This window comes from Phyllostomus discolor, chromosome 2, assembly GCF_004126475.2.
Source record: "Phyllostomus discolor isolate MPI-MPIP mPhyDis1 chromosome 2, mPhyDis1.pri.v3, whole genome shotgun sequence".
Classification (NCBI taxonomy): Eukaryota; Metazoa; Chordata; class Mammalia; order Chiroptera; family Phyllostomidae; genus Phyllostomus; species Phyllostomus discolor.
In genome coordinates this window covers 41,575,550-41,719,728 of record NC_040904.2, presented here as the reverse complement: position 1 = coordinate 41,719,728, position 144,179 = coordinate 41,575,550, and the positions used below count along the sequence as shown (strand labels likewise).

Below are 144,179 nucleotides of genomic sequence, written 5' to 3'. Positions count from 1 at the left end.
CCTAAGCCTCTCCTCATTCTTTTGAATTCTTATTTCTTCACTGTTTTTTGATTGTATGTTTTTTCTTCCTTCTGGTCCACTCCATTGATACGAGACCCAGCTTTCATTCCATCACTATTGGTTCCCTGTACATTTTTTTCATTTCACTTAGTGTAGCTTTCATTTGTTCATCTAATTTGCAACCAAAATCAACCAATTCTGTGAGCATTTTGATCACCAGTGCTTTGAACTGTGCATCTGCTAGGTTGGCTATCTCTCAGTTGCTTAAAAAAGCATATTGTGGGGATTTCAATTCTGTTTGAGCCATCTCCCCACCGCCCCACTTTGATCTAGTTGCATCTGTTACATATGAGGGGCAGAGCCTTAGGTGTTCACCAGGGCAGGGCACCCCAGTTGTGACATTGTGACATTATATGTGGGGGCAAGGTCTGAGAGGGAACAATGGCGCTTGCTCTGTTCTCTGTGGCACCTCAGCCCCTTCCGCTGCTTCCCCCGAGCAAACTGGGACCCTCTGATGCCAATTCCCATGTAGGTGGGCTTTTCCAGGCCGTGGGACTTTCCAAGGACCTCTCCTGTGAGGCTGGGAGTCTCTCCCTACGCCTCAACCCCCACAGGTGCCCTCAATCAGTGTCCGGAGGCTCTATTTCCCAGTGCTGTGATCCTGGGTTGTGCACAGTGCCTTGCTTCACAATCGCCGCCTCACTGGGTCTGCCAGCTGCCACCTGCGCACTCAGGGTCCACCCGCTGTGGTCTTACGCGCCCTGGATGCCTTATGCACCTGTCCCAATGCTCTCTGTTCTCCATGCCGGGCCCGGCTGCTCGACTCTGCCCCTCCCACTGGTCTGGCTTAATGTGTCTATTTTAACTTCTTGGTTGTCTGACTTCCATTCAGATCAATTTTCTGTCAGTTCTGATTGTTATTCTGTTTCTAAATTGTTGTTGTCTCTATTTTGGTTGTGCAAGGAGGCACAGTGTGTCTTCCTATGCCTCTGCTTTAGCTGGAAGTTCAGATATTTTCTTTAGGAAACTGATTTTGAATGTTTATTTTTATTTTAAAATTTTACACACCTAAAGGGAACAAACACAGCCCTCCTTGACCTCAGTTATGTCATAAGACCAAGAAGATGTTCTTCTGTACTGAATTCTGTCTTCCCAAATTATTGAATTTTGGTGAGAGGGTTGTATGGCTTAGTGTCTTACTTGCCTAAAGCTCCTCATGCCTACACCCAGCTCAGGTGGCAATCATAAAGACAGTGGCCCAGATTCCTGGTGCAGGTTGCTAGTGCCAGAGAGAGGAGCAACATGGACCTTGTTCTCAAAGAACTGTGGTTGTATAATTTGACCTACCTGATGCCTCCCTGAGAGATCAGCTTAGGGTCTTGTCTACTCCCTGCCAACCCTCATACATGGTGGAGCTTTCTCAGGGCTTAAGAGTGCTAGAAATATAAAATCATGCAGTTCCTTTAGAAAACATTTGACAATTCCTCAAATATTTAAACACAGAATTAAAATATAACCCAACAAGTACACTCCTAAGTATTCAGGGTCTGGCAGAAGTAATTCCTGCCTGAGTGTGGTTGGTAGAGAATAATATGTGTGTATTAATTTATATTTTTAATGTGAATATTTCACCTAAAATCTTATATGGTGTGCTTGAGTGTGACATTGTTATGTTATAAAATTACATACTTATGATTTTGTAATAAAAAAAGAGGCATTATTTGTGATGGACCCTGTATATAAAAAAAAAGAATGACAGAAAGAAAAAAAGAATAAAGAAAACAAGTTTTCAAACAAAATCTATACATGAATGTTTCCACCAGCACTATTCACAACAGCAGAAAGTGGAAACAACCCAAATGCCCATGAACTGATAAACAGATAAATAAAATGTGGCATATCCATATGATAGAATATTATTCAACCATAAAAAGAATGAAGTATTCATGCATGTTACAATGTAGATTAACCTTAGGAATATAATGCTAAGTGAAAGAAACTAGACACAAAAGGTAACATCTTGTATAATTTTATTTATATGAATATACAGAGTAGGCAGGTCCATGGAGAAAGAATGCAGATTCATGGTTTTCAGGGAATAGAGGCAGGGGAGATTGAGAAGTGAGTGAACAACTGGTACAAGTTTTCTTTTAAGGTGAAGAAAATGTTCTGGAAATAGACAGTTACTATAGGAGACCATTCTTCATGGTGTGGGCCCAGCTCCCACTCAGAGATGCACAGGACCCATGCCCATGGATAAGTTGTCCCATAGGGAATCAGGCCTGCATTGTACCCAGACTGATATGAGACTTGCTTTTGCTAAAAGTCCCTCACCCTGAATTGAGGCAGGAAACATTTACTGCATATTTTTAAAGTAACTTCCTAAAATCTATGCTAAACCTTCCAAGGACCAGTGTAACCAGTTCAACCACTTTTCCCTTTGCATTTGCAAATATCCTTCTTCTGTGATGTGATTAGCTGCATCCTCTCCTTTGTTTTCTGTAAGAGGTAACCACCTAAAGTGAACCTGTGCATAGCAAATGAGGACATTCAGGTAATGTGCCCAGAAAAGCAATAAAAGTTTGTCAAGGCAAGCGTCGAGGTGCTCTCCTCTTGAGAGGGTGACTGAGGCACTCTGAGCCTTTTTCTCCTCTTGAGAGAGAAGCCACACTGTCCCTTTTCCTCCACAGGACTCGGTAGTCCGTGTGAATTTGTCTTGTCTCATCCACAATGCCATGGACCCCAGAAGCTGGGATCTGTGGCAGCTGGCACCCAGGAACAGGGACCCGGGGCTACAAGCTGTCATTGTGGACAGCACACCAACTTGGTGGGAATGCGTGCATCAGCCCAGGTAAGGGCCAATGACACGGATTGCTTTTCAGTTAGGTCGTAGGGTGTGTTGGATTTCAAAGGGAAAAGTGGTTGAACTAGTTACACTGGTCCTTGGAAAGTTTAGCATAGATTTTAGGAAGTTACTTTAAAGATATGCAGTAAATGTTTACCGCCTTAATTCAGGGTGAGGGAATTTTAGCAAAAGCAAGTTTCATAGCAGTCTGGGTAAAATGCAGGCCTGATTCCCCACGGGAGAACCTATCCATGGGCATGGGTCCTGTGCATCTCTGAGTGGGAGCTGGGCCCACACCACACAGAATGGTCTTCTATAAGTTACATATTATTGAAAATGTCCTATTGAAAGTGCCACTAAATTATATACTTTAAAAGAGTTAAAATGGTAAATTTTATGTTTTATAAATTTTACCACAAACTCAACAATGTTGCAAAATACAAAATCAACATACAAAAACTCTGCTGTCTTTCAATACACTAACAACAAACTATTAGGAAAAAGAAATTTTTAAAAAATCCCATTTACAATTACACCAAAAAGAATAAAATACTTAGGAATAAATTTAACCAAGGAGGTGAGGAAAGGCATGTATATTGAAAATTATATGACATTAAGGAAAGAGGCTGAAGAAGATAGAAATAAATGCAGATATTATGTGCTCATAAATTAGAAAATTAATATTGTTAAAATGTCCATATTACCTAAAGCAATCTACAGATTCAATGAAATTCCTATCAAAATTCCAATGGAATTTCTCATAAAATTTGCATTGAGCCACAAAAAACCATGAATAACCAAAGTAATCTTGAGAAAAAAGAATGGAGCTGGAACAAAATCATGCTCTCTGATTTATAACTCTATTACAAAGCTATAATGATTAAAACGGTATGGTATTTGGCATAAAAACAGACACATAGATCAATGGAACTGAATAGAGGGCCAAGAAATAAACCATGCATATGTGGTCAATTAATTAATGACAAAGGAGCCAAGAATACACAATTGGGAAAGAACAGCCTCTTCACTTAAATGGTGTTGGGAAAAATAGACAGCCTCATGCAAAATAACAAAACTGGACCACTATCTTACACCATACACAAAAATCAACTCAAAAAGAATTAAAGACTTGAACATAATACCTGAAACCATAAAATTCCAAGAAAGAAAGACAGCACCTTGACATAGGTCTTGATTATTTTTTTAATCTGACACCAAAAGTAAAAGCAACAAAAACAAAAATAAACAAGTGGGAGTATATCAAACCAAGAAATTTCTATACAATATAAAAAACCATCAACAAAAAAAAGGCAACCCACTGAATGAGAAAAAAATGTTTATAAATCACATGTCTCATAGGGGTTAATAACTAAAATATATTTTAAAAACTCATACAACTCAATAAAAATAATAATTATTATTTTTAGATTTTTTAAATGGGCAGAAATCTGAACAGACATTTTTCCAAAGACATACAAGGGCCAAGAGACACATGAAAAGATGCTCAACATCATTAATCATAAGGGAAATGCAAATCAAAACCACAATAAAATATCTCACACCTGTTAGAATGGTTATTATCAAAAAGACAAGAAATAAGAAGTGCTGCTGAGGATGTAGAAAAAATAGAATGCTTGTGCACTATTGGTGTTTGTGCCTTATAACCACAGACAGATGGAAGAAACCACTTCACCATAACAAGACTGGTAGGGAGTGGAGAGAAGTCATGAGAGGGCTGGCTGCTCTCCCAAGCAGCAGCTGAAATGCTGGAGGGAAATTTCAGTGGCCAAGGGGTTCGCCTGAAGAAGTGTGGGGTCTAAACCCCAAGCTGGGCTCCCCAGCCTACAGTACCAGAGCTGCAAAGGAACCCAGATAACACCCAACTGTGACAAGCAGCAGGGTTTCTGTCTGCCAGGGAGGAATGGCTAAAGACTCAGAGAGCCAGGGCAAATGCACAAAATTTCATTTATAGTCACTTATCCTGGGCTCCAGCAAAGGGAGGGCAGAGTGGACTAGAGACACTTAAGAAGAGTCTGGGGTTGGTGCCTCTAGGGAGAGAACTGAAGAAACAGCTGGCAGGGTCCCAGTGCTGAGTCATTCTCATACTGCAGGAGCCACTCCTTCAGGCAGAGCATTCCTCTCTGAGTGGCATCAGCTTGAGGGGAAGCAATACCTCTAACCCCAGGAAATACTCTGCTCCACTGTGTGGTGCTTAAGCTCAGCTTCAGATCACATCTTTATTAGATTAACAACTGATCAGTTTGACAACTGATTACTTTAACAACTAAGAAATACAAAAAAGCAGCCAAAATGGGAAGACAAAATAACAGGGCCCAAATGAAAGGACAAGTGAATTCTCCAGAAGAACTAGATGAAATGGAGGCATGCAATTTATCAAATAGAGAGTTTAGAGCAATGATTATAAGGATACTCAACAGCATGAAAAAAGACATAGAAACCACAAAAAAGAACCAGTCAGAAATAATGAATGCAATATCTGAAATAAATAACACGCTGGAAGGAATGAATAGTAAGTTAGATAGGACAGAGGATCAAATCAGTGTTTTGAGAGACAAGGTAGAAAAAACACTCAGGCAGAACAGCAAAAGGAAAAAATGAAATCTAAAGAAATATTTTGGACAACATAAAGTGTAACAACATCTGCCTCATGGGAATACCAGAAGGAGAAAAGAGAGAGAAAGAGATGGAGAACCTATTTGAAGAAATAATGACCAAAAACTTCCCTAATCTGGTGAAGGATAAAGTCACACAAGTGCAAGAAGCTCAGAGAGTCCCAAACAAGTTGGACCCAAAGTGGCCTGCACCAAGACACATCATAATTATAATGACAAGGCTTAAAAATAAGGGGAGAATCCTAAAAGCCACAAGAAAAAAGCAAGTAGTTACCTACAAGAGAGCACCAATGAGACTGGCATCTGATTATTCAACAGAAACATTTCAGGCCACAAAGGAGTAGTGTGAAATATTCAATGTGATGAAAAGCAAGGACCTATAACCAAGGCTACTTTACCTAGCAAGACTATCACTTATAATCAAAGGAAAAATAAGGAGCTTTGCAAACAAGAAAAAGCTAAAGGAGTTTGTTAACACCAAACTAGTACTATTACAAATGTTAAAGGGCTTGCTTTAAGAAGAAGAAAAAGAGAAAGAGAAAAAAACAAACAAAGGAAAATGGTCTAACAATAAAATGGCACTACATATGTATCTATCTATAATCACCTTAAACGTAAATGGCTTAAATGCTCCAACCAAAAGACAGAGGGTAACTGAATGGATAAGAAAACAAGATCCATATGTATGCTGCCTACAAGAGACCCACCTCAAAATGAAAGACACACAGAGACTAAAAGTAAAGGATTGGAAAAGGATATTTCATGCAAATGGGGGGGGGGAAGCTGGGGTAGCAGTACTTATATCTGACAAAATGGACTTTAAAACTAAAGCTATAGTAAGAGACAAACAAGGAAACTACATAATGATAAAGGGAACAATCCAACAAGAAGATATTACCGTAGTAAACATTTACACACCCAACATAAGAGCACCTAAGTAAGCAAAGCAAATATTGATGGGCATAAAGGGAGAGACTGACAGAAATACAGTCATAATTGGGAATTTTAACACCCCATTGACTTCAATGGATAGATCTTCCAGGCAGAAAATCAATAAGGAGACAGCAGCCTTAAATGACACACTAGATCAAATGGATTTAATTGATATCTTCAGAGCATTTCACCCCAAAGAAGCAGAACATATATACTTTTCAAGTGCACATGGAACATTTTCCAGGATAGACCACATTTTAGGACACAAAATAAATTTCAATAAATTTAAGAACACCGAAATCATACCAAGCATCTTCTTTGACCACAATGCCATGAAACTAGAAATCAATTACAAGAAGAACGCTGAAAAACACACAAAGACATGGAAGCTAAATAACATGTTATTAAACAATGAATGGGTCAACAATGAGATCAAGGGAAAAATCAAAAGACACCTTGAAACAAATGGAAACGAGAACACAACAATCCAAAATCAGTGGGACACTAGGAAAGCAATCCTAAGGGTAAAATTCACAGGACTATCCCAAAAGAAAAGAAAAAAAAAAACAAACAAACAAGAAAAGCTCAAATAAATGGTGTAACTTCACACTTAAAGGAACAGGAAAAAGAACAAACAAAGCCCAAATGAGTAGAAGGAAGGAAATAATAAAGATTAGAGCAGAAATAAACAAAATATAGTCTAAATAAAGTTATAAAAGATCAATGAATCCAAGAGCTGGTTCTTAGAAAAGATAAACAAAATTGACAAACTTTAAACCAAACTCATCATGAAAAAAAGAAAAAGGACCTAAATAAATAAAATCAGAAATGAAAGAGGAGAAATAACAACTGACAAAAAGAGATAAAAAGGATTCTAAGAAAATGTTATAAACAGTTACATGCCAACAAACTGGATGAAATGGATTAATTCCTAAATACATACCATCTTCCAAAAATAAATCAGGAACAATCAGAGAATCTGAATAGACAGATTACACCTAATGAAATTGAAGCAGCAATAAAAAAAAAAACTCCCAACAAACAAAATCCCTGTACTAAATGGCTGCACAGATGAATTTAACCAAACATTCCAAGAAGAATTAACATCTCTCCTTGCCAAACTATTCCATAAAATTCAAGGGGAGGGAGGGCTCCCAAACTCATTTTATGAGGCCAGCATCATCCTAACCTCAAAACCAAATAAAGACACTACAAAGAAAGAAAATTATAGGCCAGTATCACTGATGAATATAGATGCTAAAATCCTCAACAACGTATTAGCAAACCAAATACAGCAATGCATCAAAAAAATCGTGCACCATGGTCAAGTGGGATTTATACAGTAATGCAAGGTTGGTACAATATTCACAAATCAATAAATGTGATTCACCACATAAAGAAAATGAAAGACAAAAACCACCTGATCATATCAATAGATGGAGAAAAAGCTTTTGATAAAATCTAGCACCCACTTATGATAAAAACTCTCAGCAAAGTAGGAATAGAGGGAACATACCTAAACATAATAAAGACCATATATGACAAACCCACTGCCAGAATCAAATTCAATGGGCAAAAAATAGAAGTGTTCCCCTTAAAGTCCCAAATGAGACAGGGATGTCTGCTTTCACCTCTCTTATTCAACACAGTACTGGAAATCCTATCCAAAGCAATCAGACAAGAAGAAGAAATAAAAGGCATGCAAATTGGAAAGGAAGAAGTAAAACTGTCTTCATTTGCAGATATGATATGGACATGATAATGTATATAGAGAGCCCCAAAGATCTGACCAAGAAATTACTAGAACTGATAAATGAATTCAGCAAAGTAGCAATGTACAAAATTAATGTCCAGAAATTAGTTGCATTTTTATATGCCCATAATGAACTAACAGAAAGGGAAATTAGGGGAAAAAATCCCATTCACAATTGTTTCAAAAAGAATAAAATGCCTAAGAATAAACCAAACCAAGAATGTAAAAGACCTGCACTCAGAAAATTACAAGACACTGAAGAAAGCAATTGAAGAAGATACAAATAAGTGGAAGCACATATCATGTTCATGAGTAGGAAGAATTAATATCATCAAAATGTCCAAACTACCCAAAGCAATCTATAGATTCAATGCAATTCCTATCAAGTTTCCAATGATGTATTTCAGAGAACTAGAACAAATATTTCAAAAATTTATATGGAACCACAAAAGGCCTCACATAGCCACAACAATCCTGGGAAAGAAGAACAAAGTTGGAGGAATCACACTACCTAATATCAAACTATACTACAAGGCCATAGTAATCAAAACAACCTGTTACTGACATAAAAATAAACACTTGGATCAATGGGACAGAATAGAGAGCCTAGAAATAAACCCACACCTTTACACTTAATTAATACTTGACAGAGGAAGCAAGCACATACAATGGGCTAAAGATAGTTTATTCAATAAACTGTGTTGGGAAAATTGGACAGACACATGCAGAAAAATGAAACTAGACCACCTCTTACACACACACAAGAAAAAATTCAAAACGGATCAAAGACTTAAGTGTTAAACCCAAAACCACAAAAATCATAGAAGAAAACATAGGCAACGAAATCTGACATCGTCCATAGAAATTTTTTTTATCAGATATATCTCCCAGGAAGGGAAACAAAAGAAAAAAAATCAATGAATAGGACTACATCAAAATAAAAACGTTTTGTACCACAAAGGAAATCATCAACAAAATAAAAAGACAACCCACAGAATGGGAGAACATATTCACCAATACGTCTGATAAGGGGTTAATAACCAAAATTTATAAAGTACTTACAAAACTCAACACCAACAATATCAAATGACCCAATTAAAAATGGGTAAAAGACCTGAATAAATACTCTTCCAAAGAGGACATACAGATGGCCAGTGGACATATGAAAAGATGTTGAATGTCACTAATCATTGGAGAAATGCAAATTAAAACCATCATGAGATACCATGTCACACTTGCCAGAATGGCTATCATTGATAAATCAACAAACAACAAGTGCTGGCAAGGGTGTAGAGAAAGGAGAATACTTTTGTGCTGTTGGTGGGAATGCAGACTGGTGGAGCCACTGTGGAAAGCAGTAAAGAGATACCTCAAAAAATTAAAAATGGATCTGCCTTTTGATCCAGTGATCCCACTTCTGGGAATATATCTGAAGAAACCCAAAACACTAATTCAAAAGAACATATACATCCCTATGTTCATTGCAGGATTACTTACAATGGCCAAGATGTGGGAGCAGTCCATGTGTCCATCAATCAATTAGTGCATAAAACAACTAATGGACATTTACACAATGGAATTCTACTCAGCCATACAAAAGAAAAAAATCTATCTTTTACAACAGTGTGGATGAACCTGCAGAACATTACACTAAGTGAAATAAGACAGTCAGAGAAAGACAAATACCATATGATTTCACCCATATGTGGAATATAATGAACAAACCAAACTAACAAGCAAAATGGAGACAGACTCATAAATGGAGAGCAAATGACAGTAGTGGGGTAAGGATGATGGTTAGGTTTTGGAGGGATTGAGCAAAAACGAAAAAGGACTCATGGACATGGACGCCAGTGTGGTGATTGCTTGGGGAGGGGGGCATGTAAGGGGCCTATATGGTAATGGAAAAAAATGTAATAAAGATAAGAATAAAACAAAATAAAAAATAAAGAAAAGAAAGCCTCCTACTGACTCAGTAGATTTCCTGACATGGAGAAAATAAGAAATTGTTCAAATATGACAATTTGTAGCCAATTTGCAAATATATGTTCTCTATACTTTGTTGTAATTTTTTTGTTAAATTTATTTTTATATCCTACCATATTTCCCAAAAAAAGAGGCAGAAAAAAATTTGAATTGGCTTTTTCCCTTACTAAGATATCAGTTAACAATAGGTAGATTAGTTGTAAATAAGTATATCTCTGGTTATGAGCCATAATGAATTTATAGCCATTTTTAAGAGATCCAAATAATTTCAAGATTATACACTAAAAAATAACCCATAAGTCATTAGCATGCACATATTATCATTGATTACCCTGCTGTTACTAAAGTTATTACAATATGAGCCCCATTGGCTTACTATCTGGAAGTTAAATTTCCTCTGAATCTTGTGTTGCACCCTGTCATTCCATCGCAGTCTCTTTGTGACTGCTCCTTTGGAGACAGCTGCTCTGCTGAGGGTAATTTCACTGGAGATCCTGCTCATGTCCATAACCTAGCCTTGGAAAGGAAATGATGCTTCCCCTTAATTCCACAGTAGAGCAACAATTTTAAAGGACTTTATGAAAGGCCCGAGGATAAGGAAAACACAAAAGGTGGTTTACACTAGAATAGTTCTTTGAGATCATAGGGTACCATCTGACTGAATCCATGCCTGGCTGCTGCCAGGGCTCTCTGTGAAGCAAGAGCTACTCCATTCACACCAGTGGAATCTCCATGTAATCCCATATCTTTGAATTTGCGTTCAGTACCTTTTAGTCTTAGAAATAGGACTGTTCAGGAAAATCCCACCTTACTTCACCAAACCATTTCCATAGGTCACTTACTTTTTTAGCTAGTACCCAGGTCTCCTAACTGCCATTCCAATGCTCTTTGCACAGCTGTGTTAATGTGTGTCATTTGAATGCTGGCCCAGAGAATTCTGATTTTTAAAAATGTATTTTATTGATTATGCTATTACAGTTGTCCCATTTCCCCCCTTTATTCCCTTACGCCCTGCACACCCCCTCCCACCCACACTCCCCCTCTTTAGTTCATGGATCATACATATAAGTTCTTTGGCTTCCACATTTCCTATACTATTCTTAACCTCCCCCAGTCTATTTTCTACCTACCATTTATGCTACTTATTCTCTGTACCTTTTCCCCCTCTCTCCCTATCCACTCCCTTGCTAATAACCCTCCATGTGATCTCCATTTCTGTGATTCTGTTCTTGTTCTAGTTGTTTGCTTAGTTTGCTTTTGTTTTTGTTTTAGGTGTGGTTGTTAATAACTGTGAGTTTGTTGTCATTTTACTGTTCATATTTTTTATCTTCTTTTTCTTAGATAAGCCCCTTTAATATTTCATATAATAAAGACTTGATGATGACGAACTCCTTTAACTTGACCTTATCTGAGAAGCACTTTATCTGCCCTTCCATTCTAAATGAAAGCTTTGCTGGATAGAGCAATCTGGGATGTAGGTCCTTGACTTTCATGACTTGGAATACTTCTTTCCAGACCCTTCTTACCTGTAAGGTTTCTTTTGAGAAATCAGTTGACAGTCTATGGGAACTCATTTGTAAGTAAGTGTCTCCTTTTGCTGCTTTTAAGATTCTCTCTTTTATTTTTACCTTGGGTAATGTAATTATGATGTGCCTTGGTGTGTTCCTCCTTAGGTCCGACTTCTTTGGGACTCTCTGAGCTTCCTAGACTTCCTGGAAGTCTATTTCCTTTGACAGACTGGGGAAGTTCTCCTTCATTGTTTTTTCAAGTAAGTTTTTAATTTCTTGGTCTTCCTCTTCTCCTTCTGCCATCCCTATGATTTGGATGTTGGAACATTTAAAGATGCCCTGGAGGTTCTTAAGCCTCTCCTCATTTTTTTTTTAATTCTTGTTTCTTCATTCTGTTCTGGTTGGTTGTTTCTTTCTTCCTTTTGGTCCACACCATTAATTTGAGTCCCAGTTTCCTTCCTGTCACTGTTGATTCCCTGTACATTTTCCTTTATTTCACTTAGCATAGACTTCATTTTTTCATCTAATTTGTGACCATATTCACCAATTCTGTGAGCATCCTGATTATCAGTGTTTTGAACTGTGCATATGATAGGTTGGCTATCTCTACGATGCTTAGTTGTATTTTTTCCCTGTATCTTTGATCTGTTATTTCATTTGGGCCATTTTTTTTGTCTTGGCACACCTGTTACATAGTGAGGGGCAGAGCCTTCGCTGTTCACCAGGGCGGGGCAACTACAACACTGCGTTGTAATGCTGTATGTGGGGCAGGAGTCCGAGAGGGAGCAGTGCCACTTGCTCCGCTGTCTACCAGCTTTCAGTCACTTCCCCCGCTTCCCACAATCAAGTTGGGCCCTTCTGGTGCAGATTCTCCAGTGGATGGGTTTGTGTACATTCTAGGACCCTGTGGGTCTCCCCAATGAACTCTCCTGTGAGGCTAGGAGTTTCTCCCGCTGCCGTCTCAACCCCCACACGTGTTTTCAGTCAGAGGTTTGAGGCTTTATTTCCCCGCACTGAAACCCTGGGTTGCGTGGTCTCTCTCACTCCCCTGTTGTTCCTCCCAGTTTATCTGCAAGCGAATGTGGGACCACCAGCTCCTCCAGCCGCTGCCTCGCCGGGTCCTCCAACTGCCACCTTGCCAGGAGTCCATTCTTCCCAGCTGCCCGACTCCGCCCCTCCTACTGGTCTGTATGAATGTTTCTTCTTTAACTCCCTGATTATCAGACTTCAATACAGTTCAATTTTCTGTCAGTTCTGATTGTTTTTAGTTTTTAAATTTGTTGTCCTTCTTTTGGTTGTGTGAGGAGGCACAGTGTATCTACCTACGCCTCCATCTTGGCCAGAATTAAGAATTCTGGTTTTGTCAAGGCACACAAACATACAAACTGACATAGATGACCAATTAGGACGCTACCCTAATAATCCAGACAGGAGTTAAGAAGAGTCTAAACTAAGACAGTACCAGCAAGCATAAAGTAAAGGAAACAGAAATCAAACCTACAATTGGCAAAATGTAGTGATCAATTAAATATAGGAATTGGGGGAAAGGATAAGACAGAGCAAACAGACGAGAAGCTGAGTATCACTGAAACTCTGCTTAGACCAGTAAGGCTGGGTTTTAAGAGATTATAGCCATAAAGTCAAAATAGGGATGAGATCAAAGTACCACATGTTCAAATGAGAACACAAAGTTCAAAACTTGTGGTAGGTAGATAAGAGGGGGCATAATTCTCATTAAACCATCTAGTCATCAATATGTTCATCTGGCAGAGCTGTACAATAGAAGCTCTTAGAAAAAATAAGACAATTAACCTAGATAAACAAGGAGAGTGTGGAATTAACCAGGGGTGAGGCCACAATGGCTCCTAAGGAATAGTCCGCCAGTGACAGACATGCGTCTAAGAGATATAGTAAGGAAATGAACCTAACTCAAAATAAAAACTACATGAAACAAGCCCCAATACTGCACAATGAGGCTCTAGGGAAATTAGCAGAGGTGTCCCAACCAACTCCGGGCAAGGGCGACAAGACACTTAGATGCTATGGGCCTGTGGCTAGTGGAGATGTTCCTAGCAAGGTGAGCAGGGATGGTGGGGGAATAAAAAAGATAAGGAGATCCAAACTTCAATGTCTAAGTGCTCAACCATATTTGTACATAGAACTTTTTGGCTGTCTGCTGAAGCCTATGGACTCATTCTCAGAACAGTTTTTAAATGTGTCAAACAAAAGATACTGGATTACAAAGAAAACAGATTATATTAAAATAAAACTATAGTAATTTGTTTTTAATTTGTGATATATAAGTGTGCATATTTATTAACATATCAAATAAGAATTATTTCAAAATATGTATTGAAGTGTAAGTATAAATGACCTAAGATTTATTATAACTTTAATGTGCTATAAACATATCTGTGTTTTCCACTGGTGACAAAGTTATAGGTACTACTAATACTACTGTGTTTTGTTGCCTGCATTCGCAATAGAAGGGAATGATAAATTAGAAGTTAGTGAAAATAAAACTGTAAATTTTTCCCATTCAAATTTGCAGACCCTTTGCATGCAGGGAACTCTTGATTAAGGATAAAATTAAGCACTGGCCAGATAGCTCAGGTGGTTAGAGCGTCATCCAGATACGGCAAGGTTGCAGGTTCTATTGCCATTCAGGGCACATACAAGAATCAACCAATAAATGCATAAATTAGTATAACAAATCTCTCTGCCCCCAATTCTTTCTCTCTCTCTCACTCTAAAAACCAATTTTAAAAAAGGAAAAAAAAACAGAAACCTGCCTGATAAAATATAGATCTAAGACAGGAGTTGAGAATGGTGAAGGTAAAGAAACTGGGCTGGATCACCAGCAAATATAGACCCAACCCTAACTTCTGTGGGGCCCTGGGCAACAGTACAAATAGCAGCTTCTAGCTTCACACAGTGCACCTACCCACTTCTGCCTTCTCTTCCCATCATTTTCCTTTTTGTTGCTCAATGAAAGGTCTCTGTTTGCGGGGTCCCAGTGTGGTCTAGAAAGGAGATCACAGTCTCCAAGTAACCACACCCCCTTGGTCCCACAAACACATCACCCATCAGGAGAGGCACAGCCAGAGAAGGGCCAGAATGGAGACTTCAAAAGCATGGGTCTTAGAGCAGAATTTTGAATGCCAGTATCAAAGGCCATTCCTGAGCAAGGTGTATCTCATTCTTAAAAACCAGTATGTATGCAATGCATGGTTGCCATTAAAAGGACTGAAAGGTCAAGGTACTGCAAATTTCTGGTTTTGCCTTTGCTCTAATTCTTATATTTGCGGGCAATCTAAATAGAACTATTTTCTCATTTTTATTATATCCTTAAGGATGTTATATTTTCACTTTTCACCTAAAATACTGAGTTGACACTTTTCTTTCAGTGTCCTGTCTAGTTTGCTCTGCATATCTCTATACCCTCCCTTTCAGTGAGTAAATCTAGCTCTGATAATCTTAAAATAGCATTTGAACCATTTAAAAGCTAATACATGACCATTTCTTGACTACTTTAATCCATGTAAAGAGTGTATATTTTTATCATGTACATATGAAACAGGACTGTCCTCTTCTTGCCTTTGTCCTCATCAGAAGGGTGGGACAGAGTTCCCTTTCCTCTTTATCTCTTTCATCCTGCCCCATGCTCATACCAAGTGAAAAGGAGGTAATTCACTGTGTACCAAAAGAAGTTTGTTTGTCTGATAGGTCTCCACTTTTAGAATGTAAAGGTCCATGGCCAAGAGCTTGTTAGGGGGGATGCAAGAATGGGAGGAAGAGAGAACAAGAGAGAAGCAGAATTCCCACTGCCTCAGGAAGTGAATTCCTGACTGAAAGGTGACCTGAGGAGAGTAAGAAAGAAAAGTTTGCAGAAACCATTCAACTCCAAATTTACCTCTGATTTTGTTTGCTGAATGCCTTTTGGTATTTGAGACTGAGCCCATATGTTTTTATGACTATTGCAGTTAACTTATTCTAAACTACATTCCAGTTTATAGAGAATGAATGATTCAGTTCTTAATTTGATTTTTCTTCTCATTTCCTTAACCCTCCTAAACCCACCACCTGCAAGCTAATCTTCCTCTGCTGTCTGACAGATACCTTTCAGTGGGGTCACTGCTTCTTTATGTTCCAAATACAAACCCCTTCAATTTTGAATGATCCAAGCCATCTCAACTCAGGGATACATCTAAGAATAAAGAAATGCAAACAAAAATGAATGTCTATTAAGTATCTCAATTAATTTTTATTACAAATACCTAAAGTCTGTTTGGTCTGGTATGTCCCTGGAGCCTTTCACTCAGGGCATGGGCCCTTTAAGAGGAATTCCTGGAACTCCTGAAGCCTTCCATCTCACTCAGCCACAATCTCTAGTGATTTTCACAACCAGAAGCTATGAGGCTTTTCTTCCAGGAACTAGAACCCTGCGCTGGGAAGCCTGTTATGGACCTGGGACTCCTTGTTCCTCAGGGGGACCCCTGCATCAGACATATCCCTACCAATGTTTGTCCACCTCATGTGGGTGTGGGACCAGCTGGTTCTATAGCTCTGCCCCTCCTACCAGTCTTGATGGGGCTTCTCGTGTATATCCTTAGTTATAGGACTTCTGTTCATCTAGACTTTAGGCAGTTCTTGATGATGGTTGTTCTATAGGTTAGCTGTAATTTGATGTGGTCATGGGAGAATGCAAGTACCAGGTTTACCTTTATCTTTACCAGAAGCCTCTACAAAACTATTTAAATTCATAAGTGTCTAATGAGACTGATCAATAAATAAGAAAGGAGGCATGGTTCCCCCGAATCAGGATTGAAGCAGAGAAAAATCATTATAGATAAATCAGACACTTCAAAGATATTAAGGGGACATTTAAATAACTTTATGACATTATCTCTGGAAATTTAGATTAAAGAGAAAATTTAAAAAAAAAACACCTTACCAAGCAACAAACAAAAATTAATAATACTATAACTATTAAAGGAGTTAAATCTATAATTAAAACTTTCCTTCAAAAGAAAACCCAGGTCAGAGGTATTTACTAACAAATTCTACCAAATACTTTAAGAAATAATATCAACTTTTCACATTTTTTCAGAAAAAAATTTTTTTAATTAGGGAAAACTGGATGTATTAGTTTCCTATCGCTCCCAGAATATATTAACACAAACTGGCCTAAAACAACAGAAATGTATCCTCTCACAGTTCTGGAGGCCAGCTTAACATCAGTGTCACTAGGCTAAAGTCAAAGTGTCAGCAGGGCCACTCTCCCTCTGGAGCTTTTGGAGAGAATCTGTTCTGTGCCTATTCCAGCTCCTGGGGGCTGCGGGCATTCCTTGGCTGGTGCCACATCACTCCAATCTCTGTCTCTGTCTTACACTGCCTTCTCCTTTTCTGTGTGGAATAACTCTCTGCCTCCCTCTTATAAAAACATATGTGATGGCATCTAGGGACCACCTGGATAATATCACCACAAGATCCTAAACTTAATCATGTCTGCAAAGAGCTTTTCTCCAAATAAGGTAACATTCATAGAATCCAGAGATTAGGGCATGAATGTCACTTGGAGAGTCGTTTTCTAGCCTACCGTCCTCTGCAGTTTGTTTTTTGAGGCCAGGATAACTTTGACACCAATACCTGAAAATGACATTATGAGAAAGGCAAATTACAGGCCTATGTCATGAGTGAACATAGGTACAAAACCCTAAACAACATATTAGTAAGTCACATCCAGCAACAGATAAAAATAAATACATCATGATCCAGTTGAGGAACACAAAATTTTGTTAACATTAGGAAATCAATGTAACTCTCTACATAAATATTGACAGAAAAGGAGAAAAAAATTAAGAGTTACCTCTTTATGTCTTCAGTGACATAGAGGAGTTGTGTTAGATATCATCTTAGTCTACATTTTTTCCCTAAGAAAATTTAAAGAAGCCATGATGCCTTCACCACCTCTCCCAGCACCTCTATCCAACAACAGACCACTGGGTCTGTGGAGGCTTAGGGGTACCCTCCTTCCCCACCAGCTACCTGCAGTTACCAAAAAGCCATTACAACTTTCCTGGAAGCCCAGAACTGATTTGATGATTGAAGAGCCCTATTTTCAGGTAGGTGACAGGAGCAGGGAAGGTTACATCTAGCTATTGCCTAGCACTGAATTTTATCAGGAAGAAGAGACCACTCGTCTCTGACTTTAGGTGACTTCCAATTTTGAACTCACCTAAATCAAAGTCACTCTATGATCTAGACAAGAAACAAGTGGCAGACTGTCTTAGCAGCCCCTAGTGCAGCAGTCCTTTACCAAAGCATATTCCAGCCACCTGAGGACTTTGACAAACTACAAAAGACTCAGCCTGACCCTTGGGGATTTGTATAAGGAGACACAATTATGATAGAAGGATGTCACATTCTCCAGGTATATTGTTTGTATATTGTAGTGGGAAAGAGGGATTATAATGCTGATGTAACAAATACAAAAATATAGATGCTTGGAACAAAAATATAAATATACTCCTTTCTCCAGATATTTCTGGACCTTATCACACAAACCAAATTAACGTTTCATGTATTCATTTTCTATTGCAGTGTAATAAATTAACACAACTGTATTGGCATATAAAAAACCCATTTACTTATTACACAGCTAGCTCAGAAGTCTAGGCACATTATAACTGAGTGCTCTGTTCAGGGTCTCTGAAGTCTGAAATCAAGGTCTCAGCCAGAGCTCCAATCTTATCTGAGGCTGGAGGCCTGTTCCAAGCTCATTGAAGTTGTTGACAGAATTCGGTTCTTAAGTCCCACATTCTTACTGGCTGTCAGTTCCTAGACATTGTTCTCAGCTCCTAGAGGCCACCCTCATGTCCTAGCCACAAGGTCTTCTAAAATATGATAGCTTACTTCTTCAAAGCAAGCAGGAGACTCTCATTCAGGTTTGCTATGATGATGCCTCACATAAAGTAATGTAACCACAGAGGTGACTTTATTGTCACCTTTGCCATTATGTCATCTAATCAAGGGAGTGATGACTCCCCAAACCCCCGTATTCACAGGTCCAGGCCACATCCTAGGGGACAGACTTATACAGGGAATGCACACCAGTGGCTGGGATTCATGGGGGCCATCTGTGAATCTACCCTACCACAGCACAGTACAGGGAGAGGGAAAAAAAAAGAATGGGAAAATCTTAGATGGGCAGAGAGTAACTGGAAGGGCGAAAATAGATTGAGGAGTGGTGGCAAGGGGAAAAACTGCTGAACATACAGCACTGGGGGAGAATTGGGAGAGTTAAAAGTTTTGTCCATTAATGGATTTTGTGTGAGGCAGACAGTAAGAAAAACACAATAAGAAAAGAAGACCTTAAGAAAATTCTTCTGACTATTAAAAACTTGCTCCCTCTTTCGGTATTTTCTTTAGAGACTGCCAAAAATTTCAACTAATTGCACGTGTAGTTGTTTTTGTTTCTTATTTTTTATATTTGCTTCACTGTTGTTTATTTCAGTGCAAATCTGTGCTCACAATGAAACTCAACATGATCTAACACTATTTTTATTACACTGGAAGGAAGAAGCTTAGGACTCAAACAGACTTTAAATCAAATATCTACGCCTTCACTTACTAGCTAAGGTTTTTTTCTTTTTAAATCACCACCAATTATTAAGTACCATATGCCTATTCTAAATGATGTTGCTTAATTTAGCTTTTGATAAAGATATTGCCTCTAGTCGACTGGTTTATCTCCTATAATCTAGTTAAGTGACAGCTATGATCACCAGTTTATCCAGATTGACAACAAAATAACTAAATGCAGTTAATTGCTTCATTAAATGCTGCATGTGGTTGGACATATTAAAAGGGATATCTGTAACTGTCTAAGGCATAAAATAAATGTTGGCTTCTACTATTAAGAGTTTTTGTTATTCCTTATGCCCTGGCAAACCAAGTAGCAAATATTATTATTAAGTCAATGATCTGAAAAATAGAAAAGTGAAGTTGAGACATTTCAGAAGGAGAGCTCATATAGGACTTCTGTTCAGAAGGAGGCATGCTTCCCAGCCTAGACTGCAAAGCACCACAGGGGCTGAGGTTTCTGGCTACACTGTCCATTGATGTCTTCTCAGAGCTTTTTCACATAGTAGGCGTTCAATGAATACAATATTTAATAAATGAAAACAGTAGTCTGTGTCTAATTACCAGCTGCACTTACAGTGCACCTGGCCTTATTAAGGGTTTCCAGGATTGGGGTAGAGGTGGAAGACCTGTATCTATTACAAAATTAAAGGCTTGGAAAAATTATTAAATAAATTATGCTCTTGCTAGAATATTATAAGTAATTTATTCGTTCATTTTACAAATATCCTTTGAGCACTTTCTATGTTCAGATACTATAATAGATGAAGTAGGGAACTTTATAAAGTACATGAGACATGATTTCTACTCTCAGGGATCTCCAGTCAAACACAGAAAATACCTGTATACCAATAGTTTCTATACAAGGCTAGATGTAATAAGTGGCATGTATAACACGAAATTGTACAGGAATTCATACAGAGGAGAGATCTCTTTAGACCATGGATTAGCTAACTGTGGCCCAAGGGCCACATCACCCTGTGGTCTGTTTTTGAATGGTCTACAAGCTAAGGGTTGTTTATACATTTTGATAAAATAAAGAAGGATATGGAAGCTATATGCAGCCTGCAAAGACTAAAAATTTACTATTTCTTCCTTTACTAAAATGTTTGTGCACACCTGCTCCAAACAAATGAACAAAAAAAGGCTTTATAGAACATACATTTGATCTAGGTCTTTAACTGATGGACAGAGAGGGAAAAAGGGAAGGGCCCTTGGAATGCAGAAAATGACTTAAAGAAAAGCCCAGGGGCAGAGGACTTCAGGGCACAGCTAGCTAACAGTGGTGACACACCACCTACAGCAGGACTATGAGGGTTATGAAGGGAGAAGCAGAGGAGTCTGGAAGGTGTCTGTGGTGTGTGGGCTAAAGGAGCTGACTATGCAGTAATTGAGGACATCACAGTTGCCAGAAAGAATTGCATGAAGCTTCTGCAATGGCCTCTCTTCAAGGATAACAACAATGACTGTGAAGATGATTTTTCACAGTGGATCACCATAATAATGTGATTTTTATGACAATTATCCAGGGATGGACCCCATGCTTCGTTCTGCCTACCAAATAACTCATGACAGTAGTATGTATTCTCCTAAGTTCAGCCTAGGTCAAACTGAAACTCCCGAACACTTCTCAAAGACACCTTGCTTTATTACTTCTCATCTCCACCATCTAGCTTGCTGAAAATGTGGTTTAAAATGGGACTTCAGACAGACCCTCCAGTGTAGCTTTGTTTCACATGACACTATGTTATTAATGCATGACACTATATTATTAATAATGTTCACCAACAAGTCTCAGACCCACTATTTCACCCTCATTTAGTGGCAATCTCCAGCAATCAAATAATTGTACTTGTCTATCGGGCCCAGGCACAAGATGCACTTAGACTGTTCTGTTGGTCAGTTCCATTTGCTGACAGCTCAGCAGGGTGGGCTTGATTTATTCAACTCATAAACTGCTGCCTCCAAGTGGAACCCTGGCTAGGGAAGGCAGAAGACAGACTGAGAAAGGCAATGGAAAAAGACAAGCAAAGATGGAATGAAATGGGGAGTTACTGGAGAACCTCCATTAAGGAGAAGTGCCTTAATTCTCCTTTCTCTCAGCCTAGAAGAGGACAAAGCCTTTATCCAGAAGCACATGGTCTCCTGGGTGCTGTCACTGGCCAAACACACTTCGATTTTCTGATTGGCTGTTTACTCACATGCTCCAGATTAAATAAGGACAACAGTTGTAATTAGAAAAGAAAGTAGGAAGTCAGAAGGAAACACATGTAGTAAGGAAAAAATAAAACAAGTTGAGTAAAAGGAAAAGAAAAAAATCACAGGAGAAATAATTATAAATTCGTGTGTAACAGCCACAGAATCTACCACATGATTGGTAAAGTCACATGACATGGATGCAGACGAGGCTGACTGGAAGAGTAGCTGGGCCTCAGACCTTCCCTTCTGGGTTCTCAGCATCCTATCTACCCTCCCAACTGACCCATGTCCTCATTCGATTCCTACCCAGGCCTGTGCTCAGTCCCTCTTGCCCTAAATCTCTTCTTTCTTCTTTCCTTTCTACATTCCAATTAAAGTATTCCTTTTACTAGTTATAACAGCAAAAGGACCTTTTAAAACACTTCAAAGCCCTGGCTGGCATAGCTCAGTGGATTGAGTGCGGGCTGCGAACCAAAGTGTTGCAGGTTCGATTCCCAGCCAGGGTGCATGCCTGGGTTGCAGGCCATAACCCCCAGCAACCACACATTGATGTTTCTCTCTCTCTATCTCCCTCCCTTCCCTCTCTAAAAATAAATAAATAAAATCTTAAAAAAAGAAAACACTTCATAGAAGAGTCTATTGATCAGACCTCATTATGCTGACTTACCAAGAATATTCATATCCAAACAGGGGACAACAGGATGAATTCCCAATGGTAGATTATCAGGCAGGGTCACTGGAGGAAAGGAGGGGAGGAAGAGTATAAAAAAAGGGTGGAATGAAGGAAATGGGAAAAGAATATTTATTGAGTGCCATTTAGTTTTACATACAGCACTCTGAGAGCTGGGCCAGATGGCTGTTGGTTAGACTACATTAATCCAGATCTGAGCTGATTCCTAAAAAGAGGGGCTGGGAAGTATTGGGAAAGGCACTTCTATGACCCTCTCATCTTATGATCCTGACATTATATACATCTGGGAAGTGGACAATAAGGGTGAGTGATTACTAGACTCTATTAGTGCTTTAAAAAAAATCAGTCAACCACTCTAAGGCCCAGTATCCTCTCTTGTAAAACAAAGCTGTTAGGGCAGGGGTTGGGGAAGGAATGGCCTGTACATTTTCTTCTCATTCTTAAGTTATATAATTCAATGAATTTTGTCAAATTTTCCCCTCTATAAGATCACTCCTATAGGAGATAAACATGCTTTATCTCTCCAATCTTTAAAAAAAAATCTCCTACTGCTTCTCCTTCTGGGCACAGCTCTATTTCTCTAATCCCTTTTCAACAACATTCCTTGGAAGAGGTGGCTCATGATCCTTGTCTCCACTCTTTCTCCTCCCACACTCTACTGCATCACAGAAACTCTTCTCATAAATACCACCAATGATCTCTTGTCTACTGTCAGTTGTTCTTATGACTATTAGCAGCATTTTTGTTTCTTTCTCTCTCCACTCCTGCAATGGATGATTTCATCTGTTACATGGGCTCAAAGACCATCTATAGGCTTATGACTCAAGACTTCCCTCTTGATGCCAGGCTTGTATATCCAAATGCCTACTTGAAAACATTGCTTAGCTATCACGTTGGTATTTCAAATTTAACATGACAAAAGTTCCCACCTTTAGCTTTCTCTTTCTGAAGACTTTTCAGCCCATTAAATGGTAATTCATTGTTCCAGCTGCTCAAGCTATAGCTTTGAAGTCACTCTTGAATCCTTTCTTTCTCTCACACATTATCTCTCAACCATCAGCAGATTCATTCAGTTCTTCCTTCAAAACACAAGCAGGAGTCCAGCCATTGCTTTCTACTTCCAGCCCTATCATCATCTCCTACTCGAATTATTTCAGTACCCTCTAGTAACAGTGAAAATCTATGTTGGAAACAGATGGTCTACTCAAATGGAATAGTTGAGAAGAATTTAATAAAGGGACTGTTTACAAAAGTGTGGATACGACTGAAGAAAACTAGCAAATAATGGTCAAGTGTCTTGTGTCTAGCAAGGCAGAGAGGGCCAATGGAGTCATTACCACCCTTAAACTAGAGGGAGCAAGGCCTGGGAACAATTACCTGAACAACACACACACACACACACACACACACACACACACACCCCAAGAGCTATGTTCTTCAGGGACCACCACTAGGAAGGCAAATGGAGAAATAAAGACTATGAACTCACTCTCCTTCTGCCTTCTGATCTTCTGATTGTAGACACAACTGAACCCCAAGCCAGAAGACAAGACAGCCTGTTGATGCAGTCCTTTAAGGTCAGCCTCACAACTTCATGTGCTCATCTGGGACAAGAGCAGAATGGAAATGGTACAGAAGGGACCTGGAAGGGAAAACAAGTGTACCTGACAAAATATCTTCATATGCAAACCAGAAATAAATATTACTGTCATTGAGTGACATGAAATAACCCACATAAAGCATTTAGCACAATGTCTGCCACATAGTTTTTAGGTCAGGGGGAAACAACTCTTGTTTGCCTAGCATCATATTTCCAAGTGTGGACTTTTATGGAGATATGCTGTCCAAACTTCAGATCATGACCAATTAGTGGGTTTCCCAGCATTTTTTTTTTTTGAGATATAGAGAAGACCAGTATGCATCTCATGAAGTAAGGAAAAATATTGTCTCAAAAACATTACAACTTAAATACATATTAAATTCATTGTGTACTTATATGTGCATGTATATGTGTTTATGTGTATGTTCAAGTATGTATTTGTTCCCCAGGTCACTATGTAAAATATATTTCTTACTAAGAGTCTTAATCAAAAACTATTTGAAAGCCACAATGCAAGAACACTGTTGACTATGCCCTCTCACCTCTTACTTATTCCTCCCCAAGAAGTGAATGACTTACTTGATTGATAAATCTGAGAAGAAAAATTGAGCAGGTGTGCTGGATTCCTTTCTATCATACCTGCTAGTTCCCTGTTTTGTCTTCTTTTATTCTCTGCAGTAGACTAAATATTGGCCCCCAAGGACATCAGGCCCTAAAACCTGGAACCGGTGAATATTATATGGCAAAGCCTTTGCAACCATGATTATGTTAAGGATCTGTGATTAGGTTAAAAGTCTTGAAATGAGCCCTGGCTGGCGTAGCTCAGTGGATTGAGCGCGGGCTGGGAGCCAAAGTGTCCCAGGTTCGATTCCCAGCCAGGGTACATTCCTGGGTTGCAGGTCATAACCCCCAGCAACCGCACATTGATGTTTCTCTCTCTCGCTCTCTCTCTCTCTCTCTCCCTCCCCTCCCTCCCTAAAAATAAATAAATAAAATCTTTAAAAAAAAAAAAGTCTTGAAATGCAGAAGTTATACTGGATTATAGGTTTGGGCCCTAAATGCAATTATGTGTATCCTTTAAGAGGGAAGCAAAGGAGATTTTACACATGGAGGGGAAAGGCAATGTGAAGATGGAGTAGAGATTTCAAGATACTGACCTTCCTTGAAGACTGAAGTGATGCAGTCACAAGTCAAGGAATGCTGACAGTCACCAGAAGCTAGAAGAAGCAAGCGATGATTATTTACACACTCATCAACTGGCAGACATTAAATAAAATTACTTTTAAAGGTTCTCTCCATGCCCTTAGTGGGTAGGGCAGGGAATACCAGGTTTACATCTGTGAGTCAAGGTGTCATGAGACTTGGGAAGGCCTCTGCACACCAATTTGTGCTCTGACTACCTTCATAATAATAATAGCCACACACTGAGGTATAATTGTATACAGAACACACTATGTGTTTAACTTCTATCCTCACAAAAATTCAGCAAGGTAGTCATCATTGTTACCCTTGTTTTTACAAATGAGAAAACTCAGAGCTAAAAAATTACTTGTGTGAGTCATACAACTAGTAAGTGACAGAGCCAGGTTGTACATGTAGTTTTACTTGCCTCCAAAAAGAGAGCTATCTCCACTTCATGTGTCTCCCTGTGTTGTCCATCCCTGGCTTCCCAGGGCTGAGCTTCTGTATGTTAACCTGTTCCTCAAGCAAGCTGCATGCAGTAGTTTGTAAATACCAAAAAGAAAATAATAATAATAATAATGATAATAATTTTTTTTTCAGAAGGCAGTGTAGCTTGTTTCTGGCATCACTTGATTATTTCTCTTGTAGTCCTTGGGTAAAGCTAGATAAAAGAGAGGCAAAAAGGAGATGTATGCTTATCACTAGTGCCTTAGTACTAGATCTTTTTTTACAATAAATTACATTACAAAAATCTCTGGATTAAAAAACTCTTAGAGATATAAATGCAGAATCTTTTTATAGATGAGGAAAACAAAGTCAACAAATTTGCCGGTTTGTCAAATAACCAACTAGCTCATCGTAGCAGAATTTCATTGCAATATAATCATATTTCTAATACTTTGGGAAGTAACTCCAAACTTATTTTGCTCATCCAAACTTTGCGTTGTGAAACTTTCATTATTGTCTCATTTTTCTTTTCTTAAGCATTTATGGAGGGATATATGAAGCTGATGCCCTGTAAGGGCAAAACCAAACCCTATTTTTTATTTCAGGAAAGGGGGAGAATGGTAAACAGAAATTGTAAATCGCGTTTTCAGTTGTGGGGATGAGATCTCATGATCAGAATATTAACTTTGACGAGGTAATTCCATTCCACAACACAAAACTCCGAATACTGACATAAGGTCCTGTCAAGTCACATACTTAAAACAATTTTTAAAATATAACAACTACAGAGCACCCCCTGAAAAAGAATGCGGTTTCTTCGATTGGTTTTCTGGAACAGTATCCCGTTCGCTATACTGGGTTGCTACCTATTTATTTGACTTCATGATAGAACTATTACGGCGTGTTTAAGGTTATCATTACCCTTGACAATGATAAACAAAATCAATGGCAAATGGAGGGACTGGAAGAGAAGGACAGAGAAACTGTTCTCGAGAAAGGCTACACCGTAACTCTTCAGGATTGTCTATATCAAGATCCTTCCCGGAAGGAATTTCCAAACACCCTTGTCCCCCGCGGGCAAACAGTAGAATCCAGAGAAGCCCCACCTTTGAGCCCGGGGAGGAGGCGAGCCTCCCGCCTATCAGCCAATCGGAAGGCGTGTTCTCCGTCTGCCCAGCGCTTGAGCGACCTTGCTCTCCCCATCGGCTTTCACCTTTTACGACAGTTTTCCGGCCTAGTTCGCGGCCGCGCCGGCAGTGTTTCCCTAGGCGCCAGTGTCTGCACATTTCGTCCTTCCTGGCGGTAGCTGCCTTGCTTTTTGGTAGAGGCGTGGAGTGGGTGGCCGCGGCCTCTGGAGTGGGATGAACCGCGCTCTCGGCAGAGGCAGCGGAACCGAGCAGGAGCCATGGTGAGTGCGGCCTCCGGTGTCCTCGGCAAGCTGGGACCAGACCGCGGCCTCGGCGCGTGGCCCCGGAGGGGTGGAGCCGCTATTGTCTCCCTGGTGCGGCTCTGTGTTGGGAGAGTCATTCTCTCCGGGACACAAAGCTGTTGGCTCACTCTTCTTGAGACTTCGTGTTCTCCCACGGCCCTTCTGCAGAGGGCTCCAGCCCCTGCTGCTCCGCCCCCGGCGTTCGGAGATCGGTGGACGCGCGTTTGCTTACACTTGCCTTGCCCCTAACACATCCTCCCAGGATGTTTTCCACCTTGCTCTGTCCATCCCCTTGGCTCTTGCTGACACGTCTCTTCTCGGTTCCTGAAACATTTTTGTGCTTTTCTCGTGTTGTGTAGTCTTGAGACGGGGCACTGCCGAAGGTGCTAGAAAAAGCTAGTGTAGTGAAGCCAACGTTTAACGTTGAAATTCGTTGTCAGAATTGACAGGAACAGCCCCATTTGCTTTTATTGAACTCGAATGTAACTTCGCGTGCCCTGAGGTGAAGATGATGTTCTCAAAGGGAGGGAAATCATCCTTTTCTTCTATAGTGTAACTCTGATACCTTTACAATGCATTGGATATAAAAGTTGTCGTTTTAAAGGATTATTAGGCAAAATATTTTCACCCTAAAAAATATTTCTCCCCTTGAAATAAAACTTGTGAGTTGGGATGGGGGAATGGTGTGATAGGGAGGGGTGGGAATTAGAGAAGTAAATTATTTACTCTGCTTCCCCTTACCAGGCCAGTACAGTGGTAGCAGTTGGACTGACCATTGCTGCTGCAGGATTTGCAGGTTTGTTTGTGGTTTGGGGGTGGAAGTGAAGGGAGGTTGGGAACTTTTTAATTATTCTGTTCCTTTTGTTTTTAGGCCGTTATGCTTTGCAAGCCTTGAAGCATATGGAGCCTCAAGTCAAACAAGTTTTTCAAAGTCTACCAAAATCTGTAAGGCTTCGTAAACATTTTCATTAATTCTTTGCTGCCTGTATGGGAAGCCTAGAACTACACTTGAAGAGGGTAAATTTCCAGACATCCATGAATTTGTTTACTTTTGACGCCCTTTTTGCTTTCTGCAAGGAGGGTTTAAAAGTTCTGAGTATTGTAGTAGCGCCACCCTAAAAAGTCAAAATTTTATGTGAAACAGAATTGTGTCCAGAGGTGTTGACAAGCCCAGTGTCTTGAAGTTAATATTGCTGTTGTTAACTATCACCTTCAACATTATCTGTCCACACCACACCACAGTCTGCTCTGCATCCCAGAGGGTTCTAAGGATCTGAAATGACCTATCCTTACTGTGTGGCCCTGCAGTTAGACTATAGAATATGACTGAATGTGATGATCACACCTTTTGTGGTCACAGTTCAGAATGAATGTGGCTGTGACAGCTTGCTGAGTATTTTTATTGTTGCATTTGAATGTGACAGAAGACTATGGTAGGCTTTACCAATATTTGACATAACAAGGTCATAAGACCTAAAAGCCTGATTTTCTCCATATGTATCTTGAAGTCTTGTTTTAAGTCTTTGTCTTAAATCTCAAAATACCATAGAATTACTTGTCTCAAAGATCTCTAAATCCTGTTCTTGAAGCACTTCTTCTACAACAGTCACACCAAGAGATCAAATTTCATGTAGAACATGGCTTACTTGGAATCTTTCCTGCACTTCCAGAACTGGCTGAGGCACTATTCTTTTGTTTTTATATTTTTGAGACACTGTAGGTTTTCTAGGGGGAAAAATGGATGTTTAATGATCATTAAAGTATTTGTTGCTACTTATAATGCTAAATATCATGGGAATTAAAGCTATCTGAAATGTTTTAGTTTCCAGGTTCTATGAACATATGCATTCTTTAGCAGCTTTCAGTTTATTCTTGAAATCTCTTATTAATGTATTTCCTCTTTCAGGCCTTCAGTGGTGGCTATTACAGAGGTGGGTTTGAACCCAAAATGACAAAACGGGAAGCAGCATTAATACTAGGTGTAAGGTAAAATAATATCCAGTATTTTAACATTTTCTACAACTCTAGACTTATTAGCAAATGTAAGAATGATCTTTCATTAGAAGGGAGTTATTTGTATCATATACATTTTTAACATCTAAACACCCCAATACAAAATTCCAATAAGAAGGCACACTGGAATATAAACACTTGAATTCACTGAAAGATGGGCTTGCAACACATAATCGCAATGCTGTGATGTACTCAATGTTGTTCTCAGTAACTTAAGTTTTTGTGGGGGAAATTCTGCCTTCATTTGTAAGTATTTAAACATGCTTTCCTTTCCAATAAAAGTACTGTTGTAATGAATATTACCAAGTTCAATTAGAGAATTCCTTATTTTTCTAAGGAGCTCTTTATTTTGTTCCCTTAATTCAGACAGTTCATCTTCCTCGTATGTTACGGACAAGGTCCGTAAACAGTTTTTCATTCTGTTGTGTTTACTCCAGTTTTGCACCTTTAATTGGCTTTTATGTACAGTCTTTTTGTGTGATCCACAAGCAGTCTGCAGTAAACAGTATTTTCTTTTTTGAATTAGCCCTACTGCCAATAAAGGAAAGATAAGAGATGCTCATCGACGAATTATGCTTTTAAATCACCCAGACAAGGGTAAGTAGTTATTAAACTCTTGTATGTGTTGTTGAAGTGACTGTGTAATTGTTATTAATGGAATAATTTTATTTCCAACTCTTGATTTACGAGGGAAATGCCTAAATCTTTGTGCGAGCACCGTCTCCCAGGTTGGATCAGTTTGTTTTTGGCATCTTAAATTTTCAGTTACAAATGTACTTATAAAATAGTGAGCAGATATGTAGGTAACTACTGTAAGTTGGAAGCAGTGATATACATTAACAATGATTGTCATAACAAGATCTGCAATTATCATTTGACTCTTTTTTAAAAAATGACTAATAGTCAAATATTGCTAACCCTACTGTTTTTGGGAGACTTGGGTTTGGACTGCATTCTCAAATAAATGTTCAATTTCAGTTAATGAAACAAAAAATGTAATTTTTTGCTATTCGTTTTGACTTTTGAACTTCAGGTTACAAAGTTAACCACTTACAGAATGCATTTATTAGGTTCTGATACATCTCTAAGCAGCCTTAGCTATGTTAAAAGGAAGTAATTCCTTGGAATACCAAAATACAAACTACAAAATCCTGTTCCAGAGCTCAAATCTTTCTATGGTGGAGGACTTTCAAGAGGGATTTGAGTTTTAACAAGGTTTTAATTTTTGGGTATGTGACTGCATAGCCTCTTTTATGAAATTTAGCTTGTATTAACTGGAGGGCTTCTGATTCAAGTCTAGGGGGGGGTGTGCATATATTTGCATTTCTACCAGTCTTCTTCGTGATATTGATGCTTGCTGGGCTACGGACCACATTTTGAGAATCAGTGCGCCAGCAGATTAGTGGGAAACAAGTTGTACATATTAGTGTGAAGACACAGTAACAGGAAAAGAAAAACTATGAAGGGCAGAAAAAGGATCAAAAGCCAAGTGTGGCCTTTCCAACAAAGCTCAGAAGCATTTGAGAATATCAAGGTTTTAAAATAACACAATACAATTATATTCATTTATGACTTGTAATCATCATGAATAGGTAACTTGCGTTATTTCAAAGTTATGTAAGTCTATAGGTTTATGAAATCCTATTCCTATCATCAGTTTAAGCTTTTTAAAAGGTGCCATTTTGTGGAAATCTCATTTCCCATTGGTCAAATATATTGTCATATATGTGGTTATACAGTTGCAGTGTCATAATTATTTTTAAAACTTGGAATACCATTTCTGTTAATTCCACCTCTTAGATAAATATAGAGGTGCTTGAAACAAAAATAGCTTTTCACCAAGCAGAATTGACAACCCAATTAATAACATTCCTGTTTTCTTTCTTCCTGTAGGAGGATCTCCTTATATAGCAGCCAAAATCAATGAAGCTAAAGATTTACTAGAAGGTCAAGCTAAAAAGTGAAGTAAATATATGATGAATTTTAAAGTTCTTATCAGTTATGTGTACAAGTACCAGCTTTTTATAAAATGTCCCAAAGCCACAAATTTTAGAAATGATTTAGCACAAATTAAGTCAAACCCTTGTATCAGTTTGTTTAAATTGGAGGATTTTGTCAGATTATAGAAGTTACAGATTACTGCTCAGTAATTATGGGCAAATACATACCATTTGAATAGAAATATTTTTCATTAATCATTTAGCAAGTAATACTTACTCAAGGCAAAGTGAACATGAAGGTCCCTGCTCTCAAGGAAGTCCAATCTAATGGGGGACTGATAATCTAGTAATTAAAATTCAATGTGATAAATACTATGATGGAAATTGGCAGAGGTTACAGGAGACTCATCTCATTGGGAAGAAAGGTTGTCAAGGGAGAAAACTGGCTCAGTGGCTTGGAGCTGTGAATTTAAAAATTTAGCCACAATTTGACCTAAAAAAAATTCATGTAGGTATGCGTATGTCACTGACAGGATTCAGATTTCATACATTAAAAACTTGATTAAAAAAGACGAGTATGTCTTGTTTTTAATTGAGAAAAATATTTATGTTGTATTCAGCTAGTCCCTTCAAAAAAACAAAATTTTTAACATAATCAAAAGTTTTGCATTTGTTATGACCAGGGTTAAACACAATTAGCTGAACTGAAAGATGCCCTCAGTCATCAAAATACTTGGCTTAGACTTAATTTATACCATGATGAATGTACCGAATTTTGCTGTGTGTACCATGTACCCACATTCTTGTGTGCATTATACATGGGATTATTTAGGACCATTATTATACTCATGGTATGTAATCATGTATAATGCACACCCTTTTTTCCCCTCAAAAATTTGGGAAGAAAAGTGCACATTATACATGGCAAAATACATAAATGACATATGAGAGCAAATAGCTTACTTTTGTCTAACATATGTAAAGATCTTAACCAAAAGACTTGTATAAAACACCCAAGCTAGTTTGTGGTCATCTCCAGGGTACTTAGTATGTTTAGTTTTAAGATAATGTGTGGCTCAGTGGATTGAGCAATGGACTGGGAACCAAAGCATCACAGGATTGATTCCCAGTCAAGGGCACGTGCCTAGGTTGTGGGCCAGGTCCCCAGCAGGGGGCACACCAGAGGCAACCAGTTATTTCTCCTCCCTTAACCTCTAAGAAAACCTTTAAAAAATAATATATGCTTCCTACCATCTAAACTTCATTAAATCATCTTAAAAGTTATTAGTAGAGAACACACAGTCAAGGCAACACATCTAACCATATTTAGTGTTGGAATGTTTAGGGGCAATGTTTCAGAGTTCGGGTGTACCTCTTTTGGTTTATTTTCCATCCTGTTTCCTTGTTTAAAATTTGATCAAGTCTATTTGTCATGATTAGGCAGCCACGGCTTTTGTGTAGGAGAAATCTTTCTCGTTATTTCCAGGGGAAAGAGGTATGAAGGCTCAGTTCATTTTTGTCATTCCAAGTAGTTTAAAAAGTTTTATCAAGTTACTGAGAACACTGATTTAGCAAATAGTGTACCGCTTTTCCTAGGGGGGGATATATAGGTTCCTGTGAGCCTCTGGTCACATTTTTGTCAACCTTCAATGTTTAACCTTGTTTTATGCAAGTTTTTAAGACACCTTACTTTGATGTATTGCTGATTCCTTAACATTAAACTCATAGCCACTACCAACTCATGGCCACACATCACACAGCCTTTTTGTGTTTGGGAACATGAGGCACTTCTCTGAGCTTGGGGGTCATTTTAAATCAGTAAGCACAAAAGTTGAAAACACTGGGCACTAAATGGATCATGAAAAGGATACTTGTTTACAGTATAAAAACTGAAGTAAGGCAGAGCATCACTTTTTGGACAGATATCAGGCAATTCAAATTTTTCACCACTCTGCATGTCCATAAATGACTGAAAACAACTCAAGTGTTGATTTTGGGGTTACATATAAATTTTAGTGAGCAGGTAAACATGCAAATAAGGAATCTGCTAATAATGAGGATCAGTGTATTGGCTTGCTAACCTTTTATTTCCATCCTTTGGACTAATTAAAAAAATGTTTCTAGGACCAGGAGCTTTAAAGGAAAAAAATGGTATCAGAACTTAAAAGCAAATTTTTCAAAGACAAATACAAAGTGAGATAATATGCCAACAGGCAATTAAGCATGAACTATAAAAAGGAAAGCTTGATGTAGTAGGTGTGTCTGAGTTAATGTAAATAGCAAAACTGTTTAGAGACATGAAGACAACAGAGACCACTTTAATACTAAAGAGCACAACAGAACCCATTTTTCCTTCCCAGTAATCAGCTGTTTCCTCTATGTGACTTTATCAGGGAGAAGAATCCCCCCTAGGTTACTGAAGGCTATTAAGCAAACCTACCATTTCTCTTGGGGGAAAAAAGTTATCTATATGACGGTTCTAGATCATAGTAAATAACTGATGGAAGTATCATCTGTATCTTGTTAATGGTATTTCCTTATGAAACACTTGATGTGAAATGCTAACATTAACTTACAATGTACCAGCATCACTCTACACATTTTCTCTGTACAGTAAAAGTACACCCTTAATGTTAGCTATAGGTTCCATGACTTTAAATGAAATGACGCACAGCAAAACCAAGTTTTACCATAGGCTACTGATACAAACAAATGAGTTCCTGTGGTATTTCAACATTCTAATATTGAATGAAACAATCTAGGACCTACTGTAAATGAAGTTTAATGAAGTTAAAGTAACTTGCCCAAAGTAACATGCTGGGTGAGAGAGCTGATCTTTCTCAAACCCAAAGCACCATACTGTTAACTACTGCAGTGTGATACCTTTCACTAATCTGACAACCCAGATGTTTTCCTTGGTGGTACACCAAGTTCAGTCTGGTACTTTTCATTACCCATCTATCTAGCTTGGGACCTTTTTCTGTCATATGGTGCTTACAAATGGGAGACGTTTTTAAGGGGAGAAAGGTGTGGTTGGACACATGAAGGGAATAGGAAGATGCAGGTTTCAAGTCAAACCTCTGCAGTAGTCAGATAACTCGGAGCAGGCCATCTGTGTGCTCAGGGTTCTGCATCTGTTAAGAGGAAAAATAATAGCTATCTTGAAAATTGGGGATCCCTCCACATTTTATAGGGAGGGAAACAAAAGCCAGAGCAAGTATTTGAGGTAACATATGTATTAGTCCTCAATAAATGCTTTTGGGGAGTTCACACCCATAGTCTTACGTAGATCTGGCATGTCAGAATTTTAATTTATCTAGCTCCTTCCCTTTTGCCTGTGGGGACATTAGATGAGCCCTACACTGCACTTTATAAAAACTGGTGATGAAAGTGGGCTATGAGTGGCCCTTGAATTTAAATCTTTTCCCACTTTTAGAATTTTAAAAGTCTCTTGCCTTCAAGTATTTTCCAAATGATGGGAATACCTTTGGAAGCTTTAAACAGGAAAAAAATAGACGTTATTTCAGAAGACTCAAACTATTCAACAAATAGTTAAGAACTTACATGAAAGTATATATAACCCATACCTATACATTCTGACTCTGGAAGCTTGGTTACATTGGGTTGGCCTGCAACTCCATTACGGTATTTCTGTACATTGGCTCTAATGCTGAGTTGTCTTTTTGATTTGATACAATTTTGTTAGGTTATGACAGCTGTTTATCAGTGTGCATTTAAAAAGAGCAAAACTGAATTTTTGTGTAGCCATTTTAATACTGAAGATGGAAGAAGATACACATTTTCAGTGTATACTACTTTATTACTTCAAAAAAGGTAAAATAATGTAACTGAAATGCAAAAAAGATTTGTGCGGTGTATGGAGAAAGTGCTGTGACTGATCAAACAAGTCAAATGTGGTTTGTGAAGTTTCTTGGCACTATTGACCTTCTGTCCAAATAATTCTTTGCTGTGCACTGTCTTATACATTGGAAGATGCGCCCCTGGCCTCTACCCACTAGAAGCCAGTAGCAGGAAATAGCCGACATACTCAAAATACCCCAATCAATAAAATTACTGGTGAAAGTGAAAAATGTGTCTTTTATGAAAAAAACATAACGGACTTTTTAGCCAACCCCAAAATTATGGTTTCCCCTGCTATCCTTACTTTGCTCTGCTCTAAATTATAACAATCAAGAAAGGGTTAAAGGCAGCAAGAGTCAAAAAACCACTGAGAACTGGGAAAAAATGAGGTAACTGGCATCTTAATACAAGAGTAAAAACCTAAATGTGAACATGCTACAACTAAAAACTGATCCTTTATCCAGCACACTGAAAACATGCCCTACTTAAAATCTTACATCAGAAATATTTAAGAACTTAACTCAGTGCTTCATTTAAAGAATCTAGTCTTAACACTTGAGGCTAGAACACTTAAGTTTTTTATAAGGCATCTTGCTGCTGATAATAACTTATAGAAGTTGTTTTGCAATTTAGAAGCATACGGGGGGGGGGGGGGGGGTCATGTTTTATTGAGTATAAATAACCCCTCCTCCAAAACATTAATGCCAATGAACATTTAGAAATTGGCTGAAAAATTTCAAATAATAAAACATTTGTAAATTTGAAGCAAAAAAACATTTAGAATACTATCTTTTTGGTTATATAGAAAATCCTGAATTGAGGGTAACCTTCTGAGTACTACTGAACTTAAATGACCTACACTCTGCTTTGTGTTTGACACTGTTCAGAGTGCTGTGATTCTGCTTAGAGCCAACTGTTGCCTTAGCAATGGGACACAGGAAGAGCTTTTACCCTGTGTTTCCTAGTAGTCCTGACCCAATGAAAACATAGTCCAGTGTTAAGGTATAATCTGGAACAAGTAACACTTGTTACCTTAGTGGCATCAATTAATGGAATTTCAAATATAATATTTGTGTGACCATTTTTCTTAACCTAAACACAAGTTGAAAAATGGAGCTTGAAGAGGTTGGTGTATATATAAGCTTCAGGAAATAATTAAGTATAAAATGATCTAACCAGAAAAACTGTAGGAAAATTTTTGTAATTAAATCTCTAAAAAATTAGTAGTTAGATTCGACAAAAGTAAAAAGGATACACACATTCAGAAAATAGGCCTGTAATTCCACCCCCCCCAAAAGACACACATTGAATCCCTAAAATACAGTTGTGGGGCTTCAAGACTGATAATATCAGCGAAAAATAATTTAGCCCTTGCTTTTGATACTCTCTAGATTGCACATAGCATAACTGGGAATATCTACGATGGACACACATAAGACACCATTTTAATTCAGCATACTCCTTCTTGAAAGTACTTGGGATTATTGTTAAGTGGAACCCAGGGTCCCACATAAGACTCAAGTTACATTAATATTGGAAAGCCCTTTCTAGTTAAATGAAATACAGAGAAAGATAGTAACTCCTACCCTGTACTTACACATACATCTTCTCAAATAGGTAAGCAAATCGACTGATGGAATTCCTCTTAGAAAAAGCTGCATTATAGTTTATCCAGTGGATTATGCACTGTATTTTAGTACTTGAAACAGTGATATAGATGAATATATATTTCCTTATAATATGTACCTTACTCATCCAGCAATTTGGAGTTTTCTTGATTAGACACTTACTTGGATTTCTAGAGTAGATGACTAAATAAAAATTGTATTAGGCTGAACCATAGGAAAATGCCACTTTTTCTGTGGGTCAGAAATGGTCAACTATTAGAGATTTCCTATGGGTCAACCTAACTGACTTATTTTCAACCTGCAGTTGAGTTCAGCTTCAAATTACCACCACGTGCCAAGTTTATACCAAACTTAAATGACTGATTTATTGCAACAGTTCCTGAATATCCAAGTGCTGTCTTAAATTAATCATGGATTATAAATGACGACTATGCATTCAAGAATGAACCCTAAGAAAGAACTAAAATCTTTTAAATAAAGATCAGCAAATGCATGTTATACCAGATAACCTTATAAAATGGTATAGGGGGTCCAAACCATAACAGCAAAGATATGAGGATTAAAGGGAACTTTACCTCATCCCTTTTTTGGCCTTTAGTGATTTTGTCAAGCCCATAAATACAGTTCAAACCCAACTTCCCTTTAATCTCATTTCCAATAACCACCCAGCATCTGACATAGGACTTAATTCTGTATTATAACCAGTTTTCCGTTCATCTGTTCTTAGACTAAGCTCAGTTTACCATAGGCACAGCCTATGAGAATAGTATCTAGTTGGTTTCAACCTCAAAAAAATCTATTTGCAGAGGACACAAATGGTACCATTTCCCAATCTAACAGCAGCATTCAGTTAACACGCCAACTTTGCAAGAGACCCTTCTTAGGTTAAATACTAGACTCAAAGCTATAAAAATGCCATTGACATAAAGCTGATGGATCCCGGACAAAAAAGAATGGCTGAGTTAAATGGAAATCCAGAATACAATAGTAAGATACCAACTACTTTTGCCGCCTCCTCACTGGCTGTTTCTGCTTGCCTACAGGTATCTGTACTTTTTAAAAAATTACATTTAAGCAACCTCCCACAGCCTCATCCTTAGCAATACCTCGGGTCAGTTTTCATAGTCACCAGTTTGATGTGCTATGTCTCAACTTCAAATACCTACCTTCTTAAAATTAAGACTTCTATCTGCACTATACGTTTACCAATGGTGAGTGACCTGACAAGACAGATCACACCATTTTGCATAGTTTTAGTCCCACTGAAGGCTTAAAAGCCAAACCCAAGAACCCTAGCCTTTCCAAGGTTTCAGGAAAAGATCATTTTGCTTCCACATGATCTCAGCTCCACTTCATGATTTAGTTCAGATTTCATGTGTGCTGACAACAATAGGTGAGCTGCTTAAGACCTTTAGGATAGACCTTTCCGCCTGAGTATGTGTTTAATGTGCATAGGCATATTCCCCTATAGCAACCAACATCTAATTAGTGTAGTAACCAAAGTAAGATGTGCCCCACTCAAAATAAGTTTGGAAAGCCAACTGAACTAACAATGGTTATCTTTGAGGAGTGCTTTTCACTTCTAAATCTAAGCATGTACTATTTAGCCACAAAGAAGCCTATCACAATTCTTCAATACACATATTTCTAAAGGAAAAAAACATTGGGTTTAGTCATTTGTAAGTAATGAAATCTAATACTTATTTCCTAAAATGCATTTACTATTCTAGTCTGAAGAACTGCTTGGGCTATACCCACTTTTTAAGGTAACCTTGTCTCTTTCTTTCCCACTGAAAACAATCTTTACGGGAGAAGATTTTAGTGAATCTGTTCTACAAGGAAGAAAATGAAAAATCTTTTTCCTTATACCACATTCACCAATTTGGGGATCAGTGAACAGTCATCTCATAATCATAGTTAATTGCAAACCTATTATTGAACAGAACTAAAAAGGCCAACAATTTTACTTGTTTTTAACCTTGATGGATAAAAATACATTTGTGGGTACCAATTTTTAAAAACCAGGATATGAAATCACTTCACATTTTCTATTCAATGTGCAAGAACTAACTGTTCACAACATATCTTCCTAAAAATTCTGTTAATAGGGGTTTTATAAAAAAAAGCATTTAATAACATCACATCTTAACCTCAACAATAAATTTGAGGCTAGGATTATGTACCCTGACCTGGCAAGTATTACATTTCTAGCCTGAATTCTCTTTCAAGCATTACCAATTAACTAAAACCACTTACCATTTTTATGCACATAAAAAATTAACACAAATTATGCACATAAAACACATTAAGACACCAAATGACAAAAAGGGTTTTCTTGCTCAGTGATCTATGAGATACTGTGGAGCTAAACTCACCCATAAATCCACAATTATTTTATATGACCTCACTCTTAGCTGTATAAATTACTGTATTGCACTTTTTATAACACACTTGGTGTGAAAAGCTTCCTAAAGCTTCCTAAAATTAAGCCATCTGACTAAAATATATACACAAAAAATACAATCATTAGCATAAGAACCTTCAAAATTATTTTGAGAATCAATTCCCATATTTCAAAATTGCTCATACTTTATAAAAATAGTTTTTAATAAAGAATCAAAGGCAAAAGTAAAATTCTAGATTTTACCCCACTGCCTTTCAAAGTTGACCTTGAGTGGATTTTTGCTATGAAGACTTCTTAATAGCAAGTCTATGATTAATGCCCCAAGCTATTCTATTCTAACAAACTAAATTTTAAATGCTAAGGTTTCAGAGGGTTCATTACAAAATAATTAACTGACCAACTAATAGTTTGATACTATTTATCAGCAAATATAAATGCTTTTAAAAAAGCAATTGGGATACTATCCTAGGGCTAGAAGTAGCTCCAACTACTTTGCAACAGTGGGTATAAAAAGTAGAAAGTTAAAAATCAGCAAATGGAAGATCAAAGTTTATTTACTACCTGCATACAAAAACATATTGCACATCAAACAACCAAAATCAAAAAAAGAAAAAAAAAGAAAAAGAAAAAAGAAAAAAAAAGTAAGAAAAGGAAAAGATACTCTACTGAAGACTAACATGTAGTTTATACAGAATAAACCTTCTGGAAATTGATCTTTTTCAGTAGTTCAGGTTATGTCTGAATGGACACGACTAATTCAGCTTAGTGTTTTAACTAAAGCTATGTTTGATTTTTAAATACTGTACACTTTAATAAATAAACCAAACAAAGCCTCAATATAGAACAGTCACTGCCAATATCACCCAGTGTCCCTGCAGATGAGAGTTTAACAAATGTATTCCAGTGGTCTGCAGATTTTCCTCTACATACAGCATTTTAAAAATATTAAAACAGACCAGTTTCCAGACTAAACTAATGAAGAAATTACAATTCAGTGCAAAATATTTTAGACTGCATTTCACTCTAGTTTTCCTCAGGTGGAGAAGTGGTTGCATATTATTAAAAATGTAACAAAAGCAGCTAATGCTTTCATAAAGAATATTACGTTAGGGATCCCACCCCACCCACCTCCCCCCAATCTCTGCCATATTTTGAAAACAAAATAACATTTCCTATAGCCAGCAACTTTTTTTAATGTTACATATACTATTCTCAAGGCACATCTGATGATATATTTTATAACACAGTAGGTGTCAAAGTATGTTTAACATATGATTTCTTCAGGATCCCTCCCCTTTCTGAATTCCAAATGGAGGAACTGAAAGTGCGATGTAAAGACTGGCGATCCATATTCTATCTTTGGCAAGCTTGTACAAGCACTATTGTAAAATGTAATGTAAAAGAACTGTAAACTAGGAACTTCTTCAGTTTATGAAACACCATTCAGGACTGCTGCTTCTTGAGTGTTTTCTTCTTTTAAGGTATTAATCTTTTCTTCTCCTGGAGTACGCTGTAGCTTAGAAATTTCATCGCCAGAAGCACTAGTTGGGCCATTTATTGCCTTTTCTGAAGGACCATGCTCTTCAATCACATCTTTTGCCTGCCAAAGGGAGACAACTTTTTCAACTTCTTTATAAATGAAATCTATAGCTGAGGAGGAAAATAGCTACATAAACATTAATTACCTAAATACATAGTTTTAGTTTTACATACAATGGGTCAAAATTCAAATGTTCTTAAAGGTCAAAACAAATACCAATGTATTCCACCTCTCTGGGTATTTCAACTCTTTGTTTCTAGTACCTAGCAGTGCCTAAAACACAGGAAGAATATGCACTTGTTTACTGAAAACTTGTACCTAATTTTATTTTAAGTAGTGGAAAGCTTACCATGTAAAGATATAAACAATTATTACCCTAAGTAAAGCAAATAATCACCTACTTTACTCACCTTTTAAAAAAACATTTACATAGCAAATCCTTTAAAACATTTAACAGGATCAAAGGTCTATATCCGTCACTGAGAAGAGGTATATAGCCTATTGCTCCCCAAATTAAGCAACAGTCTCTATGCCCAGTATCTTTGGGCAGGCTGAATGAACTTTACAAATGCTATTTGGAGTTCTAACGGAAAAAGTATTTCAGGCTCAAGCATGCATGCTATCTATCTTCAGTTTCGTGGGGCCAACAACAAACTCAAGAGCACTCTTTAAAATATTATTCATCTATTTGGGGAAACAAGTGATCATACAGAAAGTTAAGTAAAAATAAAGGTAAACCATACCAAAAAATAAAAATAAAAAAATAACAAAACCTACAGGTTAAATTCTCCTTACCATTTCTTTCTTGTTTTTAGCCAAAGTTTCCCTTGGGAGGTTTCTTTGTCTGCTCTGAGACTCAGCTCTAGAAATATAATCTGCAACTGTGACTGTTGAAGATGAGAAAAAAATTACAGGTGTTGAAAAACTATTTCTAAAGTTTATTTATGGATAGAGTAATTTTACTTTTAAAATAAACTAATGGTGGGCTACCCAATTTCAAAATTTTCTTAAGCTGGGTACCACCTCCAACCAAAAACAAAGCTTGAAAAATGTGCCTGTCATTAAATGATAATAGATAATTTTAAGCTGGAGACTGAGGAAGACTAGAATGAAGTCCTCTTTCAAAGAAATCCAGCCATTTCCTTCTGGGTGAGTCTGCGGCTGTGGTGTTAAGTTTGATATAGACATCCACAACCAAGCATAGAAAATGCAGCATTCTAAGCCCATGCAATTATCAGTGACGTGGGGGTGGGAGGGGGTGGAGGTGAAATGGGGCAAATCTGGTGTAAATCATGGTGTGATCTACTTCAATCTGAAAATTTATCAAAGATATAAAAAGTTACCAAATATTAGTTGTTCTGTTATTTTATTATTTTAAAAAATCATACTAGTAAGAAATCCAAGTGTGGTATTTTATGGTTCCTTTTAAACAATCCACACTAGCTACCAGTCTGGAGTGATCATCAATAAAAAACTACAAGCAAACTAAAGATGACAGAAAATCAGCCTAAAAATGTGGACACTGATTATCACGAAAGAAACGAGCACCATGAATTTACTAACCACTTCCTCCCCACTTTACCAATCTTCTAATCTTTTAAGGGACTGACTGAGGTGCATGTGTGTTTGCAAGTAAGTGGGTACATAGCAGTAGTGATAATAGCAAATAGATTAACCCAAACTAACATCCTACTGCCAACCCAGTGCCACAATTGACCTCTTGTCTACAGGTACTCTGGACTGGCTCCACTTTATACCTCAATCCTTTCTCTCCCGAGGACTTGCAACCTAGAATTCACTTATTTGAAGAAATAGCAAAATAATCATCCTCTTTCTTTGAAAGAATTAACTATGAGAAACTGGTGAAGAAAAATCTGTATGTGAAATACAGTATATTTTAAATTATGGGAGCAGGTTAATTATATTAAAGAATGGAAATTCAAGTAAATTTCAAATTAAAGTCACTAGGTACAGGGAGAATTGGTCTATCAAGTTCAAATTCTATGAAAATAAAGCTTTCTGATATAATATAAATGTTATAAGCCCTGAGAACTGTCTATAACTATTAAATGCATTTTTAAAATCTTGAGTAAACAACTCAGAACTAATACCATACCTATCATTTATTAGAAACACCATGAAAGATGTTTCTGTCCTACAACTGCCTCTTTTCTTTCAAATTATGAGGAACTCAGTGTGCTCATTTTGGAGCTTTTAAAATCATTTAAATTCACTGTTAATTTATTATAAATCCATTTAATAATGGTTTCCAAAATGGGGGAGGAGGAAACCATCAAATCCCCTTCACTATTATGTCTACATACATGGTGGTAAAACCATTCTAAGAATGACTAGTTTGGGGAGCACCTTAACAAATTCATTCGCTTTCCATCGTTTAGCCCTTGGTGATACCTGGAAGAATTCTTCTACTTGGAAACCCTGACAATTCTTATAATCCTTCATCCACTATGTACAGATATAAAATAATATACTTTAATATAGTTTATCAATTAAGTTAAGAGGCACTTAGCTGGAAAAGTAAAAATTTACTAGTGCTTCTCACCTTCCCCCAAGGGAGGTAAAACCAAAACATCAGCTGATAAAAAACAAAACAAAAAAACCTATTTATAGCCAGTCTTTATAAGTTACTTAAAAGTTGAATACAAATTAAAAATAATTATAATATCTACAAAAATACAGGCAACTTGTGCAACATAACATGAACTCTAGAATTTCCTCTAAGGCAGGAGTATCAGACTCATTTTCACCAGGGGTCACATCAGCCTCCTGGTTGCCTTCAAAGGGCCGAATGTAATTTCAACTCCTTAACAGTTAAGGAGTAGTTACATTTATACAATCTTAAAAAAAATTTTGGCCCTTTGAAGGCAACCGCGAGGGCTAATGTGGTCCCCGGTGAAAATGAGTTTGATACCCTTCCTCTAAGGGGTCAAAGTTAGTCAGCTGGACAAGTGTATTGTCACATTCTAAGTAAAGAATACTATTTAATTTCATTAAAGACAACAAGAAATTTTAAGCAAATGAAAACAAACTAAATAATTGTATCCTTAAGAGAATGTTGATCATTTTTTTAGGAGGCTGCCTTCCTAAGAACAGTATGCTGCCAGCCAAGGGCAATGAGAAAACGCTGTGCTTGTTCTACCTATCTTATCTTGGGGTATAGGTTCAGTTTTGTTTTTTGTTGTTTTTTTTTTTTTTTTTGGTGGGGGGGGGGGGGGGGCAGAAGGAGAGCAGGCTAGGGAAGGCAAGGAGTTCTAAACATGAAAAGGAGTTTTTCCAAAGAGAGTAAAATAGGAATAAATTCAATATGGAACACAAGTTACTGAAAATTCCAAATCACTCAAGTTTCAGTTACTACCATGCAGAAACTTTTGGTTCTTCCTGAGCAAGCTATGTTATTCTTTTTATGTCCACTGACTTAGTAATAACCAACACCCATCTAGTTAATAAATTACACTGTGATTTGTCCTATTTAAGTATATACTGATAGCTTGAATTTTTTATTTATAAAATATGGCCAGGCACTGTATTTCACTGCTATGCAAGCTTCAAAAAACAAAATATAATCTCTTAATCAAAAAATATTATTTCTAGCACTAAAGAGAGGGAAAAGAATGGGGGGGGACAATAAATATTATATGGAAACTTTCTATTCTTGACAATATTTATTTCCTTCTAAATTTGTATCTTTAAAATATGGAATTTTTTTCAAGAATGGGAACTAATACCTGTAACTGGTTTTCCCATGTCTCTAGAAACACTAAACTTGAAATACTAAAGATACTGGAATTTACATTCTTTATTTGGGGAAAACACATAAAAGAACTTGCTCTGGAAAGAATGCAAAAATTGATTAGTTTTAAAGGGGTTTATTTCTGGTGCACACAATTTCTTCACTGTGAATATACATGTGATTCTCTGTACACAAGAAATGGAATTTGTTCAAAATAATATAGACACAGCAAATAGGTTTCTTTAAAGTTACTAAAAATATGACTACTTAAAAATTAACATTCTAAAGCTAAGTAAGTACTATTAATTTGAATAGTTAGTAGGTGTAGGGGAAAAGCATCACACTACAATAAACAGAAACATAACATGCATTCCTCTTATTAGGAAAAAGACACTCAAGTATTTTTCTTATTTGTATTTTTTAATAAGAACTGTGGGCTATTACTACAATTGCCACAAAAATGAGGTGCTGAATGCAGACAGAGTAAGCAGGCACCATGCAAAAGCTGCCCAGTTTTGCCAATCAACCTCAATCATAATCTACAATACAGTCCCTGGGATGGCAGCCCAACTCAAGTGTGAAGAATCTGCCAAATGGACAAAATAATAGTCTTCTCAACAGTATTTTCATGTAATAATTGAGACATAACATTAGTTCAATTAGACAGGTTACTAAACATTTATGGTGTCAAGGAAGAATGCATTTTCTTTAGAGTAGTAGTCTTATTAGTTGAGTAAACAATTTATGCAATGCACATTTTGAATGTATATGCACACATGTGTACAAGTATATATTTAGAAAGCAGACACATGACATGTTTTTTCATGCTTATGACCTGGTGTTGTCAGCAGGTCCACTCAAGTTACCTGGCTGTCTATCTTCTGCCTGACCCCTGAAACGACGCCTGCGGCTACGATTGCGTCGCTGGGGTTTTTTTTCACTATCATCTGTAATTGCAAAATTTACCATGAACTATTCTGACAAAAATGAAACAAAACCAAAAAAAAAAAAAAAACAAAAAAACTTTGTTCCTTCAAAGATTTAAGGAAGGAGAAAGAGAACCTTTCAGGTAAATAGGGAAGACAAAACAACATTAAGTTACTGACAGGAAAAATATTTCTGTAGTTTTAAGCATTCCAAAAAGATTTACAAAATGGAATTATCATCCGGAAATGAAGAGGGTTGTAAGTCTTACAAACCTAAGACTTAATTTCATTTAAAATTGCCATCATTCAGGAATAAAGTTTTCCTCTCCAATACACTCTAGTTTGTACCAAAGTAAATTACATTGTAGCCCTTTGGAAATTAATGCCTACTCAATATACAAACTTTCACTAGTGTCATTTATAATAAATTTTTAGGCGGTAAGGTGAAAGCCCAATTTTGGTTTAGGAACAATAGAAATATTAAAAGTGCCTCACATTCTGTATATTTATGTTATTTAATAGCATCTAAGGGCACTTCAATAAACCCTCTCAGTTTCAAATAATCTGGCTATACAAATCTGAGAACTAGACATTTAAGATAGACACAAAGCTGCTTAAAGCAAGTACTAAAAAATCCAATTTTCAAATTGTATTTTTTTTAAAAAGCATCATACATTAACAGTATCATACAATATATATCTTTTCCCCAAGTGCTTACATACCTAGCCCATTTTCATTAACTGAAGCTGTATCAGATTCAGTCATTCCATCCATCAGAACAGCATCTTCATCAGTCCTTCGTCTACGAGACCGCCTACGACGGTTAGTACTGTGATGAGATTCGCTGGCATCAGTGTCTGCAGTCTGATCTGATTCTGTATTATCAAGTAAGCTGTATGGATTGCTGTCTGGATCTTTGAGCACTATATGCATGTCAGAGGCAAGAAATATTCATTTAAGAGAGCTGCAGTTATTAGGAATGTTTTGATCTATACTGAGCTATATTAATTAATGATAAAGAAACTTCAATTTCCCCCCAATAAAAATATACTGTCTTCATATGTTTTCTGTATCTCTATTTTACCTGGAAAATAACAAATATGAAAAAACTTTAAATGTCAATGAAAAATTAAAGCAGAAGATGAGCAGACACCTCAACTTCCTACCGTTTCCCTCTGACTTGTTTTGAAAATGTTATAAAATAGTGTATTATCACATGCTATTTCTGATATTCCTATCTTAGCTAATCCTGCCCAGGATAGAAAAATAAAAATAAAGAGAAAAAAACATTAAGCTAATATGAATTCTAAGAAAGAGATTTTTGTCCCTTTTACTGAGTTGAGGGTGACTGTTGCTTCTTTCTTGCTAATATTAATGAACTATTCCCAAATTACACTCAACACCTGCATTCCACAACTTACCAGAGATGTTACTACAAACTGAAGCAATCCAAACAAGTCATACACACACAAAAAAAGCAAACTAAAAAAAGCTGAAATTCTAACCCGTGATAGCAAAATGTGGAAATGAATGTGGACTACTACTCCCATCTCCAGAAACAGAGTGAAAGGTGGGGTAAGGCGGGGGTGAGGGTAGGAAAGTAAAAGTTTTAAGATATAATTTGTAAGAAAAAAATACCCATCTTACCTATTTGCATTTATTGCCTCCACCAATCAAATTATAGAAGAAATCACCTAATCACGACTTTTCCTAAGTTTCCTTTGGTAACAGCTAGCAAGCTAGCATCTTTGCAAAAGACACTAAGTTCATCCATTAATCAAAAACACTAAGTACAGTACATTTATTCTGTAAGTCAGCATACCAAAATTTTATAAGCCTTGGTAATAGTGAACCATATACCAAAACAGAAAAACTACTTACCGTATTTTTCAGACTTTAAGATGCACCCCCCCACCCCCAATTTGGCAGGAATAATTGTTAATGCTGCTGCTGAGTTCTGTTTACATTTACATTGGTGAAACAGTATGCTACTTATGTTATTAAATATTTTACCACATTTTTTGCTTCACATTTTTTTCCCTATTTTCCTCCTCTAAAATCTAGGTGCATCTTATGTTCTGAAAAATATGGTATCTGAAATACCTATAAACTAAACTTTAGGGAGCAAAGATTTCACTGGAACTAGAGAGTGCCTTCTCAAAGTTCCAAAATTTGGGGATTTGTTCCAGTTTTTTCTAATTTGTAAGCATGCTTGGTATATATTTAATTATATAAAATACTATATCAACTTTCATAAGTCATAGTATAACAGTAAGAGTGGTTTTCTTCAAGTTTTATAAACAATATGTTATGGTTATCCCTGACAATTCTTCCCCCAGCCCAATATACTAAGGAAGAACATTTTGCCAACTCTGCAACTCCACTTAAGTTATAGCATTTAAAATTTTCAAAGAAAACATAAGTAAAAAGTGCTTGTACACCCCAAATCTGTCTTCTAAACACTTCTCTTTACAACTCAATTCCTCAAACAACTTAAAAAAATTAAATTGACTTCACAATTTTTCCAGGTTTCCAAGTAGTACATAGTGTAGCAAAGAATGTTTTTTCAGTTACTTTTCAATATTAAGCATAAAAGGTAATATTTAGGTGTCGTTGAGTGTAAGAATTCTCTGTGTCTGTCTGGCCAACAAATACATAACACTCAAAAACTCTAGAGGGTAAAAAAAAATTCTAATTTTGTAAGTCCCCCTCCTCCAAAATTGAAGGGATAAACATGTAACCACTAGAAACAGAACAAGCCACTGAAGTTTCTGACCCAAATATTCTAGCTGATAATACACTCCACAGAGCTTTTTCTCATATTGCTGTATGTTCTACTATTTTCCTCAAACAGTGAGTGGCAAGAGAAACTTCCAAAACTGGGCTACCCTGGGAAATGAACTAACTTGTATATAGTTACGACGTTTACAAAGAAAGACTGCTGACATAGTATATAAAAGACTACCAGAACTGATGGAGGATTTGCCGCCACGCGGTCCACCACGACCTCGACCCCCTGAAACACTTCTGCCTCTTCCTCCCGGGCGTCTCCTACTGTCACGCTGATGCCGGCTCTCTCGATCATCTTCTCCTGCCAATGACCAATCACTCAGCTCATCTTTCCGCTCAGATTCTGTTTCAGAGGGGTTAGACAGCTCAGAGTTTGTACCTTGGGAAAGAACAGAACATTAACCCAAGTTTTATAGGAATTAAAAAAAAAAGTGAAAAATTTAAAAATTTGGGAAAGAACAGAACATTAACCCAATTTTTATAGGAATTAAAAAAAAAATGAAAAATTTAAAAATTATTTCCTGCAAATGATTGTTTAAATAACCCTAATTGTCTGCTACAAGAAAGTAAAATAAAAACACTAACTTTGAAATTTAACTAAAAAGTAATGAAATGTTATTATGCTAGTAATGTAAAATCTAATTCAGATAGTTAAAACCTGAACTACGTACACGTAGAAACAGTCAATAGAATAGAATGTTATAGAAAACATATAAAATGTTACATATACAATATAAAAATGTACTTAATGGGAAAATACTAAAAAAATTTTTTGCTCATTTTTAGGTTTAATATCAAATTAGTATAACAAATATAACCACTATCCAACATTTAAAAGCAAATTTAATCATATTTAGAATAAATTATATAGTGTATTTTATCATTTCACTAATTCTAGGAGGCACATTCTGTTTCATTTTAACATCTAAAATCATGGTGTTTCTGATAATTGATGATCTCTTATAAACTAGAAGTATATTTTTAGTGGTTATACATAAAAATAACTATGTTTTGTGAGCAAGTATCTTAAATTAGAAAAACAGTATTTGTAATTACTGAACAAATTCTAAAAGGTTATTCTGAGAAAAGACTTCAAACTGATGAGAATTAAAGCCATTTTCAGTGAGACATAAATTCAGCCTGATTTTTAAAAGCTTACAGACCATTTCAAACTTTCAAATGACCTATTTTAATAGTGACCCGTTAAAAATATAAACACTGGAAATGTTCTATAGAAGCCTACAATATCATCACCATTATACCAGATATGTGACCCAATCACTCTCATACTAATTTCCACTTATATGGTTTGGTAGTTCTGGGAAGCCACTTCCACCCTTTCCTTTTATCATACATCCAAGCATATCACTTTCAAAGCCCAGGTTAATTTCTGGGTTCAGACAAATTTAAATGGAAACAGACCTCTCCTCACTTCTCTCACTCCCTTAGAAGTAATGTATACATATCGTGCAGTGTTGCCACATGTTATTTTTATCCTTTTGGATCTACTTCTGACTTGGTCTATGATAAATTTAAAGGTTAGAACTCTTTCTCATACCTCTAAAACACCCCCAGACAAGCACCAATGAACACAGCCATTTTTTCTTGAGTAAATGTGCTGCATGATTTTAAAGTTCCTTTGCTAAATACAAGTGATTCCATGATAAACTGTTAAGTTCCCTACATTTAAATGCAACTGTTATTTGATGATAAAAGCAAAACACAACTCTTCAGATGTGAAAGTTAGAAGTACGTACTAATGTACAAGAAATAAAATGTCAAGTTTAACAAATTAAAGAGCCTACCAACTTCCTTTCTCCTTTAAAATAACTCTTCAATGCACCATTTCCCCCCACAAACCATTAAATATGGGTGTAAATTATCAACTATATAAAAATGGATGAAACAATTAATTGGAAGTATGTTAGAAAAAACATAACAAGTTTCTGTTATACATATTCAAATCTTTGTTAAGAGTAAGACTCTCACAATAAACTAAGAGTCTCCCAAACACTTATTTTTCCAATACAAAAAAAGACCATTATTAACTGATAGTTGTTTGGAATAAGTGCAATTTACCATTCATGAGTAGTGAAGAAAATCTTTGGGATATCTAAGAACTTCAGAATTTATTTACAAATTTATTTTAAAAGCTTTAAAATAATTCATAAAACTGATTCAATTTTAATGACTCCAACAACAAAAAAGACTTGCTTTTAACAGAATTTTAAAACAGATTTTCCCCTTTCTAAAACTTCTAAAATCACCTATGAGAATGGTTCAGATCCTTTTCAATGATCACACATGCTGAACTTAATAGCTGAAGTACTACATTTATCAAATCCACATGTCATCCATCCAAAGATGTATTTTGTGTAACATTAAAAAGAAATGTTGGCAATTAAAGTTGTAAGACATTATCCATTATAAGACATATACCAACTTCAGATGTTATACTGAGAAAATGTTTTTAAAAGCTTGTATGTATTAATCTCCTTAAAAATCCTTCTGATATTAAGTGGACAAGAAAATCTAGACTCAAATTCAAATGATTTTATTTCTCTCCAGCCCATTTAAGTTCCATGGCTATTTCAAGAAATACAATGTTACTAGTCTGGAAAGATTCAAAGGTAAGAGTGCCATCTACTGAAGAATCTGAGTATCTTTCTTCAGTCCTGATGCTATTCCTCTACCACTTTCATATAAATTTATCATCTACTCTCAACAAAAGCATTTTTATCAAAAAGTGATTTCTTATCAATAATCTAACTTTACTTTCCACAGACTTATTTGTATTAATTTGTACCTCTAAAATCATTCAGTATACACTTAATTTGTATTTAATTACCAGTTTTCTTGTGTATTAAATGCATTTTCAGAACCTTAATATCAGTTCACAATTCTCAGCCCTTTACATGCTAATAAACTGTACTTTGCTGGAATTTGCTTTTCAGGTTTTAATACAGCATTAACTTTAAAAATAAAAAACACCAAGAAATCAGGCTATGAAAGGCAGGGAAAATTAACCTTCAAACTCTAAAACAAATAAAAAACAATACTAAATTAACATAACTGGCAACATTAAATGATACTTCAGTCAAACAGGATATAAAATGTGGCTATGAAATATTTTTTTTCCAAAGCAGGTAAAATGAGCAGAGGGGAATATTAGAAAAGAGAAGGGAAGACAAAGGAAAGAGAATGAGGGAGGAAAAAAACCAGGTCACTGCTAAGTTCCAAGTCCAAATGTAGAAAAATGGAAAACTCCAAAGCTGAAGAAGAGTAAGTGAGAATTTAGGATTAGAGAATTACTGACCATCCCCAGCATTGGCCCCCTGCTATATGGATTAGGACCCACCCTCAGAGCAAACTAAACATATTTTAGAAAAATGTTAATTTGGTTCTGATTTTTAAAGCTCACTTTACTGAAATGCTGTATTTCACCAAGTAATTCCAGGGATATTAATACTCAGAACTGCTGAATGAACCATGAAGTATATTTTAAGAGCTAGTACTTATTTATTATATGCAATCTTGGCACAGTGGTTAGCATATTTTTCCTTTTTACTTTTCCCCAGGCATAAGCAAAAGATGATTCCTACCACTATCTAGGAATAAAAGAATCACTAGATTTTTATTGGAAAATGTATATAATTTTACAAGGGAAATACTTGGAAAACAACTTTTACATGGAGTTTATTCTAAATATTTATAATATGATCATGAACTACCAACTTAACAAAAACATGTTGGTTTCATTTCATTACATAGTTGCTTGAACATTCCATACCTTTTAGTAATTAACGTAAAATATGTCATCAATGGTAATGAGACATACACTTCAGAACTGTCCACTAGACTCAAAGTCAAGATAATGTGAGGAACTAACTAAATAATATTAAACAAAATGTATGGGAGCACCTAAACGAGAACTAATAACAAAAAAAATTGTTTTTTACCATAACCGGAGGTGTAATTAGGGCCCCGACGACCTCTGCCTCTTCCACTATAAGACCTAGAACCTTGTACAGAAGAGACGGTACTTTCATCAGTGGCATATCCTTTCTCTTTTTCAGGCCCTCTGGTGGAAGAAGGTCTGAAACCCATACCAATCTGTCGAAGTTGTTCATCAATCTGTAGGCGTTCCATCCTTAGTTGTTCTACTTCCTGTAATCAAAACAATAAGGGATAAATCTTATTTGTAACTTTTTGTTTTCTTAAAAAGAAAAGCTAGAGCTATATTCCCTACCAATGAAGAAGCTATGATCTCGGGTATCCGGTCAAGTACACCTAACTGTGCTCCTAGTAAACAAAAACCTGCATCGTCACTTGGTGACTCAATTCACCAATCATTTACTGACGCATTCACATGTTTGTGCCAACCATGCTAAGTGCTAGAGGCACGCAATGTAAAAAAAAAAAAAAAAAAAAGAGACAAGGCCTCTCCTCCTTCAAGAGGATGCTCAACAGACAAGTGTTAAAAAACCCCATTTGTTAAATAGCTAATAAGTACACAATGTTACCAAATTTAGCTTTGAAGGAGTTTACTGTTCAATGAGGTTCAGTTACCATCTATGAGAGGTACCATTAATAACCTACTTTCCTATCAAAATAATGACACCTGAGTTGTGATCCACATAAACTAGTAGGCTTGGCCATTCAGTAATTGAGGTCATCACAGGATGTGAAGGTAAGATGTCTAAACAAAGCTCTTAGATTTATAAAAGTCAGCAGAATACTTAGTAGAATACTAGAAGATAAAACATGGGCTTACAATGCCAGACTGAATTGAGACTTACAAAATCATTAAAAGAAAGGAATGAGATTATCAGAAGTGATTTCAAAATACTGATTGAGCAGCAATGATGAGTGACTAAAAGGAAAATGTACTACACAGCAGTTGAGGAAGTTACTATACTCTAAGAAAAACAGCAGGAGTAAAAGAGAATAGTAGAAAATGACAAATCCAACTTTTAGTAATTTACAGGGCATTTCTTTTCTGAAACACTTGGTCTTTATCAACTCAAACAGGCTACATCAGAAACAATGGTTAAAAATTATAAAACAATAATGTCTATGAAGATAATGCATCTGATTCAGTTAACAAAAGTTACAAAGAAAGCCTATCTTCACTCTTGGTCTGTGCCTTGTTTGCATGTAAAACATCAAGGTAAAAGCAAAATAGTTCTAGTACAGAAAATGTAGGTAAGGTAGGTACATAAGTGACAACAGTCAAATCATAGGAACAAAAGAGTAACCTTTTCTTAAACAGTAGGGAAAGAAATGTAAAACTTCAGAGAGAAAGAGAAACAATGTGCATAAGGCAAATCAATTTATTATGCCAAAGGACCATTTATTTCTAAATTCTCATAGAAAAACAAGGCATATCTAACCCTAAATTAAAAATATGTAAAGATTTGAAATTTACTACAAAAAAATATTAAATAAACTTAAACTTAAGGTTAATGTTGGGAGCAACAATTACATAAATGTGAGCAGCATACCAACCTTTAGATAAGCAATATGGTACTCTAAGAGCACTTGCACATTTCCGATGCTTTCTTTAGTGCCAACAAATACAAATGGAACCATCCCCTGTAAGAAAACACAATGTCCTTCAGCATTTAATATTTTAATGAAATTCTAGCCTAAATTTGACATACCAATATATAATTTAGAAAGCTTTTCTGAAACACACAGCAATTTGTATCTACTTAACTTCAACTTCAAAATATACTGCTAAAAAACAAAATATAATTTGAAATACTGAAATTTTCAGTAACTTGTCATATTTGCACTACAGCTTAATATTTAAGAAATTACTTTTTAAATATCAGTTTATATCAGGCTTTTAAATTTTTAATTCAATCTAATTTTCTACATATATAAACCAACTCCTAAAGAATTTTTCTTCTAGCTGGCATGAATTTAGAGTGCATGTATTGTAGCACTTCAGCAGTGACAGGGTGTCCTTGTAATAATAATAATATTATGCTCTCAGATAACAAAACCAATTTCTATGTTTTGGAGGGAATGCTTCTCAACCATTAACGTAAGCATCACCTACAGAACATAAATATTTACACAAAAGAAAGGAACTACTGGTAAGGGCATATACTTTAGTCACAGGTATTAAAGCAAGTCAAAGGATTAATCCACCTGGTTTACTTTGCTGACCTTCAAAAGACGACGGTTTAAAAAAAAAAAAAAAAAAAAGGTGAGAAGAACAATAATCAGACTAACCAATTAATGGCTTTTTTTTTTCTTTAAAAAATATACCTCCAGCCCTGGCTGGTGCAGCTCAGTCAATTCAGCATGGGCCTGCGAAGCAAAGGGTCCCAAGTTCAATTCCCAGTCAGGGCACATGCCTGGGTGTGCAGGCCAGGTCTCCAGTGGGGGACACATGAGAGGCAACCATACATTGATGTTTCTTTCCCTTTCTCCCACCCTTCCCCCCTCTCTAAAAATGTTAAATATATATATACATATATGTACATACACACACACACACACACACACACACACACCCCCCTCTCCAGCTTACTACCATCTAAGAAGAACAAGTAAAGCCTAAATGAATAAATGGACCCAAACGGTTTCAGCATCTCTCTTCAATTTCTTGATTTCACAGAACAGTTCCTAACAGTTATGGAACTAAGTGTAGCTTAAGAACTTTTGATCTGTGTAAGAAACTACTCTATGACATTTTCAAGATATGGGAAATTAAAAGCAGAAAGAAACATACCAGGGCAGATGTTAAGGATGCAGGACAGAGCACAGCTATCATGGAGCTTACAGAAAGCTGTAGTAACTTTCAAGAATTACAACTATGAAAACATGAAACAAGGGTACCTAATTTAGGCTTGCGAGTAAGGACAGTCTTGGCCCAGTCCTCAGGAATTCACAGGCAGATAAGAAAAGATGCAAAGTAAATAAAAGTCAGAGGAAGGGGAAAAAAAGATCTAAAAAACTCTGAGCACAAACCATATTTCTGGAACTACATTATTCTAAATCTCTGTATTTTTATAAGTTCCAATTTTATACGTGAGGAAAACAATCTGCCCAAAGTCATAAAATTAGGCAGCCAATTACATACCCAGTTACCTAGTTCCAAATAACATTCACTTGTTAATTACCAGAATTTCTGTTAATGATAAAGTCCCTGCTCTAAAGGCCATCGCAGTCTCAGAAAAGATACTAACCATTCTTGTAATAATCCCACTGGATAGCCATTATTGATGACAGAATGTGAATTATGCCACCTCAGATGTGGAAACTTAGGGAAAACCATAAGAACATTATTGCTGTTCTTGAAAGTGAACGTTAAAAACAAACAGGACTTTACCAAGTACATAAAGGGAAAGTCACTCTATACAGATGATCTGTAACAAAAGTAATAAAATCCTTGACTCTAAACTGGAAATATCATCACCAATGTTTACTGCCAAAGAAAAGGAGAAGTAAAAATATACATAATTTAATGGCTATTATAAAGCCATAATATGAAAAAATTAAAGAACAATGATTACTGAATATATGAATTCATTTGTAAGTTATTTCAGTGAAATTCCTAATTTTTAAAACTTGCTAAAAACTTATATTTAATATATAGATGGCACTGAGACAACCAACTGACACTTAGAAAAAATAAAGCTGGATCCTTGGTCCCGATACAACAACAAAAAAACCGATTTGCACTAGAATTCAGCATTTAAATGTGCTAAAACTTTAAGACTTAAAGTACTTTTTAAGTATCAGTTTGTATCAGGTTCTCCAATCTAATGAGTGAAAAGTTTATGGATGGACACACAGAAGGGAGAAAGGCCTAGAGAAAAAAACATATATGAATTCTGAATGATCTATGAGTAGTAAAGACCCTGCCAAGCAGGACACAAAATTTACAAGTCATGTCATAAAGAATAAGTCTAAAGAAATTAACCAAAATAAAAAATTATTTCAAAACAAAAAAAAAAAAACGAAAAGACAAACTTCCCTATAATGCAAAACGCTCATAACTCAGTAGGAAAAAATATATATATGCAAAGAACAAACAAGGTCTCCATACAAAAAAGGTCTTTTAAGCATATGGAAAGATAACATGTACATCTTGTGGAATGGGACAAATTAAATTTGATAAAACTCAATATTGGTCAATATGTGGAAAGCAGACATTTTCTATTCTGGTGGAGGAAATGTGTGGGAAAATTTACCAAGATCTAAATAATTTAAATACCACATATATTTGATCTAACAAATCCACTTCCAGGAATTTACTCTCCAGTAAGAAAGCAGGTTTGTTGCAATAATGTTTTTAATAGCAAAACAGACATGAAAAGGCAACTGACAACAGTCAAAAAGCAAAAGGCATGATGGAGAAAGGAGAGATATGGAAAGAATATAGAATACACATTTATTTTTCACACTACATGAGGGAAGGTCCAAACAAATCAGAATTTATAAAAAACTGTATTTACTTTTACAAGTTTAAACTTCAGTCACCTTCAAAGTACTCTCCTTTTGATGGAATATACCTATTAAGACATTTTTTTTCCACGGCTCAAAACCGTTTTTGAACTTGCTGATTTTGATGCCTTTTAGTGTTTCTGCCATTTTTTTTGTTTTGCCCCTTCCACATTTGCAAAAAGTTTCCCGTTAAGGACTTTTGCCATCCAGGGAAACAAAAAAAAAGTAATTCAGTGTGAGATCCAGTGAACAGAGGGAGGATGGGGCACATGGGTCATACCGCTTCTTGATCAAAAACTGCCAAACCCTCAGCATGCTGTGGAAAGGTGGCCTCATAAAATCACCCATCATGAAATAGGCAAACGTGTTGAACGAGTCTACAAAAACATTCACTGAGGCCAAACACAGCCTCTCACAACAATGCCAGCTAGACACTGATACAGATGGATTCCCAGAACACTCACCTAGCAGGAGAAGCCTGTACTACAAAGGGCTCCCACTCCAGAAGATAATTCCAGTTTTTCTGGGCCCACCCCCTTCTGTGTTACTCTAAATCCTACACATATTTTACAATAAAAAACTCTAATCTTAAAAAATCTTAATTAAGTGACTTAAAACATCAAGTGCCTATTCTATATATTTCACTGAGCTAGGGAAAAATGGAGAAAATAAGAATTCAGATTTGATTTCCTGACTTCAAGTACTTTATAACTTGGTTTGAAGATGTGAGATTAACCAAAAAAAAAAAAAAGAAAGCTGCAAGAAAACCATTCATTAAATACCCAAAACTAAACAGACAATAGTTACTATAAATACAGGTGGGAAAGGTCATCTCAGGCCAGAGGTTGAGTCACCAAAAACTTCAGAGACAGCAAGTTATAAACAGTTTCCAGGGGATTTAGACAGCTTAAAACTGGGAAACTATGGTGTGAAATAAGCCAATAACAACCTTCAGATTTAACAGGCAATGTTTCAAAATCTGAAAAATTCCATACAGTGTTATAGATTTCCAACTTCTTTTAAAAATATCAGAAGATACAGCAATGCAAAGCAGCAGTCCCACATGTCAACCAGATTAAAGCTGAGCAGCATCTGTTTCTTTTATAGAAAGGCATTGGGTGCCCTCCCATCCTTGTCTTATACATCCCAACCTGCTTAATCATTTACATCATCTGCTTGGCCTCTGTAAGCATTTAAATTTAACCCTAGCACAGAAACAACAGTAACAATGACAACTATAAACACTAAAGTGAAAATTTTTATTTATGAAGAACCTAGAGGAATTCACTCGCAGCCAGACAACAAATAATGGAAAACAACTGGGATAAATCAAGATGAGGGAAGATCAGATGTCAGTGTCAAGCTAAGGAATTTATCCTTGAGTCTTGGCCTTTACCAGTGAACATCTTGATCTTCAGACCAATTTCAAACAGTGGCTGTATGCTAATGAATCTCCATTATTTTACATATTAAGTATAAAAAGGGAAAGTGCCAATTATAATAGTATGACACCACTAATTTTATTCCTTATGTCAAGGCTCTTAAAAGTCATGAAAAATGAGCCCTGGCTGGCGTAGCTCAGTGGATTGAGCGCGGGCTGGGAACCAAAGTGTCCCAGGTTTGATTCCCAGCCAGGGTACATTCCTGGGTTGCAGCCATAACCCCCAGCAACCGCACATTGATGTCTGTCTGTCTGTCTGTCTGTCTCTCTCTCTCCCCCCCCTTCCCTCTCTAAAAATAAATAAATAAAATCTTAAAAAAAAAGTCATGAAAAATGATGGGAAGGGGAAGAATGTATACTTCCGAATAAGTAAAAGTTACTAGAGATCTACAACAATTTTGGAAACAGTGCAAGATAAAATCAACCTGAGCTATGGAGTACTCATTTGTATAGTACTAAATCAATTGTTTTTCTTCATTCATTTTAAAGGTATATTTACCTTCACATTTTAACTAATTAAAATGAATAAAGGAAGTGACTATCTTTGATAGGCAGTTCTACAACATCCTGGATGTGAGGCCATTTATCTAGGCTAGATGTCTACAGTTTTCTCCATTTTGTTTTTGGGACTGACTCTATTCAATAGGCTAAAAAACTCTCCAAATAGTTATCTACAGTGCAAAACTGAAGAAGTTGTAAGTGTACTGCTGGAAGGTAATTTGGAGGAAAATCCTTGCCTTATATTCAGACACACAAAGGTTAAACGATACAGAGTTCACTACTAGAGCCACAAAAGAAAGAGATGCTCAAACTGATGTATGAAGAGTAAAGAACAACATTGTGGACAAAATATTAACATGTGAGAAGAATAACTGAAAAGAGATTTTAGAAAGCTGGTATCAAAATAGGAACACAGAAGCTTCAAGATCTCTAACTGGTCAGTGATTTCAGGTTCTCTAAAAATGTCAAGGAAGAGTGTTGTTTATCAAGAATTTCTTCACAAAAGACTGTTGGTTGAGTATCACATTGAACAGCTTTAGATTCTAAGTACAAAACAGAACTGATAAGATTATTAAATTGAAGCCTTTAGTCAAAAAACTGGCTTACTAAGTACTGAGAAACCAACAAAGAATCCAAGACCCACAATTAAAAGATGACTTGTTTTTCAAGTATGCAAAGAAACATTACAAGGTAAAGAATTTCATGTTTATTTTTTAGTTTTACTTTCGCTTCTTGATTCTTCTTCAAGAAGGAGGTAAAGGGAGGAAGAGAAGAAACACTACGTGAGAAACAATGACCGGCTGCCTCTCAAACATGCCCCAAACAGAGATCAAACCCAGAACCATGTGTCCTGACCAGGAAGCGAACCCGAAACCTTTAGGTTTGCAGGATGTTCCAACCATCTGAGTTGCACACGTCAGGGCAGAAACACAATTTACTTTTTTTAAAATCCACTGCACCAGATAAGTATCTTACTAGATACAACTTTCTAAGTAGCTTGCTAAGATATAACTTCATAAAATGATTTCCAATACATAAAACAACATTAAGACTCCCAGTCAAGATGGAGGCGTAGATAGACACACTGTGGCTCCTTGTACAACCAAAAGGAGAACAACAATTTAAAAACAAAAAACAAGAACTGACAGAAAATCTAACTGTATGGAAGTCCAACAATCAAAGAGTTAAAGACGACACATTCATCCAGACAGGTAGGAGGGACAGAGATGGGCAGCCAGGCAAAGAGGACTCGGGCAAGGCCGTGGCTGGAGGACCAGGGTGGGCAAGGTGGTGGCTGGCAGCTGACAGCCGGGGGTCAAAAAGCAGTGGCTGGCGGACCCAGCGGTCCCACATTCATTCACAGATACACCAGGCAAAACTGGGGAGCAGGACGGACCACACAACCCAGGGCTCCAGTGCAGGGAAATAAGGCCTCAAATCTCTGACTGAAAACACCTGTGGAGGTTGAGGCGGCAGCAGGAGAAACTCCCCGTCTCACAGGAGAGTTCATTGGAGAGACCCATAGGGTCTTAAAATGTACACAAACCTACCCACACGGGAATCAGCACCTGAAGGGCCCACTTTGCTTGTGGGAAGCGAGGAAAGTGACTGAAATCCAGCAGAGAGTGGAACAAGCACCATTGTTCCCTCTCAAACCCCTCCCCCACATACAGGGCCACAACCCAGCGACTGGGTTGCCCCACCCTGGTGAACACTTAAGGCTCTGCCCCTCACTATGTAACAGGCGCCTGAAGACGGGCAAAAAAAAAATACGGCCCAAACGAAAGAACAGATCAAAGCTCCAGAAAAAATACAACTAAGCAACACAGAGATAGCCAACCAATCAGATGCACAGTTCAAAACACTGGTAATCAGGATGCCCACAGAAATGGTTGAATTTGGTCACAAATGAAGGCTATGCTAAGTGAAATAAAGGAAAATGTACAGGGAACCAATAGTGATGGGAAGGAAACTAGGACTCAAATCAGCGCTGGACCAGAAGGAAGAAAGAAACAACCAAACAGAAAATGAAGAAACAAGAATTGAAAAAACGAGGAGAGGTTTAGGAACCTCCGGGACATCTTTAAATGTTCCAACATCCGAATTACAGGGGTACCGAAGGAGAAGTGGAAGAGTCACAAGTGGAAAAGTTATTTGAATAAATAATAAAGAAGAACTTTCCCAATCTATCAAAGGAAATAGATTTCTAGGAGCAGAAAGAGCTAAGGCAACAGTTACCTACAAAGGAGTTCCCATAAGACTGTCAGCTGATTTCTCAAAAGAGACCTTACAGGCAAGAAGGGGCTGGAAAGAAGTTTTCCAAGTCATGAAAGGCAAGGACCTACATCTAAGATTGCTCTATCCAGCGAAGCTATCATTTAGAATGCAAGGGCAGATAAAGTGCTTCCCAGATAAGGTCAAGTTAAAGGAGTTCATCATCACCAAGCTCCTATTACATGAAATGTTACAGTGACTTATCTAAGAAGATAAAAAATATGAACAGGAAAACAACAGCAAACTCACAATTATTAACAACCACACCTAACACAAAAACAAAAACTAATCAAACAACTAGAACAAGAACAGAACCACAGAAATGGAGATCACATGGAGGATTATCAACAGGGGAGTGGGAGGAGGAGAGAAGGGGAAAAGGTACAGAGAATAAGTAGCATAGATGATAGGTAGAAAACAGACAGGGGGAGGGTAAGAATAGTATGGGAAATGTAGAGCCAAAAAGAACTTATATGCATGACCCATAGACATGAACTGAAGGGGGGGAATATGGGTGGGAGGGGATGTGCAGGGTGGAGGGGAGTGAAGGGGGGAAAATGAGACAACGGTAACAGCATAATCAATAAAGCATATTAAAAAACAAACATTAAGTCAAGCCAAGAAAAGAACAAGCCAGTTACATTAAATTTTAAATACTTACATCTTCTCTAGGTAGTTTATTTTCATTGTCTCCTTCAATTCTCACCCGAACCACACCAGATTTGTCCACTATTTCTTGAATAACTTTGCCATTTTTTCCAATTACTTTTCCTTTAATAAGAGAAAACAAATATAACGGTAAGTTATAAGCCAATACTTCTATCCTTTCAGCAGATGTCCAAATAATTTATGACTTTACATTAAATTATAAAAACCAAGCAATGTTCTATCTTTATACTCTCAATTAATTCACCCCTAATGACTCCTGAGAAATTTTATCATTGGCGGGCACTTCCTTCTCTTCAGTATACTTAAGGATGTTATTAACTGGATGGACAATGCTGCTCACATGGAAAATATTTTCAACATCTAAGCATTTTCTAAGATGTTCTACATCATTTTTATATGTTTAAAATATCAAGTCCAACTGATTTCAAAAGCTTGTATACATAAAGACAAAAGCAAAACTTTTATTTTGGCATTGATATCAATTTGTTTATGTTTATTATGTATAATAATTCAAACAAGTTCAATCTTGATTTTATTTTCAAGCTTCTATTTGTTCAAAAGACATCTGTGACTTCAAGATGTAACTTTTAAAATAATCTCTTCATAGAGATTACATTTTACATGTAACAAGTATAACATTTCACACTAATGTTTTTAAAGTACCTCAAAGCTATACAAATACATACAAATGTATGATATGCTGTCTTCCTAATACTATAAAATACTATGAAATACTATGAAATACTATAAAAATGACATAAGTTCAAGTTATTAACCTTTTCCACACCTAACCTCTAAGTGTGTCAAACAGTAGTTCTTGAATTTCCAATAATTCAAGGACAACCTAAAAAAGTTTGTCCATGAAGACTTCTCTTCCCTTTAGGAACTTACTGGTTACAACAAACATTCACATAAAGGAACAAACCAATACTAGACAGTGTTACCTGATAACAGAATATTCAGGTAACTTCACTATATGAAATGATGCATCCCTTATTAAGTTAACAGCAACACCATATTTGTTATTAAGTACAAATCCCTAATAAAAAAATTTTTTTACTTCATCAGCAATATATTTCCACAATTAATTTTGGGTGAAAGGGGTTAAAATGGAAGTTTTTCCTATTGATGCTTGAGAGAACAATTTACATTAAAGAATGAATAAGGGAACAAAGGCAACAGTATGCTGGTCAATGCAGCAAAGACAGGATTTTCTATCCCTCATCTCAAACCCCTTTCCCCATTAATAATGCTAAATTTAAAAACAGCAATTAACAGATAAAAAGTTAAAATAGAATAAATCAGGAAATTCACATGTCTTCTCTGAGCAGCCCTAGCAGCAGCATATAAAAGCAACCTTCACAGTTAACACAGTGAAGCTCAAGCAGCAACTCCATCCTTGACCCTGCTAAAAATAAGCAAATGCCTTCGAAATAACAAAAATCAGGTTGATATATAGTAACCCCTCCCACCCCAATCTTTGCCCCTTTCTTCTTGTGAACTGTATCAGTGATGAGTGAACATCCATCACCCTTCTGGGGTCTATGGCAAGGACCTACCTGCAAGTTTTATTTAGTCCCACCAGAGACCGTCAAAATTTTAACTGATCATTTTCCATAGTTTAAATTCCAAAGCATACTGATAAACTGAAGCAGACCTGTGGTTTAAATTGAGCACTGAGCAAAAAATGCTGAAGGGACAGAGTAGAGAAGTGATTAAGGAAAGCTTCTAGGTGGTGAAAATTTTTGAATCATTTTCAAATCAATGTGCACACAGTATTTTTTATTTTGATTTGGGAGGGCTGGGAATGGTTAAGTTCTTTAACTCTTAGAACCTGAATGTGTAAAGAAATCCTCTCTGGAACTTACCCACCAAGTAGTCCTCATTCCCTTTTACTCCTCAGTCCTCTTTTTCTCTTTCACTTGGACTAAAAATGTATTACTTTTCAAAAGACTGCTTCACCCATAAAACATTTTGGAAGGAAATGTAGTATTATTATATACAACAACCAACTGAAATCTTTATACTTCTTCTGAAAATTTCACCAACGTATAATAGTTGCTGCTAATATAGATTTCCTAAAGAGTACACAAATAACCCAAATCAAAGCCAACCAAGACAGAGGAAAAAAAGCGACATGGTAATCATGGATATCACTGCATAAAATAAATGAATCAAGAATCAGAGAACCACAAGTATATACAATTTCCTAACTTCTAAAATAGCTGGACTTTTTACTCAAGGTTAACACTACCACAGAAACTAAGACTGAGGCTATCTCCTATAGCATTAGTGAGTTGGAAAGAACCCTGATTCCCTAGTACATACCTCCAAATCAGTTTTACAAGTGAAGAAACCTAAGTTAAATTACGTTTTGTAACGCAGCAAACCAATGTTAGTACTGATGTCAATAACTGAATATAATTTAAACAAAAAAGGGGATCACCTTCAAAAGCTGCTTTCTTCTCTAAGGTGATTTCATTTAATAATAATCAGATAACATTTTGTATCATGTTTATCAAAATTAGTCTACAGTGAACAGCGATTTCCCTGACAAATGAAGTAGACTTAATTGGCAGGATGTCATAACTATCCAAATGTTTGGGCAAAATTGAAAAGCTTTTTATATAACAGCTGAGTACAAAGAAACTATCCAATTCTTGGGTTGTAGACTACTGTATCAGAATATACTAGTAGTAGAGGCTAGAAAAACATCTTTTTATAGTGGGAACTTTATTTAAATTTTTGTTTGCTTATAGAATTTGACAAATAAAATGCCAAAAGCAAAGAAATCATTTCCTAAAGGCAAAATAGGCCTAATTATAATGGAGCCTAATTATTTCAATAAGGTTAAAAAACTGATGAGATACAACAGGTGACAAAAATTCACCCCTCTACTAGTAAATTTCACTACTTTATGGTGATGTATACTTTTATATTAAACTTCTAGAATAATTACTGCGTATTTAACATGTGATAAAAGCTTTCCCATTTGTCTCAAATGCCATTTAAAAGGACAGACAGCATGGATGTATAGGATATCAATTACAACTCACTAAAAGCTATAATGATTGTTTAACAATAGCTTCAAAATTTTCTAGTCACAAGTTATAATTCATAGGTATAATAGTTTTCATTAATGGTATCAAAAACTTAACAGCAAAACCTCCCATCATATCATCACCATCCTCCTCTCCTGCCCAGCAAAAACCAATCATTATTTATTCAGGTTTTACTGTGTAAGTTTTATTATTAGTTACCCTATTGTTGGTTCACTCTTACTCTTTTGCACTAAACAAACAAAAATCATAACCTTATCAAAAAGTTTGGACAATTTTGTTATAAATAATAAAAAGACATTTCAGTGAATAAGAATGGTCAGAAAGAGCCAAAGGTATAAATTGGCTTAAGAAAAACTGCAATAGCAAACTGTTATAAAAATCATGGGTCTTATTAGTGGGTTACCCTCTACAGAAGACATCTTAACATGACAAGATATAAGTCACATATGTTATTACTGAAAAAATAAAAACAAGTATTGTTATCAAAATACTTAACTCAGAAAAGACGAATTTTCAAATTTAGTCACTGTATGTAACTAAATAACATTTAACTTAGTTAACATGTAGTAAAAATACCTACCAACAAGATTCCTAGGAACCTGAATAAAATCCTCCACAAATTCCAAGAAACCTCTAGCCTTTTTTACAGCATCAGCACTCTGAGGGGGCAGGAGAGAAATATACATGAAATAAACCCTGAAAAACCCCACAATCCAAAACAAAAATATAAGAAATGAGAAAAATGTAAATCATTACATTCTATTAACAAGTTCAGTCCACTAGAGTACCATTTCAGGTAAAGGAATTCATGAAGCACTTTTTAAAAAAAGCAACCATTAAAAGGCTAGGAAAAAAGAACTACTAGAACAAAAACATGTTAAGATAACTCCAAGGTCCTCTCTTAAGCTCCTGAGAAAATTAGCAAGAGTTCAACTTACATTAGCCAAACCAGTCCTAAATGTATGTCTATTCTCCCTTCCTGAGTATCTCCAGGTGAATATTAAAAACAAATTGATCATGTTGTCTATACTGTGTACAATTTTTTCATTCTCAAATGATTTTATAAAGCTGATTTTGCAGAGATAACATCAAAAAAGTACCTATCGATAAGATCATTACAGTTCCTAATTTCTAATGGGTATAAGTTTAGAAGACTGGAAGATGGGAGAGAAGGGGGGCTCCCTGATGTGAATTCAGTCCTCAGTAGGAGCTAACTTCCATTTTTAATGTTTTTTCTTTAACAATCACAGATCAAGTGTATCATGTACTCATATATACCATGTACTATAAAAATTTTAAAGTGTATTTAAATCCTCATAAATTATAAGCTAAACACTGTTACACTTCTCATGTTATAATGAGGAAACTTATGCAAGGAGATTAAACAACTTTCACCAAGCCCACCCAAAGTGGCACACACAGAATTCCAATGTAGGCAGTATGACTCCAGTGATTTTCATCTTAATTCTGTTATACTGCCCACTTCTAAAGGTTTCAGAAATAAATATCAGGCCTCTAGTCAGATTTATGACTCAAGCTTTTAATTAATAGCTATGTGTGAAAAGTCAAAACTTGAAATTATCACCCGAAACCACACCTCATCCATTTATTCTAATGTGAAGGTTGGTCCCAATGAAAAATTTAAATTGTTTACCTAGCATATTATTTTCCTGTCCACACAAATTTCCAATTACCAATGACAAAATATTATCTAAATTCAAGTTCTACCAAAGCTGTTCTATTATACGTTATTCATGACTGCAGTGCCTGATACACAGTAAGCACACAAAAAATGAGTAACTTATTTGTAAATTATCAACACGTAAAGCTGAGTTAAACCCAGAAGTGGCTGGGTCAAGAAACTTCTGACAATAGCACACTTTAGATACTCAAAAATCAATGCCCCATATAATACAATAATCATCTTCAATCCACATATATATGTATAATGATTACTAGGATCGCTGATTTTTTAAAGAATTTTCACTAGGCCTGGCTGGCGTAGCACAGTGGATTGAGCGCGGGCTGCGAACCAGAGTGTCGCAGGTTCAATTCCCAGTCGATTCCCAGTGTACATGCCTCGGTTACAGGCCATGACCCCCAGCAACCGCATATTGATGTTTCTCTCTCTCTCCCCCTCTCTCCCCTCTCTAAAAAAATAAATAAATAAAATCTAAAAAAAAAAGAAGAAATCTTAAAAAAAAAAAAAAAAAAGAATTTCACTGGGAAACTGAAATTCCAAAAAATAGTATCAAGCAATCATTAGTGTTATAGCAAAGTTATTTTGGCGAGGGCCAGAAAATAGCTTACCTCTCCATAGATTCTAAATGTTCCAGTATCTTCATCTAGTTCAATAGCTGTAACTCCAGGAACCTTCCTAGCTTGCTGTATGTTACTACCATGTGTTCCTATTGCCAGGCCCATCAAATCTTCTCTCACAACAAATTCCTCATGAAAAGCTGCTGCAAGTTGTTTTGTGCACTAGTAAAAGAGGTAAATTAGATTTTTTTTTGTAAAAGATCAAAACAAAAATGGTTTCTAGTAGACCCACGTTCACAGCATCATTCACATGAGTTAAGATGTGGAAGCAACCTCAAGCTGCAGATTGACAAATGAACAAAATGTAATATATTCGTACACTGAAAAATTATTTGGTCTTAAGAAAATACATGCTACAATGTGGATAGACATTATGTTTGGTAAAATAAGCCCATCACAAACAGACTAATGCTATTGTGATTCTAATTTATAGAAACAGAAAGTAGAATGTAAATTGTCTGGGGCTGAGGAGGAGCAGAAAGGGAAATTGTTTAATGAGTAGAGTTTCAGTTTGGTAAGATGAAAGAGTTGTAGACCGATCAACAATCTGAAATACTTAACACTACTGAACTGCACTTACAAATGGTTAAGATAGTAAATCTTATGTCAATTTACAACAATTTAAAGGAATAAAGAAAGCTCATCTGAGGTCATGTAATAGATGAGTCTATTTACTTGTGGTCACAGAAAAGAGTTATTGTAAAAACAATTTTCCAGAATAACTGATACAGGCACTTCTCTGATTCAGATGATTCATTTTGCAAAACTCACACAGACTGTTTTTAACTTTTAAATTAATAAGGACATTCACAAAGTTGTCTTAAAACATAGCTCAATTTCTCTAAGGAAGTATGTATTTGCATGTTATGTTTAGGGGAGGATGGGAGGAACAAGTCTCCCAGTGACCAATAGGAGAAAACAGGATTAGAACAGGATAGAAAAACAATGATAGGTTCTTTTAAAAAACCACATACTAGTGCCCTACTATTCTTACACAAGAGCTGTTGTAATAATCTAGTTATTGTCTGATTGGCGTAGCTTAGTGGATTGAGTGCAGGCTGCAAACCAAAGGGTTGCAGGTTCGAGTCCTGGTGCGGGGCACATGCCTGGGTTGTGGGCCAAGTACCCACGGGAGGCCACGTGAGAGGCAACCACACACTGATGTTTGTCTCTCTCTCTCTCTCTTTCCCTTCTCCTCTCTAAAATCTTTAAAAAGAAAAAATAATCTAGTTACTAATGAAAGTGCGTTGTGACAGGGTACAGGGAAATTAAAAAAAACAAGGTTAAGGAAGAATTAATACAGTTTACTATGGATATCCCTAGTAAGTCTCTAAGCCATTTGGCACCTGTCATCTAAGCCCTAACAAAAAATTTCAATAAGCATTTAGTAAATAAGGCTATGTTTGAGAAAAGTAACAGGAAACAAGCAGTTCTTCTAAGGAACATAATGACTCCAAGTATTATTAGCCACAAAACAGGTACTAATTTGCCTTACATTAACAGTCAAGCAGTTTGAGCCAGGGAACTTGCATAAACCCACTTACTTCTAAATGCTTAGTGGCCTCTTCATTTCTAGACATTAGCATCAACTTCGTACGAATACTTCGCAAATGCATGTCACTTAAAATATTTACTCTCTTCACAGTTGCTTCACTGGCAGACTACAAACAAACAAGTTAATCACTCAAACACTTAATCATTTTTCAAGATAATACAAACAGGACCTTCAAATAAAGTCTTCCACGATTCTCATCAATTACACTTCTCACCTAACATACCATACCTCCCTCTTCCTACAAGTAATCTTACTTTCCTTTCCAAATCCCCATATTATTTATTCTATTCACATTATGATGGGGGTGGGAGGACTACAATGACCTACACATTAAGAATTTTACTATGCTGGGCCCTGGCCAGCGTAGCTCAGTGGATTGAGCGCGGGCTGCGAACCAAAGTGTCGCAGGTTTGATTCCCAGTCAGGGTACATGCCTGGGTTGCAGGCCATGACCCCTAGCAACTGCACATCGATGTTTCTCTCCCTCTCTCCCTCTCTCCCTTCCCTCTCTGAAAATAAATAAATAAAATATTGGAGAAAAAAAAAATTTTACTATGCTGAGAATGTCCTATTAATTTTTTTCTCCTTACTTCAGGAGATAAAATTGAGTATTTAACTACCAAAAAATTGTTCTCCCACACTGTATTAATAAATTTACTATACACCAAGTTAGCTTTCATTTTTTAAATACTTAATTACAAAATCTGTGCAATATCCATTAACTACCTAAAAAATGGAGGTATCTTACCAGTATCATTAGCTGTGTGGTTTCTGGGTGGTAAAAAATTCTGCATGCTCCTACAGCTTTCTTAAAATCTTTATGTGCATTTTCATTAGCACACCTAGGGAGAAATTAATTCATGTGTAAGACCTAAATAACAGATTAAATTTCAAGGGCAACTTTAATATAAACCCCAGTATTTCATTTTGACACCACCCATTAAAAAACTTTTGTTTAAAAAATTTCTAGCAGAGCTTGTGATTGGGTGTTTGGGGACAAAAGATTTTTGTAGTACTTAAAAATCCTCTTAATTCACACAATTCAATAGTAAACAAAATTACTCACGCCTCTCTCAAATCTTCAGGAACATCCACTGTGCATTTAAAGAAGGTATTTTTTTTGACAGCTTTATTTTGATTGACAGGCCGAAGTCGTTCAAATGTGACTATTTCATTGTAAGTGGCATCACAAGCAGCATATTCAATGACATAAAACTAGAAGACATCAAAATACTTTAAAAATCCCATCTGAACAAAAATAATGAGCTTTAAATAAAGTTCTGAACACCTTGCTCAGCTTAAGCAGCATACCCTCCCGTGTGGCACAAACTCCTTGCACAGCTTAGATATATCAATCTGATTTGCCTAAAGTAGATTATAGGTTTTTACAAGCAAGAACCTTGGTAGTCCTCACATGCTCAGGATGAACAGCTCTGGTGTTTGCAAATTCAGAACACAAACAGAAATGAATACTGATGAATTTTTGAAATGTGTGATCAACTATTTCTAAAGAACATTTTTAGTACACTTTTGCTTTTAGAAACAAAACAACTGGAATAACATTTACAAAAACAGAGAGTTGAGGCATTTCCTTGGAAACTAATCACAAACCAAGTGTTAACATCACTTACTTCTCCTTTCATCATTCGAACTTTAGCCAACCACCATCCACAAGGTTCTTGGTCATTTGCTCTTGAATATACCTGAGAAGGGGAAAAAAAAAAAAAAACCAGCCTTAATCATTCATCCTAAAAAGATTTCAACGTTGTAATAGTGACTTTTATAAATACTAAGTCCCATTAAACTTAAGAATCAAAAATACTACTGTATTGAAATTGGTATACTAAACATAGTTTAATAAAAGTAATGCAAGCCTAAATTTTACTACTGAAAAATAAAACAACCTTTTTTGGGCAATTTGGCTCCTTGAAAGTCAAACTCAAGCTTATTTTTAGAGAGGCAGAAGGGAAGGAGAAAGACAGGGAGAGAAACATCAATGTGTGGCTGCCTCTCACAAGCCCCCTACTGGAGACCTGGCCCACAACCCAGGCATGTGCCCTGACTGAGAATCGAACCAGCAATCCTTTGATTCTCAAGCCTGCACTCAATCCACTGATCCACACCAGCCAGGGCAGCTTTTGTATTTCTTTTATCAGCAAATCTAACTACTTAGACTTTTATCTTTCTCATAGGTCTTCCCTTAAAAAAGAAGAAATTTTATTTCTTTAAAAATTACTCTATCTTGCAATTAGTATATGAATACAGTGGGCCCTTTTATAAATCTAAGGTGGAATCTAGTTATCACATTTTTCCTGTATCTTGAAACACTATTTCACCATTTCTTCATCATCCAATTATTTCCAACTATGCTTTTTTTTTAAAAATCTGAAAGAAAACAGAAGAATGATGATATTACCTGAAAGAACACAACACTGAAATATATCATTACTACTGTATCATCCTCTGGTTTATTACATAGTCTTTCAAGAAAATATTAAAAAGACTAGAAGCACCATTCCTGTTGTGGGCTTTTGGCTACTGCTTAACAGTTAAAATTTCAAGATTTTTATTTTTAGAATTACAAAAAGAAAATGTAAAGAGGAAGGACTTTCAAAATTATTAGAGGCATCAGACTGGTGCAAAGAGACAATGGCACTCTAAATTCTAATGATCAATGTGTAATTTTATCTTTTAAGCAGAATTTCAGACTATGAAGTCTTCAGATGATGACATCCTGGATAAATATCCCCAAATACATTTCTAAGAAGAAAAATAAAATTTTAGTATTGTCACCCAGTTAATTATTCAACTGGGATTCCATTATACAAAATCCTACAACAAGCTTCTAGACCATTCTGTTTTTCTACAAGGGCATGTGACCATATTGTTTCATCTTTTATGTTTGCACACCAAAATATATTTGATTCAGTTAGTAAATGGCCAAATGCCAATGGTAGATATGTATACAAAATGACTAGAAAGAAACAGCTGATGGAAGAAACACAGAAAAATTCAGTGGATTAGTCAGTCAATCAAATCAGTTAAACATGAAAAGAGCACAATCATATGCAAACATGAGTATGCTTTTTTCAGTAAAAAGCCACCAATAATTCCAAATATTCTTAAAGTATTATATTCTGATAATTCAAGTGTAAAATGAACCAGAAGAAATAATAAACTACAGCTTATTAGAGATGTATTTTAAATTTGTTATCTGTATTGATAAGGTGGATGTTTTAGGTTTTTTTATGCATCATAGCTAAAGAACAGTAATATTTAGGGAACTTAGCTCATTTTAGGTATATGTATTACCCAAAGGAAGAAAAGAAGGAATAAAAAGATGGATTTGCTATGTTTAAAAATGCTTTTTAAGATATCTTATAATATTGGCTATCTCCACTGTTTCATTTTTACTTGTGAAAAATATTTTAAAAACCAATTAATATGCATCATTGGGCCCAAATGCTAAATGAAGACTATTTTCCCTCATGTGTAAGGATTAGGGGGGGAAAAAAAAAGAAAGAAAAGAAAAGCCTAAGAACAGCAAGTTCATGCCAATTCCAAGCACCATCTCAGAAAGGCAGTTCAGCTTGGTGATCTACAGCAAATGCATGCCTCAAGCTCAAATGCTGGGGGGGACGAAGACAAAAGAAAAAAAAAGGTCTTAAAACTACTTAAATCCCTTTGTTCTAATTCTATTTTTACCAAAGCATAACCCTTCTGGGAATCTGGCTTACTATGTAAGCTTACCTACAAACAAAAAAAAGAATAAATACTGGACTGCTCTGAAGCCTTCTCATTCACCATTGATATGCTCGATCCCATTTTATACTTATAACTACCTCTGTAAACTTCATTAATAACTTTATCCCTGAAAGAGAAAGCCACTCTAATGAAGCCAACTATGAATCTGGCTCCACTTGAGGGCTGTGGGTGAAATCACATCCTATATAAAATGGACTGTATCTTGTACAATAATTACTTTAGTAACACAGAAGTAAAACTGTGCCCTAGTGTACTATGTTCCAAGTGTTGATTACGAAATTTATTCATGACTATATCATTGGAATAAGAGCACCTCATAGAAATTCCCTTTCTTCAGATTTCACTTAAATCTCCAATCTATTCCAAGGTAGTGATTCCTAGTCTAAAGCAATGGCCCTCGTTGCTATAACATTCTAAGGTTCTTCAAACCCAAGAAGAGCTAAAAAAAATCAGGGGACTAAGAAATTGCCATTAGAAATCTAAAAACCTAAAAACGTAATAGTACTCAGATAGTTTTATGGTGTGAAGGATGGAATATGAAAATCAAATTCCAAAGGCCTATTTAAGGATTCTTTCCACCAAATGACTCCAAGTCAAACCTTACTACAAAATGGTCTCCAAATTTAGTACACACCAAATTGTGATTTCAATGAAATTCCAGTCTGGATCCTAATAATGTTGCTAACTTTTCATTCAAATTAATAATTAACTACGCCTTCCAAAGTCACAACCAAATAGAGATAATAAACATGAGGCAGGTAATTTCTAAAGAATGTTAAGCACTAAACTGAATCCTTAATCATAATGACACTTTTCATAACTACATGAAATACAGCATTTATCATTCCTCTGTATTCACCATTTCATCTCATTACAATCTATGAAAAGAAAGCTTAACATATAGAACACAGTAATATAATTTATCTACCTGTACAGTATTATTATCTCATTCATATTTGTGGCTGATTCACTAACAAGTGGGTTTCAAAGTCTTAAAAACTGAGCTCTGGCTGGTGTGGCTTAGTGGATTGAGCCCCAGCAGGGGATGCATGTGAGGCAACCACACACTGATGTTTCATTCCCTCTCTTTCTGTCTCCCGTCCCTTCTCTCTAAAAATAAATAAAATCTTAAAAAAACATGGCCATTTTTTCAAGACAAAGATAAGACTTTTAAAAAATGTTCACCTTTTTTAATGTAGTAGCATTTCCCAAGCACCAAGACTAACAATGGACTTGGAATTATGAGAAAAACTACAGACAGCTAAAATTTTCAGATTGGTCTCAAGAATCAACTGAAACATTTTTAAAGATAATATGTAAATAATACATGTATATTTATACATTGTTTATAAGTAAAATATTGAGTTTTAAAAACTGTAAGGTAAAAGTATCCTATCTCAAATTATTCTTACTCCTTTTATCTGATTTCTTTTAATGACCTATCCTAATGTTATAATTAAAATATAAAGATGAATAATCATAAAGTCTGCCAGTCTGCCATAAAAGATGGGAAGGCATATATGTCACAAGAACAAAAATTTGTCAATTCTTATTTCAACCAGAAATCTTCACAATTCAAAAATAAACGCTTTTTAAATGTTAAACCCAAGAAGAAAACCTTGAAAATCTTATAAAATTATACACTGGCTTGAGCTATAAGGCTTACTATGTAACATTTGCGTGTGTTTTATGCATATTAACTTGCTAAGCAAAACAGGTATCTATAATAAAACAAAGCACACCTCACGTGAAATCACCAGGGTACTTTTTACTGCACTTCCAATGCCCCAGAACATTATATAACCAGCTCAAAAAAAAAATCAAAGGAACTCTTCATTTTCCCACTACTTCCAACTTTATAAGCTGATCATTATTTCCTAAGCAATATTCAGTTAGCAAAATCAACCATTAAGCAAATATTTATCAAAAATATGTAATTGCAGGGTGGGTGGGCTGGAATTGGGAGTAAAAGGGAGAAAACTGTACTTGAACAATGATTAAAATAAAATTTTAAAAAATATATGTAATTGTATTTAAAAATATGTCACCACTTTTAAAGTCAAGTAAAAGCCACTAATTAGGTTTCAAATTAATATTTGAACTTCAGACCTCTAAAAACCAACTATTACAAATCACATATAGTATCTTTTTGAGGCCATTATAAACAATAACACTGTGTTCTATAGCTTCGTGTAAGCCTCATAAATTGGCTGGAAAAACAAACCTCAAAATAGCCAAACATATTTTTAAAATAATAGAATTTCAGAGTAAACTATATGAAATTATCAATAGTCAACCATTCCTAAACTACAGAATGGAAATTATATATTGCCAATCTTTAAATAAACGCCTGTAAGGTCAATGGAAAGCTCTCTCCTGGATCACTTTTGTTCTAAATTTGTTTCTAGTGTTGAAATCAAAGTCACCTTTCCCTTCTTCAAAGAGAAGGAGTTCCCAGGGCTGCGGAAGAAGAGAAGAGTTGTGAGTCTGGCACAAAACCGACAACACTCTATAAATACAACATGATATATTAGAAAATAACAGTAAAGACAAAAACTAAAACTGGTTATCAGCTTTCCAGTATTTTTAGCCTTTATGACCTTGGAATGGTTAACAGCCACAGCAGCAGCAGCCCTGGCTGGTGTGGCCCAGTGGATTGAGTACTGGCCTGTAAACCAAAAGGTCACCAGTTCAATTCCCAGCCAGGACACATGCCTGGGTTGTAGGCTGGGTCCCAAATCAGGACGTGTCAGAGGCAACTGATCAATTTATCTCTCACACATTGATGCTTTTCTCCCTGTCTTTCTCCCTCCCTTCTCCTCTTCTAAAAGGAAATCTTAAAAAATGATAATAGAGTTTAGCACAGCTCAATAAATTGTTATGTTAAACTAAATCTGTTTAAAGAGCTTGTCGGTTATATAGTGCATATGCTAGTGCTATACAAGTGTCAGCTATTGTTATTGCTGTTATACTATTTGTGACTAGCAAAAAGAAATGAGTGACTTAAAAAATTAATATAGTAAATTTAAAATTAGCATACTAAATAAGAAGTTAACATACTAATCGATGAGGAAACATATACCTTTATGTGTCAGCAAAATTATGAAGTGGTAATTCAAAAAGCATTTTTAGAGGATAAAATGGCACATTTTAGTACTATCAAAATTTTAAAGGACATGCTTTTAATTCAGCAACCGAACCACTTAAAACTGTGATTTATATAATCACAGATGATGATTTATATAAAAGAGGATTAATTAATTCTGGTTATTTTTTAATCATAGCAAAAGAAAAAAATCACTCAGCTTCAGTGTCTTCTAATTATGATACATTTGTACTAAAGAATATTATGGGGGTGTCAGTAGAAATGACGATCTGTACATTCAGACATGAAACTGTGTATAATACCCTAATTAATTAAAAACAAAAGTCACAAATAAATATCTTTTCAATTTTTGTAACAAAAATACATTATTCTTTATAAATGCAAAAAAAATCTGAAGAGACACTAAATTCTGATAAATGAGATGTAAACTGGGGTAGGCAACAAGAACACCTACACACCCACAGTAAGAGGGGAGGTTTGCATTTTATATTATGTAATATGCTTATCATTTCATAACCTTTATTACTTTGAATTTAAGAGGTGTGGGAAGCTTTCAAAAGTTATTGGTTCAAAATATAAAGCCTTACCATCATTCCAAAATACTTCAGGTGTGAACAGACTCCTAACTATTAGTGGCCAAAAAATAAAAATAAAAAAATCTAATAAATCCATGAGTTGCAATATTAATTTTAAGCTTCTTCCTTATGTAAATTTTCAAAAATTTCAAGTGAAAAAAGTGACAATAATATCTTCATTTCAGATGATTCTCACAATTGTAAGAAGTAAATTTCACCAAGACTGAAAACAAGGAACAAACTGAAAATACTATAATCATCCATGTCCAAATGGGTCAGAAGATGGTCCAAGAAATGGGTAAGACCTTCCTCAAGAAGGACTGGGGAAAGAACATGATTAAAAACATCCTCAGTACTCTGCCAAGTTTTTCCTTTCATCTGAGCCTTTAAACTACCAATAAGTGTCTGAACAACAATTTAAAAAAATATGAAAAGCACTGTGCCCAGAGCTGACCACCACATATTTCTAATTCTAAAATTAAGCATTCAGGGAAAAAAACTTTCTAAAACAAATATATTTTTAAAAATGAAAAAAAACACAAAAAACAAAACAACACCTCTTTTATCAGTCCTCACAGAAAGGTGATTAGAAAAGGAAACAATACTAAGAAAATCATTTTCACTGGAATCTCAAGTCCCAGTGAACATAGCTGAGTAGTAATCAGCAGCATTAGTGCTACAATTCACAAGACTCACCAAGTACCCTACTTTACACTCAGGGACAGACACATACCACAGAGACTACAGTTACAGGGCTCCTTATTACAAAAGTCTTAGTACCCACCCACACTTGGTCAAGTCAAGTATGAAAGAAAAAAGTTGAGTAAAGGCTATAACATTATTAGGGAATGGGCTTGTGGTGCCCTGACACAACTAAGTCATAACATGCTTTGATTTAGCAAAAGCAAGAGTGCATGGTAAACTTAGAGCAAATAATTAAAATTTAGGCAGAATTTTTAAATGAAAATGAGTCCAGGTTGTCAGGGATTAAATCACTACAATTTTTTGGTTTCCTAGCATATCTACAATTTTATAGAAACTCAAAAGAATATCTCCATTAAAAAATGAGAAATAAAAGTGACAGATTAACTAAATGCATTCATTTGCCAAGTGCTCAGGACAGTGTCTGGCATATATCGTGAAGTGTTTATAAACACCATCAGATTACTATTTCATCACTAATGGTATGCCCCCAATTTCCCTCCCCCATCCTACATAAACTAGGTACAAATGAAACTTGAAAATCTGTTGAACCAACTCCTTCTGAGAAACATATTTAGCATATCTGACTATCTTGGGGAATTATGTCAATTCTTGAAAATCAAAAATCCGATTTCCTATATCCAACAGACTCAGTAAACATGTATTGAAAATTACTTTCTTCCAAGTTTCTTCTTACAGAACAGCAGACATATTAATCAACAACATTAACATTTTGTAGTTAGACACCCAAGATCAGATCTACTACATATGAAAAAAGCAAGACATAAAGAAGCAGTACAAATGATCTCATTTTTATTTTTAAAAAGGGGAAAGGAGAGTCTGAGAATAATATGGAACACATGAACAGTGGTTTTTATCTCTGGGCAGTGACTGTGTTTTTTTTTCTTTTGGTTTTTCCTGTCCTTTAAAAATTTCCAGGTATTTCTAGAATATTCAACAAGGCAATACTAATTATAGTATTTCACATACATACAAACTATATTAATGATCACTATAATAAAAGGTGATAATTAGTACTTTACAAAGAATCTGAGGAAAAACCACAAATTTTAATTAAAAAAAAATTGAAAACAGCGATCAACATCGTATAGTTCTCTGTGCCAGATTCTGTGCAAAGCAATTTGAACACCCTATCATCCTTAATTCTCACATTTTTTCATTATTTCCATTTTAGTGATAAAGAAACTCGACCAAGGCACAAAAGCTAAGAGCAGAGCTGAGATTCGAGTCTCAGTTCTGATTCCAAAACTCAAGCGTTACTGCTTATACAGTCATTATCAAGAGAAAAAGAAAAGGAATTAGATTTATTCGCCACCACCTAAACACATTTCCTAGAAGAGTATTTACATAAAACAAAATAGAAGCACACAAGACAATAAACCTACAAATACATACCTCGACTTCATCACCTTCACTAATTTCCTTTTTTATGTCTGGTGGTGGTGGTAATCTGACTTCATTAAATGGAACCTGACGTTCTGGTTGCCAACTGAAGGATTAGAAAAGAAATTAAACGTTCAAAATACGTTATCCTAATACTCTCTAATATGGAAGCTATATAGTCTATGCTTACTGCTGTATAATTTTCCAATTAATCATTTAGCTTTCCCTAAAGAAAAACAAGTTTCTTATTATATATTCCAAATAATTAGTTTGTTGAGACAGATTTTGCATGACTCTTGAAGTTTATAAATAATTAACATCATTGAAAATAATTACAAATTACCTTCCAAATTACTCATCCTAAGGAAACAGCACATATTCTTGAGATAAAAAATTGGCTACATTCATAGTAGTAACCTAAGTTTGAAATATCATTTATACCACTGTCAAATTAACAGAAGTAGAATCAACTTATTTCAAACACATTACAACTTTGTAACCTGTCAAATGAACATAATTTCAGAGTATAAAACAATAAAAATAGTGTAATTCCTTTTAAGTATACATGTTCAGAGAAATACAGAAAATTACAATTACTTTGAATAGATGACTTACATAAGATTTAACTTTCTCATTTAGAATTTATCTTTTCCACAATGAACACATAACTAAAACCTACTAAAAGCTTACTTTTAATGTCTGTACAAATATGTATCACAGTTACAAATTCAGTTATTGCTTAACTGACATGTTTTGTGTTGTAATTTGTAAGTTGAGTTGAAGAATAACTTTTAACTTACAACAGATCATTCCTATGTCTGGGAAATAAACCCACACATAAAATGTTCCTATAGCATGTATTTGCAACACATACACACACACACACAAAGAAGTTACAAGTTTTGACTGCTTTCTTTTCACCATTACTGTCTAAATGGCAGCCGCTCAAAGAGAGAAATCATCACAACACTTGTTTCTACATGGAACAGCTGTTTGGCAGATATCTTTTCAGGCAGTTCCAGAAGCAGCTTGAAAGTGAAAGTTAAACAGTTCTTTTCTGACCTTCAGTTATACATTGCTCCTTTATAATGCTTCCTCACCAGGCCCAGCATACACTCTTCCACATTTTAGAACATTACCTAGCCATCACAGTATCTACAAAATTGATATTCCTTATTAATATCAAGCAATTAAAAATGACCTAATACTTACTCTACCAATAGCCACCTGGAAAGCCTCCTGCAGCATTCAACATTTCAACATTTTAACTTCAACATTTGCATTTAAGAACTAAGCATATTATAACCCCATTTGTGCCATCTACTTCTGCAAAAATTACTCACTGATTCATGTTCATGTGTGTTTTGGCAAATAAAAGGGTCTTGAAAAAAGTTACATGTAAATTGTGGGCAGAAAAACCGGCAAAGAGTTACTAAAACTAGAATTATTTGAACCCATAAGATGATCAAACCATCAAAAAGCCCACCCGAAACTAAATCCACTTTCTACTGGCAATAGAAAGAAACAAAAGCAAACCGTTTGCCACTACCCATCTTAAAAATTAAGACCCCTAACAATAAAAAAAAAAAACTTACTTGTTTTCAAAAACAACTGTGAGGGAGTCTTCATGAACATCTTTGATAAATCCCTGTAAAAAACCCCCAAAACATTATTAAAGGTATATCAATATTCAATTAAAATGCTATATTAACTACAAAAGGCAATATTAGATACAAAGAAAATATGGAGTACTGAAAACAACAGAGCTTAGAATTAGGCAAATCTGGATTTAATTTCCATCTCCATCATTTGTGAAATGCATGACCTTGGTATTTACTTAACCTTTCTGAACCTCAGCTTCACATACCTACCTCAGAATTAGTAAATGCCTGAAACATCACAGGTATTAGTCAATACTCAAACTAAGTGAGGCAGTACTTAGTACTGTGACTAACAGTTCAGGCTCTAGGGTCACGCTACCAAGATTCACATCCCAGGCTCTACCACTTATATAGCTTAAGTGAGATATCATGAGGTATCATACCTCATGGAATTATGAGAATTAAGTAAAATAATTAATGTTTACCACAGTACTTAACATGGAGAAAGAACTCAAATGTTGTAAATTTTAGTTACAAATATTAAATTAAAGCCCACCTTTAATAAAAGACATGACCATATTTTGAATACTAACCTTACCACTAAACTAATCTTATTTTTCTACAGCTTCTCTTCCTTCTTTGCTTACAAAAATTGGGCTATAGTGAGTACATTGCCTAAAAAATACTTGGAATGGATATAGATTCTCTTCACCCTGGCCATGTAGCTCAATAGTTAGAGCACTGTCCCCATACGCCAAGGCTGTGGGTTTGATACCCGGTCAGGGCACATACGAAAATCAACCAATGAAAGTTGGTTGATTCTCTCTCTCTCTCCCTCTCCCCCTTCCTCCCTTTTTCCCCGCCCCTCTCTCAAATCAATGTCTTTTAAAAATTTAAAAATGCATTCTCAATAAAAATCAGTAGTCATTTTCTATCCTTAAAATTAACTATTCTTTTCGTTTGATGAATGCAGCTTTAAAAAACCGTAAGACCTAACATACTCAAGAAAGAGCAAAGGTCTCGGTTGTAGGACAACTATTGTTCGAATCCTTGCTCTACCACTATGCAACCTTGGGCAAGAATTCCTTGGCACCTGTATGATTACAATTGACATTAAATAACACTTCATATTTCTGTCAATCAGAACCACAAAGTTTTCAACCAAAGCAAATTCTTACACACACACTTTGAAACACTAGGTACTCAGTAAATACTTTTCTAAAGCAAAGATCACACTACACTACATAGGATGCACTAAAAGCTGGCTACATAAACACACGCACTTTCAGTACCTGGTTAGAACATAGCAGAAGTGAATACATCTGTTTACCTTACCTCCCTACCAAAGCCTGCTAATTAATATTAGGCTGGCTAAAAGTCCATTATGGTTTTTTCCCCATACATGGCTCTAGCACTGCTTAGTTGTCTTTAACTTCATTCAAAACAATCTCATTAGATTATATTGTGACAGCAGTCATATCAGCATGCATTAAAAAAAAAAACTTGGCCCTGGCTGGCGTAGCTCAGTGGATTGAGCGTGGGCTGCGAACCAAAATGTCGCAGGTTCGATTTCCAGTCAGGGCACATGCCTGGGTTGCAGGCCACAGCCCCCAGCAACCACACATTGATGTTTCTCTCTCTCCCTCCCTCCCTCCCTCCCTCCCTTCCCTCTCTAAATATAATTAAATAAAATCTTTAAAAAAACTTTATCAAAATTGGTGAATTGTTGTGCAGCCATTTTGATATTGAAGGTGAAGAAAATATGTAACATTTCAGCATATCATGCTTTATTATTTAAACAAAGGTAAAAAACACAACTGAAATGCAAAAAAAGGATTGTGCAGTATATGGAGAAGGTTGTGTGACTGATTGAATGTGTCACAAGTGGTTTGTGAAGTTTCTTGGTACCATTGACCTTTTTGCCAAGTAATTCTTTGCTGTGGGATGTCCTGTGAATTGGGAGATGTTTAGCAGCACCCCTAGCCTCTACCCACGAGAAGTGGCCAATAGCAGGAGGGAGGGATATTTTGAGTACTGAAATACTCAAAATATCCAAATTAATAAAGTTATTAGTAATAATGAAAAAAGTGTTTTTTTCCTTAATGGACTCTTTGGCCAACCCCATACTAAAGGGGTTTTTAGGCGTACTGCCCCCCACCCAAACACACAAGACAATGAAGAGAAAAAAATTGCAACAAAGTTTGGGAAATTCACAAAACAGATGAGTAAGGGTTACTAATCTTTAAAAAAGCAAAGCAACAAGTGCTAATATGTAATGCTACGTCTTAGATATTATTCTAAGCAAATTGGCAAGCCAAAGACTGAAACAAACTGTCAGTGGAAAAACAAAAATGCAAGATGGCCAATACCACCCTAAAAAAAGTCTCTGTAAATTGGAGAAAAGAGGGTAACAGATTTGGCTGAAAATAAAATCATTTTATTTTCTTTAATATGGAAATCACGAATCACAGAATTTAAATAACTAGTCTATCAGTGCCCTCCTAGCACATCTGCTACTCAATTTTATGATTTTGTAATTTGATCCCAATCTCTCTCCAGCTCTAAATGCCTATAACCTGACTTATTTGTGTGCTATGGGTCATTTCAATGCAAACATCCTCATGTCAGTCCTAAAACTCAGGATACAGCAGATCCTTGAATAGCAATGTTTAACCTTGAGGACGGGGGAAAAAACAGATTCCTGTCCAGGACCACTCCTGTATCAAGGTGGCCTGTTCTCCTCTGTTGGGGTAGGTTTTCTCTAGGTACTCCAGGTTCCTCCCACATCCTGAAGATGACCACATGAAGTGAACTGGCACAGCTAAATGGTCCCAATCTGAGCAAGTGCAGGTATGAGTGTGCCCTGCAATGATCAAAGGGCATCCTGTCCAGGGATGGTTCCTGCCTTGCTCCCTGAGCTGCCAGGATAGGCTTCAGCCCCTCAAACCCCCCAATCCTGAACTGAAGAATCAGTCTGGAAAATCATCTTGTTTTTATTAATCTTTCTTAAATGTCTGTATAGCTCACATTTATTTCAAAGTTTAATATTAGATGCTTTCAATCTTTATTTAAAAGTTATTTGACATTTTTGTGATCAGAAATATGCTTTAGGAACTTAACTCTTGTTTATGTATCAATTAGCCTAAGGTAAAATCAGTTTGCTTAAAGTCACTGTTTCCAAGAACCTATGGATCACAAGTGAGGCCTTATTGTACCTTCAAAAGTGCTATGGTAGTTTCTGTCTTGCAATTCTTTACATATTTTTAAATTCCTCTCTCTCCTCCCAAAGCTAAAAATTAAGAAATGCCATTCTAGTGCAAGGTCTGATTATCTGACCATACTGTAATAATGATTTCCTGGTCAACTCCTCTATTTCTAGTTGTTCATCTACACATCTTTCAGCAAGCATTTTTGGTCAATACTTTCATAGCTAATGTTACCAGCACATCTACCTCTATTATACCCCTGCCATTTTTAAGTAATACTTCAGAAAACGGAGAATTCTCAAGTTTATGAGTATTAGAGTAAAACACATCTTGCCATCAGAGATAGGTCATCCTTTCAACTTTAACATTTTCTAGTCCTTTACAAACAACTTTCAGAATCTGGAATGTGTCATTATGTCAGACCTTATAACTTCTGTATAAATTATACAGTGTATTAGTTCAAATCAAAGCTCCAAGTCACTGGGAAACTCTACTCCTTGTTACAATAAAATCCTTTTTTCCCTATCTAAAAAACCAATGCTTCTACCTCTTCCCACCCCATCCCCAATTTATTACCAGTACATTGACCTTGTTTGGGTGCACATTTTTCACAAACTTTAAGGAAAAAAACACAGCACTGGACACCTACTGTTAATTGCTAATACACTTCAGGCATAAGATTAAATGAATTAAGCACTTGATAATCAGTCTTTAAATGACGTCTGGACTGTAGTGAACAGTATGGAAATATGTTCCAATCCCTAAACCCTACATTCTAAGGATAAGGTACTTTTAGTGGCCACGTCTCTATTAAATTGTGTCTATCTGATGCACAGCCAAGTCCATACTTTTTAAGACATTTTTGTACTCCCCAAGTCACCAGAATAATGGTGGGTCCCTTTGTAGTGAAGAGACCCAAAATGGCAGGGTTGGGTCTTTCCCAAAATCTGAGTTGAGGGTCACCAAAAAACAGCGCCCATATCTGTCTGCATATGGCATGGGGGGGGTTTATGACTTTAAGGTTCCACCACTTTTGTCTTCCTCATGTTACTCCAACCTTTAGGGATTATGCCTCTCTTCCCATTCACACTCTGGAACCCTCTTTTTCAATACAAAAACTTTTCCCATTTCTTTTTCATCTTCCCATACATATGCAAACATGGAATATTCCAAGGCATCTTTATAAAATGGTCCCTTAATCTTACAGTCCAAAATGTCTGTATTTTAAACTCTTAACTATAATTTAAGATAATCATCTGTAAGTAACAAGACAATGTAACACATCTTAAGTGTCATAAAAATATCTTAGAATGTTCTCCCACAAGAAATAAAGACAGCAGCATACAGTAAAACCCAGGAATGTCATATATTATGTGTAAATAGGAATAGAAGGAATCCCTAAGCAGTGAATTTTAACTGCAATCTAGCCTAAAATAAAAAATTTTTGTGAGTCAAAGATTCAGTAAGTTGGCAAGTTAACCAATAATTAGCTTTTTAGATAAAAATAACAGGCAGATGGAAAATAAGACAAAAAATGTTTCAACAGCATCCAAAAAATAAAACCCTAGAAATGCCCGCAACAAAAAATGTGCAGAATCTATGTGCAGAAATCTTTGAAACTTGACTAATAAATAAATAAATATAAGCAAAATATATAGGAAAATGTAAACCACATCACATTCTTAGGGAGTCTTGATAGCATAAAAGTCTCAATATATCCCTAAATTGCATTCCAGTACAATACTTAGGGAGTATATGATTCTGTTGGAGGGAAAGGGGTCATCTCTTAATAAAATTATACCTAAGTATATCTTAAAAACAAACAAGGAAGTATTTTAAAAGGAAACTTAAATGGGGGTAGGGGTAACTAAAATACACTACAACTACCCAAATATTAAAGTATTTTAAAGCTACAATAATCAAGACAAAAAAGACACAGATTCCAAAAATAAGTCCAAGTCATTTAGGAAATTCACCAAATACCAATGGATGACAGAGTCAAACTTTTTTAAAACTACAGGATCAAGCACAAGTAGATTTATGACCTTGGACTAAGGAAGGCCTTTGTAACCACGCACGCGCATACAAACTCAATCACACACACACACACACACACACACACACACACAGAAACAAAAGGTTTGATAAACTTATACTACCTAAAAGCTAAAATATGAGACGCAAATAATATCACATACAAAGAAAAAAAGAGGGTGAAACTACATACAACAGAGTCAAATTTCAATTTCTTATATCCTCAGGTGAGTTACTAAGAACAAGCTAAACAAGCTGGAAAACAAATGGATATGAACTATGTAAATAGGCAACTCACAAAAAAAGCAGTGATTTTAATATTCTTTTTACACATTCACTACAATTTGTTTTGAACTTAGCTTTTCTCCTCCCACTTTATATCTTGTAGATCCTTCCCTATCAGAATATAAAAATCAACCTCATTTTTAAAATATTTGCATAAGGTATATGGCAATTTTGAAGTGGGAGCTTAAATAGCCTATGGGAAGAACAAGGAGCATAAGGTATCTGCTTAATATAAGTATACATTTTTGAAGTTACAGAACACTACAACTGAAAAACAGGCTTTTCAACTTGATGAGAGTAATCAAGGGGAAAGTAGTCATGAAAGAAAATCCTATTGGTTAAACAGAAAGCAACATCGTCTGAGTGTATTTCAGGAATTCACAGAGTCGATATAAAGTCAAAAATAAGAAGAAATGAATTATGGACCATGGCTAATAACTCTAAACATAGACAAGATTTCTTTTATAAACCTTCCAGATCCCTCTTATTAGAGGGATCTTATTAAAACATACACATCTACATAGCCCCAAAGTTTGTAAATACTGAATTTAAAACCTCATCATCTGCTTGGAGGTCTTTTCATTAAATCATTATCAATCAGATAATAAAATGCTTTTTTGCTAATTCATAGTTTTAAACTTCAAAAGGTTAAGTCTGAGAGTACTACTAATTTGAAGTATGGTTTCCTAAAAAGCCTATTTAAAGGCAAAGTTCCAGGAAAAAAAAAAACATCAAAATCTAGTTCACAACTGGAAAGGCAACTATTTTGTCCAAAACATAAACTCAAGTTAAAAATAACATTTTAACCCCATGATGGAACTGAGGACACGAGGGGAAAAAAATAACATTTCAGTATTTAAAATGCTGACCGATTCATCAGAGACTTTGCTTGAGCTGTTGCTTAAAGATCTAGAGATGCATGAATCCCTTTGAAAACATTCCCACTAAATTCATGAAGAACATATTCTAGTCTAGAAAAATTCCTTTGACCTGCAAAGTAACTATCATTTCAAATTCACCTATTACTTTGGACTTTTAAAAAATCCACTAATGACTTCCTACTATTGCAATTCCTAACAATCCTAAATTTACATTTCTTATTAAAGGAGAAACAGAAACTTAAAAACCTCAACACTCAGCAAACTGCTTAAAGAAACCAGACAGCATGAATCCTCAAAGGTTTAGAATGAAAGCCCAGATACCATAAGATTTATACCCTAAAGCTGTAACTCTTTCATAAATTTCAAAATTCTTAGATGAGTTTGCTGATTGCTAAGAGACTGAGCAAGAACTAGTACAATCTTGCTAAATGGACAGTAGGTTTTTAATCTCAATCTCAAGTGGTAAAACAAAGGAATCAAATCTTTAGTTCACATTTATTCTCTTAAGCAAACAAAAAGTTCTCATGCTCACATATGATCAAATATTCTTATATAATTTAATATCTACTCCAGTTTTGATACTTCTGTCAGCTTTTCTTCACTATTGTGAAATTTACAGGTTTTACTTTCCCATTCATTTTGCACAACAGTGAAATAACTACATTTCTGATGCCTCCTCACACGTGTTAAAACCTTAGTTGATGGCTTAATTACTGAGGCAAAAGTGGTAAAATACTGTGGTCCAAAAATAAGCTGATCAAAATAAGTTTCTTTATATACTAGACCCCATAATCTGAGTTAAATCTCCATTTCCCCCAATCATATCAGGCAAAGTTTACTGCTGTAGATAAATGTGATTATAAAACACAACCCACAAGAAGGGAAAAATGCATATTTATGTAAAATCTGCCTCAGGTTTTTGTTTATCAAGAACTGCCACAATGGATTTATAACTTGTTACTCTGATTAACTATCAATTTATTTACTGATTCATTCTCTGACCCCAGTCTACCTTCCCAGCCCATCAATTCTAGCAATTTAAAATCTCTGAAATCAGGATGCTTCTTACAATTTATGGCATCTTAGAATGGCTAATAGCCATATGGCAGTCATACTATAAATACGAATGTCACTGTTCAGGCATGATCAATCGTGGTTTGCTTGCAATTTTATTTGACATTTGACTGCAACACCTAGATATCTCATTCAGCAAACCGATGAAGGACCATTTTAGGAAAGATTGAGGTTTCTTACCAGAAGGTTGTTCTGCTGACACCTTCTGATAAAATCAAGAAAGCACCAGCATCAAAACTTGCAGAGTGGGTGAAAATTCTTGGAAGAAAATCCTGGAGATAATAGAGGAAAGCTCTTTTAAAGTATGCTTGCAACATCAATGCTCTCCATGGCACTGAGGAAGGTGAGAAGAAACACAATCAACTGACTGTGAAGATGTTTTAACCAATTTAAATTTTATCGGTTTAAATATAAATGCTTATATTTTCCATTCTACATATGCAAGTGTTTAAAGATGAACTTTCAATAAGTACGCAAGAATTCTAAAAGACAAAGGGAACTACCACTCAGATTAACTGGCAACATAGCCTCTTCATGCCTCGTATAACTGATGCCATTTTCAATGTAATGAAATTATATGGATCTTCCACTAACTTTCCAAATCAATATATGGAAAAATAACCTATGTCCTGACTCCAAACCCAACTTCCAACTAGAGACACCTTCACCTTTGGCTTCCTTTTACACTTCAAATCAATATTCCAATAGTCAGAATCATCTGTTGTCCCACTTTGCACTCTATACACATATGATCCAATTTACAGGATTAAAAAGAGAAAAATGAATACAGGAAACAGTTTTTTCTTAAATGGGGTTCTAAAAGAATACAACCCAATCATTAAGACATTCATTATTTATAATAAATTAATTTCCTCCCATACATCTAGAATGGAACTAGCTATGCACCATCCTTGAAAAACTGAAAAGTGTTTTATAATTTGGATGAGAAACTCTATTAGGTTGAGAAAACTAACTTAGGGGCTCCCAGATGCAAGTGATCATCATAACCTAAGCAATTTTATGTAGTCTCAATTTGCAAACAGTTGATTCACCTTAAACGAAGGTATTTCCAGGCACTCAAAGATGTGCCAGAAGTACTTAAAGCTACTCCTCTCTCTCACCCCCAATAAATACCATGGTGAATCTTCCTGGAGCTTTTATGTCAGGCAATTTAAGTAACTTATAATAAAACATTTAGTTTCTGAACTATGTATACAGCTAACATATAAAAAGAACTCATTATTAACAGAGAAAGGAAAAAATCTCATTGAAGACCCTGTGGTAGAGGGCAGTGTTTAGCATTAAGAGTGGGCTCAGATCCACTATTTACTATGTGGTAAGTAAAAAGAAAGGGGGGGGGGGGGTCAGTGCACATGTACATGCACCCAGGGCAGTAAAATAAGGAAAATAAGACCCCTACATCACTTCATTTGCCCAAAAGCAAGCCACAATGTCCCCCTTCAGGGACATCATGGTCTTCCCAGAGCACCCCAGAGACTTTCTGGAGCAATTCTCAAGATGTTCTATCAACCCTGAGACTCAGCTTTCTTGGAGTCGGACATCCTCCTTCCACCCCAATCCTACAAGTGAGGAAGATTTGGCTCAACAGAGTAAGAACCCAATGCCCCCACATGCCCAAAAAGAGAAAATAAAGTTTTAAAACAGAGGTCACTTAACACATGGTGCTAACACAATTGCCTATATATTCAAAAATAAGTCTTGATTTAGTAAATATAAAATGAATGAAAGTCTACAAGAAAACCTAAGAAATTGTACGTATAATCTGAACACAGGCTATCTTAACCAGGACTGGAAACCCTGAAGTTATAACAGGAAAAAACAGTTCAGTAAAATATAAATAAACAAATAAACAAACAATAAAACCTTCACAGCCAGGGATACCAGAAAGTCAACACATAATAGATGTGGAGGAGAGACTATCACAATAAATGACTCTTAAGTAATCTCAAAGTGACAAATGATATACCCCAATAGACAAATGAGCAAATGACAGGCAATTTATGGAAAAGTAAATCCAAATGGCCAACAAATATTAAAATTCATTCTTGGGGGTCTGCAAGTCCAAGTTCCAATGAGATAACCCTTTACATCCAACAGACAAAATTAAAGATTATAAAGCCCATTTCTAGCCACGCTATAGTTGACATTCATCAATGGACGAAAAAGGAAGTATTAAACCTTTTTGGGGAAAAACAAAGTTCCCTTTCACCAGGTAAAAAAATCTTTGAAAAGCTGTAAAACCGAAAAGTTATAACATGGGAAAGAGTAAAATTTTAATATGACTAATTATCCTGAAAAAATCTTGCCAAGGGAATACATGTTCCTTTGCCAACAATACTTATAAACTCCATCAGTTTTTACTAGGGGAGATACCTCTACCTCATCCTCCCAAAAAGGCTAAGCAAAAAGAGCTAGGCTAGAGTATGAGAGACAAGTTAAAGCACTTGATATTTAACTCAGATTTAATGTTGGTTCAATTTTGTCATGGCTTTTGGTCTCTTTAATGTAAGGACAAATAAATTAAAGGAATTATCATATATATAAATATGTATGTTCAGATTAATGAACACCTTGTTAATGAGGATTTGGCCCAGAAAATTTTAACAACCATCAAAACAATTTTCTTAGTATTTGCTGAACATCTCCCAAAGAATCTTCTAAAGCCTTTGATACTCAAAAATATTATGTGGCATAGAGAACATGCTCAATAATATTGTGATAACTATGTATGGTGTCCTATGAGCACTAGACTGTCTTACCAGGGGCATCACCATATTTTGCCGTGTACAATGCACTCTTGTGCAAAACGTGCACCCATTTTAGTGTTAATTCCCATGTATGACACACATTATACACAGGAATTAGTGCTACCCATGTATAATGCACATCCTTATTTTTTCCTTCAAAAACCTGGCCAAAGAAGTGTGCACTATACACAGCAAAATACGGTGCTTCGTAAGGTATATAAACATCTACTCACTGTTGTATACCTGAAACTAATATTGTAAATCAACTGTAAACAAACTTTTTTTAAAAAAAAAGTTCTAAGCCCTGGCTGGCATAGCTCAGTGGATTGAGCGTGGGCTGGGAACCAAAGTGTCCCAGGTTCAATTCCCAGCCAGGGTACATTCCTGGGTTGCAGGCCATAACCCCCAGCAACCCTACATTGATGTTTCTCTCTCTCTCTATCTTCCTCCCTTCCCTCTCTAAAAATAAATAAATAAAATCTTAAAAAAAAAAAAAAAAAAAGTTCTAGCCCTGGCTGGCATAGCTCAGTGGATGGAGCTCGGGCTGGGAACCAAAGTGTCCCAGGTTCGATTCCCAGCCAAGGTACATGCCTGGGTTGCAGGCCATAATCCCCAGCAACCGCACATTGATGTTTCTCTCTCTCTCTCCCCCCCTTCCCACTCTAAAAAATAAATAAAATCTTAAAAAAAAAAAAAAAAAAGTTCTGACACCCTCAAGAGAATATGCTATTGGTATGATTACCACCACGAAGTGCCACATTATAAGGAAAAAAGCTTCATACTATAAATGCATAAACTATTTCAAGCATTTCCCAAACACTTTACATAATCAGTATAAAGCTATCAACTGAGAATGACAGAAATGTATGGTTATATCCAGCACATATTATAACGTGAGCCATATATCTAGTTTTAAAATTTCTAGTTGCCATATAAAAATAGGTAAAAACAGGTACAAATTTTGGAATTTTATTTAATCCAGTATACCCAAATATTTCAATGTGCAATCAGTATTTTTAAATTATGAAGGATGTGCTTTTTTTTCATACTAAGTCTCTGAAATCCAGTATAGATTGTACAATTACAGCACATCTCAAGTCAGACTAGCACATTTCAGCTCCATAGTTATTAGTGGCTACCAAATTGTAAAGAGTAGATTTTTGTCAAGTGAAGACGTAACTCAAATCATTCCTCCAAGAATCCTCCCAATTCAGTCCTCTTGACTTCCATTGTATTAATTAGTAGAAATTTATAATAACTTGATAAACCATAGAATCTTGAATCAGCCTCCTATTAATTTAATGGACCTAGATTAGCCTCAACTTCCTCAATTGATGGTAACACTATCTCCCCCTCATTGTGATAAAGAGGCTAAAAGATAAATTTTTGTAAAGTACCTCGGCCATCTGATAGTTTGCATGCTCAATAAAAAATAACTCTTGTTAGAGCTATATATGAACAGAACCTAGCAGATTCACCACTTGAAAACTGTGTTATAAGATATCCAACTGTCTAATACTGCAAATGAAAAAAAAAAATCAAGGTCTTACAACCAGCCAGTATAAGAATTAGGGGTCAGACATGAAAAGCATATATTACTCTCCCCACCAAAAAAAACCAGAAACAACAACAACAAAAAAACCCAACACACTAGTCATATCCTTAACATTGTGGAAGAGACCTCGCTTTTTGAGTTACTATTCATTCGAGTGTCTGCCCTCCGTTCCTAAGTACCCTAGAATTTCCTTTGAAGAACTTCTAATACTTGCTCAACTAGGTAATTGGAAATGAGAAGCCCTAGAGTTAAATCTCACTTCAGCTACAGTGCAATCTTGGATAAGTTAATCATGCTCCCTAAAATGTAAAAAATGGGGATAATACCACATACTTCATGGAGTCCTTTAGAGAAAACAGGAAATACGGGTGTAAGTGACATAGAATATCTAGTAGATTATCAGGCACTCAGAAAAGAAGGCAGCACAAAAATAGGTTGATGAAGGAAATATACTGGTGCAAAAAAGTAAAAATAATGGAAAAAGGTATACTTTCTATAAGCATATAAAACCAAGGCCTTGACAATAATATCTATAGGTAGGTAAGATTGTTTTACTAATTTGTTTTCAGATTGTTTCATAATTGTGTTGTTCTTGTAATACAAAAACAAAACTACAGGAAAAGTACACTTGACTCTTAAAATTTGTTAAGTCTTTTCATTTAGTTAAATCCTTTTCACGTTTACATTTAAAGTTTTACACTTTCATAATAATCACATTTTAAAACATATAAAACTAAAAATTATCTTTAAAATATCTGGAATGGTATGTTTTAAATTTAATTGTTCCTAATATTATTAAGAGAGCCACCACTTTTCCTCAATTACTAATCTCCACAAAGAAATCAACAATAAACTATACTAACTTAAAAAAGTCAGTACACTCTCAGAGAACTTTACTGCAACTCCATAGGTCATCATCACTGGTAATAATAAACCTGCATAATTTACTTACTATCAATTGCATTTTAATGTTTTATTAAGCCAAGCTTAATAAGAAAATTTTGGAAATATCATACTTTAAATTTGGTTTTGTAGTCAATTACATAGTCAAAGAAGAAATCACAGAGCTCTAAAAGTAATTAGTTCTATCTTCCTAATATTTCATTCAACCATCTTAGAAATTACACATTTCCTTGGAACACCAGGGAAACTTTCCTCTACAAGAGCCAGAAATTGAGCGACTTTCAACTTATATTTAAAACTGTATCTTGCCCATGGCTATGCAAGTTGCCACGTTATTACTAAGTTTAATATCAGATACATCAGTTAAAAAGCATTTTACTGACCCCAAATGGGAACTTTTGGGGGGGGGGGGAATAATGGAAATGTTCTAAAATAAGATTGTGGTAATGGTTACACAACTCTGTAAAACGCTAACAATCATAGATGGTAAATTCCATCTCACAGCTTTTTTTAAAAAAGGCACCTTAAATGGCTGTTAGCAACCAATGAATGAATAAACCCTAAAATGCCACACTCCAGGTAGAAAAGGTTATAAAAGCATATTTTTATATAAAATGGCATCCCTTAACATATGCTTAATTAACGTTATCTCCCATTCCTTCCAATCCCCATATTTGTACAGGACTGCAAACATGAGCATTTTCAAGCTATAGATCCACTGTTAAGTTATAAAAAGCAAGATGAAAAACATGCTATCCATTTGTGTGAATGTTTTTTTAAAAGACTACCCTAATTTTTGGTCAAATCTTCAGCTTTTCAGTTTTTCCAATTACTTTGGGGAATGAAGTTTCAGTTCCAAAAGAAAATCTTTAATCAAGCATGTCTACAGAGCAATGCCTCAAGGCATGATACATTGGCTACTAATCCCATGACTGAAATTTTTCATGGCAATTCACATTTAGAGCCAAGTACACGTCTGTGCATATGGAGGGAAAGGGAGAAAAGGAGAAGGAAAAAAATCAATCACCTGTACATTGAAAAACACAAGTGAAAGAAAAAACACACCAAAATGTTAACTAACTCCTCAGGGCAATTTCTGATAGTTTCCAAAATTCCCTCACTGATCATATATTTTTTAAACTGGAAAAAAATTACTTAACACTAAATGAAAGGCAGACTCAAAATGCTACAAGGCATATGATTCTCCACAAAGGACATTCTGAAAAACGCATAACTACTGGAACAAAAAATACCTTAGGGTCTGACTAGGGGTAAGGAGAGAGGCTGACTACAAAGGAGCATGAGGGAAATTTGGGAGATGGTGGAACTATCCTGTATGCCTGCATCTTGCTGGTGGTAGTTACACAACTGAGCATTTATCAAAGCTCATATTGTGTATCAAAAAAAGTGAAATTTAACTATATGCAAATTAATCTCAATTCAGATAGTTAAAAAATCACTTGTGTGGTAAACCAATTTTTTCCAAGTGGGCAACTTCAGGGGATTAAAAAAAAACAAAACTGGTGACCCTTAGCTCTTTCAAACCCCTCATTTTAAACAAAAGAAAACAGAACCAGACAGGTTTGTTCGAGGTCCACTGCTAAATAAGGGTAAACTTTAGTACAGGCCTAAAATTCCCATTTGTTTAATTTCAAATCCAGGGCTCCTTCCACTTCACCATTCCCCTTCTTCCGGAGTTCTGAAAACCAGTTTCTATAAAGTACGTGTGCAAGCTGATTATAGCCAGACATAAATTCCCAATGTTCAAATGCAATTATTTTAATACATAAAAAGTGGCTAGAGGTCCTTCCCAACTTTTGCTAAAGAACCACCTTATTTTGTAAGGCAACACTGAGTAATGGAGTCAAAATCTTAGTACAGTCAGGCAGATTTGTAGAGTATGGCTAGGAATCAACAATACTTTAAAATTCCAAAATACGGACACTTGACTCACTGTGACTTGATTTAAAAAATACTGAAAAAACAAAGTAAGACTGTAGAGTCTTTACTAAGACTTCCAATGATGATCTTAAGCGAGTTTTGTTTTGTTTTGTTTTGTTTTTTTAAAGAAATGAAGCCCTGACTTGGTAGTTCAGTTGGTTAGAGCATGGTGCAGATATATCAAGATTATGGGTTCGATCCCCGGTCAGGGCACATACAAGAAGCAACCAACGAATGCATAAATAAGTGGAACTACAAATCCATGTTTCTCTCTCCCCCCCCTTTCTAATTAATAAATAAAATGAAGGCTATCTTGTGTAGTAATCAATGTGAATAAGCTAAAAAGAAATGGTGTTCTACCACCCACATGGTGCAAAATAATTTAAGACAAAATAATCCTTTTCTATTTTTCAGTATGACAAAAAAAAACAAAAAACAAAAAACCAAACACCAAACCAAACAAAAAAACCCTGCATACCTCCATTACACAAGAAATGTATGGCCAAATAGTGAGTGTTTTCCATGGGTCAGAGAGTACTGATGCAAAAAATGATGAACCTCATTTACCCTTGACAAGAAAAATATGGTAAACCCATTCTTTGTGCACTGTGCCTCAACTCTGTCTGCAGTCATTCAGAAAGGGCACCCACTAGGTTCAATAAGAGTATTAGTCAATGAATTCTACACTCAAATTTTACTTAGGTCTTTTGACACCACGTTTTTAAACCTAGATTGCTAATATAACCAGTCACGTATGAAGACTCCTTCCCACCAGTCAGGTGTTTTTACCTTATGCTGACTACCTAAGGAGATTCAGAGTTGTAAAAAACTTCAGCAGACCCTTTACATGCCAACTGTGATTTCCCACTATGCTACTACCACGTGACAGTTAACCAAGTCCACATAGCTAATCAGTAAACTAGGAAAGAAAAAAAAGCTGAAAATAGTCAATTTCACCAACTAAAATAAAATCCAGCGGGACAAAAGGTACGCTGAAATGAACGTAGTGGGAATCCATTCAGCGTATGCACAATACTCCTGCATTAGGAGAAGGCCCTTCATAAAAATAGCCAGGACTCTCAAACATTTGAGATGCTGGCTTAGTAAGACTGACTGACAGACAACAGCTGGGGAGATTTTGTATTGATCTTGTTAACATCTTGGCATACTTTGGGAGAGAGAATCGGGAAGAGAGCCCGTTACAATGGCAGAATTATAAGGATTTCTTTTTCAGTTATGTGACCCCTACACTGGAAGCCCCTGCTAAATTCTTTTACTATCAAATTCCTCTTCTGTTTTACACCCCGATCCCACCGTATTTAATCTCCTTCCGTAAGAAATCTCTTTCCTCCCGATGGAAACAAACAAAAAACCTCGTGGGGACAGGGGACGTATAAAACTCGACACCTTCCAAAAACACTGGGCAACTGATATAAAGAAACTGGTCACCTTCCTACCTGTCTCCCTAATCCATTTCGCATTTTAAATTGTACTTAAAGCCTGGAACTCTCGCATTTTCTTCCTTAATGGAGGGGTAAGGCGCCGCCCAATTTCCCAGGCCGCAAAAAGATTATGAACCCGCCACATTTCAAGATTTTCTAGTTTTCTCTCTTCAAGCCTAACCTTCAAATAGGTACCCTTCAGACACTAAAGTTTATTTGCCAAAAACTCTAGTACAAAGGTGAATTCCTAAGATTCCGCGACGCGCCCCCCAAGGGGGTGGGGAGGGGTCGGAGCAGCCGGCCGCGGCGCTCCCGCACGGCCCCGTCCAAGGGGCGGGAGAGCGGCTGTGACCACACAATCCCACCACCTCCTTTCACGACTACCCCACCTCGCGGCGCTCAGGCCTGCTCCCAAGGAGCTACCTCTCCGCCGCCCAGCAGCGACTCGGCTTCTCTTCACCGGCCGACCAAGGACCGCACTAGCACCCAAGAAAAATGTTCCTAAGTAGAGAAATACAAGAGGTGTCCGACGGGTTGTTTCAAAACATAACGGGGCCCGGGCCCCCGGGACCGTTAAACCGCGGGTGGAGGGGGGAGAAGCAAGGAACCCAGCGGCCTTGGGCTTTGGTCTGGCCTCCCTTTTCGACCCCAAACTTCCCTCTCTGAGACCAGAAACCCTCCCCCAAACCTGGCCCATGCGCCAGAAGACCCGACAAAGCGGCAAAAAGGTACCTTGTAGAAAGCCCCGTTGGAGCCGCGAACCTCCACCGTCAGCTCCGCCATGTTGGAACCGCAAAGGCCGCTGGGAAGAGATTCTAGAAACTTTCCAACCAGCGGGGAGGAGGGGGGAGGGGCGTAAAGGAGGCGGGGGGAGGGGCAGGGAAGCAGGGCGGGGACTGGAATCCCCCGCCCTACACCCCTGGGGTCTCACCCCGCAGCATGGTGTCATTCAGTGGGCTCCCGGGGCTGCTTACCTCACTCGTCCTGGGCTCCGCCCGCCGCTGCAGCTCCCCGATTCTCTTCCCGAAACAATCGCCCGACCTTTGTTGACCCGCTCCTACGTCCTCCCCCCACTCCTGCAGGGTTCCCGCTGTAGCCGCTAAATTACTCCAGCCACCCCGGAGTGAACTACCCAGACGGCCCCTACCCATTTCATCTTTATTCCACTCCTCTTCGGCACCTTGCCCTAAAACTTTTGGGAGTGCTGGTAGCCCTGGCATAGCTTCCTCACCTAAGGAAGAGCACCTGAGGGGTCCAAGTGAGCACTGACACAAACTTTTGAGGGAAGAAGGGACCCTAAAAATGTACATACTATGTGCTTCCAATTCTTTAGCCTCGCTCTTTTTTAAAAAATCCGTGGCCTTCTCTGGAGCCAAATGCCACAGTTCCACACCTCACACAGTTAGACCGAGCCTTCTCCCCACCTGTTAGAGTTTTAGCTGTTTTAAAATTATTTTGGGTTCAACTTAGATGTGTTCACAACCTGCAGCTGAATTTAAGATAATACCCATTGTTGCAAGTAGTCACGGAAACTTTTAATAGAGTGGGGGGACCACGTTTTCTGCGTGATGCAATGCTTGAGGATTTCCACAAGTATAATCAAAGCTGAATCAACTTGTTTGGCTTGACTATCAGAATCTACTCAAAAACTGTAAACACTATGACAAAGATACTTTGAATATTTTAACAATACTAGAACTTTCCCAAAACAAGACCTTTAGAAATAATACTAGGGCTCTTTTCTGTGTGTGTTGTACTATCATTTTGAGAAAAAAAAAAACAACTTAAAAAAAGAATGTTTTGCTGGCACTGTATTCTCTCAAGGAAATGCCCACAGGCCCAGCCTTTCTGGGGGGTCCTCAAAAAAATGTATATAGCATTTGATCAGCGCTTCCACATCTCCAAAGGCTCTGCAAGAAAGTGGAGGCTCACCAAAGGTGCTCAATATTGTATTGCTATATACAGAATGTTTTTAAAAATGTTCATCATGTGAAGAAAACATAGACTAAACACCCTCCAATGAACAGCAAGCCACTATTTAGTAAGGGCTTCATATATGCAACACTTTATGTACAATCCTATTATCAGACTTCAGAATTATCATGTCCTAGTTTGCTCTTTTTCCTCACCAGCCTTATTGAGTTATAATTCACATACCATACAATTGATCTGTTTCAACTGTACAATTCATTGGTTTTTAGTGAATTTACACAGTGGTGCAATCATCACCTCAGTCAATTTTAGAATATTTTTCATCACTCCAAAAAGAATCCCTGTACCTGTTGGCAGTCCGTCCCCTTTTAACTCCAAATCCAGGCCCTAAACAACCACTAATCCACGTTCTGACTCTGTAGATTTGCCTAATCTAGACCTTTCATACAAATGGAATCACACGATATATGGTCTTTTATGGCTAGCTTCTTTCAGTTAACATAATATTTTCAAGGTTCATCCATTTTGTAGCATGTATTGTCACTGCTCATTCTTTTTTCCTTGATTTTTATTGTTATTATTACAAATGACCCCATTTCTTGCCCCCTTTGCCCACCTCCACCCAGCTCCCACTCCCCCTTCCCTCTGGCCATCACCACACTGTTGTCTATTTCTGTGAGTTATGTATTTATTTCTTTGGCTAATCCCTTTGCCTTCTTTCTATTCATTCTTTTTTAATTATTAAATATACCATTGTATGAATATGCCACATCATTTTATTTGGTAGACATTTGGGTCATTTCCATTTTTTTGGCTGTTAGGAATAATGCTGCTATGAAGAATCCTGTAGAAGTATGGACACGGCAATGAATTCACAGAAGTGCCTCAGGATATTTTACATTTTTGAGGTTAACACAGTGATACTTATCTGTCACACATTTTGCACACTGCTATCTCAAGTTAGGTCATAGTTTCAATATTATATTATGCTACATTATATTTGATGATTCCATATCTTTGCAAGCATTGATTTTCAGCAATTGATGTAATAAAAGCAAAAATCAATGTTTGATTCCAGGAAAGGTGTGTAGTGACCAATGAGTAGGCACACCCCATTAGTAAGACATTGGATTACTTAAGAATGAAATTAAAATATTTTTCTATAATTTACATTTTTAATTTTTCACATGTCTATTAAATTGTCAGGACATAAATGCTTCTTAAGTTGTTTAGATCTAACTACTTAATAAATGGAATCATTAGGTATTTATTTGGGCAGTACTGAGTATTGAGATACTAGGGATGCTATGAACCAAGAAAGTTTGGAAACCTTTGAAGTAGAAGTAGATGAATATGTGAAAATATAGAAAATGGCAGCATAGGCAGACATGGCTCACCTCTTTGCACGACCACATCAAAATTACAGCTAAAATATAGAACAACCATCACTCAGAAATATCAAAAATCAAGTTGAATGAAAGTCTGACAACTATGGAATTAAACCACATCTATTAAGACAGGTAGGAGGGGTGCAAACATGGAACGGGCTGGTCTCTCACCCACATGTAGTGGATAAATATTCAGGAGGAGTATCTCAGGAGCAAGACGTCCAAGTCCCACACCAGGTCCCCCAGCCCAGGGGTCCAGTGCCAGGAAGATAAGTCCCCACAACTTCTGGCTGCTAAAACCAGCAGGAATTGAGTCAGTGGAAGAAACTTCTGGAACCCCAAGCTGTTCCTCTTAAAAAACCCACACACGGACTCACTCGGACTCACACAGAGCTCCAGCACCAAGGTGGCAGCTTGAAGGGCACCAGTGGCATATTGGAAGAGGCTGAAGTATCTGGCATCAAGGTGAACAGAGGCCATTGTCCCTTTTCTGAGCCCTCCCCCTGCAGAGCCACAGAGCTGGCAGGCTGGTGCCATATTTGAGACTCCATCAACCTGGAAAACTGTTTGACCCACCTTGGTGATCCCCAGAGACCCTGCCCTACCCAACTCACGGGTCCACCCAAGCTGCTTTTCCAGTATGAATAACTGGTCTTGGCTCATGCTGCACAGCTTCCTGAATCCTATCAAACAAGCAACAGCTGGTCTCAGTGAGCTCCAGGCTGGGCACTAGCAGCAGCCAGATTAGTTTCACAGCTTGGCTTCGCCGGGGAATCTCCAAGCCCAGCACAAGTAGCAGCCCTCTCAGGTTGCTTAAAGCTCAAGAAGGGCAGCCCCGAACAAAACACAGATCGGGGCTGACCTTGGCCTGCACCACCCGGGAAACCCCAGGGCCAGCCTTCCCAGTGGACAGCTACAGACACTTCAGAGTGCCACCACCTTGCCCCTGCATAGCTGATGCTCTGCGGAGGGTGGAGGTGAGTGGAGGTTGGAGGCTGGTAAATCCCTCCCATTGACCTGTCAATAGCAACCAAGAGTCAAGTACAAGAGGAGAGTATACTTAGCCCACATGAAGGGTGCATCCCAAATATCTAGCTTAGGTGATAGGGGAGGCTGTGCCACTGGACCCTACAGGACACTTACTACATTAGGGCATACTACAAAGACACGGAGTCAAAGCAGCTCTACCTAATATATAGAAATATACAGAGAGAGGCTGCCAAAATGAGGAGACAAAGAAACATGACCCAAATGGAAGAACAGATCAATTCCAGAAAAAGAGTTAAACAAAATGGAGATAAACAATCTATCAATTACAGAGTTCAAAACACTGTAAGGATACTCAAGGAACTTAATAAAACCTCAGCAGCATAAAAAAGATTCAGTGAGAAACAAAGATTTCACTAATTGAAATAAAGAACAATTTACAGGGAAACAACAGTAGAGTGGATGAAGTTGAGAATCAAATGAATGATTTGGAATACAAGGAAACAAACAAAAAAAGAACCAATCTGAACAATAAGAATAAAAAATAAGAGGAGTATAAGCAACCCCTAGCATATCAAGAGGTCCAACATTTGTATTGTAGGGGTGCCAGAAAGAGAAGAGAAAGAGCAAGAGATTGGAAATCTATTTGAAAAAATAATTAAAGAAATTACCCCTAATTTGGGAAAGGAAATAGACATGCAAGTCTTTGATTGGAAACACAGAGAGTCCCAATCAAATTGGACCCGAAGAGGACCACACCAAGACACATCATAATTAAAATGCCAAGAGTTAAAGATAAAGAGAGAACCTTACAAGAATCAAGAGAAAAGCAGAGAGTTACCTACAAAGGAGTCCCCATAAGACTGTCAGCTGATTTCTCAAAAAAAAAAAAAAAAAACTGTAGGCAAGAATTAGCTGGCAAGAAGTATTCAAAGTTATGAAAAGCAAGGATCTACAAACAAGATTACTCTATCCAGCAAAGCTATCATTTAGAATGGAAGGGCAGATAAAATACTTCCCAGACAAGGTAAAGCTAAAGGTATTCATCATCACTGAGCCCTTATTATATGAAATGTTAAAAGGACTTATTTAAGAAAAAGATAAAAACTATGAACATTAAAATGACAACAAATTCACAACTACCAACAACTGAATCTAGAAAAAATAAAGTCTAAACAAACAACCAGCACAGAAACAGAATTATGCATATGGAGGGTTATCAGCTGGGAGGGGAAAGGAGAGAATGGGTGGAAATCATGTAGGGATCAAGAAGCATAATTGGTGGAAACAAAATAGGGGGATGTTAAGAATAGCATAAGAAAGGGAGAAGCCAAAGAACTTACAGGCATGACCCATGGACATGAATTGAACTAAGAGGGGAGAGTTTGCTGAAGGGGAGGGGGGCACTGTGTGGAGGGGGACAAAGGGAAAAAAACTGGAACAACTATAACAGCATAATCAATAAAATATACTGGAAAAAATATATACAAAGCTCTTCCATATATATTATTAGGAAAAATAAGCTGTGAAACAGTTTATGTATTTATGGGGGTTGGAGGATTCATTTCTTTCACATATATTTTGTTACTTTTTTCTTTTAAGTGCATTTATTACCTTTTATAATTTTTTGAAAGTACAAATTTTTAAATAAAATGACATATCTCCCCACCAAAAAACAATAATCGAAAAAACATCAATTCCCAAGATTTTCACTTGGCTATAGTAAATTATTGAAAATTTGTATTATTTTTCTATTGCTTCATAAAAAAAACAACACGTTTAGAGGCTTTAAACAACATATATTATCTATTCAAGTGTATATATTATACCACATCCTCCTTAATGCAGGTAGATATCATCCAATTGGTTGAAGCCTTAAGAAAAAAGACTGAGGTCTCCACAAAGGAATTCTACCTCCAGACTGCCTTCACACTCAAGAATGTAACATCAAATATTGCCAGAATTTACAGACTGCTGGTCTATCCTGTAGATTTCAGACTGGCCAGCCCTAAGGATTATGTGAGCAAATTTCTTAAAACAATTAATCAATCAATCTCTTCCTCACAACCCCTAAAGTGGAATTTTGTCAGTAATAAGAGTATCTTTTGTTATTCGTAGGAGCTTTTTTAAAGCACACCCAAGTTTGTGTTCATGAGGTGACTTAGGATGGACCCCCTAGGTAGACTCAAGATGGGCTAGTTCTCAGAAAGGCCAAGGGATTACAAGGTTGGAACTTTCAGCCATACCCCAACCTTTGGGAAAGAAAAGGGGGATGATGCTGGGAACCGCCCTGCCTGGTTTCAGAAGCTGTTACCCACCGCCAAGGCTAAGGCTGAGGGAGCAACCTTGGACCATAAGCCACTAAAGAGACAAAGCTTATCTCCCTGGCAGGAGTGCCACTTCTGCTCTTTTTACTTCATCCATAACTGGCCCCCAATGCTTAGTCAGTTAGCCAATGACGGGTAAGATTCCCCAAGGGGAGAACAACCTAAGACAGGCATGGTCACGTGGGAGGCCCCCAGGGAAGGAACTTGAGGGGTACAGCAAAAAGGGGTGATGGACTCTTGCCCCTTGGCTTTGACAAAGCCTGAGTCTTCATTCTGTCTTCAAGAAGTCTCCTAGTCTCTTGGCTGCTTTACTTCCGTTGCTCCACCTCAGCCTGAAACAATGACAGAGGGCGGTACAGCCCTGTGCTGGAAAGGGCGGGTTCCCCGGGCAATCAGGCCTAAGAAAGAATATGTAAAATCCTGAGAAATCTGCTTTGTTTAGAATGTTCTCAATGAAATGATAAGGGTCCAAGCAAGAACTGAGTTTGTTCCTCAAAGTTTTATAGCTCTTTAGCTATCTGACCCTGACTCAAAATAGGCCCTCAGAGTTCTTTGTTATCTATTGTTTGATCCTTAGTGCCTGACAATGATTAATGAGCTTTGCCTGTATTTTTGTGCAAACAAACCCAACGAAAGTCCAGTGAGGAAAAGGCTCCTGGCCCTTTTCCTCTGAGAGATTGGCCACCTTTCCTCCCCAAGCAGATCATATCTTGGTAGACTTATTCTCATCTGTGGTGGCCAGGGCGGGGGGGGTGGGGGAGGCTCTGTGGGCGGAGCCCCCCCACATGATAGGAGGAGGCTGGAAATTAAATCTCTATAAACACTCTTGGACAATGCAATCTGATGAGCTTTCAGGTTGATGAACACATCCATGTGCTGGGAGGGTGGTGCACCCTTGTTCCATAGGGACAGAAACTCCTGCACTCCAGACCTTTCTGGACCTCCACCTTTGTACCGCTTCATGTGCCTGCTCATTTGTACCCTTTATAATATTCTTTATAATGATTTATAATGAACTGGTAAACATAGTAAATGTTTGTGATAGGCACTCTAGCAAATTAATGGGGCCAGAGAAGGGGGTCATGAGAACCTACAATTTATAGGTCTACCAGAAGCACAGGTGACCACCTGGACTTGGGGATTGTCTCTAAAGTGTAGGCAGTCTTGTGGGACTGAGCTCTTAACCTGTGGGATCTGATGCTATCTCCAGGTAGATAGTATCATAATTGAGTTCAATTTACAGGACACCCACTTGTCTCTACCAAGAATTGAAGAATTTTTTGGTGGTGTTAGAAAAAAACATGAGAGAGCATAACCTGCTTTACTCAAAATCTACTGATTTTAATGTTAATCATGTTTTAAATAACCTTCATATCAACATTTAGACTGGGGTTTGACTAAACAACTGGGTACCATAGCCTAGCCAAGTTGACAAAATTAACCTTCACAGTCTCTGACCTGTAGACTTTCTTTTAAAAGGCTTACCTGTTTAGGTTAGCTTTACCCAGGATAATTTCCTTTTTGATTAACTTGAAGTCAATTTATTAGGAACCTGAATCTGAAAAACTCCTTCACTTTTGACATACAGTAGTCCCATCTTATTCACAGGGAATATGTTCCAAGACCCCAGTGGATGCCTGAATCCATGGATAGTATTAAGCACATATATTTTTTATTTTTCCCTATATGTACATATCTTTTCACTTAAAGGAAGCACTTTACAGTTTCTCTTTGGCATATCCAAATTGTATGCATTACCACTCTTGGCACTTCGTGGCCATTATTGTGTAAAATGAGTGTTATGTGAACACAAACACTGCAATACCATGACAGTGAGTCTGATAACCAAGGTTAACTAGTGGGCAGGTAGTGTACACAGTGTGAATACGCTGAATAAAACCAAGGAATGACTGAAGTTTTGGGTGAGATGAAGCTGGACAGCACAAGATCTCATCACACTACTTAGGTGCATGATTTAAAATTTATTTGTTTATGAAATTTCCTATTTAGTATTTGACCTCTGGTAAACTAAGGAAAGCAAAAACCACAGATAAGAAGGGACTACTCTATTCTATTGGTCAGAAGCACAGGTGACCACCTGGACTTGGGGATTGTCCAATCCCCAAGTTATAGGCAAGTTATAGGTTCTGCCCACACAAAAACATGGACAACCAGGAAGCAAGAAACACAAGGGCCATCTTAGAATTCGGCCTATTGCAATGTAAACAGAGTAGAAGCTAATGGTGACTTTGAGACTTTGTGGGGTTTTATTTTTTATTTTTAAGGTTTTATTTGAGAGAGAGGGGGAAAGGAAGGGGAGAGAGAGGGAGAGAACATCGATGTGTGAGAGATGCATGGGCCGGTTGCCTCTCACATGCACCCAACTGTGGACCTGGCCTGAAAACCAGGCATGTGCCATGACTGGGAATCAAATCAGTGACCTTTTGGTTCACAGACTGTCACTAAATCCACTGAGTCATACAAGCCACAATTAGACTCCCTTTCATTTATACATTCACCTACCCATTTATTCATCTAACTTATGTAAAACACTTAGAAGAAAACCAGACACATAATAAACAGTACAGTGTTGCTTGTCATCATTTAAATTTTTTTGTTTTAAACTATCATTGATAATATATGCCCAGTATTAGGTGTAGTTTAAGGAAATACAAAGAAAAATCAGACTGATCTCTGCTTATAATCTGGGGAAATAAGCAAGGATAATTCAACAGACTACACAGTATTATAACTCTGTGCCATGTAAGATGGGCATTCAAAAGAAGAATGTCAATTCTGTGCTGAAAAGGCAGTGTGCCTCCACAAGGCAGAAGACAATTTAGTGGCATCTCGAAGAAACTGCAGTTTGTCAAGTAGTCAAGGAAGGAGACATTCCAAACCCAAGAACAACATGAGAAATGACCAAAAGTATGAAAAAGGAAAGTTCAACCCATTTGAAGCTTTTCACTCTATTCATGTAGAATTAAAAATATTTTTATCTTATTGTATTATCCACTTTATTGTACAATAACATTTTGCATTCATTATTTTCATATTAATATGAAAACTTATTTAGCATTTTTCTCATTTTTCATCAGCCCATAAGCTCCTTGAAGAAAGTTGTTTTAAAAAAAACCTATCTAGCCCTGGCTGGCATAGCTCAGTGGATTGAGTGCGGGCTGCAAACCAAAGTGTCACAGGTTCAATTCCCAGCCAGAGTACATGCCTGGGCTACAGGCCATAACCCCCAGCAACTGCACATTGATGTTTCTCTCTCTCTCTCTCTCTCTCTCTCTCTCTCTCTCTCTCTCCCTCCCTTCACTCTCTAAAAATAAATAAATAAAATTTTTTAAAAAATCCTAAAGGACTAAAAAAGAAACAAAAAAACCTATCTATACTTGGTATTTAATAAATATTTAATGAATGTATGGATGAACTGTGGATCCAACTGGGAAGAATACTATAAACCACATTAAGTGGTTGGAATTAGTGTATTTCTGAAAGGCAGTTTTAACACAATGTTAAGGACAGCAACTCCAGAGTCCAAGTGCTGGCTCTGCCACTTATTAGCTGTAACCTTGGGTAAATTATTTAACCTCTCTGTGTCCTAGTTTTCTCATGTGTAAAACTGGGTTGAAAATAGTGGTTACTTCAAAAGGGCTGATGTGAGAATTAAATGATATAATATATATTAAGTACTTTAGAATGACTGGTATATTTTAGGTGTTCAGTAAATGATGGTAATTGTGCCAGACAATGAACAAGCCATCACAAGTTTAGAAGCAGGGAAATTGCTTTAGCACATTTGGGCTTAAAAAGAGAAAGAAAGACTTAAAAATCAAAATAGAGAAGGCAGGAACCAGTTAAAAGGCTATTGCAAGTATAAAAAAGCCTGAATGAAAACAAGAGTGGAGCAAAAGAAAAAGTTGATATATTTAAACTGTTGAAGCAATGGGACTTAGTGGCTAGAGATATGATGGGAAATGAGGAGACTCGAGGATAAATTTAAGGGTTTACTTGGACAATTGAGTACTTAAGATGCTATTGATGTGGAATATAGGGGAAGATTTGTGGAGAAAGATGAGCTTCGTTTGGGAAATACTGCATTTCAACTGTCTTCAAAACATTCGGTGAAGATTTTAGTACAGATGTAGGGTAAAGATCAAGTTTTGAGAATCTATGGTAAATATTTAGCATTTAAAATCAGGAAAGCTGATGAGGTTTCCTGGGGAAACTGCATAAGAGGAGAAAGTAGAATAAGAGTAAATGCAATTTATAGATGGGACTATTTGGGGAAAGAGGCTACAAAGCACTATGCATTCACAGAATAAAAAATAATATATTAATGTGGACTATAGTATTTAATAACAATCATCAAAGATATAAAAGTAATATATTAATATAGACTATAGTATTTAATACTAACAATATTCATAAACTTAATAAAAGCAAAATGTCTGACTAATATAAACTAGACATAAAATCCCCTAGAATATTTATTTTTGCTTTTGCACAACACTATCTTGCCTAGTACTTTATATATTGTAGATTCTAAATACGAATGAAATATTTATGATAAGAATAATAAAAATAAATGTCTAATTTGTGCAACAACATGAACAATGCTTAACATTATGTGAATAAAAATAGAGCACAATATAAAAGTTGATCTGCCGGACTTCCGGCAAGATGGAGGAATAGGTGGACGCACCGTACTTCCTCGCACAACCAAGAACAGAACAACAATAATTTATAACAATGATTTGCAGTCATAACATCAGAACTGTCAGAGGATTTATCTAAATGGAAGTCGGACAGCCAAGAAGTTGAAGTAGACCCGTACATCCAGACTGGTAGGGGATGATGAGCCAAGTGGGCGCGGGGCTGGTGCGGGTCGGCAGCGCGCATAGGTCGGGGGAAGTTTGGCGCAGGATCGGCGCGACAGCAATCCAGGGGCGCAAGAATGCAGCGGTGAGCCCTGAGTACGCAAGCAGTGGCTGGGGGAATCAGTGGGGCAGCGATTGTGGACCAGGGCAGAGCTCACGGCCCAGAAGCCCAGGGAAGTGTCTGACTCCAGGAGAACGGAACTGTCACCATTGATCCCTCCCGTCCCCGCTCCTGCCCCCGCCCCCACCCCCACCCCCACATATAATGTCACAATCTAGCGACTGGGGTGCCCAGCCCCGGTGAACACCTAAGGCTCCGCCCCCCACCATAACAAGAGCGACCAGACCGGAGAAAAAAAATAAATAAATAAAATAATAGGAGAGATAGGGAAAGACATAAGATATGTTTCCAGCAGAACAGATCAGTCCCCCAGGACTCATCCTTTGGAGTGACCAAGAAATAGCCAATCTATCAGATGCACAATTCAAAACACTGGTGATCAGGAAGCTCACGGAACTGGTTGATTTTGGATCCAAATTACATGAAAAGATGCAGATTACCATAAAAGGGATGCAGGAAGACACACGGAGGAGAGCCAATTGTGAAAGGAAGGAATATGAGTCTCAAAACAACACAGTGGACCAGAAGGAAGATAGAATCAACCAAGCAGGAAAGCATGATGAAATAAGAATTCAAAAAATCGAAGAAAAGCTTAAGACCATCGAGGACACCTTTAAACGTTCCAACATCCGAATTATAGGGGTACCAGAAGGGGAGGACCAACAAGTGGAAAAGTTATTTGAACAAATAATAAAGGAGAACTTCCCCAAACTGGCAAAGGGAACAGTCTTCCAAGAAACCCAAGGAGCGCAGAGAGCCCCAAAGAAGTTGGACCCAAGAAGAAACACACCAAGGCACATCATAATTACATTAGCCAAGGTAAAAACGAAGGAGAGAATCCTAGAAGCAGCAAGAGATAAGGGGACAGTCACCTACAAAGGAGTTCCCATCAGACTGTCAGCTGATTTCTCCAAAGAGACCTTACAGGCAAGAAGGGGCTGGAAAGAAATATTCCAAGTCATGAAAGACAAGGACTACATCCCAGATTGCTCTATCCAGCAAAGCTCTCATTTAGAATGGAAGAGAAGATAAAGTGCTTTTCAGATAAGGTCAAATTAAAGGAGTTCATCATCACCAAGCCCTTACTTTATGAAATGCTAAAGGGACTTATCTAAGAAAAGAAGATAAAGAAAAGACATGTATAGTAAAAGGACAGCAAACTCACAATTATTAACAACCACACCTAAAGCAAAACCAAAAGAAACTAAGTAAACAACTAGAATAGGAACAGAACCACAGAAATGGAGGGCACATGGAGGGCTAGCAGTAGGGGGGGGATGAAGAGAGAGGGGGAAAAGGTATAGAGAATAAGTAGCATAGAATGTAGGTTGAAAATAGATAGGGGGAGGGCAAGAATAGTACGGGAAATGTAGAAGCTAAAGAACTCATAAGTATGACACATGGACCTGAACTAAAGGGGGGGAACGTGGGTTGGAGAGGGGGGACAGGGTGGAGGGGAGTGAAGGGGGAAATGGGACAACTGTAATAGCATAATCAATAAAATATATTTTTAAAAAGTTGATCTGCATAACAATTATAACTATGTAAAATTTATATATGCAAAGAAAGAGTTTAAACAAATAAAATTAGGGGATTAAAATGCTGGTTTTTTCCTCCTCAATTTATTTGGAATTCCACTAGTAATATAATTTAATAATAACAAAAATTATTCAAGTATATTTGAGCAGAAGGCAAGAAAACTGATGTCTATGGCTGGCAGATTCTATTGTGATAACTTCACACCTCTGAGGAAGTGCCATTATGCTGAAACATGAAAAAATGATTCCACGGGACTTCCGGCAAGATGGAGGAATAGGTGGTTGCACCGTACCTCCTCGTACAACCAAGATTAGAAAACCAATAATTTACAACAATAATTTACAGTCAGAATAACACCCAGATCCAGCAGAGGATTTATCTGAATGGAAGTCGGGCAGCCAAGAAGTTGAAGTAGACGCGTTCATCCGGACTGGTAGGAGAAGACGAGCCGGCGGGCGCGGGGCTGGCTCGGGTTGGCGGCGTGCGGAGGTCAGGGGAAGGTTTGGCGCGAAATCGGCGCAAAAGCCATCGGGCGCGTAAGAAGGCAGTGGTGATCCCTGAGTACACAAGCTGCGGCTGGCAGACCCAGAGGGGCAGCGATTGTGGACCAGGGCAGAACTCGCGGCCCAGAAGCCCAGACAAGGGTCTGAGTCCAGGGGAACGGAACTACCGCCATTGTTTTCTCCCACCCCGCTCCCGCTCCCGCCCCGCCCCCACAGATAACGTCACAATCTAGCGACTGGGGTGCCCAGCCCGGGTGAGCACCTAAGGCTCCGCCCCCCACCATAACAAGAGCAACCAGACCAGAAAAAAAAAAAAAAGGAGAGACAGGGGGAAAAAAAAAAACCATGTTTTCAACAGAGCAAATCAGTCCCCCAGGACTCATCCTTTTGAGCGACCAAGAATTAGCCAATCTATCAGATGCGCAGTTCAAAACACTGGTGATCAGAAAGCTCACGGAACTGGTTGATTTTGGACGAAATTTAGATGAAAGAATGCAGAGTACCATAAAACAGATGCAGGAAGACACACGGAGAAGAGCCAATAGTGAAAGGAAGGAATATGAGTCTCAAAACAATACAGTGGACCAGAAGGAAGATAGAATCAACCAAGCAGGAAAGCATGATGAAATAAGAATTCAAAAAATTGAGGAAAAGATTAAGAGCATCCAAGACACCTTTAAACGTTCCAATATCCGAATTATAGGGGTACCAGAATCAGAAGGGGAAAAGCAACAGATTGAGCACGTATTTGAACAAATAATAAAGGAGAACTTCCCCAATCTGGCAAAGGGAACAGTCTTCCAAGAAATCCAAGAAGCTCAGAGAGCCCCAAAGAAGTTGGACCCAAGAAGAAACACACCAAGGCACATCATAATTACATTAGCCAAGGTAAAAACGAAGGAGAGAATCCTAGAAGCAGCAAGAGGTAAGGGGACAGTCACCTACAAAGGAGTTCCCATCAGACTGTCAGCTGATTTCTCCAAAGAGACCTTACAGGCAAGAAGGGGCTGGAAAGAAATATTCCAAGTCATGAAAGACAAGGACCTACATCCCAGATTGCTCTATCCAGCAAAGCTCTCATTTAGAATGGAAGGGCAGATAAAGTGCTTTTCAGATAAGGTCAAGTTAAAGGAGTTCATCATCACCAAGCCCTTATTTTATGAAATGCTAAAGGGACTTATCTAAGAAAAGAAGATAAAGAAAAGACATGTATAGTAAAAGGACAGCAAACTCACAAATATCAACAACCACACCTAAAGCAAAACCAAAAGAAACTAAGTAAACAATTAGAACAGGAACAGAACCACAGAAATGGAGGGCACATGGAGGGTTAGCAGCAGGAGGGTGGGAGGAGGAGAGAGGGGGAAAAGGTAGAGAATAAGTAGCATAGAATGTAGGTTGAAAATAGATAGGGGGAGGGCAAGAATAGTACGGGAAATGTAGAAACTAAAGAACTCATAAATATGACACATGGACATGAACTAAAGGGGGAAATGTGGGTGGGAGGGGGTACAGGGTGGAGGGGAGAGAAGGGGGGAAATGGGACAACTGTAATAGCATAATCAATAAAATATATTTAAAAAAAAAGAAGAAAGAAAAAAAAAAGAAAAAATGATTCCAGATTTAACCAGGTGGAGTGATGAAAGTAGTTAAAAAGGCAGTATTCTAGTTGGAGAAAAAAAGATTGTGTGATGGCCACCAAAGAGTAGACTGCCTGGAGCTAGAGATCCCTGGAAAACAACTAAGGGGTTAAAATTTTATACTAAGGACAATGGGAACCCATTATGGGTAGAAAAAAGCAAAGACATGGCTCTCAAAGGACCAGAAACTCATGCTCGAGTGCAAATTCTAGCCAGGTTTCATCAAAACCTGGTCTTTAGAGTTTAGAATATCAAAAGACAGCTGTTCTCATGATTTGCCCAGCCAAATAAACTTAGAAAAATTCTCAATCGCCCTAGGTATGAAGGACTGAAAATAGAGCATGTCAAATTCTTAACATCTGGAAGCTATAATCAACTTTCCTAGATACTTGCTCATCTCCACATTGCTCAGAGAATTTTCCAGAATTTGCATAGAAAAGTATGGGCCTCCTTATTCTAGGGCTCTTTGCTTATACTTCTTTATTAATGATTTGTTATTAAATTGTATTTGTTCTTTTTAATAAACCTTATCCTGGAATAATTTTAAATTTACAGAAAAGTTACAAAGTTAATACAGAGAGTTCCCATATATTCTTCACTTAGTTTCCCCTAAAGTTAACATCTGACATTACCATTGTACATTTGTTAAAACCAAAAAGCTGACATTAGTATATTGCTATTATCAAACTCCAGACTTTGCTCAAATTTCACTATTTTCCCACTAATATTCTTTTACTCTTCTGTGACCCAATCAAGTGTGCCAAATTGCATATAGCTGTCATGTCTCTACTGTCTCCTCCATGACAGTTTCTCAGTCTTTGTTTTTCAAGACCCTGACAGTTGAAAAGTTCTTGTCAGATTTTTTTTAGAATGTCCCTCAATTTGATGTTTTTTCTCATGATCAGACTGGAGTTGAGGATATGGGGAAAGAATACCACAAAAGGTGAAGTGTCCTCATCACATCATATCACAGAGGTAAAATGTCATCAACATGACTTACTACTGGTGATATGTTGCTCATGGGTCACCGGCCAGCAGTGACCACGGAACACCGTGGATGGCTCGCCGAAAAACATGCGAGATAAAAACATGCACAGAGACAAACTAGTTTCTGTGGGGAAGTAGGGACGAAATGGCCACCCCCCCTAGTGGGGGGCGCCCTGATTTACCGTCCATACCTGCTTTTATTGGGCTCATTTTGCATAATAATTCAGGTAAAGTGCAGTACTTATCAGGGGGAAGTAAGGAACTCTGCTGGTCTATTGAGTCGGGGTCAAAGAGCTGTAAGACTTTGAGGAACAAACTTCCTCCTTGGACCCTTCTCATTCAACTGAGAGCATTCTAAACAAAGAAGGTTTCACAGTAATTTACATGTTCTTTCTTAGGCCTGATCACCCAGGGAATCTGCCCTTTTCAGCACAGAGCTGTACCACCCTGTCATTGTTTCAGGCTTAGCACGGGAACTAAGGCAATAAGGAGATTTTCTCCCAGACGAAGAGAAGAGAACTCAGGCTATGTCAAAGCTGAGGAGTGAGGGTCCATCACCCCTTTTGCTGCAGCCCCCCAAGTCCTTCTTTTGGGGGCCTCCCAAAGTGATCGTGCCTGTCTTAGGTCGTTCCCCCCATGGGGAATCTTACCAGTCTTTGGCTAACCGACTAAGCTTTTTGGGGTTCAGCAGCAGAAGCAGCATTCCTGCCAGGGAGATAAGCTTTTGTCTCCTTGCTGGCTTACGGTTCCAAGGGCGTTCCCTTAGCCTTAGCCTAGGCGGGGGTTTCAGCTTCTGATACCAGTCAGGGCGGTTCCCAACAGTGATATTAGCCTTAACCACTTGGTTAAGGTAATGTTTTTTTCAGATTTCTCCACTGCACTTTCTCTTTAGCCATACTACTAGACATTACTACTTTGTTTTAGTTTTTAAAATATTGATAATGACCCACCGAATTGATTTCATGATCCAACAATGAAACATGACTAGTAGTTTAAAAAAGCACCAAATACCCATAATGATTTGAAATAAAGTCTTATCACTGAAATTAAAATTCTGTTTCTAACAGTAATATGCTTCTAAAGTTTAATAATAATAACTGAGCACTCATTACATGCCAGACAGTATAGTCAGTATGTTTACATATATTGCTTCACTTAATCCTTTCATTAGCCCTTAGAGGCAGATATTATTATTTTCATTTCAGAAAAGAAAACTGAAGCTCAGAGACATTTATTAACTCACCAAAGACCATATAACAAAGCATAAAGTCAGAATTTAAACTCAGTCTTTATGATTTTAAAACTCCTGCCCCTGAGCCCCAGCCAGTGTGGCTCAGTTTGTTGGGCATCATCCTGTGTCTGAAATGTTGTGGGTTTGATTCCAATCAAGATGCATACCTGGGTTGTGGGTTCCATCCTGGTTTGGGTGTGAAAGATCCCTGGTCTGGACATGGTCTGGAGGCACCCAATCAATGCTTCTTTCATTCATATTGATATTTCTTTCTCCTCTCTCCCTTCCTCTCTCTCTGAAGGCAATGAAAAAGTGTCCTCCGGTGAGGCAAGAGAGAGAGAGAGAGAGAGAGAGAGAGAGACAGAAAATCAATTAGTTTTCAAGAAATTTTAGAAACTGCCATGCACTGCGTCCACCTATAATCACTTCTTCCTCTCCCAGAGATAACCACTTGTAAATTTTTAGCTTACTATTTTGCTAACTTCTGTATCTCCAAATAATACATTGGCATTAACTATTTACTTTCCATGATGAAAGAGGCTTTAGCTCTTCTTAATGCTTCCATTACAACACACGTACTTTCTATTGCTCTTTTTCCAACTTAGTCTTATCAAAATTTAGGTTGCATCAAATTTCAGTCCCATGGCTCAGGATTCATATATATTCAGAGCTGAGCCATAGAATAAATGAGGATTATTTTTCTGTGATTACTTTATACTTTTCCCAGAGTTTTAATTTTTAAAATTTGCTGAATGTTCTAACTACTTATTAACAATTTAATCCCAAACTTTCCATTAGTTGTCTAATGTTCTTTCAAGAAGTTCATTTACAACAAACATTCCAACAGGTTCATCTTAAATGTCCCCTCACCTCCTGAGATGATTTTTTACCTCCTCTGACCTAGACTGGTTGTACTCTTCAGCAGATACACAACTATCATCCTAAGATCTCCCTTCACCAACATCCCGGATGTTCACTTCACCTCTCTCCTATGTTAGAGCTCCTTGTTTATTGTCATGTTTTTCCTCTTTGAAGGCTTACAATCTTCAGTTGCTTCCTACATTTTTCTATTTCTTAAAGTATCTTTATTCTACTTCATAGCTTATAATAGTTTGGTTGGCTATAGAATTCTAAATTGGAAATAAATTTCTTCAGGCATTTAAAATGCATTGTTCAAGTATCTTCTTGTTTGCAATGTTGCTACTGAAAAGTCTAAAGCAATCCTTACTCCAGTCTTTTCTATGGAATCATTTTTTTTAAATTCATGGAAGCTTTTAATATCTTATTTTTGTTTCAAATATTCCTGAATATTTTGATGGTCTGCTTTAGTGTGGGTCTATTTATATCTGTGTGTTGGGCACAAGGTAGGGTCTTCCAGTCTGGCACCATACCTCTCTTTGTGGGCCATGTTGCTGAATTATTTCACTGATAATCTTTCCCCCTCCTTTTTCTCTGTTCTTGTTTTTTTTTAGAATGACTTCTATTTGGGTATAGTGTCTACTAAACCAATATTCTAACGTTCTTATCTTTTCTTAGTGTTCATTTTAATCTTGTTCTAGTTTCTGGAAGATGTCCTCAACTTTGTGTTCAACTTTTCTATTGAGTTTTCATTTTTGCAATCATATTTTTAATTTGCAGAAGCCCTTCCTCACTTTCCAAAATAAATAAATGTATAATTGTCTTAGTACATTTGGACTGCTATAACAAGATGCAGACTGGGTGGTTTATAAAAAACAAAAAGTTATTGCTCTAAAGGCCAAGAACAAGATCATGGTACTGGCAAACTTGGTATTGGGTGAGAGTCCACTTCCTCATAAATGGCTGTCTTGTCACCTTAACTTCATGTTAGAAGAAGCAAGATATCTCTCTGGTGTTTCTTTTATGAAACCACTAATCCCATTCATGAGGGCTCCACCTTCAATACGTAATCACTTCCCAAAAGCCCCACTTCCTAGTAACACCTTGGGGGTTAGGATTTCAACATATGAATTTGAGAGACATAAACAGTCAGTCCATTGAATGTATGCAATGTATGCAATAAAGTGTACATATTTTTATACTTCAGAGATATATGTATTTTCCTATTAGACTTTGGCTATATTAATGATATTATTGAGTAATGATCTTTTCTAAGTTTGTCCTCCTTGCATTGTCTCTGTCTTCTCCAAGTTGGGTCACCTTACTGGCCTGACTGCTATTCTGCCTATTCACTTATAGCCCTGTGCACTGACTTCTTTAAAAAGGGTTCATTCAGACTCTCAGGGAAGCTGAAACAATAACATACAAATTTTGTTCACCTTCTATTCTCCTTAGAAAGTATATACAAGGTTCAGCAGAAGTAAGGCCTGTTTGAATGTGGTTGGTAAGGTAATAATATGGGTGTAATAGTTTATAGTTTTAATTTGAATGTCTCACCTGAAATGTAATATGGTATGCTTGAGTGTGGTAGTATTATGTTACAGAATTACATGCTCATGATTTTTTAATAAAAGATTTTGTAATTAAAGAAAGGTGTTATTTGTGCTGGGTCCCTATATATGTAATATTGGCAATATAGCCCTTTCTGTATAGAGCTAGGTTTGAATTTGTCATTTAGATTTTTAAAACTAAACAATCAGCATGAAACTGCCTAGAGATAAGTAATATAAATTATAAAGAAAAGCAAGGAAATAATTAACAGTGAAGTCAGGAAAGCAGTTACTTCTTAGGATGGGAAAAAGAGAGATCTTACAGCTGGGAGCATCCTTAAAACAGTTTCTAAGACACTGATAATGTTTTATATATTAGGCTCATAAATAATCAGTATTTTTAATTTCAGCATAAAATTCTTTATATTTTGGACTTACCTGCTTTTCTTAATTTTGGGAAATTATTTCTAGGAGGCATTTTGAAAGATAACTGCTGATAATATCTACTTTTAGTACTTTTAAAATATATTTGGGATAAGTAAAACTACTTTGAAACACAGGAGAAATTTAATAATGTTTTCTCCAATTTCCAATATAAAGGAAATTACAAAGCCAAAAAGATGGAAATAAACAACTTTCACAAATTTTACTGTCCAATACTTTCAAGAGTTCTTAAACAGGAGAGAGAATTGGTTTTATAAAACATACTCTTAAGCAGGCCATATAATTTCATAATGATATGAAATATGCATCAAAGAAAATTATTCTAAAACTCTATAAAGCATGGCAGTACCACAGTTCTGGTCAATTGTGATAAGAGAAGTGGCTGGAAGACTTTATAATCTGCATGTGAATTTGATTTAAATTGTTTTGCTTTGAATCTATACTTGGTAATGTTGAGGAGAAGATAATTCTATATAAAGAACACTAAATCAGGTAGATGCAGTTGGGCGAAAATGGGAAAGAAGACGTCTGCTCTAATTGAGGGCAGATAGAATTTTTTTCTTAGATTTGATGAATCATTTGCCCAGTTTAACTGTTTGTCCTGTTTGTTTTTCTTTTGTGGGTTTTTCATAAGGAAGCTAATGATTTTTAGAAAGGAGTTTCAGTAATACTAATAACACACTACTATTAAGAACCTGCAAGAACAGGGGATGACAAGGGTGCATTGTATTCAATACACTGAAACAGCCAGGTTGCTATCTATAAATAAGGTTTTTTCCTTTGTTAGGTATTATTAGGTATATTGGTTACCATCATCGATGTAACCAAATACATATTTGTAAGGAGATTAAAGTGGGATATTTTAAAACTTTAGTGTGATTTTAAGAATAACTGATATTTATAAAAACAATTTTTCACTCATTCATCAATTAAACATTTCTGGAATATACACAACATGTTAAGTATTTGCTAAATGAAAAGTACATAAGGAGCACAAAAAGTCATGGTCAATTTTTTTAACCCTCATATTCTTTTGATACGTGTATGCTGAGTAAAATTTTTAAAATTATATGAATTCCCCATGTTCTCCCAGGGAGTAAAGCGTAGGAGAAAAGAGGAGAAAAAAGGAGATAATGCTTGGATCCTCAATTTCCTTTGAATTCTCCAATTTACTAATTAAATTGCACATAAGCATTAGTATCAAGATAGTAGTCATAAAACTTACTAAAATATTATGGTATTTGTTTAAATGAAAATTGGCTTGGAGTTAATCATGAAAGAGACCAAATAATATGTGGCTTCACCTAGGAAACCTTAAGAACTTAAAGAAAATTGTTAACGCACCCAAGCATTCTTGATATTTTACTACAGTTTTGCTTATAAATTTATTTTACTCAATTCTTTGATGTTGCTTTGTAAATTCTTTTTCTACCACAGCCAGAAAATAGTAACATTTTTTCTTCTCCACTAAAAATTATTTTCTTAGGGAAAAGGGTGTCTTTGGTAAGATGACATTTTTGGAGAACAGTATGTAATTATCTCACAACAACTCAGCATGTGCATATAACTCTGTAGTTTACCTTTTTGACATCCCTCATTAAAAGACACCAATTTTCTAGGAAAATATATTGTGAAGGCATTTTAATGATGTTCTTTTGTTATCATTATTATTGCATTTTCTATGCAAAATGTTCATATTAATGGGTTACAGGAACAGCAAAGTGACCAGAACCTCAAGGGATTACATTACTAATAAGATAATTTTTTAAGTAATACATTCAATACTGAAAATAAACTTTAGTAAAGTAGAGAAAAAGCTTTAGCTTCGATTTTTCATTCACTCTACAAGGATTCATTAGACTTCTACTATGTCATATATTTTCCTAGGCACATGTGGGATATATTGGTAAGAAAGAGTCCTGTTCCCTAAGGGCTTTCATTGTATCAAGGTATGAAGATGCTGAACGAGCAAGTACAACAAAATGGAACAAGTTCTAGATGGGGTAAAGGACGGGGTTCTATTAGAGCCCAAAGCAGGGAATCATAGCATAGTCATGGGGGAATGCACTATTTCCTGGAAGGAAGTGAGGTTTGAGCTGAGATTTTACAATAACAAATTACAATATGCACCAATAGTAGGAATATATGGGCATCATAATGATAATACTTAAAGGCACATCCAAATTCCTTCATAAACTTGACATTTGACAGGTCATGTCAAATGATGACAGGTAATTACAAACAGATAATTATTAGGCAGGCAACTCCATTCGCACTTTAAAAGAGGAAACATGTTAAAGATGTTAAGGTATAATTGGGATTCTAATTATACCTTAATCAATGTATATGGAGTTTAGGCATGTTTGAAAAGGGGGTACATGTATATTAGTTGACATAAAAAGTTTAAGTCTTCCTTGCATGTCAATTGAAAGTCAAGAGAACCAAGAATGTAAAATGTTCAGTTATTCAGGAAATCTCAAAGCATACTGAATAGGACAATGAAAAAGTATAGACTCATTTCACCACAACTAAGCAATTATATTACTATTTTTATATTTTAAAAAGTGATTTTGGCATTGCCAAAGAATCCTGTATGTCCAAATATTTTCTTGATTTCAACATTATTTTAAGAATGTATTTATACAGACAGTTGTGTGAGTGCCCTTGAAGGAAAACCAATTTAAAAAGATGGGTTGAAACTTCACAATCCTGGCAATGTCATCTAAAACCTCTGGTGGAACCCATCACTTAGGATTGTTTGTGAGAAAACGAAATTTAACAATGTGCTTTGTAAACTCCTAAAGATTGTTTAAGTTTACCCTCTTCCAACTTTCTCTTGCTTGCTGAGGCTGGGGCCAGTGCCTTATAAATAATAAAATAATAAAGGAATATCTTCCCTATTGCATTATTTTTATTCACATAACAATTGCACACTGTTGGGCAGGGAGGGGATCCACTCTGTGTCACCCCTTTTCTCTCCATGATCAGCTCTGCTTTGATCTCTTCTCCATTTTAGATTTCATTGTAAGCCTGCCACACAGGACACTGTTAGTTTTTAAAAATTATGGAAAATTGTTGTAGGAAAATATAATTACTTGATGCCGATATTCTCAGGCATTCAGGCACAAATGTACACATTTTAAAGCCAATGAGTGGCAGGGGATCACCTACAAGCAGTGTTTCTCAAGGCTATTCCAAGTCTGCCTTTGCCATGATGTCTTCAAAACGCTTTACGTAATTAGATCTCACTTGAATCAATCTCCTACTTGACTCTTAGAGTGGTTTTCATAAGTCTATTCCTCTGACAACTAATTTTGTCCAACCTTATAGGACCCCCTAAATTTAGTGATTAATTTCTGTCCTAAATTTTCACATGTTTATCTTCTTTCTGAAACATAAGCATGTAGTAGGCACTCAAAAAACAATTGTTGATTAGTTGATAAATGTGAATGTTACAGTCCTATGCCTTTCTGTATTCTGTGCTTTGGCAAAGTTAGCCATGTAGAAATCTCAGGCTTCCTATAGTGGATGTAGTAGAAAGGCCATGAGCTTTGAATTCAGAGATTAAAATCCCAATAATTTCTTAACATCTCTAAATATGTGTCCTCTTCTTTGGAAATAGTGATGCCCACTGCAGTAGAATGTTGGGAGACAAAAGCACTTAATATTTATAATTCAACCCTTTCTCGTAAAAACACATGTCTTTTGTAGATCATGAACTCATTGGGAGCAGGGACTGTATGCCTCTCTTAAACATCTAACACAATGTCTGGTGTGGCATATAGTATATAGCCAATTTTAAAATTTAACTTAATGGCATTGAACAAATAGTAGTGGGTTTCCTATAAATAACAAGGTAAATTGGAGACCTATTATAATTGAATATTTAATTTACAGACTTATTTTCAATTATCGCTGTCTTCATTTTTCTTTAGCTGTATAAATGTCAGGATGCTCAATATTCCTTGGATACTTAGTGTATTGTATGTGTTAAGGCTTGCAGTAATGTTGGTTCAATTCAATTGTGGAGTTGTTATATAAATGGTAAATGAGAATGAGTCCCTTCCCTCAAGGAGCTTATAATCTAATAAAAAACATATAAATGTCCTTGTAGAAAGCACTAAGAGCATTTAAAAACAAATTACAAGTAAATGTGTGGTATATTAGAGTGGCTTTCAAACTTTTAATACCTTGAGCCAGAAAAGTACATTTTACATAGTGGCCAAGCATATATACCAATGAATAACTCAAGTAAAAATTCATGAAACAATACATACCCTTATTTTATGGTTGCATTCTGACTTTTTATTACATTCTATTTCATTGTATTTTGTTTAATTTAAAAAATTCTGCAATCTGCCAACTAAATTTAGTAGTTTATGTCCCATAATGGGTCATGGCCTGCAGTTTGGAAATTATTGAACTTGTTAGCTTGCTAATAATACTTTTTATTTATCTTTGAAAACATGCCTTCTATGCTTTCACTTTTTTGAATCCATAAAAGTTATGGTTAATATATAAAATGACTACTCAAAAGCAATTTGTGTGAGTCGGAAATTGTTTAACAAAAATAAAGTTAATAAAGCTACAGATTTCTAGAGAGAGTAATCCAGGGTCCTCAGTGTGAACTAGGCAAAGTTAACTAGAGAACTGTGGGAATAAGAATGGTGAAAAAGCATTGTCCATAGGAGTAAGGAAAATAAAGTGGCATTAAATGAAACAAGAGCAAAGCAGGAGACATAGAGAGGGACAGTGATTGCTCCAAGGCATTTCAGATGTGGGATTGGCTAAGAGGAGCTGGGGCAGGGTGGGAGGAGATTAATCAGACCAAAATATTAATTTTTGAAATAATAATGAAAGCTAACATCTCTTCAGTGCTTACTATGTGTCAAGCATTGCTGTAATCACTTTGTACATTTTCATTCATCTAAAAGCTTGAAACAGATGACCTTTTGAGATATATAGTATTTCTTCCTATTTACAAATAGGTAACATAGGCAGAAATAATTTCCTCAATATAATATATCTAGCTAACAGCAGAGCCTGGCTTCAGAGTTTCTATTCTTAAGCATTGTGCAATATTGGCTGCCTTAAGCTAATATGGTCTGGGGACCATAGCAACTCTCAGCCTTGTGTTTCCTAGTATCAGGGCCTACCCATCTGACCTAGGAGGCCCCAGGCCTGCCTGTGTCTGTGATTGAGTAGTAACACACATAACATGTTGCAAAAGCTTAGGATCAGCAAGATGTGTGAAAGAAAGAAATGATAAGCAGTCACAGATGAAATATTTCATGTTATTGAAGTTTGTACAAAGAAATTACATGAATTCCAATGGGATTAATCAGGAAAAGCTATTTTTGATATTAGCAAAAGTGAAAGCTGTTGGAAGACAAGGAAATACCTCTAGCTAGAGTAGCTACACTTTTTTTTCACCACAGTTTTCACCTTGTGGCAGATGCCTTCCATTTGGCCCTCTGTGCCCTCTCCCCACCCTTCAGCCTTCTCCATGCCCTGGGAGACTAGACTGACTGTGCAGGCCGCCTCAGCAAGCTTTTTTGCCTTGTAGCTTAGGGTGGATGCTGCTAATAGGGAGCCCATAGCAGAAGATGGTAGAAGGGCAGAGAGCTATGGGAGCTGGTTCCACCATCATATCTGTTTGCATCCATTCACTGAAGATCAGAGTTACCTGTCAGATGACCCTCTTCACAGAGCTTTCTGAGTCTCCAAGTTCAGGAAGACACAAATTCCCCTTGCCACAGGCCTAGCTAGCAGTGGCAGGGAGTCCAACTGCTACCGAGCTATCTCTTGCATTTTCCCTGTGCCCTGATTGCACTTTTATTAATGGTATCTTTTGAAAACTCACTTCAAATTATATGATTTGAGTATGCTAGTCCCTAAGTGATAAAACCCTTTAGAACTCTGCTGTTTGCTGTTTTTGACCCTAAACAAACAAACAAACAAACAAAGGAATACACAGGGTAAAATATATATGATAAGCATAACGTAATTTTCCCTATATAATGAAACAATATTTGCTGTTTTCTTGCATTTGTCCATTTGTACTGGAAAAGGACGAAAAGAAAGGTTGGGGAAGGAGGAAGAGAAGAATGGTGAAAACAGGAAATTAGCAGTAAACCAGGTGCAAGGAAAATTAAGACCAATCAGATGGGCAGTACAGTCATTCAAGACAGATTCTGATGTCACCAATCTGGGGCTGAACCACCCTTCCTAATTACGTGAAAATTAGAAGGTTGCTTTCCCTCATCTCTAAATTGTTGTAAATAACATTTCCTACATCATAATACTGTTGTAAGGATTAAGCTAAAACATTTGTATCAACTCCTGGCAAATTTACGTTCTCGAAAATTGTTATTTATTTCTTTTCCTTTCTCCTAGCTTTATTAAAAAAATAATTTCTTTTGAATCTCTTTTTTTAAAAGATTGTATGATTTATTTTTAGAGAGAAGTGAAAGGAAGGAGAAAGAGAGGAAGAGAAGCATCAATGTGTGGTTACCTCTGGTGCGCCCCCAACTGGGGACCTGGCCCTCAACCCAGGCATGTGCCCTGACTGGGAATCAAACTGGTGTCCCCTTCATTGGCAGACTGGTATTCAATCCACTGAGCCATACTAGCGAGGTTTATGAGCCTTTATTAAAAACAACTTAAACAACTTGTAACTATTTTGTGTATTTCCACTGCCATTGGTTTCATTTAGAACTTGAAAGAGGATCAAAACCTACTCTTTCTGATTTCTAACACCACAGCAAAATTAATTATTTTAACCTATCCTATTGCACTGAATTCATAAATTCAGTTTTAGGAATAAATCCAAGTTTTCAATATCAATTTAGTTCATAATCCATAAAAGAGAACATTTGGTTTGAGAAGGTAAAAACAAAAGTCAAAAATAAATATCATAGAAAATTATAAAAAATGTGTCTACCAATTCTTGGATTGTTGGGAACTGCCCTGCCTGGTATCAGAAGCTGTAACCCCCACCAAGGCTAAGGCTGAGGGAGTGACCTTGGAATGTAAGCCATTAAGAAGACAAAAGCTTATCTCCCTGGCAGAAGCACCACTTCTGCTCCTTTTACTTCATCCATAACTGGCCCCCAATGCTTGGTCAGTTAGCCAAAGACAGGTAAGATTCCCCAAGGGGAGAACAATCTAAGACAGGCATGGTCACGTGGGAGGCCCCCAGGGAAGGAACTTGGGGGGTACAGCAACAGGGGGGAATGGACCCTCACCCCTTGGCTTTGACAAAGCCTGAGTCTTCATTCTGTCTGCAAGAAGTCTCCTAATCTCTTGGCTGCCTTACTTCCCTTGCTCCACCTAAGCCTGAAACAATGACAGAGGGCGGTACAGCCCTGTGCTGGAAAGGGCGGGTTCCCCAGGCAATCAGGCCTAAGAAAGAATATGTAAAATCCTGAGAAACCTGCTTTGTTTAGAATGTTCTCAATGAAATGATAAGGGTCCAAGCAAGAAGTGAGTTTGTTCCTCAAAGTTTTGTAGCTCTTTAGCTATCTGACCCTGACTCAAAATAGGCCCTCAGAGTTCCTTGTTATCTATTGTTTGATCCTTACTTCCCAGCAATGAGTAATTAGCTTTACCTGAATTCTTGTGCAAATGAACCCAGTAAAAGCCATTGAGGAAAAGTCTCTTGGCCCTTCTCCTCTGAGAGATCGGCCACCTTTCCTCCCCAAGCAGATCATATCTTGGTGGACTTATTCTCATCTGTGGCAGCAGGGGGGGGGGGCCTGCAGGCAGAGCCCCCCCTACATTGGATGACTATTTGATTTTACTAAGAACTTTTAGAAGACTCATGTGTAAAAGAATCAAGAGTCTTTTGACTCATTTTATAATAGATAATTCACTCTACTCCCAGGAAAGTGTGATTTAAAAAATTTGGAATGCTTAACTGGTATTAACACTTGAAAAATAACAATCTTAATACACCAAGAATACTCATTGCTTTCCTCTAATTATTAAGAAATCACTCTCCATCAGTGCTATTTTGACTTTCGCTTATTTTTAGTTAAATAAATTAAGAAAAAATATATACATACAATATTCAAAGAAAACGTGACATATAGGAAAAAGTCCAGCTATTGTTAATATAATGAGAACAGTTTGCACTACATTGATGTAACCTGGCATCTAAGGAGAGTGGACTAGAATGTGCATGTATGAACAATGACAACTTCACTGTACTAGTCAGTGGTAGACCCTGTTGAGTGAGCATGTGTACTGTGTGGCCATCGTGTTCAAAATGACTGAGGGAGTAGAGCAACAAATTTGCATCAGATTTTTCATTAAGCTTGAACATTTCTCTGTGGAAACTATTCTGATGACTCAGAGGACTTTTGGAGATGATACAATAGATACAACTCAAATAAAAGTGTGGCACAAACACTTCAAAGATGGTTGAGAATCTGTTGAAAATGATCCATGTTCTGAAGACCTGCAGCAAGCAGAACACCTGAGAATGTTGAATGTGTACAGGCTGCAATTAATGATGATTGGAGGACTACGTGAGGACCCAAGGTGCCTACTTTGAAGGGGACTGAGGCATCATTACCTTATTTACAATGCTTCTTGTATCTTGTATTATCTTCTTCAATAAATGTCTCTATTTTCCATATTACATGGCTGGGTCCTTTCTGGACACACATCATATAATTTTAGTATATATTATATAAATAGATAAATATAAAGATATATTTCAGAATGCAAGATTAACAAAATGAATGCTGGATAAAATATGACAGAATTTACCTTCATATGTGCAACATTTCTCTATAGCATAAAATATGATTGTTATGGGTGAATATGTGGAAATTCGTGTTTTCTTCAGTATATCTGATAAAATACAAGGTATACACAGCATTTTGAAAACTTTGTTGTAGCAGCCAAAATCAAATTCAGATGAAATGTATCCTGTAGCAGAAAAAAACCTTTAAGTATAAATTTAAGGACATTTAAAAGTTAAAGCTGCCCTGGTTGGTGTGGCTCAGTAGATTGAGTGTTGGCCTGTGAACCAAAGAGTCACTTCTTCGATTCCCAGTCTAGGGCACATGCCTAGGTTGCAGGCCATGTCCCCAAGTAGTGGACGTGCAAGAGGCAACCACACATTGAGGTTTCTCTTCCTCTCTTTCTCCCTCCTTTCCCCTCTCTAAAACCAAATAAATAAAAAAAATCTTTTAAAAATTAAAGTTGATTGAAACTGCACCCTGAATGATATATAGTATTCATGTACATGTCTGAAAAACACTTGAAAAATATGTGTGGACTCATAAATAAAAATTAGTGCCTTCTATGTGTGGAACACCATAAGTCACCTTTTTGATAATGGAAAATACTAAGTCAGAAATATGAGTCACTCTTGTAAGAAGGGAATCAATTTTTAATTAAAGGGAGATTTTGAAGCAATCACTTTGCCCCTTTCTTTATTCAGCTGCAAAGCAGTAAATACCTCTGCTCTGGAATATTAACAATACCTTGTTCAGCAAATTAGCTGAACCAATTGGTCTGAGAATCAAAGCCCCAATTCAGATTGTATTTTGATGTACTCTTATTTCTTTCATAGATTTCTTCCTCCTGTCATCTGAAACCCAGTTTACAAAAAGTTAAAAGGTTTCTCAAATGTGCTACAGAAATTATGTTCTATTACAAATATAAATTCTAACCATTAATCTTGGTTTACTTTAAGTTTTATGGTTCAATCATAAAACATGGTTAGTATTAGAAATAAAAATAGTTTGCATATTGCAATATTATCTATCACTAAATTCTGTTCTTTGTTTTGTCCTTGTTGCCACCTTCACATGGGTCTTTTTCTTTCCTACCCATTAAAAACAAAAAGCCTTGGCTGGTGTGGCTCAGTGGATTGAGTGCCAGCCTGTGAACCAAATGGTCTACGGTTCAATTCCCAGTCTGGGCACATGCCTGCGTTACGGGCCAGGTCCCCAGTAGGGGGCACTTGAGAGGCAATTGCACATTAATGTTTCTCTCCCTCTCTTTCTCTCTCCCTCCCCCTCTCTAAAAATAAATAAAATCTTTTAAAAAATATTTTAAAAAGCAAAACAAAACAAAAACAAATAAATCCACCTCAATGTAACTTATATTGCTTGAAATCACAGCAGTTCCCTCTGTTAAATTTTTCTGCTGTAGTTGTTTGAATGAAACTTAAATTAAAGGTGCCTCAGCTACTTTTTGAACTCCAGTGAAACAAAAATTGAATGTGAACTCCATAGCAATAGGAATTTTTGTTGTATTCACTGATAGATTCCAAATATAGTGCCCATACACTGTAGACGTTTAGTAAATATTTGTTGACTATCATACTTTTTGGCTGTAACAAATATAAACAATACAAACATTTTTTTATTTGAAAATGAAAGTCTTTCCTTCCACAACCCTGATTCCCTAAAGTAACTACTCTTAGGGTTGTGTGTGTCCTTGTAGACTTTTTCTATGTATATCTACTTTTCTTTAGTTCTTCGTGAGAGCACATACTTTTATATGTTATTCAAGTGTTTATATTTCTTTTACTGTTTATACGCTTTGCCTTGTTTGTTTTTTTTTTTTTTCCCGTTAGGACACATGAAGTATAACAAGCTTCTGCACTACTCCTCTGTGGCATCAGTTACAGTCCACTCCTATCTTCAGTCATTGTACTGATGTTTTATTTTAAGATCTTTTGGTAAATGGTCACATTCTGAAATTTCCAGAAAGCTAATTCTGATTTGTTACTAAAGTATTATGTGAGCTTTGGAAATTTGTTCAGTGTCTCCATGCCTCCAACTTCTTGTCTATAAAATGGAAACAGCTAAGGGGTTAGTGATAAATATTTAGCAAGCCTTGGTCATCAAAATGAACAATGAATGGAATTTCCACTTCTCACAACCTAATCCCATGCCACCACTGAGCAGGAATCAATCAATTGCATATGCTACAAAATTAAGAGAGTATAATAGTCACTTATTTTTTTCTATGTAATTAATGAAATCATTTAAAATACTCACTTAAAATTTTTAAAAATAATCACTATATTATCATACAACCCAAATTTGAGAAAACATTTATGATTTATAAATCACAAATTGTATGAAATACTTAGGTATGCAGTTACCTAAGATTACTTAGAGTGAATCGCAATTAGAGTGAAAATGTCCTGTGATTTACTAATGCATTTAAAATTTTTTCTCTAATTTTATAAGTGCCTTTGGAGATACAAATGCAACCTCGATTCTAATTCATACCTTAAGAAAAAAATCTTTGGTCAAAGTAAAGGGAGAATGATCTGAATGTTAGTATAAAAATGCTGAGAGTATAATTAAGATTTTTAATTATACTTAAGTCTAATTTATTGCCTTCTAAGAAATGTTTACAAAGAGCCTGAAAATCTATTTTATTTAGTACGGTTAAATTAAATTTAACCTGGCAGGGTGTTTTGTTTAACAAAATCCCTTACACATAAAAGGAATGTTATCTATTGCTGTGCTTGACTGATATCTGACTTGGCACATGTGCTAATTGGAATAACTTAGTGTTCATTACTTTATGGGCTCTTATCCTGCCAAATCACAGAAGCCTTTTACACTGGCTGCCTGGGAAGACCTGGGGCACCTGGTAAACAAGTTGAATAACTATTGAAAACAACATTGGAATTAAAATTAAAATGTATCTTTTGTTACTGTTTGAGACCCCACAGAATTTTTCATTATGTATTTGCCTTAAGGGCCTTCTAAAATTGGGAAAACTAGTTCTTGAATTTTAATACATGAAATCCACACCTAAAAAGAGCAGATCATGACCCCACAGAAGTCTAAAAATACCCTATGATGCCTTCAGACCTTGATTCTGTTACAATGTTCTTAGGTTGCTAAACTCAGAATTACTGCTAAAGCAGATAGTAATATGTGAGGAAGATTTGGTGTCATTGTTCAGTTTGTTGACCCACGGACACAGGAATATTTCATACCTCATGTAAAACTTATCAAATTTCTTGTTTCTTTCTGCTGAATGAGCAAATCTATATATAGACTACATGGTGACATGAAAAGCAAGGCAGGATTTTCTTTCAGGCCATAAAAATGTAATACAAATCTTCCCTTGTAATGAAAAACAAGCAGCTTGACAAGTATAATTCTGTGACTGCTTAAAAGAGGACTACTTTTCAAAATTGATCTTTTAGTCTTCTAATGTGAAAATCAGAAACACTTTTTAAAATATTTTTATTTATTTATTTTTAGAGATGAGAATGCAGTGAGAAACACTGATGTGAGAGAGAAACGTCGATCAGTTTCTTTCCTATGTTCCCTGACCGGGACTGAACCTGCAACCCAGGCATGTGCCCTGACCCAGAATCTAACTGGTGACATTTCATTTTGTGGGACAACACCCAACCAATTGAGCCACACCAGTCAGAAACACTTCTTAATAGTTTTCCATACATAATCATTATCACACAGATATACCTCATGGGTAATGGAAGTACCAAGACTTGAAAGATATAATGTAAAATGTTTCATAAATAACTGATACCCAGAAATGTGAGAAAAAGGAAGGAATGAAGAGAGGGGGGAGTGAGGGAGGGAGAGAGGGAAGGAGGAAGGAAAAAAGGAAAGAAGGGAGGCAAGAAGGAAGGAAGGGAGGGAGAGAGGGAGGGAGGGAGGGAGGGAACTTGGTGTAATTAACAATGACTAAAGTCAGCTTTCACTACCAGTTAGATTAGTCAGCTTGTCTGTTGCAGTTCCATTTTGAGACATGAGACATTTATTAAGCACACTATTTTAGGTAATATCCACACAAGCAGTGATGTGTTTGTTCAAGTGGTATATTATTACAACCTGTTAGACAATTGTCTATATATAACTGAAGAAAGAAATTTCAGCAAGCATATGGAAGTGACTCAGAGAATATTTTGTTGTTTCATATATATATATATCTCAATAGATTCTTAAAAATTCTATGGGAAAATATGAATAAAAGAATGCTTATAGTTGCAGCATGATTTCTAATAAATAAAAATTAGAATGAACCTAAATGTCCATTAATATATAAGGTTAAATAAATACTATGCATTCCACTATTATGAATATTATGCAGTTGTTAAAACGAGCTTACAGAGCTCATTTACTGACTTGGAAAAATTTTCAAAACTATTAAAAATGCAAGCCACAGAACAACAGTATATTTATGATGTCCCCATTCATGTAAAATATTTAGTTATATGTATGTATGTATTCAAATACTTATAAAAAGGAAAAGTACTTCAAAACTGTTTGAATCTTTCATAATATATTTATGTGTTACTTATGAAATTAAGCAGACATTTGAAAATAGCAGTTATATTTATATTCAAATTGGTTCATTGTGTGTTTAGCATGTAGCTGGGTGCAAAATTAGTGCTTTTTGTTTGAATTCTTTTGGTTTCTTGTCAGTTTTTAAGGCAAATATATTGCAGTTACTGCTTTAAACATATGGGTATTCTAATCTCTAAAACACAGTGAAAATCTGTCAATTAAAAAAAAATCACTTAAGGAGGTTTAAGGAGAAAATCTGGGAATCTTGCCTTTTGTTTTGGGATAAGGCACTCAAGACTCTTTTTGTTTGTTTGTTTGTTTTAGAGAGAGGGGAAGATTAGGAGAAAGAGAGGGAGAGAAATATCAATGTGTGAGAGAAACGTTGATCAGTTGCCTGTCTCACACACCTCAACCAAGGACAAGGGACTGGTGGTGACATTTGGCTTTACAGGAATATCCTCAACCCACTGAGCCACGCTAGTCAGGGCAAGGCTCTGAAGACTTTTAAAACAATTCTTTATTATACTTTTTATTCATGATCATAATTGACTAATTGTCAATATTCTCTGAGACTCTAAGGCACTAAACTTAAGAACATGCAAACCACGACCACTGAAACTTCCTAAAGGGAAATCAAACAATCGGAAACTCCCCTCCCATAAAATAAGCAGCCCACAAGGAAGAGAAGAATAAAATTTAACTCACTATTATCAGTAAAAGTGCTTAGGTTGCAGGTAATCTAAAACTATGACTCTATTGACTTAAACAATAAGGAAAATGTGTAATTTCACATAGCCAGATGTTTTCCAAGAAGATTGCCTGGAAAGGTAATGGGATCTCCAATGGAGAATCTGAGAGGTTGGGCTGTTGTATCCAGCAGCAGCTAAAGGTATAGCTATTTGTACAGAAAGAGTAACTTAGGTTATGGGAGTTGTAGTTAGAAGGATAGTCTCCAAAGAACCCATAAAGCCATCTTTAAGAATGACTCAGCTTTAAATATCTGCTAAACCAGAAAATGCAGTTTTCTGTTAATAGTACCAATGATGAAAAAATTTTCTGCCTCTCTTTCCTCACCTGCCTCACAGTATTTCAACAGCAGCTGAGAATGTGAAAGGAGGTGAACAAGTTCACCATCTTGCTTTTGGTAAAAGACGGTGGTCTGACTGCAATTATGCTCTGGTTGGGTAAAGGGGTAAGTGGAGAGAATCCTATTTTTAATGAAGATTGAAGAGCTGAATAACATAATGACCTACACATTGGAATTTCAAGTTTCAATGACCATATAGATGGTAAAACACAATTTAAATTGATGGTTTAATTTTGTGTTATCTAAGCATGAACAGGATAATTAAGGGAGAACCTAGATTATTTTCCAAGAATCCAGGAAAAAATTCTTTTTTAAAAGTATATTTTATTGATTATGCTATTACAGTTTTCCCATTTTTTCTCCCCTTTATCCCCCCTCTTCCCTGTATCCCCCTGCCCTCTAGCATCCACCCCCCCCAGCTTAGTTCGAGTCCATAGGTTATACATACAAGTTCTTTGGCTTCTCAGTTTCCTGTATCATCCTTAACCTCTCCCCATCTATTTTATGACTACCAATTATGCTTCTTATTTCCTGTACCTTTCCCCTCCTTCTTTTCCTCCCCACTCCCCACTGGAAACCCTCCATGTGATTTCCACTTTTCTGATTCTGTTCCTGTTCTTAAAAGAAGGCTAGACAAAACAAAGGGTCAAATCAACAAGCTGGAAGACAGAAAGAAAAACACCCAGTCAGAACAACAAAAATAAAAAGAACTAAAAAAACCCCACCAAAGATAGTTTAAGGGAGCTTTGGGACAACATAACAATATTTGAATCATAACAATATTTACCAGAAGGAGAAGAAAGGGACAAGGGATAGAAAAGCTGTTTACAATAATAATGACAGAAAAATTCCCTGACTTGTTGAGGGAAAAAGTCACCTAAATCCAGGAACTACAGAGGGTCTAATCAAGATGAACCCAAAGAGACCCACTCCAAGACACATTATAATGAAAATGGCAAAATTTAAAGACAAAGAAAGAATCTTAAAGGCAGCAAAGGAGAAACAGCTAGTAACATACAAGAGAGCTATGATAAGGCTATAAGCTGATTTCTCAACAGAAACATACAAGCCAGAAGGGACTGGCACAAAATATTCCAAGTAATGAAAAGCAAGGACCTGCAACCAAGACTATTCTATCCAGCAAGACTCTCATTTAAAATGGAAGATGAGGTAAAGAGCTTCCCAGATAAAAGAAGTCTAAAAGAGCATGTCTCCACCAAGCCAGCAGTGCAGGAGATGCTAAAGGAACCGCTTTAGGGAGAAGGGGAAAGAGAAGAGGAGGAGAAGAGAAAAGAGAAAGAGAGGGAGAGGGGGAGAGAGAGAGAGGAACACAGGTACAGAAGGAAAATGTCAATGAATAAGTACCTATCAATAATGACCTTACCTGGCTAGCATAGCTCAGTGGATTGAGTGTGGGCTGTGAACCAAAGCATCGCAGGTTCTATTCCCAGTCAGGGCACATGCCTGGGTTGCAGGCCACGGCCCCCAGCAACCGCACATCGATGCCCCCCTCTCTCTCTCTCTCTCTCTCTCTCTCTCTCTCTCCCTCCCCCTCCCTCCCTTCCTCTCTCCCTCCCTTCCCTCTCTAAAAAAAAAAAATAAAAATAATGACCTTAAATGTAAATGGATTAAATGCTCCAATCAAAAGATGTAGGATAGCTAAAGCAATAAGAAAACACAACCTACATATATGCTGTCTTCAAGAGCCCTACCTGAGAACAAAAGATCTACACAGGCTGAAAGTGAAGGGATGGAAAAAATATTCCATGCAAACAGACATGAAAAAAAAACTGGGGTAGCAATACTTATATCAAACAAAATAGACTTCAAAACAAAAGTCATAACAAGAGACAGAAAAAGTCACCACATAATACTTAAGGGAGTAGTCCAATAAGATATAACTCTTGTAAACACATATGTACCCAATATATGTGCACCTAAATATATAAACAAAATATTGGAGGACTTTCAGAAAGAGATAAACAGCAATACAGTCATTGTAGGGCATTTTAAAACCCCACTGTCAACAATGGATATATCTTCCAAACAAAACAACAAAAATATTGCAGAATTGAAAAACACTAGACATAGTTGGTATCAAATGGACATAATTGATAGTTATAGAACATTTCACCCAAAGAAACAAAATACACATTCTTCTTAAATGCACATGGATCATTCTCAAAAATAGATCACATGCTAGGACATAAATATTCCTTAACAAATTCAAGAAAGTTGAAATCACATCAAGCATCTTCTCAGATCACAATTGCTTGAAACTAGAAACCAACCTCAAGGAAAAAACTCAAAAACATTTATGTACATGGAGGCTGAATAATCTGTTATTTAGTAATGAATGGGTTAACAATAAGACTGAAGAAGAAATCAAAAAGTACATGGAAACAAATGAAAATGAACACACTACAACCCAAAACCTATGGGACACAGTGAAGGCTGTCCTGAGAGGGAAGTTCATACAGGCCTGCCTAAAGAAGAGAAAAATCTCCAATAAACAAGGTAACCCTACACCTAAAAGCATTAGTGGAACCACCACAACACAGAAAACCCAGAGCAAGCAGAAGGAAGGAAATAAGATCAGAGCAAAATTAAATGACATAGAGACTAAAAAAACAATTCAAAGGATCAATGATTCTAGGAGCTGGTTTCTTTGAAAACAAACAAAATTGGTAAACCATTAACCAGACTCATCAAGAAAAAAGAGAGAAGACCCAAATAAATAAAATCAGAAATGAAGGAGAAGTAACATATACTGATACCACAGAAATACAAAGGATTGTAACAAATTACCATGAACAAGTATATGCCAAGAAATTGGACAACCTGAGAAAAAAGGATAAATTTCTAGAAACATACAATCTTCCAAAATGGAATCAGGAAGAAGGAGAAAACCTGAACAGATCAATAACAACTAGTGAAATTGAAGTAGTAATCAAAAAACTACCAACACACAAAAGTCCTGGACCAGATGGCTTCACAAATGAATTTTAGCAAACATTCAAGGAAGACCTAACACCTATCCTTCTCAAACTATTCTAAAATATTTGAGAAGAAGGAGGATTCCCAAACTCTTTTTACAAGGCCAGTCTTACCCTAATCCCAAAACCAAATAAAGACACTACAAAAAATGAAAATTATAAGCTGATATCCCCAATGAACATAGATGTCTAGAATCCTCAACAAAATATTAGCAAACCAAATACAATAACAACTCAGATGCAGATTTTGAAACACTGGTTATAAGGATGCTCAAGGTACTTGGTGGGTACTTCAACAGCATAAAAATGATCCAAGCAGAAATGAAGAGTACACTAATTGAAATAAAGAACAAGTTATAGGGAATCAATAGCAGAGTGGAGAAAGCCAAGAATCAAATCAATGATTTGGAACATAGGTAACCAAAAGACATCCATTCAGAACAGCAAGAAGAAAGAATACAAACACACAAAAAAGCAAGGATAGTGTAAGGATCCTTTGGGACAACATCAAGTGCACCAATATTCACATCACAGTGGTACCAGAAGGAGAAGGGAAAGAACAAGAAATTGGAAACTTATTTGAAAAAAATAATGAAAGAAAACTTCCCTAGTTTGATTAAGGAAATAGACATAAAAGTCAAGGAAGCAAGAGAGTCCCAAAAAAGATGGACATGAAAAGGACCACACCAAGACACATCATAATTAAAATGACAAAGATTAAAGATAATGTTAGAATCTTAAAAGCAGCCAAAGAAAGCAGATAATTACCTATATATGGGAATACGTATAAAACTGTCAGCTGATTTCTCAAAAGAAACTTTGCAGGTTGAAAGGGACTGGCAGGAAGTATTGAAAGTGATGAAAAGCAAGGACCTACAACCAAGATTACTCTACCCAGCAAAGCTATCATTTAAACTTAAAGGGCAGATAAAGTGCTTCCTAGACAAGGTAAAGCTAAAGGAGTTCATCATCACCAAACCATTATTATATGAAATGTTTAAGGGACTTTGTTAAGAAAAAGATGATCCAAAATATGAATATTAAAATGGCAATAAAGATATAACTATTGACAATGGAGCAAACTAATGGACAAAAAGCAAACTAAGCAAAGAAGCAGGACAGAAACAGAATCACAGAATTGGAGATCATTGGGATGGTGGCCAGTGGGGAGGGGTTTCTGAGGAAATCGGGGGAAAGATGAAGGGATTATGAAGCACAAATTGGTAGTTAAAGAATAGACAGGAGGATGTTGAGAGCAAATATAAGAAATGGAGTAGCCAAAGAACTTAAAGGCATGGCTCATAGGCAGGAACAATGAGGGTAGGTCACTGGATGGAGTGGGGAGAGCTGGGTGGAGGGAGGCAAAGGGGGAAAATTGGGACAACTGTAATAGCATGATCAATAAAATACAATAACATAATAAAAAGCTATCATTTTGACTCTGTCCTGTAATTTTTCATGTTGCTTCTATTCTTTTTCATTATATGCTAACCAGCCTTTGCCTACTGATCAGAAATGGCATTTTCAGAAGAAATGCTAGTGAATTTACAACTTTCAAGGAATGTTAATTCACCTAAATTGCTGACTTTAATGGCACAAAGTTGTTCATGATATGCTCTTACTATGATTTTACTATCTGTAGAATCTGAAGTTAATTCACCTCTCTCATTCCTGATCTTGGTCACCTGTGTCCTCTCTCATTTTTTCTGATCAGTGTGTCTGACTATATAGGCTTGTCAATTTTGTTGCTCTTCTCACAAAAAAGCTTTTCCTTTTATTGATCCCTATATTTTTCAGCTTCCTATTTCATTGATTTCTGCTGTGGTGTTATTTTCTGTATTCTGCTTACGTTGGGCTTCATTTGATCTTGTTTTTCCTATTTTTTTTTAAAAGATATATTTATTTTTATAGAGGGGGGGAAGGGAGTGAGGAAGAGGGGGAGGGAAACATTGATGTGTGAGAGAACTATTGATCAGTTGCCTCTTGCATGCCCCAGCCAGGGACCTGGCCTGAAACCCAGGCACATGCCCTCACCTTTCATTTCACAGGACCATACCCAACCCACTGAGCCATGCCAGTCAGGGCATTTTTCTGTTTTTTGGTTTTTGTTTTTATGATTGAAGCTAAGGTCATTGATATAAAACCTTTCTTTTTTTCTTACAGTGTTTAATATTGTAAATTCACTTGTAAATACTGCTTAAGATGTATTCCATAAATTTTGAAATATTATATTTACATTATTTCAATTGTAAAGACTAATTTCCCTATTCATTTCTTTTACCCATTGGTTATTTAGAAGTGTGTTTCTTAGTTTCCAAATTTTGGAGGATTTTCAGATAGCTTTCTGTTATTGATACCTGAAATAGTATGCATGAAATTATTGATCTCATCGCCTTCTTATTTTCATTTAATGTCAAAATAACAAGTGCTTCCTAGAGAGAGGGAAAAAACCTTATAAACAAGGAATTATTTAATCAATGGGTATTTCAGGTACTGTAGTTGATACTAGCTCCCAAGGCCTCTGAGTACAGTTGCACAGTCTACCTTGAACAGAAGCACCTGGTGGAGGTGGTCAGGAAAGGCTAAAATACAGTTCATCCTCTGCTTTCAAAGTTGATACCCACAGGGCCTTTTCTAATTCAGATGAACTATGAAGTCTGGTGGTGGTCCTGATAGCTACCATTTATCTCTGTAATTACTATGTGTCTGACACTGTGTTAAAGGTTTTAAATGTGTTATCACATTTAATCATAACAGCCCTATATTGAAAGTATTATAATTTTCATTTTAAAAATTAAAAAAATGAGGATTACAGAACTTATATAACCTGATCTAAGTTGCAGAATTGATATGTATTGTACTCTGAATTCAAATTAGATTTGTCTGATTCTAAACCTATTATGTTATATTGTCAGTGATTGATTTTTAGTTCAATGGACCATCAAATGTTCCTCAAATCTCTCTGGTATGTATTGTAGGCAGGTAAAATGATCACGATTTGTCAGTCACTATGAAAAAGAATTCAATAATACCACGATTGTTTGAAAACCTTTGTACTCTGACTGAGGATGAAAATTCTCAACTTTGATTACCCATTGTGCATACAGATAAATTGTTTGGGTAATACTATGTGATATGCATTTATGGAAGTAGACAATCTAGGAAGAGATTTTTATTACAGCTTTCTACTTACTGTTGTATTTTGTGGTGATAGTACTTACAGAATAGTGCTTGCTCACAACCTTCCCAGAATATTATGGCTACATCAATTTTAGTAGAAAGCTGTGAGAGAAAGTACTATGGACAACCTAGTGACTTGGTATGAAAATGACTTATTTAATGTCCTGCTAATCTTTTTTCAATGATAGCCACATTGAATTGTTACTGCTATAATTAAAGAAACCAGTGATGACCAGAGTTATTCATTATAAAGGAAGAATTTAGCAAGTTGTTCCATGGCTATCTTATAATCTCCATTAAATTTTGGTTCTGGCTGTTTCTCAATGCAAGACACTACTTGGGAAGCAAGGCCCACAGTAGAATATCATGCTCTTTCATCTGTCATTTGTCTTTCATCAGTTCCATTCGACCTAATGGAGTGTGATTCTAGAGGTCATGTTGCTTCTACTTAAATAATATATGCATTGATATTTGACCTTTAGGAAATAGGTAGGCTATTCATAAAAGTTTTCCCACATCAAACAAGCTCTGGTTGTAAATACCCTCCCTGTTCTCCTTGGCCATAATAATGCTCATCTTTTGGGGGTACCAATAGATTCAAAGATAATCATTTTGTGAAAGGTAGATATCATTGAAATTTCACTCGTTGGTTGAAAGGTAAATATAGAGGAGATACTGGCTATGGTTATGGAAGAGAAAAAAAGTATATTTATTCTGTTTATTCAAATGAGGTTGAGAAAATATGTTTGAAAATGTGCTGATTTCTATGTTTGGACTTCTTATAAATGTTATGTTTTAGATAAACATGTTAAATGAAACTCCAGTCAACATTATGTGTTGATTCTTGGGGGAAAATAGAACTTGAATATAATATAAACTCAGTATCTTTACAGCATGTGTCGTATGGATTGAAGAAAAGATTGATGTATGTAAAAATCTGGGGCTTTGAGTTTCAAGTAAATGAAAGTTGACTTGAAGTATGATACTTTTAAGGACATTCATCTAGCTAGGGTTTACATTTTTAATGATCTGTATTGAAGACAATTTATTTATAAAATTGGGAAAAATTAGGGAATCCAAGAAAGTTATTATTCTCATGAATTGGCTATATCTTGAAAATATTTCTGACATTTTAAGGTTATTATTCATTGATATTATTATACATTGTGGGGTTTTCCTTTAACATGCAGTTTGAAGAGTAAGATGAAGAGGCTGTGATGAAGCTCAGAAATGGTTGTTGCCTAAAAGACAAATACAGTGATTGCTCTTCACACACAACTGCAATCAGGAACAATATGAGCATCTAAAGATATGAGAATTTAAATTGTGAGTGCATAGGGTTGCACCCTGCTGTACCTGAAACATGTTCCATACTACCTTGGCCTTAAATATCTCTAATTTTTCTGTTAGATTAGAAGTTATTCATTTTGGAAGCAATAAAGAAATTCCAACTTGAACTGCCTCATATCTCTTAATTGGAATTTTCCCAAAGCACAAAAGTAAAAAAGCAAAAGTTGCTGTGTTTCGTTGGTTTTATTCTTTTGAATGTTGCTATGCTGAAAGCTCTGTGTGAAATTATTAGAAGATAGGTTTTTAAATGGTTGTAAAAGAAGATGCATATATAGGGGACCTACTCAAAGAGCATTATTTAAAAAAGAAATTTGCCAGCCACCTAGATCTCAGGGTAGCTATGCTCATTCAAGGCTAGTGAATTCACCATCTGTATGATTATTTTTATATCTGAACTTTTTTTATACACCAGAGAGACTCGAAACTTTCAGGGTCATGTGCCCAGCATGTAGTGGAATGTCCTGTGTAATGGATTCCAATTAGTATCACCATGTTCAATAGCCCTGTACCACCGATGATGGATAACTGCTTTCCACTTGGCTTTATATGGTACTTCTTTGCTGCAGCTGCAACCAGGACTATTGCCCCTTTGATAAAAATTTCAGTTACCCCAGGGAGAAGCTTTCAACTTTATTAAGCATTGAAGTCTACACATTTATTCTTCTTTAGAAGAGCAGATCAAAAACACACTTTCCAAGGAAGTAATCTGAAAAATTAGGATAGCACTTGCAGACTTTAGCAATATTTTCCTGTAATTGAATCTTAAGAACCTCTATCAATGGGAGAGACTATTATAAAACTCCTTAGCATTAAACAAACCTTTCTGCTTTTTGGAAATTAAATAAGTTTCCTTGATTCTACTTAACAAGTTCTTTCGCACACTGTATTCTTTTTGTGGTGTGGTAAGGAAAACCTCAGTCTAAGTTTAGATACAGGGAGCTGACAATCAAGGAAAAAAAGCAATTGGATGATCAAGTTGTGGTACAGAGAAAGGCCTGTGGTTTTCAGTTACGTCTCTGGCATTTACTCACTGAAAAAATGTGAGCAAGCCACTTAAGTTTTCTGGGCTTTAGTTTCCTCATCTTTGACAGGGAGGTTTGGCTAGATGATGTGTAAGATTTTTCTGAAATTCTCTACATCTAAATGTTGGGCAGAATATGACCAGACACTGACACACCTTAGGTTTGCACATAGCCATTTTTATTTTGCAGCTTCTGTTTGCTTCAATTCTAGGTTTGGTTTCCCAATGCAATAATATGAGCTGTTATACAATATCTCTGAGTTGAAATAAGATACATCTGGAACACTGGTTAAAGCTGTAGTAGTACTAGCTTCACAAAGGAGATGAGACTGAGTCCCATGTCTCCCACCAAGCCCAAGTTGCTACAATTTTGGAAAAGGCATCGGACTTCTCTTGAGAAAATTGTGTCTTTCACACACACACTTCAGATTTCTCCACTGCTGATGGGTCAAATTATTGTCTTCTGTGTTGGTCTGAATCTGACGGCTACCCCTGTCATTAGCTTTTTCTAAAGTTTAGATAAACATCTTTGAATGTCAATTTGTGGGATTTGGATCCTTGGGAGGAGTCCACAGAATCAAAATGTACACCTCATATTGTCAGTAGACTGAATTTAATATCTTGTAGCATTTTGTGAATAGATGCTTAAAATATAAGCACTAAATGTAGAAGTCCTCAAATGTTTTAGCATTAAACATTTGGGAAGTATTTCTAAACTTTAAGTTCACATCAGGGTTAAGGTTGAAGCTATGCCTGTCAGAATCATAATAAGGCTAACTACCACTAAAACAGGGGTAATATTTGTAGAACTTTTTATTGGGAGATAGGAATTTAAGAGTCTAGTTTCTCATCTCAGATCCTCAGCAATTTATTTCTGATACTGGGCAATTCACTTGTTCTCCCTGTCCCTATTTTTTCCATTACCATTTAGCCCTCTTATTCCCCACTCCCCACTGCAATCACCACACTGTTGTCCATGTCCATGAGTCCTTTTTTCTTCTGAGTCCATCCCTCTTCCTCCTACCATTCCTCCGCATAGCTGTCAACCTGCTCTCTATGATTCTGTTTCTATTTTGTGTGTTAGTTCAATTTGTTCATCAGATTCCACATATGAGTGAAATCATATGGTATTTGTCTTCGTCTGACTGACTTATTTCACTTAGCATGATGTTCTCCAGGCCCCACCATGCTGATGCAAAGAGTAAAATTTTCTTATTTTTTATGGCTGAGTAGTGTTCCATTGTGTGAATGTCCCATAGTTGTTTTATTCACTCATCTACTGATGGACACTTGGGCTGCTTCCATGTCTTGGCGATTGTAAATACAGCTGCAATGAACATAGGGGTGCTTATGTTTTTCAAATTACTGTTTTGAGTTTCTTTGTATATATTCCCAGAAGTGGGATCTCTGGGTCAAAAGGCAGATCCATTTTTAATTTTTTGAGGTATCTCCATACCACTTTCCATAGTGGCTCCACCAGTCTGCATTCCTATCAACAGTGCAAAAGGGTTCCCCTTTCTCCACATCCTCACCAGCACTTGTTTGTTGATGTATTGATGATGGCCATTCTGACAGGTGTGAGAGGATATCTCATTGTGGTTTTGCATTTCTCTGATGATTAGTGATGTTAGGCATCTTTTCACTTGTCTATTGGCCACCTGTATGTCCTCTTTGGAGAAGTGTCTATTTAGGGCCTTTGAGCAGTTTTTAAATGGATTGTTTGTTTGTTTTTTTACTTTTTTATATTATACCAAACCCCTACAAATGGTAGTTCTTAAGGTTAATGGAACTGTGGAATCTGAAACCACATATAAATAAACTTTGTGCACTCAGTTGTGGTAATATCTACTGGTCTATTTTGAACTTTAAATGGATCTTTTACTGCTAATGTATGTTTTGTAACATTATTCATTGATCACTGGGAAAATATTGGTTTATTGACATTCAGAGGTTCTGAATATTGACTCATTTCATTATGCAATATCAATTTTATTTTGTTAATATCACCACCAGTTTCATCAGGAAATCTTTTAAGTGCTGAGAAATTATAAAGTTCACTGTGGTGAACTCAAGTTTTCCAAAATTTTACTGTTCTCTTCAAGGCTCAAATTTTACTAGAAGCAAAAAAATAATCTGTTGTCTTCCTTAAGTGACAGGCTTACATCTTCATTAAAAAATATTAAAAAGTCTATTGAATACCCAATCTGATAATTCATCATTTGTCTATCAGTCTTTTTTTCCATTAAAAATGACATTCCATGAAAACATAAGATGGTTCCATTTGTAACTCAATTGCAGTAAATTCTTTTCCTAGAAGCAGCTATCATATCTCAGTATGCTGCAGAAGTACTTTATACACACTTCTTTTTCATCATACAGAATATTTATAAGAAGTATAGACTTAATAAGTGTAATCATCTTTACTGCTTTATAAAGGGTATTCTTAAGTGAACATGACATTTTACTTTTATTGTGAGTATATGATGGTGGAGAACATAACTAATAGCGTAGTTTGCTGTTCCTGTGTTGATTCTTCCTGAGAACAACAGTTTTCTCACCATTACTTTTTGCACCACGAGTGAATATCATTATGGTGAAGAAGAAAAATAGCATCTTAGTTTTTTTATAGAAATAGCTTTTGCCTTGCAGATTCCTGAAGGGATCTTAGAGATACCAGGAATATATGGATTGCACTTAAAAAACTGCTGGACTGAGTTTAGTGTTATTATGGTCCTTTACTTTTCCACTTTCTCCTGTTTTCAGAAGAATACACCAGCTTCTCACTGCTCCATTTCCCACAGTAGCTTCAGCAGAAGTCAGGAATCATTGACAATGAGGCTCACTCCTTAGGAAGAGGGGCCACTCTTTAATGACTATATTGTGCTGTCTCGTTGACTGAGCCAGAGTTTAGTAACAGTAGGAACTTTTTTTTAAATGAAATAACATACGGCATGGTGTATGTTATTTCATTCTCAATCTGGAGTAAATATAGCCAATCTCTCAGAATGTGGAGAAAGATTTTTGGTGCATCACTAGGCGTTTTCCTTATAAGATTTCATTCTTTGTTTTAATTGTTGTTCAAGCACAGTTGTCTCCATTTTCCCCTTACCACTACCCTCATCTCAGCCATCCCCACCTCCCATCCTTGATCTTACCCATCTTTGGCTTTGTCCATGTGTCCTTTATACCTGTTCCTTGACGACCCTCCATTATCCCCTCCCTCTCCCCTCTGGTTACTGCCAGTTTGTTCTTATTTTCAATGTGTCTGGTTATATTTTGCTTCCTTGTTTGTTTTGTTGACTGGGTTCCACTTATAGGTGAGATAATATGGTGTTTGTCCTTAGTAACAGTAGGAACTTGAACTAATGTAGTCAGTAGCTGGTAAAGAGTACACAACTACTCTCTTCTCACTAGATGTGCCTCTTTTTCTGAAGTGGGATTATAATAAGCAGAACTTTAAGAAATTCTTGGTACAGGGGCAAGACCAGGATTTGGATCTAGTCCAAGGCCAAAACCCATGGACTTGGCTACTGTCTTATACTGATCTTTGTGCTGCTACTCAGCCCTGAGTCAGTGATTCTGGAAGTGACAGATGAGGCTTCTGGCAGCTGAAATAGGCCACATAGACAGCTGTAAAGAGTTTAGTACTAATGTGCACCTAAAGGAAATGGTTGGATTGGAAAGATTTTAGCAAATGAAATGAATACAGAACCTTTAAAGATACAGAATGTCAATAAGATGACCTGGAGGTTAGAAGAGAAAACTTTGAATGCAAACAGTTCAAACCAGCATTATCACTGAGCAGCTTTGTGATTTGGGGCAAGCTACTTAACCTCTCTGTTAAGGAGTGCTTTATTGTACTCATTTGTAAGATAAAATGATGAGAGATGATGATGATGATGATAATGGTACCTAGTGAGGCTTGAATTAGTAATAGTCTAGTAAACAGTAGAGCACATGGGAAATAATAATGAATATTGGTTATTAAAATTATTTCAAGTGCTTGGCACAGGAACACCATGCAGTACAAATTTGGCCACTATCATTGAACACACTGTCTTCTGCTTCTCATTACTGTAGCAAACTCAAGCTTCATTCATTACTCATTTATTTATTCTTTTGTTTGTTCTATACTGATTTACTGGACACCCACTGTGTAACTGTCACTGTGCTAGGGGATGAGCTCTGGTCCCATGGTTGGCGGCTCCAATATATTATTTCCTTTTCTTTCATTGTAGATACTAGGAAAGGGAAGCAGTACGTACACCTTCATGGGCTTCCTTAGATTGTGCAGTTCATGTCAAGTACTGTGTCTTTTCCTCTTTTCTTTTCTTTTGTAGATTAGGACCAGACTATTAATAATTGCATATTGATCTCTAGGCCAAATTTAAATTAAACATAGATGGGAAAGTAATAAAAATTTCCCATTTTCTAGTATTTTTATGAGAGATGGAGACAGAGACAGAGACATCAATCTGTTGTTCCACTTACTTGTGCATTCATTGGTTGATTCTTGTATGTGCCTCGATGGGGGATGGAACACACATTCTTGGTGCATCAGATGATGCTGCCGCTGACTGAGCCACCAGGCCAGGGCCTCTAGTATTATTATTAAGGTTTAAAAAATTGAAGCCAAAAAGTACTTCACATGGTATATATTTCTTTCATCCAAGTGAAACCACAACAATATTACAGTGATGGTTGCATATAGATTATTTCAGAGAAAGATCTCTAATTTGTTTTCCACTAGGTGCAGTATACTTAGTACTTGAAAATTCCTGAAGAAGTGTGTATATGCTGATGAAAATGGAGTTCTTCACTGTTATTCATATCACAAATAAATTTCTTGAGAATGTGAAGATTCTTCCTAAGAATCCATAATAAATGCCAACAATTTACTTATGGAAACTGAAAATAAGATTTGAAAATATGAAAAAGATAATCTTGGAGCAGTAGAACAAGCTCATTTTTATTTAACAGCTTTTAAGCTTTATTCTTTCAGAAAGTTTTAATTCTTCTTAATCTTAGCAAACACTAAACATAAAAATCATATTACAGGTGTACAGAAAATGTGTCTGTAAAATGTCATGTCTGACAGAGTTGAAAATTGAATCCTCTTTTAAATGTAGTAGGAGAAATCCCTACATAAAAGAATCCTAAGGGGAATCACTTCAGTAGAAAATTCTATTGTTAACCACTGAAAAGTCCTTTCCAAATTACATTTTGGGTGTCTAGATTTGCGTATTTTATGTGTTTTAAGGCAAGACACATTATAGGTGCAGCTTTATACGTATAATAGTAGAAACAAATATCTCTATTATTTATCAAGTTAGAATCACACCATTAGTTGTTCTGTTGAAAAGTATACTGACAGAAATAAGCTGTAACGTGAGTCATGAGCTGAGCTTGCTACCCATGATAGAATTAATTTCAGCATGCATTTTCCTTGACCTGTGAGCACCATTCAATACTACTGGCCACTTCCTTTCCCGAATGCGCTCTGTTTTTTGGCTTATATTGACACTTCTCTCAACTCTCTCTCTTTTACCTCTTTGGCTGCTCTTTCTCAGTGTTTTCCTGGCTTTTCCTTCTCTACTTCTAGATATCAGAGCTCCT

The 144,179-nt window shown here is 36.5% G+C and overlaps 2 protein-coding genes across 9 annotated transcripts; one reads left to right on the top strand and one right to left on the bottom strand.

Moving 5' to 3' along the window:
- The first annotated feature begins 26,642 nt into the window (after positions 1 to 26,642).
- DNAJC19 (DnaJ heat shock protein family (Hsp40) member C19) lies at positions 26,643 to 34,306 on the top strand. Its single transcript, XM_028505093.2, has 6 exons — positions 26,643 to 26,829; positions 27,595 to 27,646; positions 27,722 to 27,795; positions 28,757 to 28,836; positions 29,390 to 29,460; positions 30,757 to 34,306. The coding sequence occupies exons 1-6, from the start codon at positions 26,827 to 26,829 to the stop codon at positions 30,825 to 30,827; spliced, it is 351 nt and encodes a 116-aa protein (XP_028360894.1). The 5' UTR covers positions 26,643 to 26,826; the 3' UTR covers positions 30,828 to 34,306.
- A 2,607-nt stretch (positions 34,307 to 36,913) lies between these two features.
- On the bottom strand, positions 36,914 to 96,215 carry FXR1 (FMR1 autosomal homolog 1). Of its 8 annotated transcripts, XM_028505089.2 has the most exons (18): positions 95,962 to 96,080; positions 79,135 to 79,187; positions 77,552 to 77,645; positions 69,619 to 69,690; positions 69,054 to 69,202; positions 68,736 to 68,829; positions 67,977 to 68,093; positions 66,424 to 66,594; positions 64,694 to 64,772; positions 61,044 to 61,153; positions 53,212 to 53,298; positions 51,813 to 51,870; positions 51,663 to 51,725; positions 47,879 to 48,082; positions 45,636 to 45,836; positions 44,854 to 44,934; positions 41,032 to 41,123; positions 36,914 to 40,296 (listed from the first exon to the last, which is right to left on the bottom strand). In XM_028505089.2, exons 1-18 carry the CDS (start codon positions 96,010 to 96,012, stop codon positions 40,126 to 40,128), a joined length of 1,947 nt encoding a protein of 648 aa, XP_028360890.1. In that variant the 5' UTR covers positions 96,013 to 96,080; the 3' UTR covers positions 36,914 to 40,125. The 8 variants fall into 8 exon arrangements, with proteins under 8 accessions (XP_028360890.1, XP_028360891.1, XP_028360888.1 ...); XM_028505090.2 differs by lacking the exon at positions 44,854 to 44,934 and having other exon boundaries at positions 95,962 to 96,175; XM_028505087.2 differs by having other exon boundaries at positions 51,663 to 51,870.
- Positions 96,216 to 144,179: the final 47,964 nt, after the last annotated feature.

What these genes read in the sequence shown, in the direction of transcription:
- DNAJC19 (XM_028505093.2), top strand. An exon ending in GCATTAATACTAGGTGTAAG is followed by an intron (nt 28,837 to 29,389) that starts GTAAAATAATAT and finishes TTTTTGAATTAG; the next exon opens with CCCTACTGCCAATAAAGGAA. An exon ending in TTTAAATCACCCAGACAAGG is followed by an intron (nt 29,461 to 30,756) that starts GTAAGTAGTTAT and finishes TTCTTCCTGTAG; the next exon opens with GAGGATCTCCTTATATAGCA.
- FXR1 (XM_028505087.2), bottom strand. Translation starts at nt 96,012, where the DNA reads ATGGCGGAGCTGACGGTGGAGGTTCGCGGCTCCAACGGGGCTTTCTAC. An exon ending in CCAACGGGGCTTTCTACAAG is followed by an intron (nt 79,188 to 95,961) that starts GTACCTTTTTGC and finishes GGTTTTTTACAG; the next exon opens with GGATTTATCAAAGATGTTCA. An exon ending in GGTTCCTAGGAATCTTGTTG is followed by an intron (nt 61,154 to 64,693) that starts GTAGGTATTTTT and finishes CTCTTATTAAAG; the next exon opens with GAAAAGTAATTGGAAAAAAT.